Source organism: Phaseolus vulgaris, chromosome 11 (genome assembly GCF_051622355.1).
Source record: "Phaseolus vulgaris cultivar YP4 chromosome 11, ASM5162235v1, whole genome shotgun sequence".
Lineage (NCBI taxonomy): Eukaryota > Viridiplantae > Streptophyta > Magnoliopsida > Fabales > Fabaceae > Phaseolus > Phaseolus vulgaris.
The window spans coordinates 4,061,182-4,201,704 of NC_143508.1; the positions used below are offsets into that span (position 1 = coordinate 4,061,182).

Genomic DNA, 140,523 nt, shown 5'->3' on the forward strand with positions numbered 1-140,523 from the left:
TCTCTGCTTTGCAATTGCTCTATCTCTTTAAGATTCTCTGAAATTATGAAGAGATTTGAGGGACCAGTGTGAGTGGTAGATTACCAAGTTCCTCTTGTGCCATTAAATACCCCCATGGTCTTGGACCTTGGTTTTGGTTAGCAAAGTCATCATTCACTTAACTTAACCTATACCTCTTATATTGACAACTTGTTCGAGTATACAATTTGTGATTCATGATATAAAGAAAGGATATTTTCGTCACTTTATATAAAAAATTTAAATTTTAGAAAAAAAATAAAGTTGTAAACTGGTACAAGTTGTCCATATATCACTTCTTTAACTTATATATTTTAAAAGAAAATGTTATTTTTACAATTACAGAGTAATCAACTTTTCAAAATTTATTTATTTATTCACATGTTTTCACATTTTACGAGAAAAATTATAAATAAAATATATTGATAACTCACATTTTTTATACGTTACAATCTCAATATTATTATTTTAATATTTTTTATATTATTTAATTATAAATTTACTCTTTATTATATATATTTATATCTAAATTTATCATATGAAGAGTTGATTTAAAATATCATTTGTCATAAATTAATTCTAGTACTAATTTTACTAGATATAATATATAATAATTTATTATTGAATTGTCAATAATTCGCAGAACAATTTATTGTTGAGTTATCAACCTATCATGACTTTTCTACTAATTTTGCAGAGGACCACTCAATTAGTATATACTTCCATTAAAGGGAATAACTAATGGTTCATGGTTCATGCATATAACTTTTCCGAGGTTTATGTCACAAAAAGTGCTTTCTGGGTGGCTATGACTAGAGGATTTAGAGAACACCAAAACAAAGAAAAGGTTAGTGAATTAGCCTTTTTGACTCCTTCATAAGAAAAGATTATGGCTGCTATCTTTGGATAAAAGCTGGAACTTTTTTGTTGTCAATGTTAATTTATAAATTCTAATGCACCAAAGGAAAAAAAAAACTATCTTAACAGTTAAAAAGTGCTTATGAGTTCCTTTAAGTGAAATCTGAACATGCCCTGAATTAACAAACTCTGTAAACTTGTGTTTAGATGAGTTTTAAAAAGGAAGAAGCTGTAACAAGCATGCATGTTGAGAACAAAATAGACCAAGCCAAAAATACTTGAAGGCAAAAACACAGAGCTGATGAGTGAGCTCCATGTGTTATGAAAGCTACTATACATGACTTAGTCCATTGAATTTGAATGCATCATAATCTATTGCCATGCATGCTTGCTTAATAACTTTAACTTTTAATTGTATATAATATATTAAAATTAAAATACGTCCCACCTCTGTACAATATTCTTCTGAGCATTTTTTGTTTGAGAACATTCATTGTGTTTTTGTTATCTCTTGCTTTTGCTACTGTTTTTCCTTGCCATTTTAAAATACATAACTTTCTCTGACTTCATATTTCAAAGAAGCAATCTTTTATTGATTTAAAAAATGGGAATTCAATTGATTTTTATCATCCAAGTAAAATTAAAAAATGAAATTACTTTCTTATTAGAAAAAAAATCACAACTATTCTGCACAGTCTAGTTTAATACTAGATGTTGTGTTATATCATGAAACCGGAAGTTCGAATGTTCGGTCACCCAACTCTTATATAAAACAAGATTAGATATACATTGAATTTGTCTTAATCATTCTCATATGATAAGACTCAATAGAACAATATACATAAGGTCCACCTCACATCCTAAGTTAAGAGCATTATTCTCAATTAGGAATTATACTCACATCCTAAGTTAAGAGCATTATTCTCAATTAGGAATTATAAAGCAAGATTAAACGGACATTGAGATTGTCTTAATCATTGTGACAGTATAAGGTCCACTAGAACAATATAAATAAGAGAGAATCTTACAGGGAAAAGATAATGTTATTTTGAATTCTGAACTAGACTATCAAAATTGACATCTTCTAACTTGAACGTCTGAATATTTTTACAGGTAACCATCCACTCGGACATCCAAGGAAAGTAGACAGAATTGAAGAGAAGACAGGAACCATTCGATAGGAATACTCAATCTTGGATAAATTATAAGAACACTGTGTAGATGAATTTGTGTCCTGAAGCAACCCAGAAAGTTAAACAGGTAGCAGAGACATGCATGAATATAACCTTTCATATTACTACATTGAGTACATGATTAATGTGGAGGTTATGCGTTTTGCAGAATGTGGTTTAGTTTATGAAGAAAAAATGAAGAAAAAGAAAGTGGAAGAGGGTAGAGATAGGTAGGAGCTTATCCTTGTGTATGGAGTGATGAAAACGGTACTTCACTGTTCCACCAATCAGACGAAACACGATCCTTCAAATGCCCAACCAGAGAAAAGATATATGAAAACAGTAGGACCTGTTTGAAATGCTACAAAAACATGCAGAAAAAAACAATGTGGTATGGTGATATCGTCGTACGGGTTCCAGGTAGCCAACTACAACCTTTTGGAATGTTGCTCTGAGCAAAGGTTGGGAAAACCCAACTCTGAATACCTCACAAACTGAATACAATAAAATATTTTTTGGTGAGACACAGAAAATTTAACTCTTTCTCCCTCTTGCCAGATTCTTCTCAGTCTTACAGATTACGTCAGTGATAAGTGATGACCACTACTTTTTTAGATACCTGTGAACACTTATCTCTAACGCCAAAAATTTGAGTCTAACTTGGATGGAATACCAAAAACCCCATCAAGAAAAGAGCCTCATCATCCAATAGACTTTCTTCATGCACACTACTGACATGAATTACCAAGTTCAAATTAAACTATTGCTGCAACCTTGTCTTACTTCATGTCATGCATTTGGGAGGGTGAGCAACTCATAGTTGAGTGTTAAGCTAAGATAAACTATGTCATTTCCAACATTTTAAGGTTGTGTTTGATGTCACTGTATGTGTGCCTTCAAAACATAAATCACTTCCCCTAAAATCAATTTCACTGATGTTTAGGGTTTAAATTTATGATTGAGATCAAGGTGGTGATTTTGCAAATACCAAAACATTTGTTATTGTTGGTCATCTTCATGTAGACTAAACCCAATAGAAAAGTCAAAATTTTCCATTAAGTTTAACCACCCAACATTTTATGTTTCAAATGTTGTTTTTCTGTCAAGGCAATTATTATATTTTGCAGGATGAACCCCAAAAGAAGTTACTTTTGTAGACCTATTAAAAATACTAAAATTTACTCAATACTTAATAGGGAATATGTTGGTAAACAAAAAAACTAAATTATACATTTTCCTCATACCCATAAATAGTTTCTTTTGATTCAAAAACAATAAATGATTACAAGAATCTTATCAATAATAAACTTCTCAAATTCTACCAAATTTCCAAAATATTCAACCCACTTAACCTAATTTGGGAACTTGGAACTTTTATAAACAGAGTAATGTGTTGTTTTAATTAATTGTCCATCTAATGCACATTAAAGTGAAACTAAGATTAAACTTGACAGTTCAACTAGTAGATTGACCAATTAGAATATACTTTAAACTGAGTTATTTCTTATGCCAAATACTTGCAATACACATACTAATACACTTACACTAATACAATCTGAAAGTCATTGGTGTTATGCTCATTAAAACAGAAAGTGAACTAATCATTTTTGTGAATCTTGATAAATTTTAAAAGAGTTTGCTATTAGCATTTTTCATCATTTATTTAATGTTATGTCATTTATCAATGTCAAGCTTTAAACTTATCAAGATTAGTTGTTACCCATAACTTTAGTCAGTCTTTGTATACCTAACACCTACCTGACTTCAGTCATTTTGATTCTAAGTTCATTAATGGTTGTATACAACATACAAAATACAAAAAGCTGATTGAAACTATGTTGAAAAAATTCCTATGCATTAATAAGCTTCACAAAATGATGCTCCTATCAAGCAAATCAATTCTTCTTTTTGGAACCAGATTCTTTTTAAACCGATCCCCTTCACTGAATGTGGGTTATGGCCAATAAAATCTCCTTGTATGCTTCATTTCATGGTTCCAAAGCCAACGAGTCACGAGACCTTCTAACTTTTGCTAATTCAGATTCCCTGATCAGCTATAACCCACTAGCTTGAGCAATATATAAGCATAGCACCAGCTGCATATTCTCACACAAACTTTCCCTTCAACTAAAAAAACTTCTTTGTTCTTTTCTCTTTACCATTAATCTTTCTCTTCCTTTCTAGCTAGCAAAGTAAAACATTACCATCCCTCTTAGGCTCTAGTGAGACAACAACCTAGATTATCATCACTCATGGCCTCAAGCTCTATCAGCAAACAAAAGCCTTCTGACTCCTCTTGGACACCAAAACAGAACAAACTGTTTGAAAAAGCTCTTGCAAAATATGATAAGGATACCCCAGACCGGTGGCAGAATGTGGCCACAGCAGTAGGTGACAAATCTCCAGATGAGGTTAAGAGACACTATGAAATCCTCTTGGAGGACCTCAGACACATAGAGTCTGGCCATGTTCCTCTCCCCAAATACAGGTCCACTGGAAGCAGCACCAATGTTGATGATGAAGAGAGGTAATGCATCTTCCTAACCAAATCTCTCTTTCTTTCCAATTTTTGTAATATACTATATGATATGCATGCCATTAACCAACTACCTTTTCACATTAACCTTCTCAATTTGTAATCTTTCTCATGCATGCATTGTTCCACTGTTTGTCCCTCTTTAATATATGTGATGTGAGACAAAGGGGTTGACTAGAACAACCATCACACACAAATGGTTGCAAAACCATATTTTATAAGGTTAGTATAAAAAGTAGCAGCAGCTGATGACTTCTGCAGCATTGCTCTGCAACTGGGTCACTGTTTAGCAAGAAAAAAAGCACAAATCACAAACTAAAACCATTGACATTTCTTTTCTGTTTTCATAAGCCATTGAATAGAAAAATTACTTGTTATACACCTTAAGTTTCAAAATTCTACACTCAACTATTTAGCCACCTAACTCATGCAATTAGGTGTAGCTGCTTTCACTCACACCATTTTTATGTCAATATATTTTTTAAAACTTGTGGCAGAACCCAGGTAACAAAATTCTTGTGGACCCAATTTACTATGCACAAATTTTAACTGTCAAAATTTAAGTATTTATGAAAAGTTAAAGCTAAAGAGTCCGTAGCAATAATCTTACTTTTCCTTGACTGGACAATATTATGCCACATTGCAATAGTTTCCAAATACTTGAACACTTGAACAGAACAAAAGCAGTGATGAGTCCCACTCACTTGAATAAACAACGTGGTCATTTTGTGACAACAAATTGAGTGTGTAATATCATAAGTTTTCTTGCATTCTGCATTAATTTTTGTCACAATTTTGTTGTTCCTGTCATTTAGATATTTTCTAATCTGCACATGTTTCATTTCATTTGAACTATTTGATTGTTCCAGACTTCTGAAGTATCTTAAGCTGAATTGATGGGAAGAAAAAATGTTTGTGCTATCCTCAGCTATTGGCAGCATTTATGTGGTGTTCCTTGATTCTGCAGAAATATCTTCCTTGCTATCTCTCTCTACCTTGTTTCTCTATGTTCTCTTTCCTACCATTGTAATTTAGATTGTTTCAAATTTTCAATGAATTATCCTGTTGCAGAAAACAATGTCAGATATTCTCCTACACCCTTTAAAAAGATTAAAAAATGTTTTGCTGGATTATAATCACATTGAGATTATATAATTTGTGCATGATCAGAAGAATAAAATAATTAAACAAATTGCTTTAGAGGTTGTACAGTTTATCAGAAAGAAGATAAAAAGAGAAAAGTGAAAAGTAACTTGATTTTGCATCGTAGTACAAAAGTACCAAACTCATTAATATTCCCTCGTATAAATCAAACTGAGTGCAGCTTTACCTCATCCTCATGTGAAACTTTTGGTTGTGTTCAAGATTGTAGAGGACTTTAACATGGATTTGAGCTTTTTCTTCCTGCTTTTCAAATCAATTATTCCAAATTGCACGAGTTAAAATTGCATATTTTAGAAGATGAATAATAATATTTACAAAACAATTTATACACATTAAAATCTTTAATTGTTTATTTAGTTAGTTTAGATTGTTTTAAAATTCAGATTAAACAAAAAAGTAAAGTTCAAATAATATTTTGTCTTTATTTTCACTTATTTCTAATTAATTTTGACTAATTCTTGTTCTTATTGGTGAGATGTTTCAATTGTTTGGAGTTCAAAATATTACCTAATCAATTCTAAAGTGTACAGTCCAATTCAATTTTTAAAACAATACTCAGAACTTGCAAATTTTTTGACAAGATTTCAAATTTTTCTAGAAATTGAAATTTGGGCTTTTGGTAGAAATTTTGCTTTTAGGATTGAAAAAAAAAATAGTATTTATAAATATAGGTAATCCCTTTTTTTCCAAAAAAAAAAAATTGCATATCAAACTTTTCAAGACAGGACAAGATTGACTATTCTTTAAAGTTAGTGTCACAGGTTGATTAGACATTTAATACAAATAAAGAGAAACTATTAATTATAATGCGGGTATACTTTTTTCAATTTTAATTAATTTATTTATATTTAATAATATTATTTTAAAAATATCTATAAATAATTTTGATGATATCGATTTAAAATATTTTATTTTTTATTTATAACTACTTAGTTTAGTTATCGAAGTAAAATATGTATTAGTTGATGAATTATATAAAAGTATCTATAATGTTGCACTTAAGCTTTCTCAACAAAAGAAAGTAATGCATTTGATTTAACTATAAACATAAAATATTTAACCAACAAAAATTATGTATTTACTTTCACGGAAGAAAAAGTTGAGTACTGAAAAATTCAATTCAAGTGATAAAAAAATATGGAAAATATATTTTAGACCTAAATGCCACATTTTGATAAATGATTTTGGATGTAGAACAAAACTTTAAACATGATTTAAATGTTGTAAACAAAAATACTTTGTATGAAATTTAAGAGAAAAATCCTATTGGTTTATTTTTAAATTCTTGTAATTTTTTTATGGTTTAATAGTTTACTTTAAAAGTTAATTTTGATACTATTTTAGTATTTTTTAAAATTTCAATTAAAACTTACTATTTTTTAGACGTAATAATCTAATTATTTCTATCAAATTGACCAAATACCTCTTTTAGAACAGGTGAAGATATGAGAAACATGATGTGTTCAAATCTATGCTGATTCCATTGTTTGTTTAAGAATTCTTCAACAGAAAAAAAGCGTGTCCATCATGTTCAACATGTTTCAGCTTGATATACTGTGCCAATATACTGTGACATGCTAAACATACATGGCAATATTCAAGTTCAATCTTCTAGATATGAAAGAACTGTGAAAAGTTTGTCTTGAGTTGTGAAAAGTCTGAGCCATTTTCTGATTTATGTGTGACATGATCAAGTTAGCAAAATTCAGCATCAAGATACATTTAACTTCAACCCTTTTCAGAAAATGCATTTACAAAGTGAAGAAGTTGAAGATACCTTGCCTTTAAAAGCTATGTTGCAGACATCATAATCATAATTCATATACACTGCAATTACTTACACGCAAAACAGTTTCTCTCAAGTGACCAAAACTAAGACTAATATAAACTTCAATTACCTGAAAGTAGCTTATCATTGCTTCAAAAACCTGTTTACATTGTCCTTGATTCCATTCATTCACTACATCATCATGGTTCAAATCCAAGATGAAACAAGAAGACAATGCCTAAGTGTTTGGGTTGTGGGGGTGTTATAGCAATTGACCTTGTAAAGAACTTGTTTCAGCTTCAAGGAACAGTTAAGCAGTAGTGGTCAGCATAGAGATCATCTCTCTGAACTGCTACTTGGTGAACAAGAGGGTCATGCTGATACCAAAATTGCTTGTTAAGGGTTGGTGGGGACAGCAATTCTGCTTTCAAAAGGGTTTTGGAAAGTTTTGAGTGGGTATGAACTTGTTCATCATGTGAGGACTCAATGGTACACATGACAACTCATTGAAAGATTTTCAATAAGTGTAAGATTCAGATGGAAAACTCTGGTGTGTTTGTCAAGGGACCTCATGGCTGTTTTTGGTGAAGTCAACTGCATCACAACTTGGTGAAGCTTCTCTTCCTTTTTAATTTATTGGCCAAGAAGCTATTTGAATTTAAGAACAAAATTTCAAGCATGTATTTTACCATTTCTGCATTCATGTTGGTAGCAAGGCAATGATTGATGAGAATAAGTATAGTTGGCAGCATGTGGAAACCCGAGGGAAGAAATAGAAAAGAAAGTATTTTTTTATCAAATACCAATGAAAGTTCTAACAGAGACTACTGCGAGATCAAACACATTTATAAGTAAGACTTGTATTAACCAAGCATGCTAAACCACTGACAGACTATTCTTGAACTTAAGCATGCAGAGAACCATTTATCCTTAATGTACTAGATGTGTCCAGAACAATATTTTGTGTTCCTTATTAGACCATAATACTCTTCGGCAATAGTTTTGCACAGAAAAACTGTTATGTGACAGATTGGGTTTGGGAGAGGACCTAAAGTGTAACATTAAGGTTTGGGATGTGAAACCCTCACCAAACAATTCAAGATTGCATTGACAACTACCCCACTTGGAAAAATTTTAATGTTTTTGTAATGTTTAATGTGGACTACACATAAATATCATCGATTGTACATTAAAAATCATCTTTAAAATAAGTTTTAATTATTTTAAAATATTATTTAATAATTAAACAGCATATCCAATCATTCTTATCTATGAAACTCAGACACTTCTTTTAAATGATGTATCCATGTCGGATACACGTATCAGTGTCTACGAGACACTTATCGGTAAAGTGTTCAATTCAAAAAATATTTGTCGGTTCTAAACACAATTTTAAAAGATATAAATACAATAATTTTCTAAAAACTCAAATTTATTGTATAAATTTTTATTATGATTATAAAAATAAGGAACAAATTGTTTTAATAGTCATGAAAAATATCTTAATGCTCTCAAAAGAATCTGGAACATACTTTTACACATAAATATTTATTACACAAATAGACACATTTTTATTAAAAGTTTGTATAAGATTGTAGTCATAAAAGTATTTATATTATACATTAAATTGACACATTTTTATTAAAAGTTTGTATATAAGATTGTAGTCATAAAAATATTTATATGATATCTGTTCCACATTGATCAATATAAGAAAAACAATATTCAGTTTTAAAAAAAAGTTAAATACAAATATCTATAAAAAAGTGTTAAAACATGTTTCTATACTATCATGTTGAAAAAGATATAAATGTAAATCATTGCAAAATATTACAAAAAAAAAAATTATAATTTATAAATACGTATTTTAAAAAATAAAACAGAAGGAAACATTACCAAAAACCATAAAAAATATAGAAACAAATAAATACGTGAAGGTAGACAAAATATTTTTAAACTATAGTCAAATGTGTAGAAATAATGGAGAAGTGTTACTCATCCAAAATATAAATGAAAATTAAAGAAAAAAATTAAACTAACAATATAAAAATAAATCAACTCTCTAAAAATCCTATAAGAAAAAACATAAATTTCTATTCTTCCTTACTTCAAAATTTTAAAAAAAAATATTTTTTTATAGCTTAGTAAAAGAGAGACTAAATTTTGGATTTTAATTACTCATACCAAATCTACTCACATTATGTTCCAGATCTAATAATCACTTCCAAGTATATTTCTATTCTTCAATTGAATATATAAAAAATAATAGAAAATATATTTCAATTTTGACTTCCACTATCTTGTATTGACTGCGTTACGCTAGTATATAATAAATAAATAAAATAATGATGTAAAGAAAGTGTGATTTGAGTATTGTATTATGATAAATTAATTAAACCTGATTAAATATAATTTGCCATTGTGTTCTTGACATTGCAGACTTAAAAAAGTTGGAAGGTCAATGAGAAATTATTTGAATAATTGGTTTTTTTACCAATTAGTTCTGATGTTATGTTATGCATAATTTATGAAAACCGGACAAATATAAAAAATAAAAGTGAGTGTAAAGCTGGCTGTATTTAAAAAAGAACTGATACAGTTAAATCTGGAAGCGCTAACGTTAAGAATATCATAAAACAGTAGAAACACACACGAGTGGTAGAAATCAACACTGTAATTTCATATTATCTTTCATTCAAGAAACTGTAAACAACCGGATATATAGGTCAAAACCACGAACAGCAGGACCACAGAACCACGGACAAACATCACCCAAAATAGAACACCTAATTTTAATCAACTTAATCATAAACCCTATTCTACAACACCAAACCCTAGTTCCAGCTACCATCTCCTCCATCGCCTCCACGAGAGTGGCGGGACCCACCATCACCATAACCACGGTCCCTGCCTCCACCGTAACCACCACCACCACCACCATAACCACCACTGCGGTTATACCCTCCTCCTCCTCCTCCCTCACGACGACCACCGTAGCCGCCTCCACCACCACCACCGTAGCCGCCGCCGCCACGGCTGTATCCACCACCACCTCCATAACCGCCTCCTCCACGGCCACCGCCGCCTCCGCCTCCTCCGCGAGACTGAGCTTCGTTCACAGTGATGTTACGACCGTCAAGGTTCTGACCGTTCATTCCTTCGATCGCTTCTCTCATGGCCTGCTCTGAGGAAAAGGTCACGAATCCGAAACCCCTGGATCTTCCAGTCTCACGATCATTGATAATCTACAAATTAAAATACCATTGATACATCAGATCTAAGACGAAACGCAATAAAACATAACCGAATAGAACCCGATCGATCTTCGCCTTTGAACAAAGGATGAAGATGAACGTACCTATTGGCGTGAGTAAAAAAAGAATCATATAGTAACAAGTAGAAGTATCATAGATCTAGTAACGCAAAAAAATCAGAGATCACAGATCAGAATGGGAGCGAGAAATTCCGAATCCGAATCGTGTCAGATCAGATGCGGTCACTGCAACAAACAGACCTTGGATTCAAGGACTGGCCCGTATTTAGAGAAAGCCTTCTCCAGAGCTTCGCCGTCGGTGGCCCATGCGAGCCCACCGACGAAGCATCGAAACTCAACATCAGCTGCAGCCATTGAAAATAGTACGAACCCTAGAAATTTGGGATTGCTGTGAAAGAGATAAGATTTGCACGATGAAAGGGTGAACTCCAAGGGATTATTTTATAGCAGCTGGACTGTTAACCAGGGTTACAGTTTATGTGTTGCGCCTATACCAGGGTTAAAGCTAAATCAATCATGGTTCAAATTAGGTCATCACAAATTTTGGGCCCAACCTTTTATTCATTTCTTTAATGGGCATTGCTAGTCCAACCCCACCCTTTCCCATTCCCCTAGATTTTTTCGTACACCCAACTTTAAAATAAATAAATAATTTTTTGACTAAAATGGTGCTTCGAATGAGCCATTTCTTATTTATTTTAGCCAAAATCATGCTTCTTATATTCTTTTGAGAAAAACGGGGTTGAAATAAATGCATTGAAATCGCCAACCCAAAGACAAAATTATTTTATTCAAAATAATTACAAAAATTTAATAATATTTTATTTAATTTTTTTTAATTACAAGTGTGAAATAACTATAGTATTTTTAAAATAAAACAAACTTAAGTGTGAATATAAAATACAAGACTCTAAGTCATATAATTTAAAGTAACTTTTATTATTAAAACTAAGTGTAAATATAAATATTAATTTAAAAAATACCTGTAATCTGAAATTATACATATAGAGAGAGAAACTAATCTTAATTTCCTAAACTTTATTTAACAGTTATTTCTCAAAAGATATTTTAATCTTTAAGATTATTGCCTATAAAGATAATTTTTTAAAATATCTTAAGTAATTAATTTTTATTATTTGCCGGCCACAAATAGGTCCACCGATTACGGATTAATTAAAATATTACGAGAATAAATGGCTAAGTTGGTTCCAAATATGTAGTCTGTGCAACTAAATAAGAAACTGTAAAATGGAGTTTTTTCCATATCGATGTAATTTTGTTTGAAATTTGCTAATATGGGGGAATTTTCAAAAAACTGTTAGAAATGAATTTTTTGGTTTTTTGAAGTTATGTAAAAATGTGTTTTTTTTTTTCATAATATGTAATCAATATTTTTACTCTCATGATCAAACCTGTGTGAATATCCAAGCACAAAGTTAACTTCAAAAGATAAAAAATCAAAATTATTTGGTTTTTGTCATTTTTTTTACAAGTCAAACGAATTTTCAGTAAAAAAGGATATTATATTAATTAATGATTAATATAGATATTATAATATTATAATACAATTTTGTTTCATAATATATTATAGACAAAAAATATATTTAATCTCATTTAAAATAATTAGTAATTAAAAACTTAATAATTAATATTAAATATTAGTTTAATATTATTAATAATCTTTTAAGTTATAAAATAGTATTCTTTTAAAGTTATAAAATAGTATTTGATTTAATTAATATAGTAATTAATTATTTTTTTCCTATAATTAATTGTTTTTAATGATTATTTTGTAGATGTTATTTGTTTGATTTGTTATTCAATGTTAACTATTCATAAATTGTTTGGTTTAGTATATAAACGTACTGGAGTATTTAAATTAATGTTAAGATTTGATTAAAAAAAAGTTCTAACTTATCTTTAAGATGATATGTTCTTTCACTAATTATGTTAAATATCTTTGACTCAATAAACTTCAACCAAATAATTAAGAAATTATTTCATACATTTTTGTTTAACACGTTATATTTTGTTCACCAAATTGTCTGAATTTGCTAGACAAATAAGATTTCGTCAAACTAATCTAAAACTCAGAATAACTGGAAATTTAATATTTAATAAGTTGTAGTATTTATTAATTGGTGTTTATATTGATGTTTTGTAGGTGTAATTGATGCTTATATTATGTTTTGTATGGGTATTTGTTTAGTTATTTTTAAAAAATTAGAGTAAATAAAAAGACATGGAAGTGTAATATTAATTGAAGTAAATTAATATGAAAATTTAATTTCATTCACATAATTATTTTAATATAATAACGAACAAATTATCTATGACATAATGTGTTACTTGGTGATCTTCTTTGTTGTCTCGATGGTTGTATTTGTAAAGGAGGTGAGTTATTGTTGTTATTGTCTTCCCTTTGTTTGTTTTCAAGTGGAATATCATATTCTTTTGAAGGAATTGTTGGGCGATAGCAATACATGAAATGAACTTTACGAAATATGAATGATGATGTCATTGTTGAAGTATAAAACTAATGTGATGGATCCGAAGAAAAAAATATTTCCTTGTGATGGGAACTTGTTGTAAGTCGATGACACTTGTTTGTAGGAAGATTGGACAAACATATTTTGTTGGTACTTAATAAGTGTTAGACAATCTAAATCCTTATATTTAACTAGAGTTATAAATTTCTAACAAAAAACGATAATGCTTAACATATTTTAACATTGTGAATAAATTTGACATGTTAATTGTTATCACTGTGATAATGATTTTTTTTTATAAAAATATGAAGGATCCATATTTATGAGGTATTTTTAATAATTTTATATGCGAGAGATCGATATAATTGACTTTTATACCGGATATCAAGATCAATCAAAATATATAATAGTATCATATTAATCAAAATACAAAAAAGAAATAATGATGAACCTAATTCATACTTTCCCAATTGAATCAACAAACTCTTTGACTTTTTTTTAATAATTACAATCAATGTCACTTCCAACAAACTTTATTTTATTTTCTATGTAATAGCTTTTTTTTATTTGATTATTCAACTGTGAATTCGATATCCGTCATAAAAATTATTACTTTTAGACAATATGTGCATTTCCGTAAGTCACTCATTATAGAAATAATTTGTTTTCACCCATTTGAAAAAAATCCCCTTATTATTACACTAATTTAGAAAAGAAAAAGACATGTATGTGTGGTATGATAATTATTAAAGATATTAGTTATGTGTGATATAGATAATTATTAAAGATATTAGTCTATGGATAATGTTTGATTGGAATTAAGTTAAGAAATTCAATAAAATTTCAAACTCTAATATCAAATATGTATAATGACATAACTAAAATTGTTAACGTATAATTATAATCACATATTTATTTTCTTTTATTGAATTAATTTGAGTAGTTACCGCAATTTTTAATTTGTGGAAATAATAATTTTTTTTACATTATACTACAACAAAATTATTAAATAGAAAATATTTAACAAAAATCAAAAGAATCAATTTTTTTATCATTAATTAATTAGATACAATTTAGAAACTATTTAACAATAATATAAACTATTTTATAAATATTTTTTTTTATTTATAAAATATTTTTTTAATTTAGTTAATATAACAATTAATTATTATTTTTTATAAAATTAGTTTTTATTTAATGATTTTCTCATAGTGATGTACCTATTATTTACTATTTATCGAAATAAAATGATATTAAATATAATATGTACACTACTAAAATATACTAATATAACATAAAATTTATGCACGTAAATTATAAGAATAAAAAACATATTTTAATGTTTTAAAATAATGTATCTCTCTCAACAATAAAATAAAACATCAATTGAGATTAGAGTATAACATTGTTGTATTCAAGTAAAAAATTTAAAATTTATCGAAAAGACGTTACACAATAAAACTTATAAAAATGAATTAAAACGTCATAAAAGTAAATTAAAATGTCATAATAATGAAAATTACAAACTTGTAATATAATTTGTTTATATATGATTAGTTAATTTAAGTATTAGTTTTATTCCGGTTGAAGATCATGTCACATCCAATATTCTTCTAATAATTCAAAAAGTTTTGTTTCTATGTAAGTATCAGTTTCAATCAAAATAATATTAATTGTTAATTTATTATCATGAAAACAATATCAATTATTATTCTGTCTATTATCAGATTTTATTTATTATTTATGCATAAAGTTAAAAACAAATTCAACGAATCAATAAATTATTGAAAGAATATATATTTTTTAAATTCTGGAGTGTAATTGTAGGACCATCATCACATGATAATGATGCTGTTGCTGAGATAAATCAAAATATCATTCGTCCCTATCACAAAATATCTCGTGTTTGAAAAATTACTTTTTTATCCCTCTAATTCCTTTATGTCCTTTTTTATTTTATTTTAAAAAGGTAACTTTTATAAAATATTTATGAAATAAATCAATTATAGAATAAGGAAAACATAACTAAATCCAACTTTGAAATAAATGTAATTTCCAAAGTCAAATCAATTCAATTATATCATCAATTCATTTATGGAATGTGCTATTTGTGGTGATAAAGCCTATATTTTATTTTTTATTACTTTAAAACAAAGTTTTCTTAATTTAATTGTGTTCGACAAAATAATATCAATTTACATAAGTAATATAAATTTCCGAAAAACAATATTTTACTTTAGATATTCGTCCTTTTATATTTGAATTTTAGATGTAGTTCAATTTTGTTACGTTTGATTTTGTATTATTTTTTTAAGTGAGATTCACCTTAATAAATTTGTTATTATGCTTCGTTTTTTCAGAAGGAAAAACTGTATTATTAGTATACTTGTTGTTAGCCCTGGACTTAATTATAGGCCCATTTAAAAATAATACGAATCAAATGTTTTTTTTATAAATAAAGTGAAGTTATTGTTTTTTTAGATTAAAAGGCTACTTGTGGTTAAAATATATTACGGTTTTGGTTGATTTTCATTAATGGGTTACATATATTATTTTATATAGAATAAAATGTCTATTCAGTGTAACACTTTTGATAAAATATTTTTTGAGGGAACAAAAAATATAAATAGAAACTTTAATTATATATAATTAAACTCAAAATTAGTATATTAATATAGAACATATATATATATATATAAACTTTAAGATGAAATCATATTTATTAAAGATAAATAAATATTGACAATAAATAAGAACATTCCTATATATTTTTTTTTTAATTTTAGTTTCCTCATCTTCTCTACCGGAGATAGGAAACTTTCTTTCGATATGAAAGTTAAATAATAAATGATGATAAAAAACAATCCAATAAAAAGTATAGTCTGTTTTTTTAGATTTATCAAAACTATATTATTAATTTAGCGTGATAAAATATAACATTTTGAATGAAATTATTTATCTATTTTTAGATAATGTGCATTCAAATATTTACTTGTTGATTATTTTGTTCCACACATATAATATAATATATATGTATGAAGATTTATTAAACTTGTAACTCACAAAGAGATATAGGGTTTGTATCACATAGTAAAGGAGGTTGGTTATGCTCTAAAATGTGGTGTGTTTGGTCTCCTTATTAGTGATAAGATTTATCATCTATTTGGTTTAAGTTAGGAGTGAAAAAATGATTCCACTCGACGTGTTTCAATCTGATTCATTGTTGACACGTTAAAGTTTTACGGACTGAAAATAGTAACGCGCCTTGTTATATGACGGGTTGATGGATTGACTCGCAAATTTTTATTTTTTTATGTATATATTTTTTAGATTTATTTAATTGGTTATAATAATGAATATCACTTTCTGAACAATAAAAATATGATAAAGAACAATAAAATTAAATCAAATTTCAATATTATAATGAAATAAATTTTAATACCTAACAAAAACAAAGTAAATATCAACAATACTTTAATGAATCAAATGATGTATAAAGAAATTAATGTAAATGAAATTTTATATAACGCCATTACCAAATATTTATTCTAAAAGAATGAGTTACCTCTTTAAAAATTAAAAAAAAAAACGTTGGATTGACGAGTTAGACATGTTAATACAAATTGATAGGTTAAAAAAAAAAAAACTCACTCCAATTAAATAATGACAAGTTGACAAGCCAATTTGCCGACCGTTATCGCATCCATACTTCAAATAACAACTAGCTCATTCAACCAATGGTTAAGTATATATATTAATTTAACAATATTATTTTATATTTTAAGATTTAAAATGATAGTTAAAAGGTATATAAATATATATTTTTATATCACATATAATATAAATCTCAATAACACTTTTTTTTTAAAGGATCAACAGTTTGATGTCTATTTTTGTTATTAAAAAACATTTTCCTATTTCCTATGAAAAAAAGAGACTATTCATGCTTCATCTCATGGATGGCTATTATTTCATAATTTTAGTCAAATTTTATTTGCAGTACTCTATGTTAAAGGAATAGTTATTTGTAAAAATATATAATTGGTGTTTAGAAAGTAAATTAATAAAAAAAAAGTGTAAAAAAGTTAATATTAGTATTAGTATTTGGTATAGAAATGTAGTGGATAAGACCTTATATTAATTTAGGATTGATGTACTTATCAATAAGGTCCTATGGTCTAGTGGTTAGGACATTGGACTCTGAATCCAGTAACCCGAGTTCAAATCTCGGTAGGACCTTTTCAATTTTTTTTAAAAGTTTTTGTTACATATTATTTGTCTACCCCAAAAGCAATACCTCTTTGTATATCCAGAGAAAAGCTCAGTGCCTGTTCTTCCAACAGTGACAACTGTTAACTCTTATCCTTTGTGGATTGCAATTCCATCTTCACATTGAATAGATGTTTAGTTCCTCTGTTCCACTGCACAAACCAATAACAACATGCACCATTTTCAATTGCCAAAACCCAAACCAGCATCACTCCATTCTCCGCAAGCACAATTCCAAATCCACCGCGTATCTCCTTCAGCATCTCGCCCTCAAGGATGGAGTACCCGTTCCCACTTCCATTCCCAAACCCAGCGAGCTTCTAGACCCAATGCCCCACGATGAGAAAGTGAAGGTTTTGGAGCTTTCCCTCGTCAGGAAAAGGACCCCTCAGTTTCCGGGTTCCATCTACGCTCAGTCTCCCAGCGACTCCGATGTGGGTTCTTCTCTGCCCCCTATCCGTACCCTCTTCCAATCAGGTACTAACCCTGATGAGAAGGAAGAGGAGGAGAAGGAGATGATAATGCGCGCTCTCGAGATTCGCAGAAAGGTCACTGAAGAGGTTTTCAAAGAAGCCATGCGAAAGGGAAAGTTTGGAATTACCTACTCTACCAATTTGATTGGCAGGTTATCCGGCTTTCTGGATCACATCATGATTGAAGCTGCTAACTTGAAAAGATTGCCCGAATTTTCAAACTCCACCTTCAATTTACGCGCCAAAACTGTCATTGATGACTCTAAAGTTGTGCCACTTATTAGGTAAGAACTGAGGTTGACAAGTTGTTGGTAAGCTGTTTGTTCTGTTGTCTGAGTGAAACTGAATGGGGTGATGAAGGTTCTAAAGCGGTTTGCTGATAAATGCGGCCAATGTGGCTGCAGTAACAGTGGTGATATGATTGTAGTTACTCCAAAAAATCTTGATGCTAGATTGCTGACTAGGAATTTTTTTTTTTTAAAACCTTGGGGATGATCATCCTTATTAGTTATTTCTAAGAAGTGTTTTCAGTGTGAAATTTCAATTTCAAATGCTTGTGTTTGATTGTCCAGATGGTTGAAGCATAATGCACTGTCGTATCCTCGGATAGCGAAGATCATTTTGATGTCAAGAGGAAAACCTGAGGCCATAAGAAGTTTTGTCATGTGGTTGAAATCGGTACGTGTGAAAGGTGAGTTTCTCGGTGTTGTAATGTTGAAGGCTGGAGAGAATATTTTGCAGCGCAGACATGAGGAGCTGGATGAGATTGTTCAGTATTTGGAGGCAAATGGAGTAAGGAGGGATTGGATGGGTTATGTCATTAGTCGTTGTCCTCAGTTATTGTCTTACAGCTTAGAAGAAGTGAAGACTCGTGCACATTTCTTCATAGATATGGGTTTAAATGAGAAAGATTTTGGTACAATGGTTTTCGATTTTCCTAGAGTTCTTGGTTACTATTCTCTGGAAGAAATGAATGAAAAGGTACATTATATTTTGACACACTGTAAAGTAAGAAAGCTGTCTTGCAGTATATCCTTACTGTCTTCTCTAATGCTTTGTTAGTTTATTTGGTTTTAGTATTATCCAAATCAAACACAAAGGAAGTTCAAAGGCTTAAGTATAAAGTTTACTTTGATGTGAAAGTTGATGATTGTTTGATATATAGATATACATGTAGTGAGAAGCTGCAAATGTAATTTTCAGGTTAATTACTTAAAAGAATTTGGGCTTCAAATTGAGGATGTTGGCAAATTGCTTGCATTTAGGCCACAATTGATGGCGTGCAGCATTGAAGAACACTGGAAGCCTCTTGTAAAGTATCTGTATTATTATGGGATCACTCGAAATGGCATGAAGAGAATGCTTGTCATTAAACCAATGGTCTTTTGTGCTGACTTGGAGAAGACTATTGTGCCAAAGGTATACAAACACTTTTTTATTTGTTTATGTTATCAGTTGAGTGATGTTTGAGATTAAGGTGGCAGGTGGTACAATTCAGTAGTGGTACTTTGTACAGAGAATCTGTTTTATTATCATTATTTTCACTCCTTCAGCTTATGAGGTCTTGATGTTATCGTATTCTTACACACTAGAAGTGCAGTAGATTCAGAAATAAAGTTTCCAATGACTTATATTTGTACTTGAGAATAATGAGATAATTGTTATTTTATTGTGAAGGTACAATTTTTTGAAGATATAGGGGTTCGCAAGGATGGGATTGGCAGCATGCTTGTGAAGTTTCCACCTCTACTCACTTACAGCCTGGAGAAGAAAATTAAACCAGTGGTTTGTTCTTTTCTTCTACAGCTATGGTAGTTCCACCTTAAAGTAATTTTTTCAATGCCTTGCTACTGCCCTGATGATTTTTTTGTTAAGAACGGAAAAAGAAAAGAGTCTTCATACTATGTTCAGGAACACCTGATAAAATGGGTGGACCATTGACCAAATTGAATAATATCGTGCAGTGACGAAGTTGTATGGAAAATGCTAGTAACACAATCTGACACTCTTTGAATACACCTTCTATCATTGGTTGAAATAGAAAAAATGTGAATCTCAAGTCTTCATGATTTTGTTGTAGTTTCTAATAAATTTCAACTTGTAAGAGTGCGTATTAGAGAGTGTGTTGTGTAGCTAACATTCCTCAAATTATATTTATTTATTTGTAACCAAACTCCACCTACATAGATTTCAAACCACATCCAGAAAGGATGACCTATGAACGGAAATCTATGCATGAAGTGCTAAAAAGATTCCCTTCATGTAAAAGAAATTGCTGCATGGACATAATAAGTTAATCACAATAATTAATTGTCTGGCTCATCTAGAAGCATCAATTGAATCTGTTGCTGAAATTTGAACATTGTATAGGTCATATTCTTGATGACCAAAGCTGGAGTCACTGAGAAAGATATTGGCAAGGTTGTGGCTCTTGGACCTGAGCTCTTGGGATGCAATATAGTACATAAGCTTTATGTAAATGTAAAATATTTTTTATCTCTTGGCATACGTCTTCGGCAATTGGGTGAGATGATTACTGATTTCCCATTGCTGCTCAGATACAATCCAGATGTCCTTCGTCCAAAGTATATTTATTTGCGAAAGTCCATGGTCCGGCCTTTGAAAGATGTCATTGAGTTTCCAAGGTATCGCATAATTATATTTAACCTCAAGTAGATTATGTGAAAATATTCTGTTTGATTCTTGTTTTTACCCATTGGTTGCTTGTCATCAATTATCTATGCCCCTCGCCATTGTCAGGTTTTTCAGCTATTCTCTTGAGGGTCGAATTATCCCAAGGCACAAGGTTCTAGTGGAGAACCATATTAATATTAAGCTGAGATACATGTTGGCTAACAGTGACGAAGAATTCCACAAAATGGTCAAGGATTTAATTGGAAAGCGCAAAAGATTTGAATCTGCTGTCACAAATGAGGGCACTACCCATCTCCAATCTGTTGTTACTGAAGATATTTCAACACCCCTAGCATAAATTTTTTTGATGGCTCTACAGAAAGAAGAACGGTGGTTGAATGTTAGAAATTAAAGCTGTATAGTAGCTTTGGTCTCGTAACGTCAATGGTCAGAGAAGTGATTGTCATATAATAACGGTTGGTTTAGAGTGAGTGAGAAGGAGCTCCTACGTCTTAAACAAAAAGAAGCCTGCAACTTGGCAAGCGCTGTCTCGCATGTAAATATAGAATTTCTGCAGAGTGAGGCAATGACATTACCTCTGTGGAGTCCGTAACTGAGAAGATCTAACATGTGTACTCTTCGCAATTATTCTTTAGGATGGTCTTTTATGCTCACTGTAAATTTACATCTTCCACTTATCATGACCATTTTTGTTACATGTCTGCTTTGTTCTTCAATGGATCTTACTTTCGCCTGTGTTTTCACCTTAATCTGAAGGTCAACACTCTTTGATATATGAAATCCATTTAAAATTACTTCAGCCTATCTTTCCAGCAATTTGTAGCATGGCCTTCAAAGACAGAATTGTCATCACGGGTTTCATATGAAAAACCTATATCCGTAGTATTAAATTATTTGAAAATGATCAAGGTCCAAAAGCCGCATAAAATTTCATTGACCACATCAGATATATATGCTAACCTTGAGATAGCTTTATGCTATAATTCTTCTCTGAATTTACATTATTTTTAAGAATAATAAAAGTTATCTGCAAAAGATAACTAAAAAAATATTACATTATTTGAGGTTCTTACTTTTTTATAACGAGTTCAAAAGAAACTAAATATATTTATTAAAAATTTACCCGTAAAAAAGATTGAAAATCTAAAACCAGAGATGATTTATTTACTATTTTTCCTTAATATCATTTTTTTTTGGAACGATGTGTTCAATTAGTAAAAAACCGAAACAGATCACTTACAATGTGATAACTTAATAAAATCTCAATTACAAGAAATTGAAATTTGGTAACTTTTCCATCAATTATTTTTCACAACACAAGAAAAAATAAACACAAAAGGCCTAACTTTTTTCCCTTATCAAAATTCTTCATCTAAATTTGAACTAATAATCTACAAGTAGTGTTTAATTTTAGAGACAAAATAAATTGAAATTTGTAACAGATAAGAAATACAAGAGACAAACATGACTCATTTTAGTCAATACCAAGACGACATATAGGATTTTTCTTTATGAGCCCAAGATCCACCTGTGAAAACAAGAAAAATATCACTACTACGTTTAACAAATATTTAATTTAAAATACATACACAAAAGACCCATCAATATAATAGATTGTATTTATCCCTTAAAAATACCTTGTGTCCGAAGAGATCTCTGATGTTATCTATACCGTAAAGAATCATTGTTGGCCTGTTTCCAGATAAAACAAGTTAAATAAACATGTACATTTTATAAGCTCTGTTATTTGTAGTTTTGTACGACAATTTTAAATTTAAGAAATTAATTGATTTTGTTCTCAGTATGGCTTTTCCCACCTTTCAAGGGAAAGCCCCCACGCAATAACTTGAACATCTTCAGGAAGTCCCATCGGCTGCAACATTTCAGGCCTGAACATGCCCGAGTTTCCTACCTCTACCCATTTTTTAAAACCTTCATGATAACTGTTAAAAGTACTTGGTCAATAAGTTATCTCAGGATATCCGAAATCAAATTAGGACATGCCAAGTAAAGACTCACCTAAAGATCTCCATGCTAGGTTCAGTGTATGGATTGTAAGCTGGTTTGAACTTCAGCTTGGTCATGCCTAAACTCAATAACAGATTAATCATACTTACAACTAATGCCTTCACACACTAACATTGGCAGTGGATCATATTCCTTCAACTCTCCAACTTACATTCAACATTTAAATCTTGTTCAGTACAGGAGAACATTACCTAAGCGTGAGAAAAAATCATGCAGGACTCCTATCAAGTCAGACAGAGTGAGACCCCGATCACATACAAGGCCTGAAATTAAAAAGAAAATGTGAAAGGCACAAAAAGTTCGGTGGGTCAAACCACAACAGAAGCTGAATATGATTTGAAATAGGACCATCAAAGATGATCTTTATTCATTTGCGAGATGAACAATTTGCAAAGAGTTAACATCACAGGGCCAGTAACTGATTAGCTCCCACATACCTTCTATTTGGTGGAACTCCGCAAGATGTGTCCGATCAACTGCTTCATTTCTGAATACACGATCTATAGAGAAATATTTTTTCGGGGCAAATGGTTTCTGCATAGACATCAGAATGAAGAGCAAAATAAAGAAACATGTAAGATATAATTCAGAGCTAGAAACTTGGAGGATAATCACGTATAAGTGTCATAACTTAGTCCAGCTGAAACAAATATCTTGACATTAAGAAATTTCATCGAAATCATCAGGAATAATAAGAATATTAGGAGGCCTGAACGGCACTAAACACCATGTAATCATATGTACCCACAAGCACATGACACTGGCAAATTCAGACAGATACCTTTGCAAGTTGGTAAAGCATCCTGGAGGAAACAGCAGTTGTATGGGTTCGCAGGAGGTTTTTATTTGCTTCCTCTCTCTTCCAGTCATATGCATATCTACCAAGATAGAAATTGCAAGGTTTTACATAAAGCATATCCCTCTATCGATAGTAAATAGCCAATGCTAAAAGTGTTGAGTTCGGTCAAGGTCATACCCTCTAGACTCATAACCACCAGATTCATGAACTTGCTTCACTCTTGCAACATAATCTTCTGGCAATTCCTTTGTTGTTGAAGGAGCTGCAGAGATATGTGTTTCATGTTCTCAGAATAGAAACAGATGATACAAGATTAGCATGATGAAAACAACTAAGGTTTTTACTAACTTTCCAAAAAGAATGTATCATGTGAATCACGAGCTGGGTGTTGTTGGGGCTGGAACAGGGCATCAAAGTTCCAGAAGCTGCAGATTTTCATTCAGATGTAAAATTTATGGTGAGAGCAAATTTATAACATTATAACCTGTTGGATTTAATGCTTTTAAAGATAAACTCTATTATCTACATTACACATAGAATCAAGGGCGCCCATTAACAATCTGAAACTAGATTTAGAAATTTTTATTTTTTTAAATGCTACTTCTTTCATGATGTTGTAGTTGTTCACAATATAGAACACGAGTTTCTTGTCCAGCTCTCAAGCCACTACAAAAAGAACCTTTCAAATCATTTCTCTATAATAAGTTAATAACAAAAGAAAAATAGCTCCAGTAATTAATTTGATGTCATTCAAAGGTCCAATGAAACAGGTTACAGAAGATGATAATCATCTTTGAATACTCACAAAAAATAAATAATCAAAGATACAGTTTTCTCTCATTTCTGAAAGGGGAAAATTTTGGTTTCTGAAATTTCAGTTATACTGAAGACTTTGTAAAGGCACCCGCTTGCTTGAAAGCCTCAGTTAAGACCACAGAGCTTTTGTTTTAGTGAAAAAGAGGGTACATAGAGAACTTGATGAAAAAGATACAAGGAACTTGATATAATTTTTTTCAAACAACAATTACCTGCTCTCAACAAAATTATTTGTTGGCATCTCCTCAAACCTGCAGTACGAGAAATTAAGATTAAAAGATGTTAATCTTGTAATTTGAAACGAATATTTACCACACAAAAACTTTAAACTTCCAAATAACAAAGATAGAACTCACCCCATGCAGAGGAAAATCTGTTTCAGCTGAGATCGTACCTGAAAACAGAGAGATTTTAGAAGTATTGAACACATTAAGTATTGTCAAAAGTTTATTTTTTGGGCAATTATTAATAAAAAAAGTCATTGTGCTCTATAAATAGCTGAAATGACATAATTAAATTGTCTGTCTACATCATACGGATTTGACAACAGCCAAGCTCAACCATCCTCAATTTTGTGTGGCTAGGGACAGGCAAATAACACAACATAGGTAGAGATTGCTTCCATTATAACATAAAGTAGTAAAATCTTTCAATATCAATTTAAAAATTTAAATATATAAAAACACATTATATTCTTGTTTGTTTTCCAGAGTATAAATATTTTTTTATTGTGAGCAAAGTTTCTATAATATACAATTTTAATATTAGTTTAATCTAAATATCAAATAAAGTTGGAAAAAAATAAGAAACAAGGGAATGTCTCCTTGCCTTCAGCAATGGATGAAGATTGCCACCCTCAAGAGGCTGACCTTTAGCAGTATAATTGTACTCCTTGAACTCTAGATCCTTCCACTCACCACTGACATAAAAAATAAAGTAAGTTCATATGATATGCAAATCCACAAATAATGTCTTGCACAAAGTAGACATTTGAATTCGGAGATTATAACCCCATTCAATTTCAGTTTAAGCAAAAAATACCTCTGAAAATTTTCACGAGTGAGGTCAGTGACAACCTGCTTTCTTTTGGGCGCATAATTTGGACCTTTTTTCAAGGAGTAACCCTTCCACGTCCTAGATCACAAGACACCAAGAAGAACTTTAAAACGAAAGAATATTCAAGTCATTTACAGCACATTCAACATATCTAAAAAGCTCTTCAACACAATCAAGAGAAATTATTATTACTGTGGGACAATGAGTTTTCTTGCTTTGAGTGCTTTGATCTCATCTGAACCAATGTTCTGCATTTGCAACATATGGTAAAATTCTAATCAGACATGACAATTTCACAGGGAAAACTGCTGAAGAAAACTATAAGATACTCTAAAAAACACTGAAAGGAGGAGGCATTAAATTCAAAACAAATCCCCCCTTCCCACTTCCGGTAACTGTCTCATATGTTGAGTTGAGTATGATGCTCTGTAATACCTTGCCATTTACCCAAATGTATTATTCCAAGTCCAATGCATATAGCCAAAAAGAACTCCATTTAAAAAACGGTTGATACCAAGAAATGACATTACCTCGTCGTCTACCCCATTAATGATTTAACATGGCTCGTATATCTCCACATTTCACCTCCTCAATTTTCATGAAAGTTCCTACCATTCCTTAATGAATAGAACTTAGTGACAACCCCCTCCCCACCATGAAAAAAAATCTAAGTTCTTCAAATTTATTTCTATCAATGTAATTAAAAAGTTTACTGACAAAATTATTCATATTACTACACATACCCGCCCTTGTTGTATTTGAATAAGAAGATCTTTGACCTTGTCATCCACATGTTGAACCTGCGGCAAGAAACAGACTTTTCTAAAACACTCGGTAAATAATGAAGTCATCCCACAGAGTGCACAAAACGTGGTATATTTCTAATACACGCAAATGCACCTAAAACGAAGTACTGAAAATCTAAAACCAGAATCGCAGAAAAGAAATAATGAAAATAAGCACGGACACACACTTTGCAATCTAGAGCAAATGTAGTTACACACAACAAAAGTGGATTTGAGAGAGAAGAAAAGGGGTCGTAAACCGAATTTCGTAATGAGTTCACTAAATTACATCAGTCAACTGAACTCAGATAAAGCGAGACTCATTCCATCTATCCAATAACCTAGTCGAAGTGAAGTACGCAAATCCCAATTTTCCTTACAAAAACATTAACGTCATAAAGAAAGAAACCCAACGTTACCTTTCTAGAAATCAATTGTTTTCCCATATCCACCCATTTGTTCTTTGCAGCCTGGGCACAAGCTATCTTGAAGAGTGAAGGATCCAGCTTTTTCTACAACCACCAACAATTTTTTTTTATTACACAAAACGAATAAATTCACAGAAAGGAGAGTAAACAGACATATAATTAACCTGAAGGTCTTCTTTGGAGATACCCTCAGGCGGAATGGCCAGAAAGAGTTGAACTTCCGGTGATCCCACAGTGGAATAGGTTTTACCCTCATCAGTGAGCACCCATGTCTCTCTCTTAATGTCTTGCGCATCCACGTATCTGAAACCGTGCAGGCTCTTAATCACGTTCACGACGTCGTTATGGTCAATGCCGCGTTCAGCTGCGAACTCACCCGAGTCTGTAATCTCCTCGTTCTTCTCTAGGTATCCCAGAATTGCTTCTTCCGCCATTCTCACACTCCTGCTTCGCCGCACACCACACTGCGTTTAGAAACAACCTCCGAATAAGAGAGATAGGTTTCGTAGGCCGCTTGTATTGGGCCCCCAAACTTGGGTTGGGCCGGCCCAATAACAACTGAACAAAAAAAAACAACAAGAGTAAGTGATGGTAGGGTTTTAGTACAACTTCCATTTCCGCTACCGGGGTTCTAGCATGATGGCTTCCGCGGTGAGGGTCGCGTCAAGATCCTTCGCTAATCGTTCTAGAAGCTTCGTCCAGGGCTCAACGACGCCGTTTGTGTTCTCTTCGTCTTCCTTAACACGCGTCCCTCGTTCTTCAAGGTACAGCACGCTTCAATTCAACGATTCTTAACGACTTGCATTGCCTTTTGCGGTTGACATTGTGGATGGATTTTGCGTTTGGTAGGGTTTTGTCGTTTGTGAGGAGCGTTGAGTCCTTGATGCCTCTTCACAGTGCTATTGCGAATGCTAGGCTCACGTCCAATATAGCCTTCGATTCCACCTGCTGGAGCTCGCTTTCTCGAGGTACTACTTCTATGCTTCTTCTGATGTACACTACGCGTTCTTTTACTCTTAATTGAGTCGGTAATGGTTTAATAGGTATTGTATTATCTGTTTTGCACTATGCTTGTAACTAACAGCGATCTTAGGGTGATAATTATGTTCTTGTATAACACGCGTGCAATAGATTATGTTTTGTACAAGTTTGCAATATAATCGGAATTTATGAAGGAGAGTTTTGTTGAAAATGATAATTGTAAGTCTTAAAAACAAAGGAATATGTGTGGAAAAAAAATTAAATCTCATTGTATGGACTTTGGAATCACCTCTGTTTCGAGCTATGCCTTTGATTATAATTTAGAAGGATTGAACGAGGCACGGTCATGGGATTTCACATTCCATTGAATCATCATCACTCTGCATTTCAGACGTTCAATACGAGAAAGTTGGTGTGTGAAATTAAAAAAAAAATGGGGAAAGGGAATGAAATTTGAGATTGATATTGACTCTGCATTTCATGGCGTTTTTTGTTGTAATCCTTAATACGAATTACTTATTTGTTTATTGACTGTGTGATAGTGTTTTGAAAATGAGGAATTTTGGGCAGAATACACGAGTCATGACTAGTTTGAAACTTAGAAAATTGCTACTGTTGTGTCTATTTTTTTTAACATAACTATGTTACTCCGCAATATTCCTTCTTTTCATCTCTAATAAAAGCATATTAGAGAAAATCTAATGGATAATTAGAATCCTTTGTTCGGGGTAGTATTATTAATTTCCTAATAGTCTTTCTCCATAAAACTTGTCCCATTTACGTGTTCATAAATATGAAGTTGATTGTGGTACTGGTTCAATTTTGGTGAGTTGGGTGGAGGTGGGTATTTGGGTTCTTGGTAACTTGGCATTCAAAAACCATGACAATGTCTTTTGAAATTAAAGAGTACCATCCTTGGTATAAAATAGTTATGGTAACACCTATCAAGGAGGAGTTCTTGGCTATCAGAATATCATAAGTTTCCTTTATTCGTTGACATCATTAGTGTGGGGTACAATTTTCTAGATGATTTGACATGCTGGTGTAAGAATAAGGACATACCAAATACCTCTTTAGTGGTGGTATCACAATCAGATGGGTGCCTAGTGTGATAATTACCTGTCTTCTTTATGCACATCCTGACAACTTCTTTTACTTTGTGGCATTAGGACTTGAAAAAACATTGTGACAGGCCAGCCGGATCCATTCAAGATGAAAGAAAAAATCATAAGCTTTCTCTGTCTCACCTTAGGATGGGAAAAGAACTTCAAACATTTAAATTTTTGTCAATTGTTGTAATTCTCTTCTACTGCAGATTTGTATAATTGAATTTCCTCATTGCCTGAAAATAGATGGCCAACATTATCATAATTACACTTCCCGAAAATGTTTTTGAATGATTTTGGAAGGGTTAACAATATGATGCAAACTTCTGTAAGGATGTCACAATATTGCTTCAGTTGCAGATATATCTTTTAGGGATCAAAGGGTGTATTAAGTCATTTACCCTATTTTATGTTGGTTCCTAGTTAAAGTGCCATGTCCTGTCCCATTATTTTCTCGCTTTACACATGCCACTTTAATGCTAGAATTGCATTGTATTTTATCCACCAATTTAGCCCTCAATGAGAAGTGAAATTAATTTGAGAACAGAAAATTGTCGGAAATTAATCTGGGACTGCTTATATGTGAATAAATAAAATATCTCGTGATCTCATTATAATTGTCACATTAACACGGTTTGTGCTGTTAGGTTTTTGACCGAGGACATAATAGGTTATGGTCATTTTCTCTCGTTAGATATTTCCCTCCTTATTTTTTTTATGTTGAAACTTATTTCTTCTTCTTGTCTACTGGGAGACAAATGAAAATTCCTTCAAACTTAATTCCCTGGATTTTACTCCCTCCTGCTGACTGTAATCCATATTTTTGGTTGATTTGCCCTAGGCTTTGCAGTTCCTCGGTGACAGCCTAAAGGATTCCATCATATCAAACTCTAGTTGGGTTGCCATACACTTAATGTTGGTTCACATCTTACTCCTGGTCATACCTTCCCGTCATACCTTGGAGCATCACAATCCAGTTTGAAAAACAATATGTTCTTTTAATAGTTTTAACCTCCTCTCAATTTCCTCAAGGTTGTAAGATAATGATACCAAAATTTGCTGTTCACCTCCCATTCGAGTTATGCTTCATAAATGCCCAGGAACTCTTTATCAGTTCCGTTGGTCCCAAAAGCATGGTCTGTAACTTTCTTAAAATTTGATATTTGCTTTTGAAGACTTATGATTATTACACACACACATACATATATCTTTTTTCGTTGATATAGTATTTAGCATCCTGCTAGACTTTTATGTTAGTCACGCTTTCAACTTTTTATCCAGGGGAAGAGAATGGGCTTGCAGGATGGGGAGGTGTTATTTTAAAGATGGTAGGGTCGAACTTTCTTAGTTGCACATGCTTGCCTATCTCTTTCTGCTTGTGCTTCTGTTTTTGGAAAATCTTTGGTTGGCTGGATAATTTCTCTTGGTATTTCAGTTAGGTCAGAGACTATAAGGTATAGAGTAACTTTTTCCACAGATGAAATGAGATTTTTTTTCAAGAGATTACTAAAAGCAAATATGACAGCTACTAGAAACATTTATTCTCAAGGATAAATTTAAAGGAATTTTGGGGAAATGAAGGAGCAACTTTCTAATGAGGAATTATTGGAGAATGGAAATTCTAGAGAGGCATGTAGGGCCTCATTAGAATTATCATCCACAAGTACCTGATGTCAACAACTTCCATTCCTAAATTTGGAAAATGAAGTCCAACATGGATCTGTATTTATTGGCAATGGCCATTTTGCACTAGCTTATAATCTAAATTATTATTAATAACTGTGAAAAGTATGTTTTGATCCGGTATAGTATTTTTTTAATGGACGAATTTAGTCTTTTTAACATTTAAAAATATTTAGTTTTATTCTTTTTATATCTAAATTTAATATTTAGTGGCAGGTTTTTATTAAAAGATAATGATATAAATATTGCTATTTCTTTGTAACAAATGGTGTAATTTAATTTACTTTTGAGTATTAGTATGATTGAGTGTTAATTTACCATTTTGTTCACATTCCCCGTCAACTGATTTCGTGTAAATAAAAGTGAATATTTTTTGTTAAGAGAGTTAAACAAGGCACGGAGAAAGATTGAAGTATTCCGGACTTGCAGTCTTCTCCCTGAGTTTTATGTAATCGTCTAAAACTAAACCAAAACCATGACTATAAAAAAGGATACACACAACCCTAATCCATTTAAATTGATAAAACTAAGATTATATTAGTTGTTTCTTTTTTTAATTTTCAATTTATTCAGTTTGGAAATTAGTATTTTAAATACTGAATATTTAATAAATATGCTGTTTTGACCATGATAGGAATTTTACTCTTAAATTAATATATAATCATCTTAACATAATTAACAGACCTACTATGAAAACTAAATCGATATATTCATTAAATATTGAGTAAAGAAGGTCAAAATCAAAACTTATTTTACCCTTGAACAGCGGATTCAAGTTTATGCACAGTAGATTATGATAGATTTTGTCTCTTGCTGTGAAAAGGAAAAAAAAAATATAACTAGATATGAATAGCAATAATTTTTATTCGATTTAGAACAAATGACTCTTAAAAACAAAATATTTTTAATTTCAACTTTTTCATTTTCTTTATATCAACAAGCAAATAATTAGGTATTCATGATATCACATAGCGAACGAAAATCACTCAACTTTATTTTCGCAAAAAGGCTATCTTTATTATGCAACTTTATTTCCGTGTGGAAGTTTTTGTAATGGTTGTTTATGAACGACACCCGTGTAAATTATTTATGATTTATGATAAGGAAGGGCAGAAGAAGGTAAATTAGACAGGTGTTGTTTGGAGGAAGTTAATGAAAAATAAAAATAAACGGTGAGTTTTGTTTGTAATTCTAACTATGCAAGGTATCCATCCAAATCCATCACCCTAAAGTGAGATTACGACGAGAGAGAGAGGCTACGAAACACAGAAACAGATAACATTTGACGTCTTTTTCAATTCACAATTAAAACTCCATTACAATACATTTACTCATCTCTCTCTTTATGTATGTATGTATTTCCCGTGGATAAGATCTTTAGAATATCAGATTCAGAGCGACCCCACTTCCTCCATTAAAATATTTATTTTATATCCATCACTTCCCAATTCCAACAAATATGAAATCTCGATTCTTCCCATTTTCGCCTATAATCTCGATTCATCCTTTCATCTTCAACCAAAACAAGAGCAATCCTCCTTTGTTTTGAGGACCTACCTCGGATAGATCCTCCACTCCTCTGCGTGCCTGCCTGCCACCGATTCTGGGTGTGAGCCAAAAAGCTTTTTCTCCTTTGCTTCATTACCAATTCTTTTCTTTTTCTTTTGGCCAATGTAAAAAAACACAACATATTTATGGTGAGTGCGTTGTGTTGTGTTGTGGTGTGGTGGTTGGGTGATAAATAATGTGTTTCCGGTTTTGGTGATGTATTTTCACCAATGCGTGGTTCTTGCTAGTGATACTTTTTTGTCGTGCTTCTCTGTCGTCTTTTGCCGGCTATTCTGTCAATTTCTCTACAGAGGTGATTCATTTCCTTTGTGATTTTTGTGTCTCTGTCTGTGATCCGTTTCTTCCTCTTTGTTTCACTCTACGTGTGTGGTTAAACACTTCAAATTTCTTGTTTTACTTCGGCAAATTGGTGGACTCTCTTCTTTTTGGTATAATTCAATGTTCAATAAAAATGGGTATCAATAGGATTGCAGAAATAGACACCTTTTCCGGCTGATTTAGCCGCCGGATTTGTATATATTCAAGGAGTTTCTTGATTTATTTCCTTCACTCCCTCCTATCCTCTGTGATTCTTTGTTTCTTCGATTCATCTACTATGTTGGTTTCCTGAATCCATTTCTTTCTACGGTGATCTTATCTTATTGGGTGTGGGTTGCTGTCATCTTCTTTATCTTCCTCAACTGGGTTCTGCGTCTCGTGTTAAGTGGAACTGGGCTTGTTTCATTTTAGTATTAGTTTGCTTTTATACTTTATTGTCCATTTATTATTTCTTTTACTGTGTTTCATTCACAAATCTAGATGTGTCATAAGGTTAATGGGGGTGGGTACGTCCTTTATTTTAGATTTAATCCCCTTTCCCTTTGTCTTGCTGATGTATAAATGGTTGTCTTTTTTGTCCTCCTGTTGTCCAGATTTTCCTCTGTGAATGGAACTGAACTGAATTCACTTCGTTGCTGCTGGCGTCTGCTTCCTGTTTAACTCGTTTCCTGTGGATTAGTGTTGACACAAGTTATTGGTCCTATGGAAATGTAAGAATTTGAGTGAGGAGGAGAAATAGACTGTCTGGCTATGGAGAATTCTTCTAAGGCTAACGGAAATGGATCAACTGAGAATGGATACTCTATTGCGAGGCACTCTTATCAACCCTCCTTGAAGGGGTCATTACCTTGGCTGGACATAAAGGTATTTTATGTAAGAGTGTGCAAGTGTGAGCTTGATGATTCCACTCCTGGGTTCCTTACATTGAACCATGTTCCTTTGAATCCCGACACTCTTCTTGAAGTTAATGGTGTTCGAACTAGTATATATTCTGATGGGATGTCAACACTTCTGAAAAGAGACAGGGTAGATAGAAAATCAGAAGAAGTGACCTTTGTAAGCACCGATAGCATAAGGATGAGTGGTAGTGTGAAGTTTGATGTGTTTGATGGAGATGTTCTTCTGCTTTCTGGTGTCTTGGAATTATGTAACACCAATGCTATTGTCAGGGAATCAAGTTATAATGGACAAAGGTGGAGCATGAACTGTGAGTCATACATAATTCCAGGCACTAGCTTCTTCAAGGGGAAGCAATTGCTATTATCAGACTCAAGTCTCCCATCAATTGAGGTCTACATTGCAGGATCCTTCTTGGGTACTCCAATTATCTTAACAAAATCCTTGCAGCTTTCTCAGAAAAAGCATGCAAAGAAGGGGGTGTTGGATGTAATTCCAGAGCATGAGGGCAGTGAAAATGGGAAACATCCTTCTTCAGCACTTACTTTGGAGGTAATTAGTGTTTGTTCAGATTTTCTTGACGTCCTTCTAATATTTTCATCTTTTTCTATGCCATTTCATCATCTAAGTTAACTCTATGCATGTCTGACTTTGCTTTTACTGCCTTAATACACCTATGTTGAGTCATTTGAAAGTGGGAGGGTTTAATAGATATAAGCATTTCTGTCCGATGGATTTCAGGACCTGAGACTAGGAGATGGGACTTAGATAATACAATTCTGATACAACTGAAAATAACCTTTGATCTGTTTTCAACGTTTTACTTTCCTTCTTAAAATTACTTTTTTCACTTATGCATTGCTTTTTTTATGGATAGCTGTCAAGAAAAGGACTCCATTCATGTGTAGTTCTTCATTTATGTTTGGTCCCCGCCGGAACACATGCAATTAGCTAATCAGCATTACCTAATAAGTGTTGAATTTTCTCCCGAGAAGATGTGGAAAATTGATAGCCGAGCCAATTGCAATTTGAAGAAGATTCCTTTTTCTTTTTTCACAAATTAAAGACCATCCTTCTTAATATTTACATGCCAATCATGCAGGCCCCAGATTACCTTTGCGACAAATATGAAGATGAAGATTATAGCAGCCTCTACTCAAGAACAACATATGCTGATGGAGAAGATGGAGAACTTTCATGGTTCAACGCTGGTGTTAGGGTTGGTGTTGGTATTGGACTTAGTGTTTGTCTTGGCATTGGCATTGGAGTTGGCCTGCTTGTTAAAACCTACCAAGGCACCACTAGCCACTTTAGAAGAAGGTTGTTCTAGTTGTTGCTTTTATTTTTAAGCTTAAAATCCTCTGCCTTTTGTCCATCTCCCTCTTAATCCAAAGACAGCTAACCTTATTTTTGTCCATATCCCTCTTGATCCAGAGGCAAGAGGTTAAATATCTTGTCTAACGGAGTGGAGTTTTTTTTTTCTTTGGAGTTGCTATATGTAAAATAGTTCATTTTTAGTGCCATTCTGTGAGAGTTATATCATCATAAGTAAAGCAGGAAGAAGTTTTCAATTGTTGTCTCTATTTGTGAAGGTGGTGATAACATGATTTGATTTAAAAGTAGAACTAGTTTAGTTTTGATTTCCCTAATGACACTAATAATCCTCCTCCAACAAAGTAATGAGAAATTGATTCGATAATGATATAGCTGGTGGTGGTGCAGAGGACGGTTGTATTCCAGACCTAGATTCACGAGAGAGGTGACATGAGGATCTATACTACACACACACTCACATATATATATGTATGTATATGTAAAACATGTATTTTCTTTCTGTCATGACAATTGTGATTGATATTCTTTTATTTTGGTTATTCAAAGCAGTAAAGTTATAACACAATTGAAACTTAATTGAACATTAAAGATAACATGATAGATGGAATGAGATAAGAAGTTTAAAACAAAGTTGAAAGTTCGAAATTATAGGTTTGCTAGGTGGATGGTTGTGCAAAGTTTGTTCATGGAATTATTGTGGCCTTGCGTTCTTCCTGGTCCAAATTAGTTCGCAATTGAAAGGTAGTGAGGTTCTGTAGGTGCTTGAGTTTGACGCGTAGATGTGACCAATCTCTATGCATGTAGGTGCTTGAGGTTGACGCATAAATGTGACTAATCTCCATGCATGTTGATTGGCTATGCAGAACAAACATTCAACCTTATCTCCGAACTTATTTTCCCTGCTGTCGTCAACTAATTTTTTTTGGTGAAGACATTTCATTAAAAAAAGTACAAGTTGTATCAAAATTGACATATTACAAATGAAATAGAAACCACCAATGCAATGCAATAGTATAAAAATATGATCCCTCTCTAAATATACACATGTTAAATTACTGCATAGCAACCATAGAAACATAATTATGCTAAAGTAGACGGTGCAGCCATAGTCCAACATCTGTCCCCTGTTGTCTGTGTATGTAAACCTGCATATGGAATTTTCGGTACCTGCTTCAAATTAGATAAATGGACGATCAATCCCTCTTATACCTATTCTCAATTCTAGCACTGTTAAATTTCATTTTGGTGTTATGAATGATCCAGTCACACCAAATTCAAGCATCACACAACCAATAGGTCTTCACTATAAACCAGCATGAACAAAGGCCTATTCTGCACCCCTATATGCGCCGAATTGTGCCACAACACAACAGAACAAAAAAATGAGTTATATACCAGAACAAAGCTTGCATAAGTAAAAACCAACCATTATATGGTTGTGTGCAATAAAAAGTAAATGTAATTACAAGCCTAACCCCAGAGCACCTGCTGAAATTGTTATTACGGCAGAAGAAATTATGGTCAGTTTTATAAATCTTTAACTTTCACCGCTCTTTCAACCGCCTAACTTTTTGTCTCACTTCAATGTGGTAGTTCAATCTTCTTCACAACATCCCACCTAAAATCTTCAACCCCTGAACACCCAACACCAGCCTCCCTTCCCTTCAATAGGATACAAGTATTAGCAATTTGTCTGTCAAACTCCATAAAGTACAGAAATGCATAGCCTGACACCACCCCAAGTTAAGAACACAACAATCAATGTCATGTGTCCGAATCTACACTACCCCACCCTTCTGAATAAACTCTAACAACTTCCAAAACACAATATAAGGTTGTCCTCACACCTACTCCTATTTAACTTCCATAAAGGCCTAGGCAAGGATTAAGGCTCCAAACCAGAAAAAGGTAATGAAAGGTTTTTCTACTGGTAGGGCACCTCGGTATATATCGACCATCATGTGTAAAATGCATTAAGGTAACAAGATATTAAAATAGATTAAATTATACGAAAAATTAGGTAATACACTTTTAATCATGGTATACATGTTAATTTAATCTCAGTCTAATAATAAAATTATCTTCAAGGCCATATAAATAAGTACAACAACCAAAATAAAAAGTACATCATTTTTACAACATTAACTGCAATCAAATACCGAATACTCATTCAATCGTCAGAGAACTTTTTATAGGTGCAATCTCTCTCAAGAGTCGAAATTCAAACACTAAAAGAAGAAAAGGAAGGAAGAAGAGGAGAACCGAAGAGAAAAAAAATCAATTGTTCAATAAGCAGTTATTAATGTCATAATCCCACGTACAAAAACGATTATAGTCTTCATCCTTATTCAAGATCACGCCATATAGCTAATATGATGTATCAAATCGTCATCATTCCATATGCAACAAATAATTGCACATCAAATAACATACCATCTTTTCTTAAATAGATTTCGTGACAAGTCCTTGTTGTCAAAAAGTGATCAACCACATTACGGGTAAATCAAGATACTACATCCAACCAAGCATAACACGCTTCCAGATTTTATCTACCTATGCCAAGTGAATAAGATATGAATCATGAACTATTCAAATCACCTATTGATAAAAAATTCCTTTTCTTAAAATTATTCTTTGTTGGAAGTTCTTTTTTCACACACCTCCAAATAAGAATGATAGCCTTAGGAGTAAATTTAACTTCCATACATCAAGCCAAAAAACTTATTATGTACCTCTCAGAGAGCCACGCGATATATGATAACCTTGAGATAGCTTTATGCTATAATTCTTTTCTCTGATTTTACATTATTTTTAAGAATAATAATTCAATCAAACATTTTACCTTTTCATTTATTTTTAAGCTACAAAGGTCAAATATTATTAATATACTATTTAATCTCTTATTTGATGAGGTAAATAAAAATTAATACCAGTGTTTGACTCCTCTATTTTTCTCTTCCAAAGAAAAATACCCTTAATACTTTCCGGGTAACGTTCGGCTGAAATGCTTCAAACAACAATTTAAACGGTAACGTCCCCGTTGAGCTTAGGTCAGAAGTTTCATAACTAAAACGCACAGCTTCACTGAACTCCTGATTTGATTCTTTTACAACTGTTTCTATAACAACTTTAAATGTAACAAAAGATTCAAGTTATTGAGCTAAGAATTTCAAAATTAATTTAATATTAAAAAAACAACATTCCTCAATCCATACTAAAAAAACGACCGACATATTTTAATTGAGTTTTCAAAATGGGGGAAAATGTTTTATTTGCAACGAGTTATGAGAAAGCATATGATTTTGACGAAAAAATTCGTAAGCATCGTTTACATGCAACTTTAGACCTATAATCATGCTTTCCAAGAAAGCCATTAGCAACTAGCATCAGGACATGGTCTATGTATTTGGGATGTGGTTTGTCCTAGAAGACAAGACAGTTTATTTTGGATTTATATGTACAATGTTAATGTTAAAGTTGAAGTTTCTGAACATAGTATTTACATATATGCACAATATTTGACAGCATGCAAAGCAAGAACTCATTGATCAAAGAGAGAATCTGGTTTGAGAGGTCGAGCTGCACGGCGGAACCAGGTGTTGAATGCAGTGACCAAATGAGGACAATCTTCAACATTTCGGGTTGAAAAGCTGAGGCAACTCTGCAGCAATTCTTGAGCATCTGACAGGGGCAATGTGGAGATGATGCGCAAGAATGTTGCTTCCAGTTCCAGATACAACGATTTGTTGCCAGGTGATATTGGCGAAACATTATCTTTGCATGCAACTAAAACGGGTAGCCAATCTTCTACCAGCTTCCTTCTCACCTGAACACACCAAAAAAAATAAGCATCAATATGCAGCAATCGAATTAGATCATCTAATATTGAGAAATTTAAAAATAATATCTATGGAGAAGGATGCAACGTGATTAAAATCAATCTCAAATGGAAAGGAAACGTCAAACTTGTTGCAAGTGAAATCTTCTATTTAAAATAACAAAGGCATAGGGTGCTGCGGGATTTGGAAACTTAAATTACAGTTCCTTGAGTACTTTCGACACACAATAAAGGCTGACATTTATGGTCAATCCTAGTTATCATTGTAAAACACTAATTTTGATGAAAAACACCACCAAACATACGTACAGAAATATTAGTACAGGATATTGTTAAACGTGTCAGAGTGCATTAGAAAGAGAGGAATAAAAACAGTGAATATTTGACTATTTTGCATTAATTGGCTATGTAAGTTATATATGCTAAAGCAAAATGTTCAGAACAAAAAAAAATTAAAAATGGTCCATTGAAAACGCCAATCTAACAGGCCAAAAATTAACTAGTTATTATTATTATTACCATTCAATTTATTTTTACCCCTCTGGCATTGCAATTTAGCAAGTTAGATGACCAAATGCTTCAACCCTCAAGAGGTGCTGCTGAATCCCTTTAAGAACCACTCGGCAGCAGCACATTTTGGGGGATTTCAATACAATACTTTTGTTCCGATTATAAAATAAATTCTATAACCCGCATTTCCTACCCAGATATGCAGAACTCAGCATCAAATACGCTGTTGGAAGGGAGCACAGTAAATGAATTCCATATACCAGGTACAAACATAGCACAATGTTCCCAATCCCACATTCTCCTCAACTCACGAATGCAACATTTGAGTTTCTTTCAACAAAAATAAACAGAATAACATAACATTTTGAAATAACAATTGTTGAGGAAATAAAGTTGAACTGCGCTTATTTCTGCACCTAAGCAACATGTTTGGATCAGATTCCACACACAACAACATCAACAATTGCTCACCTGAGGCTAGAGTATGTTTGAATAAACAGCTTAATCAAAGACTCAATAGTGAACTCATTAACAAAGAAACGTGAACACTAAAAACATTACCTGTCTAGAAGCGAGAATGGTGCCAGCAGAGACAGCATTGGCGAGCCTACAGGTACATCTAAGAATAACAGCAGGAAGGCCAGGTACAATGTTCCTCCATGCATCATCACGAAACGCCCTCTGCAAATCAGCAGTGAAACACGCTTGCTCGCTCCATTCCCTCACAGCCACATCCGCAACCCTAAGCTCGATCATCCTCTCCACAAGCCACAAAAGATGCTTCCCATTCGTCGATGCCTTATGCAGATTCAGCCTCTGAATGGCCTCCGTCTCGTTGTGATCCCCTCTGAACACTGGACTCGAATAATCCTCCAACGACTCCTTCACCGTCTTCAAGCTTCTCGAGAACGCCTTCTCCAACACTCTCTTCGCCGTCTCCCTCGACGACAAATCCCTCAGTATCTTCCCTACGAACGCCTTAACGAACGCCGTGTTCCCATAACTGTTCATCGCCGACGAAACCAGACCCTCCAGCATCGCTTCGCACGAGTCCTCTCTCGATGGCGAAACCCTAGCCACGAGCTCCTTCGACTCTTCCTCGCTCAGGAACGGGATTAATCTCTCCACTCGCTTCTCTTCCTCCTCCGTCCACGGCACCGCCTCCAGGAAATCCACGCACCAGCGCACGCACTCCTCGAAGAGAAGTTCCAGCGCCACCGGCAACAGATCCAGCGCCGTTGAAGCGCTATCTACTACAGCGGCGAAGTCGTTCGTGTATAGAAGCTCCAGGACGGTGAGATGCGACTGGATCGAGCCGTTGGCGGGCGGAACGCCGAGGTTGAGGCGGAAGAGATCGCCGTCGGCTGAGGACGCGTGATCCGGCGCTTGGACGTGGCCGATCCACCTGTCGGATAGGAGAGCAGAGAAGTATTTGGAGCGGCGAAGGATGTCGGAGTGGAGGTAGACGTGGAAGTCGGAGTTGGAAACACAATCGGCGGTAGCAGTGGCGGTGGCGGTGGGGGAGGACTGAAGTGGAGAGGGAGAGTCCATGAAGAGGCGGAGGACGACGTCAGCAGTGACAGCGTCATTGAAATGGAGAGCTTCATCCGTCGAGGAAGAGGAACGGTCGTCAGCCATGGGCGAGGGACTGTCGTCCCCCATGGGAGAGGGACGGTGGGGGTTTTGGGAGATTTCGGTTAGGGTTACGTCGGAGACGGAGGATATGGTGCCTACAGTGGAGGAGGAACGGCGGGCGGCGGTGGTTCGTTGCCGCTTCTTAGGAACTCCGGCGCTGGGAATCATCGGAATGGATTAGAAGGAAATGGAGGAAAAGATTTTTTACATTTATTTTATTTTATTTTATTTTATTGAGTGCATTGAAGGAAAAGGAAGGGAATGGAGGTGAGAACGCTTCGTTTCTTCCATTTTTTCTTTTATCAGTTTCTTTCTCTTGTTACCGTTTTTATCATTTCATTTAAAAATGGAATATATTTTCCTTCTCTTTTCTTTATTAAGAATGGATATTGCTTTAATTTTCGTTTTGGGTGTTTTTAATAATAACTGGATGAATTTAGTGATTTTTTAACATAATTTTAGATTGTTTTATCTGTAACATAAATCATTGTCCAAAAATACTACATCCCATTTTCAAAACACAAAAAATAATAGGTAAATGATAAAATTATAAATATCATTATTTATTATTAATAAAAAAAAGAACTATCTAGGAGCACCTACTCAATTCTTTTCAGCAAAACGATCTTATCCAAAACCATCAGCACTTTGACGGTTTTCCTTTTCCAAGAAATAAAAAAATTGGAACAATGACGTGGTGCCACGTCTCGAATCAAGACATGGATGCAGCTGTATAAGTTAAGATGATGGGTGCGAATACCAAGATACCCCTTCTTCTAACATGGGCTCCGCTACCCTTGCCCAATGGGCTTAACAAATCAAACCAGATTTCTTCTTGCAACTACGTACCTTCTTTATGCACCACCATAGAAGAAGCGAAATGATGATTTTGCCTTCTCTTCATCTTTTCCATTAAGCACTCATCTTCTTCTCCTTCTCAGCTGCAGCAACCCTCATGCTAATTACACCAACCTGAATCACTCAACGTACACCCTACAATGAGGAGCTACACACTGTGACAGTTAAGCAAAACAAATATTTTATATCAATGATTTATTTATATGATCTTCTATGAATAAATGATTAATCTTAGTTACGAGATTGAAAAACAAAACTTTAATATTTATGATATTCGTTCTTTTTATTCAAGGTTACCAAAATTACTAGAAGGAAAATGAAAACTATGAAATATTTGCAATGAAAAATATTATTTTTGTTTTAGCATTCTGGATAAAATATCATTTCCAGATCATAAATCTTAGCATATACGTTATGTCTGTTATAATTATTCGGTATAGTATCTTTCATTTAATTATATATTTTTCTCATTTCTAATTTTTGTTTGACCCAATAAAAAAAATTCAATTATTTCTTCTAATATAGAAATGTAGGTTTGGTCGTTGTTATGCATCGTGTTTTGTTTTTAGTAGGTCTTGTTGTTTCATACGAGGAAGGAATTGTAGTTAAAATAATATAAACAAATTTAAAATTAAGTTTAAATATAATTGTAATATTTATAAAACTAGTGAACTTTGATTTTAGTTTATATAAAAAGAAAATTGATTCTACGTTTATATAAGGAACACATTTTTATCTTAACAAAATGTATTACATAAAAAAAAATCATACTGTTTCGGTGTTTAAGAGAAAAAAATAAGAGAGTGAAAAATAGTTTTCTTTTAATTTTTTTTTCCTTTTACATTCCCATATTTTCTTCATCCAACCTTATACTTAAAAAATTTAAATTATTCATTCTAAATTCTACAATTAAAATACAAATTTGTATTATGAATTGTATAATCTAAAATACTATACGACTCAAAAACACAAATTTTAACTTTCAAATTCTATAGCTCTATAACTCTTTGAATTCCACATTTCAAAAAATTTGTATGATTGGAACGTCCATTTTGTGTTGCATTTTACAAATCATCTCTAGTGTTGTGGAATGACTAATCAGTTATTGAGTTGTTTTCAAGATTTTGTGTCGCGACAAATCCAGAAGAAAATGATTGGATCTAGCATGATGATGAAGTTTCAATCTCCGTGAGGTTTCAACTGTTATTGTTTCTTATTATCTAAGAACCACAAACATCAATATTTTGTTTTCTTTCTCCTCAAACTAACTTAGTCATTAAGAAAAAAAAAACTGAAAAACATGCACAAGAAACTCATATTATTTAGGGTTTCATTTATAACTAATCAAAAGATGCATAATATTTTTTTTGTGAGATTTCATTCTTAACCCAAACTTCAACTTCACTTTCTAATTTCGTTATATATTATAGTAGAAGACTCATTATCCCCTATAAGACACTAGACATAATTGTTTAGAAATTTATAAATGGTCTCTTTCAAATTATCCTTTTGTGAGCACTCACTCAAAATCCATTTTATAAAATTAATCTTATTACTGATTTTCTTTTATCATAAATTATTCTAGATCCTAAACATTTTTTTTATAAAGAAATATTTTAAAGAATAAACAATCTTAAACTAAACAATTGTATTTTATAATTATATACTCAAATATATCACAATTCAATATCCAGTAGGTCTAATAGCTTTTAAACAATGTAAAATCTATGTAGCACAAACACGAATACGAACATGAAGATACGTATAATATCTAAAATGTATAATACAGGGACACATATCTATATATTATATAATTATGAATTATATAAATTGACAATAAAGATTTATGTGCACAAATATATTTCAAATTACTTTTTGGAGCAGAAAAATGTTTTTCATGACTGGTTCAAAAAGATTTGTTTCTTATTTTTATAATCATAATAAAAATTTATACAATAAGTTTGAGTTTTTAGAAAATTAATGTATTTTTCTTTTTTTAAATTGTGTTAGAACTGTACTAAAATTATCAAAAATTCAACAAATACTTTTTGAATTTGACACTTCACGGATACATGTCCTACAAATGTCATACGAATATACCGACACGCCATTTAAAAAAATTGTCTAATGTTCTTAGTGTAAAACTATATCAATAGAAGATAAGATATGAGACTATATTAACTATATAATAATATGAGACTATATTAACTATATAATAGAAAGTTATTCATGGTGCTAAGTAAATGTATTGTTTGAATAGTCAAAATAATAATGATTTTGAGCACAATATTGGCACATGCTACGCGACATGCGCCATAATCAGAAAACAATACCTACACCGTGAAACGTGCACGATGCACTCAAGCTGGGAATCATTACATTTCTCATGTGTCAAAAAACATTCAAATCTAATAACGTTAATAATCGTGTTAATAACATCTCTTATGCTGATTTTTTCTTTCTGTTAAATCAAATATTCAGTTCCCGTCCCCCTTTGTAGGAGTCAAATTTGAAAAATATTCTAAGTCAAAAGTTTAATCAATTATTCCAATTAAGTGTCTAAAAAGGAGTTCAAGTTACTGTCCGTTGCATCGATAATATAATTTTCCCGTTTTAATTTTTCATCAAATTAAAACTCAAAAGGGCAACATTTTGCACTATAATAGAGTGAGATATAAGTAATAATCACGGTTATGGTAAAAGCTATTAAGATTTGCATCTGAGAGAAGATAAATTAATTTCATCAACATAGTTATAACAAATACATAAATGTCAAGCAATGTTCTTAAACCATCGGTTAAAAAGTAAAAAAACTTTTGGTGGAGGAACAGGTGTATCCCTGTTAGTAAGCATAGTTTGAGAAGTTTTAAGTAAAAAATACACACTGAACCATAATCTCTTGAATGTTTTTATAATAAAAATTGTTTGAGAAGAAAATAAGGAAGAAAAATAAAATGAATTTGTATCGGAACTGAATAAAACCTTAAAATTTCAGTACGTTGACAGTTTAAAATGTATTAAAAAAATAAGATTAACGAGCCTACACAGTAATTAAGTAAACATTAGGAGATGTGTTTTTAATCATGATCTAAATGTTAATTCGACCAAATAATAGTGGACCTATAATAATTATATAACTAATTACAAATTTTTTAAAAAAATACATCATTATCATGAATTAATTACATAACTACTTACTTTATCGTTGGAACATCTTTTACAAGTATCATTTTGATCGAGAACTCAAAAAAATAGAGTTTAAATGAAGTGAAATAATAAGAATTGACAAAAGTAAAATGAAACGATTGATCTGAATAGAAAAAAAAATGACCCGACAAAGATAGTAGATAAAAGTCTCTTGATTTTTTTTTATAAGAAAAACAAAATTAATCCCACAAGCTATAATAAACTTACGAAAACTCCAATTTCTAGAGAAATTAAATGAAAAAAAATACTTATGCTAAATTCAAAAGTTTATTTTAACAATGGTGAAAGAAAATTATCTAAATATAACTTTTGTTTTATAACCAAAAAACCTTTTCTAAAAAAAATTGTAAACTAGAAGAAAACTTGAACAAATTAATATATAATAGCGACCCATTGTAATATCAATTCTTACACTGTTACTGATTTTATACGAAATATAGTTTTTATAATTTTTTCTATTGAATTATAATCCTATATTACTGTTTGCGATAAATATTGTGAAAATTAGTGTGATTGGACTGAAATAAAATATCTAGTAATGATTAGATTGATAAGAATAGACTAATGATCCGATAAGAATTGATACAAAAGGCTTAACAATGTTGGAATAAATTAAACTATTATGCAGTAATTTAAGATAGATCTAATTTTATCATAAAAAACGAGAGACATCTTTCATTTAATATATCAGCAATAGATTCCACCATAGATCCTCCAACAACTTTTACACTAAATACTTCCATCACAAGTTTTGAATGTCCCAAGCTCATTACTTAATATGTTGTCTGAAAAGATTAAAACATGTGATGTCTCACAAGTTTTAAATATTACTCACTTATATAGTTATTACCATTTAAAATATTAATTTTTTTATCCTAATATAATTACATATTATTTCGAGTAGAAGTTAAAAGCAGTTTATATACACATTTCTCTTTAATTTGGAGGGAGACAAAATCATGATGGTGTTTCAAACTTCAAAACAAATAATATCTCAAATGCGGTAGAGAAATCAAACACTCATTTCCTTAACGTTTGACTGTATTGGTCGGTACCGGCTAAGTCAATTATAGCCTCGGTCGATACCGGATAAGTCAATTATGGTCTCGATCGCGATCGAGTTAAAGATCATATCAGGACACACAATAAAAGATAGTAATGACAATTACAACAATACTTAAAGATCATATGCAAAAAATATTTTTGACAAATGAACTAACAAATGAATAAGTGAAAGATGCACATCTCTCTTAAGAAGGGACCACGACACATGTCAGTTGATAACTAATATCTGACCCATCATGATCAGGACCCACAGTCAATGTTATAAATAAAACCCTTTGCGGAGAAATAAGGTACTTTTTTACCATTTACCATAATATACTATTTACAATAATACTTACTTGAGCGTCGAAATACTTTTTGCAGGTAACCCAAAATGAGCGTCAACATTCAAATAAGAAGTTTTGAAAGAAGCAATTAGAGAATTACCAACACATTAACAACTATACGTCCAATCATGGATATTATCCAGGTCTCTAAACTATAAAAATACATTAACCGAAATTTTTTCTAATACATCCAATATAGTCTTATATTACTTATTACATTTCATATACATCTTATTCCCAAAATTTTCCATAAAAGCTTTGAATAAGAGCCAAATATATTAGTTCACATTCAAGCTGCCCATTAACATATTACATCTCATTCCGAGTCACACGCAATTGCTTGCCCAATCTACACGGCTAGCTTGTTTGGGCTTGCATACAATCATGTGATATATTTATTCATTACCCTTTCTTTTTATTCTGGTTTAATAGTTATTTTTATTTAACCACTTTAAATATCAATTGATAATTTATTACACCATAGTTAAGAAACGGGGAAAATCCAAAAGACGGGGGTAGAGTAAGTGGAGCTATATAAAATGTTGGTGAAATTAATGGTGAAGCAAGAGAATATTGCATTCATTTAGCAAATCGTTTGGTGGTGGTTAGGTTACGTTTGATAATCACATTCACGTGGAATCAGGATCCAGTCAATTTTACACATATAAATCCAATGCGAGCAATTTATATAATGGGATTGATCACGCAACAAAATAGTCCATTAAGCTACAATTCAAAGTCCCAAATAATAGATTAAAATACGAAGACTTAGTTCAACCTCTCTTTGTCTGTTTCTCGTAATTTTTTATAAATTTGATTTAATCTTACAAAACTAAGTGTACTGGTATGGACCGACCAGTCTCCCTGATCGTCGAGAAAATCACTCTGACTGAGTTGACCGAGACTTCCACGAACGGCTAGGTTGACTAACATATTTTACCATTAACGCTCAAACCAAGGTCAGTGAAGTTAACCATCATTATAAATTAGATAATGCAATCATAAGTGTGATCCATTCCACTAATCAGACCCAATAAGGTAAGTCCATTAAAATAATATAGATAATGCACATTCCAAGAAGAAAAGTACATCATTATTACTGCACACACACGGTCGAATACTATCTTTACTGACTTGAACGTCAGAGTGTCTTCTGTAGGTACTTCCCCCATTTGACAACTGATAGTCGAAGGAGTAACACGAAAATCAGAAAGACCACACAATAAAACCTCAGCAACTTGCAAAAACCTGAAAATAAGAAAGAAGACAAAGTTTTCAATAATTTTTTATTTCTCATCGCCTAACAAAAACACTAAGTAATAAAAAATTAATAAGATAGATAATTACCCAACAGTCTCCTAATTAGTGGATTTGAAATGGAGCATATAGAAAATGATGCAATAATGAAGACTCCTAAGTACCCAACAGACCCCACCGTCGCACAGTGTTCACTTGAGAGGGTATTTTCACCACTTTTTTGGAATGCATCCGTTTCTGGTGAGAGTCAGAGGAAAATCAGCAAGAAAATGGCATTCTCGTAATTATAACCACACTCCCATCCCAGAAAACAACAACTCAACATCTCTTTCGATTGTTACTTTCGTTTGTGTTTGTTTTTCCCATTTGTATCCGTTGAAACCCCACTTCCACTCTTCTCAACGCCACCACCACTCTCTGTTCCCTTCCCCTTTTCAATGCTTATAACTTTTCTTCCCATTTTCAACCATGTCATCGTAGAACATCACCTCCCAAACTCTCCTACCAAATAACAACCTCCAACGTTAAAAAACAAACTAACACCGATGACGGAGGCCAACACAACCACGAGTGTCAGTTTGAAGCTTCTCGTCTTGGTGGCTGTTTTGGTCGTCTTCGCGGTGGTGATTGTGGTTCTCGTCTTCTTCCTGTGCTTGCGCGGGAGCCGGAGCTGGAAGCGGCGGAAGCTGGCGGCGAAACACAGCTCCGGGAGCATCCCTCTGGTGTCGAAGGAGATCATGGTGGTGAGGACCTCGGATCTCACCCCTGCGACCACGAGCGAGATTGGTGACGTGGAGGGTGATCCGAAGAAGGAGGCGGGGATGAAGGTCGAGATTGGCGCGGTGACGGCAGTGATGAAGAGCGAAGTTTCCGGTGGTGGGGCCCACCGCAGCGAGGTGTCGGTGGAGGATCCGAACATAGGGTGGGGCCGGTGGTACAGCATGAAGGAAGTGGAACTCGCCACGCGCGGTTTCGCAGAAGGGAATGTTATTGGAGAAGGTGGGTACGGCGTTGTGTACAGAGGAATTATGCACGATGCTTCCGTCGTTGCTGTTAAGAATCTTCTCAACAACAAGTATGTCACATACTCACATGTCTGAACTCCAATTTTTTTTTTTTACTTCTCAAAATCTTTTTTTTAATGTCTAAACCCAAACTTAATTCTAGTGGAAACGTACGTTTGGATAAATATTACTGTGATTTGAAAATTCCAATACATATTCTCCAATTTCAACACATACAGTACAATGAATGAAGAAGAAAGAATATGTTAATTTGAAAGTGATTATACTTTTGACCTTCATCAACTCCCAAACATCCAAACACGGTCTTAACATGGGAAATGTGCATTGTGTTTGTTTTTAATTGTCTTTGGAAAAAAAGTGAATGCGAGTTTGGTGGCGGATTGTTTTGCTTTTGAGAAACAATAGTTTACTTTTTTTTGGCGTTGTTTCAGAGAGTTAAAATATTACTAGTACAATGATTACTCATAATTCAAGCGTTCTTAACCTATAATAATAGTCATTTGCTTCTCTTCTATGTTTTTTAGTGTTATTTTTGGTTGGGTAATTATGTTAGATGTTACTTTTCTCTTTACTTTTACTTTTTGCTTTATTTATCATGTTGTCTGTATATAATTTATGTTTTACCTTTTTTAAGATACTAGCTTAATCTCCCCAAACTTAGTTTATTTTTGTTATTTTGCAAGGAAAACTTTAGTTTATTAATATGTGAAGAATAATTACTATGTATGCGTTTTGGGGAAGCAAATTCAAAGATAACTATCAATTAATAACGGTAACTTATATTTATGGTAAAAAAACTCTTACAATCAATCACTGTCACCTAAAAATTAAAGTTTTTGAAATTTTCATAATAAATTAAGAAGTATTGGAACAACAATGTGAGAAAGGCTTGTCTCATCTGTTTCTATACTTGCATTGCATAATCTTATGTTATTCATATAAAAATTGTCTGTTTTTAATATTTATACAAATATTTTGTGATCTTTAGAAAGTTGGACTATATACATAGAAACCAAAGTGCGAAGGTTCTGGGTATGAAAATAAAAACGTAAAGATAATATTATGGTATAAAGACGAAATGAGAAATTACAATTTTGTAAATTGATGTCAAGTTTCCTGAAACAATTCAATGAGCATCTTTAGTTATGTTAATTTATTGAAAATTCCTTTGTTATTGTATCGTAATTAGGGGTCAAGCAGAGAAGGAGTTTAAGGTAGAGGTTGAAGCTATTGGAAAAGTAAGGCATAAGAATTTGGTTCGTTTGGTAGGATATTGCGCAGAAGGTGCTCGAAGGTATTGTTCTGTTTACATGGTTGTTTCTTCTTTTGATTCAGTGTGATTCAGACTATAAAAGTTCAGAATTCGTAGGAATTTTCTTCAGTGACAATTTTACTCATTCAGGATGCTTGTTTATGAGTATGTTGACAACGGAAACTTGGAACAGTGGCTGCATGGTGATGTAGGACCAGTTAGCCCCTTGACATGGGAGATTCGAATGAGAATTGCTACTGGGACAGCAAAAGGGTGTGTTTTATGTGCTGAACTGAAACTCTTTCTCACTAATGTTATCATGCTCTGTAGTTTTATCCTTGGTTTTTCATTTTATATGTTATCTTAAACATTTCATCACAGCAATTAATGTTTCTGCATTATGAAACAGGCTAGCCTATTTGCATGAAGGCTTAGAACCCAAAGTTGTGCACCGGGATGTAAAATCCAGTAACATTCTCTTGGATAAAAATTGGAATGCCAAAGTCTCAGATTTTGGACTTGCCAAACTCTTAGGATCTGAGAAAACCCATGTGACTACGCGTGTGATGGGAACATTCGGGTAATTTTTTCTTAGTTATTTTTCAATTTCCATAAATGAGAATCATCTTAAGATTTCTTACCACCAATTTTCTGCAGATATGTTGCACCTGAGTATGCAAGCTCAGGTATGCTTAATGAGCGCAGTGATGTGTATAGCTTTGGAGTTCTACTCATGGAGATAATCACAGGAAGAAGCCCCATTGATTATTCAAAACCACCTGGAGAGGTGCTTCCGGGTTTTGTTCATGTTTTTCATCAATACATTAAGAAAATTTTCCTTAAGAGACCCGAATTTCATAAACACTGTCAAGACTTAACCTGGTTTTGTAAATGTTCTTCAGATGAATTTAGTAGATTGGTTCAAGACAATGGTAGCAAGTCGTCGCAGTGAGGAGCTAGTTGATCCTTTGATTGAGATTCCACCCTCTCCAAGATCTTTGAAACGAGTTTTACTTATTTGTCTGCGGTGTATAGACTTGGATGTGGTTAAGCGACCAAAGATGGGTCAAATTGTTCATATGCTCGAAACAGATGATTTCCCCTTTCGTTCTGTAAGCACTACACTCACCCACTCTTTCTATACATTCCCCTTAAGTTGTGGAATTGTTTATCCTCTTAAAACTAAATCACTTTTCATCTTCCTTGTTATACCACTAACTTTAACTTGTTGAATAGGAGCTACGCACAGTGAGAGACAAAGATCCTTTGCCTTCTCATGCAGATGTTTCCATTAAAGTTCCTTATCCACCACCAAAGCATGCAGAAATCATAGAAAAATCAAGATGGAGATGATTGTTTGTATTGTTGGTGAAGCAACTTTGGTGATCGAATTATTTGTATTCAGATTTCATGACGTTATGAACGGGTTCTATGAGTCGCTGTGCATATCTTATACGGTTTAAACACCATGCATTTTGTTGTATTGCATTATCTTGTGAAGTGAGAAGAGCATGGCTTGTAAATACGAACTTCACAATCTATCAATTTTGTTTGTCTGCTTGTGGACACATTCAAAAACCTTGGACCAAGTTTTCATTTACGATGGCTTAAAATTCACCTTTTTCAACCATTATTTAATCTGATTTTAGGTATAAAACCACATGTTTGGTCATGTTAATAATGAATTGCTGATTACTTCAAAATTAGTTTTAGCCAAAATCAACTTTATGAATGGTAACTCGAATGCACGGTTCATTAACGTTACCTCCCATTTAACCAAAATGTACTTTATAAAGCTCTTATGTCTTGAATTCCTAAATTAGCAACAAGTTCATACATAAACCCCAGAATCTTCATGGTTTAAACCTTCAGCCTCAAGTCCAATTTTCTGACAGCGCCGTGAAACAAAATGTTAACTTGCAATTGTTTATGATACTCCCAAAACTGTGAACAATGATGGCTCTGCTGCCACGTTTGATGTGAAACCGAATCTACGAATGAGAGGTTTTCCTTAACTTCCACGACGGTCCTACGTACTGCAAGCACGATTCAACGCAAGTTGTCTTGCAAGGAAAAAAATTGCGTTTCTGATTCATACCAATTATTACCCCTGCACAATGCATGAGCTGTCGGGGCAGGTATTGATCTTCTTTCAGTACTGAACATCATATGCATAACGACACCAAGTGTTGGTACACTTTCGTTAGCTTGTGTTTTGTTTGCATTGTCTAGATAAGAGAATGATGCTACGTACAATTCTAGCTCAATTACGTCTTATTGTTTACTTGTGTGTTTGGTTTTCTGTCTCGTGTGCCACCTAACGTGTCTCTGCAGAAGCAATAACAGTGCATAATCTCAATGTGTAACCAAACATGGATTATAATGCAAAACCAAAACTAGTGATTTAATCCGTATTGTGATAGAAGAAGAAATGTGCTCTATGCTCAAGTGAATAACGCGTAGTGTAAGAACATTCTTTTGTTTTGTTTTGTAAGAACATAATATCCTTGCTGAAAATGAGTGAAACTCATCAACATTTTAATTTACAGAAATATACTTTCATTTGGGTTGCTTGATTTTTTTTTTCTATGGTAGAGCCCACTTATGATTTGTCATCATCGGATCAAGACCTAGATTTGTGCCTTCTGCTAAGGAAGGCAAATTCTCCATGCACCTCAATGGGTTTTTCCTCATCTCCATATAGTTTTTAAATACTAAATTTACCATATATGTTAAAGTTTTAAATTGAGTGGGTGAGTTGTTCTTCATTTTGAAGGTTCTGATTCATTATGGTGGATGTTTCTGATTCATTACAGTGGATGTTTCTGGGTGTGTCGTTTTTCACTTTGAAGATTTTAATTCACTGTGGTGGGTATTTGTGGATGGTTCTTGGTAGTTGGCTGTTGAAAGCTTGCGTTTTTTATTTTTCGTTTTCTTTTTGTACTAAGTGTGTGATAGTACGAATTTTCGCTCATTTACTTTTACTTATCTAATTATCTAAAAAGATTGGACTAGAGAAAATGACACGTGGGGGCAATAATTCCCTCCTCTCCTTTCGCATTATTTTTTTTTTTATTATTATTATATATTTTAGTTTTTCTTTTTAAAAAGGTTAACGGTTCAAGCACCATCTCAGAGGGTAGTGCCAGATCTGTGCCATTTCTTCGAACCACAGAGGCATGGACGAGAAGCTCGTACAGCGGTTAGAATCGGCGGTGTCGCGCTTAGAGTCGCTCTCCGCCGGATTCCACCCATCCGCCTCGCCGGCCAGCGCCGTCGACGCTTCCGATGCGGCGCTCGATCCGTCCGTCGTTGCGTTCGCCGATCTGATCGACCAGTACGTCACTAGGTTTTCCCGCGCTGCGGAGGCTATCGGAGGACAGGTCTTGGATGTATCGAAACTTGTGCGGGAAGCTTTCGATGTTCAGAAAGAGCTTTTGATTAAGCTCAAACTAACACAGGTTCGTCATTGCTCTATCATTTTTTTTTTCCGTGTCGCCATGAGTGTTTGTTTTGGTGCGGGATTAACGAGTTTGGATGTTTGCATTGTGTGCGATAAAATTGACGTGTCTAAAAAATAGTGAGAATATTGATGGAATAGAGTGTGATACCGATTTTTGAACGAAATGTGGTGGCTTTCTCTGTCGTATTTTTTATGGGAGTTTTGTGTATGTATTTAAATTAAATCTCTGGTTGTTATTGTGGATTCGATGCATGTTTTACCTGTCATGGCTGACAAAAGGTGGAGGTTCCGTGTTCCCTGGGGTATTTGAGTTTACAATAGCTTGTGAAGCGAAATTCCGAATCAATTGCTCTTATAAATGAAATAAAAGGTTTACCGCCAAGAAAAATCGAATTGAGTTTGTAGAAAAGGGAGCACATATAGTTGCTCGTGCTGTAAGGTTTTATTTTTTGGACTGTATGTCACTAGTGTTTGTAAATACTGACTGAGTTAGTATCTCTCGTCATCATTTATTGTGCAGAAGCCTGACCTCGCTGGGTTTGGTGAATTTCTGAAACCATTGAATGAAGTGATCACGAAAGCTAACAAATTGACAGAAGGAAGGAGATCTGATTTTTTTAATCACTTGAAGGCTGCTGCTGACAGTCTATCAGCTCTAGCATGGATTGCATATAGAGGGAAGGATTGCGGTAAGTGATAAATGATTCTTTTATTGGATGAATATTTATCCTTCAGTCTCTTATGTTTCTTTTGTTTTTTCAAGGTATGAGCATGCCAATTGCGCATGTGGAAGAAAGCTGGCAAATGGCTGAGTTTTACAGCAACAAGGTATTCTTGATGCCTGTCAGAATCTTATTAATTTGTCTTGGATATAAAGGAGTCCCCGCAAGTGATCTTCCCTGATAATTTTAGCAATTTGTACTATATCCTTGCATTTAAAAAGTTTCAGTTTTACTTTGAAATAAAATGTATAGGTGTAGTTACTTGCTGAGTTACATGAGCTTAAATGATGAGAAGGGAAATGAGTTACGATCAGCAACCTTAATGTTTATATATGCTTTAGGCTCAGAAATTTGATTTTAAATGTCTCATTTACCATTTACTTTTGGCAACATTTACTTGTGGAATCCGGTGTATTGATCAGGCACTAGCCTATTAGTCTTATTTGTTGCACTTCCTATCTCATATTGCCTGCTATTTCATGGGTCAAGGATAATGATCTTGCCTTAATCTATTTAGGTGCTTGTAGAGTACAGAAACAAAGACCCAAATCATGTTGAATGGGCAAAAGCTCTCAAAGAGTTGTATCTACCTGGATTGAGAGATTATGTCAAGAGCTTTCATCCTTTAGGCCCTGTTTGGAGTCCAACAGGAAAAGTATTTGCTCCAAAAAAAGCTTCTGCTCCTGCTGCACCTGCCGCCCCTCCCCCTCCAACTGCTTCTCTCTTTAGTTCTGAATCATCTCAGGCTTCATCTTCTAAGCCTAAAGCAGGGATGTCAGCTGTTTTTCAGGAAATCAGTGCAGGAAATGTCACTTCAGGTAGCTTGTTCTTACTCTTACATTCTTGATTGAACATTCAGCAATCAACATCTATGAATTATAAATTTTATCTAATAGGTTTGAAAAAGGTTACGGCTGATATGAAGACTAAGAATCGCACAGATAGAACTGGAGTTGTTGGCACTATTGAAAGAGAAAGTCATGCAACTTCACGTGTGCCTTCTAAAGCAGGACCTCCAAAATTTGAACTTCAAATGGGCCGCAAGTAGGTTTATATGTGTGTTTGAGTCTTTTGGTTACTATGTATATAGAAATGAATACCAATAATTTCACTATTCCATCTCCCTAACCCAACCCAACTAATCTCTGCGAATGCAGATGGGTTGTTGAGAATCAAATTGAGAATAAAGATTTGGTCATTGGAGAGTGTGATGCAAAACAGTCTGTATATATTTATGGATGCAAAAACTCCGTTTTGCAGATTCCAGGTAGTTCTTTCATTTTTTTACTTATTTGGTATCGAACTTATCACTTAGTGAAAAGGTTACAAGTGACTAAATCACTTCTAAATACTTTGCAGGCAAGGTCAACAATATAACTATTGACAAATGCTCAAAGATGGGAGTTGTATTTAAGGTCTGTGAAACATGAGAATTTGATATTTAACAATATTAGAAATGTAATCTATTTATTGAGAGATGAAAAATCATTTTTTTTGTCTTAATATGTAGGATGTTGTTGCAGCATTTGAGATTGTAAACAGTAATGGGGTTGAGGTTCAATGCCAGGTACCTAGACTCCATTTTCTATTTTTCCCCTCAATGCATAACGTCTTCCAATGCTGTTGGCATGTTTGGTTGAATATCATATTATTCTTCCCAGTAAATATTTTAATAGCTGTACCGATCTTACTAATGATATAACTTATAAGATGCACATGATAAGGGTTTAAAATTAATACTATATAAATACTTCATACGTCAAAACTGATTCAGTTATACTCCTGCTATAGGGTGCAGCTCCTACAATTTCAGTGGACAACACTTCTGGCTGCCAGCTATATCTGAGCAAGGACTCTTTACAAGCAACCATAACTACAGCAAAGTCAAGCGAGATCAATGTCTTGGTTCCTGGTGCTGAAACTGATGGTGATTGGGTATGTTTTAGTTTTCCTCTTCTATATTTGATGTTGGAAAGTTTGATTCCACATCATCTGAGCAAAAACTCGTTAAAGAGTTGTATTTCCTCTAATTTCTTGTAGATAATTTTGATGTTTTAATAATTGAAAATTAAATACTAGAGTCTGTTTTTGTGATTGTTATCGATGCTGTTTACTAGAACTTAGAAAATAGCAGTGTGTGGCGACCAGACCCAAAAATGCTCTAGTGGGATGATTACCAGCTTAAATATTATTATAGGAACTAAATAATTTTTAAATTAAAGAAAGTGGGATGTTACAACACACAATCACCGTCAAGCTCGAGCAATAATAACACAGGAATAAAGTTAAAAATTAAAGATGGTGAAAAATAAAATAGAATGCAGTAGATAAAAATCAGGACAGTGTGAATTGTGAGGTATGAAGGAAGAAGAAACAGCTTACCAAAAAACAACATTATAGCGTGTGATATTGACTACTTATAGAAGTTGGTTTGCTCCCACCTCAACTGTGCATGGCGATCTGAATTTGCTTACCTATCCTCACGTCTCATACAGCGGTGGATGAATCCATCCATATTTAGAATCTTATTTAAAATTTGTAAAAATGTTAAACTGGATGCATGATCTTGGTAAAGTGGACTAAGTCAAGTGATCTACAAATTTTAACCACGTCATCTGTTTCAGGTGGAGCATTCTTTGCCACAACAATACATTCATGTGTTCAAGGATGGGCATTTTGAAACAACTTCTGCTTCTCATTCTGGAGGTTAAATTGACTCGCAAGTTGAAGTTTCTATTTATTTTGGAATGCTGTGGGAGAGGCTTCAATTTGTTGTTTCGTTAATTCATTTACAAATACAATCATATGAATAGGTTTACCATATACTCGTTGCTTATGCTAGCGGTTTTTCCATGGGTTTATTGAACCATTGGAATCCTCCCAACGATTTTTGGTTTTGATAGTTTGCTTCTTCTTGAGCATGTTTCTGTCCTAAGTTGCATCATGCAATCGGGTTTTAGCTTTCAGAGGACCTTTACAATCTGAATATCTTGGTTTGTTCTGGTGTCTTGCGTATTTTGAGCGTAGAGCAATGATGATGTATTTGTTCATTCGGAAAGGTATTTGTTCTCCCAGTTTGTAATGAGAAATGAGTTATGGACGTTCTTGGTTTTTCTTCTTATATGTTGGTCAATACTTAAAACCGTGTCTCAAGTTTGTTGGAACTTTATAGTCTTATCTAAAAGGTTAAACAAGGATAATGCAACAAATTGTTTTTTCTTTTATTATCTTATTTGTAATTTTACCATAACATGTTAATCAACAGTTAATAATTTATGTTGTCTGTCATCTTCTTGGAACTGAGTATGAAAACGCATGCGGAGCTTGTGACGATTTTAACGTGACTTTATATGTTCGTTTCTAAAGACGAATAGAAAAGTAGTAAAGTTACATTTCAAGGCTCACAAACTTTTCCTTTTTAAGTATACATTATTTTAATGTAATTAGAAATTACAAAAAGATGTCAACTCTTTGACTTTTGACTCTTCTTCCAAATTCATTGATTAATTAATGTCTAGGTTTTTTCATATTTTTTTTTATCATGTCGGTTATTATATTCTTTCCTCCTATTTTTAACATCTTATTGTTTCCTTACATCCTTTCAAAGTCCACGTAAATTGATACATGAAACAAATTAAATCAGTTTTCATTTAGTTTTATCACATTTTATCACTTTCCCCCCTTTGCAATTTTACTGTATCGTGTTTAGTATGTGTACTGCTATAGGCTCAACTACTAAATTCATGTCTCAGCACATATGATTGGGCCGACTGATAATGTTCATATTCAGGTGAGTCAACCGACATTCTCGGTCCATTAACGCTCAAATCAAGGTCAACAAAGTTAAATCATCATTAGAAATCAAGCAATACACTTCTAAGCACGATCTTTCTCACTAATTAGGCCCAATAAGGTAAACACATTAAAATAATATAAATAACGCATATTTCAAGAAACAAGGTACGTCATTAATTATTGTACACCTCTGAGTGTTGAACGTCCTTTGCTAACTTGAACGTCGGAGTGCCTTCAGGTACCTCCATTCGGCGTTCTACTCAGAGACTGAGCGATCAGGCGATCGGAACCTGAAAGAGTAGCATGAAGACTGAAGGAGTAAGTTGAAGTGTGAGTTGATCTACCGACAGGAAAAAGGAAGACGAAATCAGTCAACATTTCTCTAAGTCTCTCATCTCCCTAGCAAGAACAATATGTAATGATTAATTTGTAACCGTGAATTGTGGGTTAATATCTCATATTTCGTATTCCTTTTATTTTAAATAACTGATAATCTATTTTTGTTGTGTGACCACCTTATTTTGTGAAAAAAGTGGAAGAATAATATAATGTTCACGTCAAATATAAATTCCTTTATATCTGTATTAAATTTTTATAAATAATACAATATATAAAAAAAAATTCTGTATTTATATTTTTAAGTAACTTCTAATCCTTTTTTTGCTTAGATAAAATAATTTATTCCATTATATGCAATTTTTTTTGAGTAATTTATTTTCATTTCAGATAATATTTAAATTCATCGATTTTTCTTAAAAAAAATATAAATTGTCCATCGTTTAAGTTTAGATTTAACATTTAAACATGTCAGTTTGAGGAATAGTATGTAAAATTCACTTAAGAATCGAAGTGCTCTCTAAGAAATGTCCTATTATTGAGAAAGAACACATGATGCCTTTTACTAAAACTAGTGAATATCACAGTAACTTATGCCACTTTCTTTCAAATAAAAGTTATTTATATTCCTTGTTCGTGTTATTGATTTTGTATGACGTAATTATTAATTCTTGTTCTAACTGTATAATTTGCTTAAAGTTTTTCTCTCACTTTATATGCAGGTTTCAGTATAATCTTGACACTTTTTTAAAGAGTCTTCTATAATCTCCTTATGAAAATTTTCTTTACGAGCATCACAGCTTATTCTTCTTTATTTCTTTACTCCTTTTGTTTTTTCTTTTTGGGTCGAAAAGTTGAAACTTCTGTGTAGTCTTGTAGGAGGAACCTTTTATCTGGTTCAAAGGAGCATGCGGATTCGAAGCTTTGTGCGAAACCAGCTCAAAACCACAAATCCCGAATATTTTTACCTCTTTTCGCCCTTCTCTCTCTATTTTTCCTTTTATGTTCTTGCCTATTTAATAAATACTACTGGTCTTTATAATAATAATAATAAAAAAGACATAATACACAATCTCAACATTTTACATTCTTCGTATAACCATACAAGTTTAGGGAAAAATTAAACTAATAAAATCAAACTAGCCTGTGAAACTGCACATCCTCATAATTTCCAACATTCAAATAGTGTAACTTCCACATAAATATTTCTACATTTACTACCGAAAATGGAACACCCGTAAACATGCAAACACTTGACATCTCATTCTACATCTCATATTAACTAGTAATGTTATTAAGCAGATAGATAATATTATGTAGTAATCACACTAAAATCATAACTAGGTGATAATTTAAACTCAATTGAGTTATAACATCTTAAAGACCGAAAACCACAGCTATACATAGAAAGTTTGGAAAAGATAATGAAACTTTGATCTTCGGACCTACAATACTCATATTCTTAAAACTAACTTGAGATCAAAGTGTTATAACAAATATTCCTAAAAAAATCGAAAAAATAAGATTGTTTAGATTGAAGATAAAAAAAATTGGGAGAACGAAACAAGTAAGAACGTTATGTCCTTATAGTAGTAACTAAGAACACTACATATACTAAAAGTAATGTGTTTGTCATCGAACGGGATTGGAACCAAGAGAACGATTCTCCTTCCTTCTCAGTCGGTTGGTCTGTTCTCCTTCCTCTTCGTACTCCTATTGCCTCTCTGCCTCTCGTCCTTGTGAACTCCAAACTTGGATGGTACCTGCAAAAGACACTCTAACGCTCAAGTGAGATTTTGGTATTCGTCACTATGTGTATTCGGTGTATAATGAAAACATACCTAATTCTTGGAATTTGTGCTTATTTATATGATTATCATGAACCCTTTGTTATTGGGTCAGATTAAGGATATGAACTGTAGTTAGGAACATATTACCTAGTGTTTAATTGTTGATTAACCTTGTTAATCTTCTTAAGATATGATAGTGTCGGTCAGCCTTCATTGGACATTTGGCTTCATCGTTCGATTCTGACGGGTAGAGTGTCAAAGTTGTATCCTGGAATTTCTAACAAAGTTTTATTTTAAATTAAAAACAAAATAACATTATATTAAGGTTAAAGATATCTATTAATACATGTTATTTTAAGTAGGTTTTTTAAAAACAATCTCTTTCTATAGTTAGAAATTCATCTTTACATCCTTATCAGCGTGGCTTTGATGTGATATATTTTTCTTTTTCCCTGCTTTTTTGTTTCTGAGTACGTTGGTTTTAGCTTTCATTTTCATGTTCCCTTCGTAATAACATATTCTCGAACTACAATCTCAAGAGAATAGTGGAAACTGAACTCTTCATCCAAAACCACCATGGCTTCACATTCATTCCTCCTCCAACTTTCCCTCATCATCACTGCACTCCACACTGCTGGTATGTTCTCTATTTCCATACCCCTTTTAAATTTTTCTTTCTTTTTCATTTTGTTTCAAACTTCTTGGGAAAATCTATGAACATTGTCAATGAACAAGGTGTTTTCAAGTGCAACCCAAGTTTCTTGCGTTTCTCAAGCACCACAACACAACCCTTCTCTCAAAGTTGGATTTTTAAACTGTTTTATGATTCGAGTGTTATTCTCGATTTGAAATATAAACATTTTATAGTGTATAACATGTTATAAACCTCACTTGTAACTAGTTTAAATTGAGTTAAGTTTAAACTCTATTTTTTCCTATAATATCGGATTGAAAAATGTTATAAAAATTAAACATAAAAGAAAATTAGTAAAAATATATATTTCATACTATATAAGTCTACGTAAATGGTGGAATTAGATTTTGTAAAATTGAATAACATCATTTCTTAACATATTTAGCTACGTGATCTCACTTAAAAGATTATAATGTATTAGTTAGTCAATAAATTTAGCTATGAACATGATTTTTGCTTCACACATTCTGCAGTCATTAGTTAATACGTTTTTAGAGAAATATATAAAATTTATTTTATCATTGTTTTTTACTTAATCTTCTTCTTCTTTGCAGTTTCGCAACCCTTCATCGGCGTGAACTACGGCCAGGTCGCCGACGACCTTCCGGCGCCGGAGGTCTCGGCAGAGCTTCTCAAGTCAACGAACGTCGGAAAAGTCCGCCTTTACGGTGCGGATCCGGCGATCATAAAGGCGCTAGCGAACTCCGGGATTGGAATCGTCATCGGGGTGGCCAACGGCGACATTCCGAGTTTGGCCTCTGATCCTGACTCGGCGACTCAGTGGGTCAACGCGAACGTGTTGCCACATTACCCCGAAAGCAACATCACTCTGATCGCCGTCGGCAACGAGATCATAAAGTCCGGCGACGATGGCCTCGCCTCGCAGCTTCTCCCGGCGATGCAAAATGTCCAGAATGCCCTCAACTCGGCCTCACTCGGTGGCAAAATAAAAGTTTCGACGGTGCACTCTATGGCCGTGTTGACTCAGTCGGAGCCTCCCTCGGCCGGGTCGTTCGACCCGGCTTTGATGGATATCCTCCAACCGTTGGTAGCTTTTCTGAAGAATAACGAGTCACCTTTCGCCATCAACCCATACCCGTTCTTCGCTTACCAGAGCGACCCGAGACCCGAAACACTCGCATTCTGTCTATTTCAACCAAATTCGGGTCGGGTCGATCAGGGTAACGGGAATGTTTATTCCAACATGTTCGACGCTCAGGTCAGCAATTTATTTTTCCTTTATTATTTTAATAAATTTGTCACCACAAACTGTACTCACAATCACCACATTTTATTAAATTTATATTTCCACTTTTTTACTACACAGATATTTGTTAAATTACATAATAATAATAATATATTCGGAATAACACATATTCATGATTTGAAATAGATTAAAATAATGTATTATTTTGTGTAATTTCCCCAAAAAATGCAGGAAATACGAATGTAAATTGTGGCACATATTCTCCACGTATCCACCTACATGCATGCTACATGCACCAAAATTTTAAAATTTAAAATCTTTTTATGAATTGGTATTTAAGTGTAAAGAGTCTGCTTTTACAAAATATTCCTCAATATTTTACCTTTATTCCATCGTGTACGACACTAGTATCAAATAATTTTTTTTTCCTTTTTTTAATATTTTAACAAAAAATTATATACACATTTCTATGGCATATCAGAATTCCAACTTAATATTCTTTTTTTAACTTTGGTCACTGATGCGAATAAAATTCACTTTTATATTCCACCTCATGCAGCTTCACTTTGATGTAACTAAAATCATCTTTTTAATTATCACTTTGAAATGTGCCAAATTTGAAATGTTTGATTTGATGGCAAGTGTGATTATTTAGCTCTCATCATAACTTATGATCCAACTTCCAAGTCTTCTACCTTTTCAATGGATTACTAACTCTGTTTTTGCTTTCGATAATAAACACAACATAAATATCAGTAATAAAAAAGTGCATGAAATTAAGAAGATTTTGATATTTTATTTTTACAACATTTTTTAGTACTTCTTTTTTCATAAACGGAGAATACAAAAGGAGTGAGGCCATTTAGGTTTGAAAAAATATACTTCAAGTATTCATTGAATATTAAATAAAAGAGTGTTCAAAAACCTATCTCCTTTTTTTTTCTTTTATCTATAATATATAATAAAAAATTCTTTAATTAAGTCTATATTTTTAAAATCATATTTTTTTTTAATTTAAAAGGGACAGGTTAACTTCTCATTTAAAAAGTAATCGTATAATTTTCTAATTTTAATATTTTTAAAAATTATGTTTTTATACTTTTAAAAAATTAGAATATTTAATATAATAGAATGTTACTTTATATTTATAAGTGTGATGTTCATGAGATGATATACATTTTACTAAAAAAATAATTTTCTTTTCAGTTATAATCTGATACAAGATTCTGATACATGATATACATTTTACTAAAAAAATAGTTTACATTTTGACTATGTAAACTGCCAATGATCTAGTTTTTGTTCCATTGCAATGTTCTTTTGATTTTTGGTGGCAGTATTATGCAAGTGGTGCCTAATACTACAGTATAGTTCATTGATGTTTTGGGAGTATTCATGATTGGTGTACTGATTTTTGTTCCATATGTTGAGCATAGGTGGATGCTGTGCAGAGTGGTTTGAGCAGTATGGGGATGGAGGACATGGAGATTGTGATTGCTGAGACAGGATGGCCCTCTCGTGGGGACACTAATGAAGTAGGAGCCACTCTTGAAAACGCCAGGGCCTATAATGGAAACCTCATTGCACACCTTAGATCAATGGTTGGGACTCCTTCCATGCCTGGCAAATCTGTTGACACATTCATTTTTGCACTCTATGATGAGGATTTGAAGCCTGGTCCAGCATCTGAGAGAGCATTTGGCCTGTTCAAAACTGATCTTACCATGTCATATGATGTTGGTCTAGACAACTCTGCCTCAAGCCACAAGGTCAAGGAAGAAATTAATCAACAAATTGCTATTATTGATAAACTAACACTGATATTATCAGTAACTAATATGATTTATAAGTTGGTGTAATGTGAAATATCTTCTTCTTCTTGTAATTCTAACAAATATGTCACATGCATACATACTTTTTGATACTTTAGGATGAATTTCAATCCATTTTTGGTAACATGCTAATTTGTCTTTCCACAGAATCCACCAACTGGTCCTGTTACTCCAGCTCCCAAAAGGGAAACAGAATGGTGCATCCCAAAAGTGGAAGTGAGTGAAGCCCAATTGCAGACAAATGTTGATTATATCTGTGGTAGCCAAGTTATAGATTGTGGACCAATTCAACCAGGAGGAGCTTGTTATGAACCTAACACGGTCTTATCTCATGCTGCCTTTGCTATGAATCTCTACTACCAGAAGGTTGGAAGAAATCCATGGAACTGTGATTTCTCTCAAACAGCAATGCTTACATCTCAAAATCCAAGTAAGTTTTATAACCCATTTTTCTGGAATCTATATGCCTAGTTCTATTCTATTCTATATATATATCCACTAAATGTCATGCACAAAATAAATTTTCAATCTAGAGTACATAATAGTTAAGCGTTTAAAAAACAGAAATTGAAGTAGGTTAGAGTTTTTTGCATTTTGCTGAGTTTGTTCTTGTTTCTAACCATTGGTATACATGTAGATTCCTGTGTGTTAGTTATCTAACTTGATTTTCCTCCAACTTGTAGGTTACAGTGCTTGTGTTTATCCTGGTGAAAGTACCTGAATTGTCTATTAAAAATTTTATTTACACTAGAATTGGATTAACGAATAAGGGTCAATAATTTGGCTTTCATGGCATTTTAATTTATATGGGTTCAACGAATCAGTTGTAAATTGATGCCAATCCGTTCTTTATGCCTGGTATCTCTCTGTTTTAGTAACCAGAACTTCAATTTCCAAAGCAAGATGCACATTACATTAATTTAGTTAATAAACGTCACAGTCCACAGTTTTGTTCCTTTCGGTTCTTTTACGTTTTTTATATATATATATATATATATATATATATATATATATATATATGATTTTAAATCTTACTTTAAAATAAATTTATATATATTTATAATTTTTTTTGCCGTTTAATATTCACACAATACGAAATTAAATAATTCAATTATTGAGTTAAAATGATTATAAAGTTTACTAAATTTATAAAATTTTATATAAATTAAGAACAACTTCAAGGATTCAATGGTAAGATTATTTAATCATGTATTCTTTCTAAAGTTATTATTAAGTGGTGTAAATGTAAACAAAAAAAAATTGAGATTCAATCATAAATTATATGGGTAACAGATAATATTTAACGTTATACTTTTGTATACACTTTTTTTTAATTATATTTAAGAATGTAGTTAAGTTAATTAACTAACAGGTAATTTTTACGGATAAAAAAATGACTTAATTTTATTTTACTTCGATGTCTCTTTAACTATATTCTACATCAATACTCATCCTAATTAACTTATCTCTAAAAGATATTTCGCTATATATCTATATTTTCAAGTGTAGAAGGTATAAATAATATATATGTGATTGAATTTAATCTAATTTTTTAATTTTCTCCAATTAAATTTAGTTCGATGAAGTTGTGTCAATTTTATATTTTTCTATATTGGAACCTAGTTATTATTAAGTTGAGTTGAGTTATAGAGTTAAATGGTTTTAAAAAATAATTATTCATTAAGAACAAATACCTCAAAATAATTTTTAAAAAATTATAAGATAACAATAATATTTATAAAACATACATAAATAACATTCATATGATAAATATAAAATTATTAAAAAAAATTCCTTCCTTTTTTAAGTGTCGAACTTGTGAAGAATTTTTGTTTCTATTTATTTATCATTTGCGAACTTTAAGATCATGTTAATTTATATTTAATCAATTATATGTACGTGTCTCCTAATCTTGAAATAATTTACATGAACATTATTATATGGGATGAAGAGAGAAAGAGGCAAAATAGAAAATTATACAAATACTTTAGTATAATTTAGAAAAAAATGTTTTTTTATTCCCAAAAAACCTTAAAAACAAATAAAGAAAATATTTGTTTACTATAGTGTATATGTATAATAATGGAGGAGACTATTCTTGTTGAATTGGCAAACCAAATATGAAAGATAAAATACTAAGTTTTGAGCACTTTTCACACAATCTCATATCCTAATTGGGTAGGTTTCACATTTGACTTTTGGAATGAGACAAGGCAATTTGTAAAAGTATGCAAAACAAAAAGGCTGCAAAATTGGATATGTTTGAAACCAAATTGAACATTCTCTAATGTTTTATGACACCAAATTTTGTAAGTCAAATATTGGAACCAAATTTTTTAGATTTTCATGAGTTGAATTTTAAGCATACAGCTCTACAGAATGTAAACTGAGGAATCTAAAATTTAAGGGAAAGCTTTTCTTTAGAGCATATTAAGTCTATTTATATTACTTTTGATTTGATAATTTTGATGTTTGAGATTTGAGAATTTTTTTTATCAACAATAAAAAATAAATAAATGAAAACCACTTCAAGTGGTACAATCCTTATACAGAAATCAACATCTGACAAATAATACCAAACTAATTAACAAAAACCCTACCTGTTAAAATAAATCCTGAAAAAAAAAACTTCAAGAAATCATCCTCATATATACCAAAAGTTTCAAACACCAATTAGAGTAGGAAATTTTAGATGGCGTAAAAAATGTTTTTTTTTCTTGTAAATTATTAGAATGATTACAGCTAAAAAAAATTGTTTACCATGATTCAATATTTCTGTTAAGATTCAGCTCAGCATATATGTGTCTTTCAAGACTTAGTTATTTAATTTCAAAATTGTTTAGTTAGAAACTAAAATGAGTTAAACTCAGCTTAATAAAAAAAAATTTATAGTGTTTTTTTTTTTAAAGTTGTATGAAAGTTGAGGTGACCTTTGTTTTTAAATGAAATCCAAGCATACTCATAATTTAATTTGTGAAAATAAAAACAGACTCTTTAAAGTAGAGATACAAAATGAATTCTTATTAAGATATATGTATCCATTGTTTTTCATTTAGTATAATTTTTCTCTTTGTGCGTTGAACTTAATGTTTTACCTTTTTTTTTATCGTATAAAAAGATATAAAATGACTATTCCAATCATTATATTGATAAATAATATCTTAGTTGTGAAATAGTAAAAATATCAATTAGTTAACAAACGTAAATCACCAGCTTAATCTTTCTTCTAAAAATATTTATTATGGTGTTTAAAATAATGTTAACGTTATACCGTTACACTCCTTCCTATAATATAAAAATAAAAAGTGGGTGTTATTAATTAAGAAATTAATGTTCGATAACGTTGATATAACCTGAGATGTTAGATTGGGTAGGTAAGTAAGTAAAATATACTATTCTCGTATCAAATAAAAGAAAATAGTACGTTTTTTTTAATAGATGTGGGGGGTGACATTTTAATGAAAATGAGTGGGGCATTTTTAGAATTTGAAAATATATTCTTACCATTTTTTTTTCTTCCGCAAATATTTTTATTCTCTTGTGCAATATTGGTGATTTTACTTTTTTTTTTAATCTTTTTATATGTGTGATGATTTTTCGGTGTGGTGCGTGATCACTGCACGAGATTTTTGTGTGCATTTTTGTCCTCTCCTTCAATTCTCTTGGTGGTAGGAGACGGTTTTCCGGTTCGAATTGAGTTCAGAGTCAAACACTCCTCCTTCTGGTTCCAATTGAGTCATAAGTCAAGCACGTCTCTCGAGTCAAGATCCAAACACTCTTTCACCTATGTTTGTAAGAAATTCCTTACACTTAAACTTGACGTCTTTTATATTCCCCCAATACCTTTTTTGCTTGCAGGTGTTAAAGTAGCATTTTTCAAAAGAAGAAGTTATTGTTAATGGTGTAGTATATAAGCAAATTTTAACTAGTTTTACATTGTTTTTCAAATAACATTCAATTAGTTGAAAGTTTTTGCTTTTGTGACTTTTGTTTTGTGTTTTGAGAAACCTAATTTTGTGTTCAATTAGTTGAAATGTTTAGTTCTTCACGTTATTCACTCATATTTTTCTAGATTTCTCGATGGTGTGTGATAGGTATCTACAAATACTCGAGATTAGTATTTAGTGGTTGGAGGAAATAAAAGTTATTAAATGTCTATTTCGACTTAATTCGATAAACCTAATTATAGAGATGAGTTACACCCTCACGTCGTGGATCTAAATTAACACGAATTTCATAATTAGTCTCCATATTAGTCTAACATGAAATATAAATTCTAAGTTAACCTTATACTAAAATGACTTTAACTTTTAACCTTAAATTGTCGTTCTATACCCAACCCGATAATAAAATAGTATGTGATCAAGTTGTCTAGGATATTCACAACCTTACCTAATACATCTTATCACTTTGTACTACAATTTTTTTTATTCTTAATTTCATGTTTCAAAGAATGATAATTTAGGAAAAGATTACTTTTGAAACGATTTGATACAATTAAATAGTGTAGTATGAATTAATCATTAAAGCATGTACCATCCACACTTGAAGTGACACTCAAAACTAAAATTCATAGCTTTAGAACAAAAAAAAAAATCAAAAGAAACAGTGTTCTTGGAATAAGAAGAACTCAAAATTCAACATTACACATGTTTATGTTAAGTTAGAATGAATCAAAATGAGTTGCAAACAAGTAGGATTATCTTTGAAAAAATTGCAAAGATTAAAATGTTGTAGGTGAGAGAATAGTGGTGAAGGATTAGTAGGAACAGAGGTGGAGAAAAAGTGAGTCGTAGAAGAATTGTCGGCTCAAGAAAGATTCACACATGCAGTGTCAGAAGTTAGGAAGAGAAAGAAACCACAACTCACTTATTTGCTTTGTTACTGCTTTGTTTAACTGAAGCAAAAACAGAGAAAGAAAAAGTACATAGATGAAAAACTTAAACAAAAGTTTTTTTTTTTTATAAATGCACTGAAAAAATATAAAATTGATTCGATTTTATGTTCACGAAAATTTTACTGTGCGGATCTCATGAGTTTCTTTAAAAAATGGGTTTGTTACAATATTGATATTCTCTCATTTCCATTGTCTTGCTCTGTCTATTTTGAAGCCCACCAAACAGTCCCTTAACTCCAACATCCTTAACTCAACTTCATCTCTTACAAATAATTAACCTTTCCCATAATATGTTGTAAAAATGAAATAAAAAAGCATTCTGAGAAACATGGTCTTCCCAAACTCTTCCCTTCTTCCTTAATTGCTCTGTCAGCTTAGGGAGCCCAAATGTCTGTTGCGGAGCTCAAGGACCGTCACTCCGCGGCCATCGACACCGTCAACAATCTCAGGCACCGATTAAAGCAGAAGCGTCTTTCTTTGCTCGACACGGATAGTATAACCCTTTTTTTTTCTTTTTCATTTTTTTGTTGGGATTATTTTTATTAATGATTTTTTTGAGGTTCAACTTGTAGAACATGGTGCTAATAATTGGTCTTAGATCTTGCTGATTGAACACTTTGTTTGATGGGAATTTTTCAGTCTGCGAGTATGCGAGGTCTCAGGGTAGAACACCTGTGACCTTTGGACCTACGGATCTGGTTTGCTGTAGAACTTTGCAGGGTCACACGGGGAAGGTGCCCTTTTTAATTTTTTTTATGCTTTTCTTTTTTACATGTTGTGCATGACTTCGTTTGTTCCTCAATTTTGGTTGCTAAACTTGGTTGACTTTTCAGTTTCAAGAACATCACGGTTGCTGCTTATCACTAGGCATTTCTTAGTTGTTGAATGATTATGGAATTAATTACCTCTCAATAACTTGGATAAACTTCTCCTTAAGCATTGTAGAAGAGGATATTGGTTATAGGAAATGTTAAAATGAGAGAGTTTTAACAAATTAGCTCATCCACAAGTTAATTTGAACTTCTGAGAGAAGTTTATTTCATTTTTTTCTTATTTTATTTTTCCATGTGGAGAAGTTTATCCAAGGGAATATAGCTTGTGAGATTACTCCTTTGCACTTTCTTTTTGCTTCCTCCTCCTCAGCTGTGACTGGAGAGATAGCCTTATTCTGTCTACATCGCAGCAATCTTCATGCTTTTGATATACTACTTAGTGATTATTGTACATTTCTTCTTAACTTCAAACTTGCAGATTTTTGGTTGACTTGGGATTCATTTCAAATTTGCAGGTGTATTCGTTGGATTGGACTTCTGAAAAAAGTCAGATTGTTAGTGCATCTCAAGATGGGCGATTAATAGTGTGGAATGCTCTAACTAGGCAGAAAATCCATGCCATAAAGCTGCCTTGTGCGTGGGTCATGACATGTGCTTTTTCACCAACTGGTCAGTCTGTTGCATGTGGTGGTCTTGACAGTGTTTGTTCTATTTTCCATCTTAATTCACCCACTGACAAAGATGGGAATCTACCTGTTTCCCGGATGCTTAGTGGACATAAGGGTTATGTTTCCTCTTGTCAGTATGTTCCAGATGAAGATACTCATCTAATTACTGGTTCTGGTGATCAGACATGTGTTTTATGGGATATTACTACTGGCCTTAAAACATCTGTCTTTGGAGGAGAGTTCCAGTCTGGACATACTGCAGATGTATACAGGTATGTTACTTGCTTACTGAATTAGTTTGAACCAATTTTTGTTGTTTTAGTAATTAATTATCTCTTCCTTTGTATTGTTATTATGCCTACTTCCCATCTATTATGAAATCCTACAAAAGAATTATTGTCTCTGTCTGTACAAAACAAAACTCTACAACTCACTCCACAATATTGGTAAGACTAGCGGACTTGCCAGATCATGAATGTTTGTTTTATGGTCAAATATTTTTCCTACACAGATCAACCTTTCACTTGTGGAGAAAAGGTCGGAGTACATTCATTTGGCAGTGCAGCAGATTTGAATGTTCTCAGTGTTCAATCATGCATCTTTGCCCTTTTTCTTGTTATTTAAGTCCTGAGTAAGGGTAGGATTTGACCACTAGACATTCATGATAATATGTTAGTTAAAGAATCTGTTAGACATAATAGTATATTGGATATAGTTTCAGTGTTTCTGTAAACTCAATGGAGGTATTTGCCTGCTTTCATAATGAAGGGGCGTCTGTGTTAGGAATCTAAAGAATAAATTTGTTGATTGAATGAAATTGAATAGTAATAAGGAGAAAGAATTCTCCTCCAAGGACCAATGTTTTCCCCTTTCTTACGAACTTGCTAATTGCCAGCATGCCTTCTTTCCTATATTTGTGTAATGGATCCTCTCTTGTGAACCAACTTCTTTATTTGTTGCCAACATACTTCTCCTTCACTTTAGCTCCAACCCCTAACAATCTGTGCTATTGATGCAAAATAAAGGAGAGGCGGGTAGTAGCTTACCCTTGTTGCTTTTGATTTATTGAATAAATTAATTTACAAAAGGATGACCACTGCTGCTTCAAAATGCAAGGCATCCACATAAAATTATAACTTTCTTTCTACACACATAAATTATGAAATCTTGTTTAAATAGGGTGTTTCTTTTCAAGTATTATTTGTTGATATTTAAATCTTTTCTGAAAACATATTATTTCTTTATCCTCTCTCAGTATCTCCATTAATGCAACCAACTCAAGAATGTTTGTATCCGGTTCTTGTGATGCAACTGCTCGATTGTGGGATACTCGCGTGGCAAGTCGAGCAGTGCGGACATTTCATGGGCATGAGGGAGATGTTAATGCAGTTAAATTCTTTCCAGATGGAAATAGATTTGGAACCGGCTCAGAGGATGGTACCTGCAGATTGTTTGACATTAGGACTGGACACCAACTTCAAGTATATTATCAGCAGCACAGTGACAATGACATCCCGCCTGTGACTTCCATTGCATTCTCTGCTTCAGGAAGACTTCTTTTTGCTGGATACACAAATGGAGATTGCTATGTTTGGGACACTTTACTGGCAAAGGTACTTGGTCCTATAGCCAAACATATAACAACTTCAGGTTCCATTCTTCTAGTTGCACTATGAATGAAATTGGCTCAGTATTTTAACAGAATATCTGTTTGATTCTTTGCAGGTGGTCTTGAATTTAGGATCTCTCCAAGACTCTCATGATGACAGGATCAGCTGTTTAGGTTTGTCAGCTGATGGAAGTGCTTTGTGTACAGGAAGTTGGGACACAAACTTAAAGGTGGGCATGCATTTTGTACTTATTCAATAATTCTTAGCTTCTGCTTGTGGTTGATATTTGTTTATTATTCACTAGATTATAGGATGAAAAATATTGAAGCAATCGAATTTATAAGCCTTATTAAAGGGCCTGACTTTATGGAGATTTTAAGAAGTCTGTAACTTCCAAAAGTTAATAGAATAATTGGTTAATACAAGAATCCTAAGACATTGTATATCCCAGAATGAGAATGTGGATGCCACTGATTTTACAGGCTATGGAATTTCCTTCATATCATCCATCACTCAGAAAAGCTTACTGGTTAATTTCATATAAAGTGTAAAAGTGGGTGTTGATTATATAGATGGCTCTTGTTCACTGAATATATTTGCTAACTACTTGTCCCTGGCAGATATGGGCATTTGGAGGGCATAGGAAGACGACTTGAGCATTGAGGGGATGATGAAATTGAAGACGAATTGCATGCTCTCTCTCACACAGAACCCTTCATTTTAGGCTTGCAACTAGTGCACCGGTTTGTTTATGCTCGTGTCTGTTTGTCCACGTGTGATCTAAATAGTACTTTTTCCATTGTACTACCCGCTTCGGAAACCATACCTTAAACAAAAATGAAGGACGGTTTGTTTTCTAGTCTCTTCAGCGTAGCATGGCTATACATACCAATTCCTTTTAATTATGATACTTCTAAGTATACTACTTAAAAAAAACCTGTGGAGTGACACTACTAATTAACCAATTCTTCCCGAAAGTGTCCCAAACTATATTCAATCAAATACTAGGGAGCTTCCTGAAAGTCTCCCAAACTATATTCAATAAATATTTTGTTTGTTTTAATGACTATAAATGGTATTTGTCCAGCAAAACCATAATGTAGGGAGCTACGAGGCACCCCGCTTCAATCATTAGACTTAAGTAGTCTGGCGACTAAAACCTACTCACTCGCTTCTGCCGTAGCCATAGCAAATTGTAGATCAAAATACGATCTCCCGCTGCTAATATGAGATGAGACTTTTGTAACCAGTAATCTACATGCAAGTTTTGGTTTTAATCTGGGTGTAACGATTAAAGTTGTAGCCTAAATTGAATAACCTGATCGTGTACGAAATTCTGAATCCTTTTTAGCTGAAGGAATCGTAAAATAAAAAAGAACAAATTAGGATCATTATAGCGATTAAATCTCTTATCTAAAACACATCTATACCATTGAACAATAGTACATCCCAAAATCACAAATATCCAATAAAATAGTAACATTTCTTATGCACTAATAGTTTCTGTTTCAACAGATCCAAATCACGAAAAACAAATATTTATGAAAATCACCAAAATTCGTATTACAGTCGCTACAAATAAATGAAGTATGATCATATCAAGCATGATAGCTAGTCTACCAAGCATGCAGTGGGTGGCCAATAAATTGCATATACTAAGTGTACAACTTCGGGATTCTTTACACACAGCTATCTGTAAGGATGCTAAAATCTCAGTAACAAAAAGAAAGGCCGAGTTGAGTGAAGTGCACTAGCCGCTAGCCACAATCTCATGGATGGTGTCGCTGACAGTTTCATCCTCGGATCTGACAGACAGTTTCATCGCAACATCCTTTGGACCATCAAGTCCAAATGACAACCGCACAAGCACCTTCACATTCCCTATGAATACACCTGACAACAAGCATGTGTGTGACCTTGAATTGGGCGGGACTGTCTCGGTTCCCTGCAAATAGTGAACAACATATAAACATTTTAATGTGATGCAGTAAAAGTTGTACAAATGACTCGTGACAATTTTAATGTAATGGGACCAGTCTTCTAAAAACAAACGTTTATGAAAGCAGCTATTGACATCATTGGCTTACCTCACAAGGCTGCATACCAAGAAGATTGATGACAGTATTTACAGCTTCAGCCAAACTCTCCCTGGGACCAAGACCATATTCGTCCACTCGCTCATAGTCAGGGCCCATGCTTTCCCATGCACCCCTGAAATTAGAGACCCCCACTTTCAATATGTAGTCTGCTGTGACAACCTCCATATCCTCTAGCTGGTATTCATCCTCAACACCATCATCTTCTGCCTCACCAGTGCTTGGGTCAACCTGATCAATATCCAATATATGTAGCATCATTAGATTTCCACACACAAGTATTATTGGCTTTATTTTCCACAAAATACCTATGGGAGAAAAATCAAATATGCTTCATGCTCAAAAAGATACACGCCATGATATACTCCAGGGTCTAAGTCTAGGACAAAAAAACCACAATGCTTCCAAAAGACAAAGGGTGAAGTACCTCTTTAACAATAAATTTCAGAACGTTAGAAAATTTTCCAGCAACTGGCAATCCCTCAGGCTTCTCAAAAGCCACAAATGTCTGGCCCGGTGAATCATAAGGAAGAGATCTAAGAGGCTTTGAGAACACATCAGAGAATTCTTCTGCTTCAGATGCATCCACAATTACAATAACCTGGAAAAGTGGAATAAATTATTCAGAAGACCTGGAGTTGCATCATAGTATGAAATTATACAGTATCTATATTAGTCATTACATTTTCCAATAATTGTTCTGGTATCGTGTTTGTGCAGTTGTATTGAAACACGACATGCCTATCAAAAATGTGTTTGACAACATTAACTGCATATTCTGTCTCCGCCTCAGTAAGTTCCACAGGTTCTGAAGACTGGTAACAATAATATCATAAGATACATAATACATATGGAAAAATAAAACATAAAATAAAGATTGCGGCAATAATTGAGTAAAACAACCTTAAAAAGCTTCCCAAAGTTTGCAAACTCGGGAATGGATAGAAGCATCCTTTCATAGGAATCTATAGTAGATGAGGGAGCACGAGGAGGAGCACCCAAACCAGTAGGCTTTTTACCAGAGGCTTTCTTCTCCGCAAGAGGTTGAGATTTAACCTCCCTGGGCACTGAATCAATGTCAAAAGCCTCTTCTGAAGGCTCCTACATTCACATTAAAAACATGCAAATGTCCATGAGACCTTAACCAATGAAAAGGAAGAAAATAGGGAGAACTTACAAAGTTTTTCAAGCTAGTCTCCAGATTGACAAGTGGGATATCAAATGACCCGAAGAGGAAATCTTTCACATCTTCATCTGTCTCAACAACTGCGCCGTCACCTCCAAGTGTGTTCAAATAAAGTGTTGCTCGGTCACGGACCTGCAAAAAAATAAAAAATCATTCGGTTATAAATCAAAGCAAGTAATAGATTTAAAGTTTAAACACCTACAGAGTCACAAATTGTTATGACAGAAAATCACCTCATCATCGCTGTCAAAAAGACACCGCCTTAGCAGCACAAATATGCGGGGCTGCAAAGAGCAATAATTATGGGATTTAAATTAATCACAAATATCAACCAAAAAAACCAAAAAAAGTATAGGAGAAATGTAGAGAAAATTATTGATAAACAAAGGAGAGTAATACCTTTAATGCATCAACAGCAGCCCCAAACTTTGCCATTGTGCTAACAGCACTGGCCCTAACAGTCGCATTCTCAAGATGTACTCTGTTATAAATATAACGAATATATTTGCTGGGGTCGGATGTTTTTGGCCCTTCAACTCCCAGGAAGTGCAGAATCTAAAGGATAGAGAGAAAGTAACATAAGATAAAAATCCAAAAAATGCACACAGTAAATGACAAAGGGCAAAACCAAAGTTACTACCTGTGTGGACAAATAAGTGAATTCACAGTCTTCAATAAACTCACAAAGATGAAGCAACCCACTTTCCTTGGCATCAGGGATATCTCTGATAAGAATCACAATTGAATCTACAATCGCTTTCTTGTAATCAAAACCACCTTCTTCCCTAAGAATATTACTTAGGAAATTCATCCTAAAAATAATAAGAGAAAAGAAATCAGTAGATTAGATTATTTGTCTAGGAAAACATTCAAATAAAAAATGTAACTTCTGGGGGGAAAGAAACATATAGAATGACATATACTCACAGAGATCTATATTTTAAAGGGAATTTTAAGCACAGTGATCGTATTGCTTCAACAACAACAATTTTGAACTCATCAGCAATATCAGACATGAAATTTGTAATCTGCTTCATAAGACGGTCCACGCTAGATTCATTTCCTGTCTTCAATAAAGTAGTGATGGCAAGTGTAGCAATGCTTCTGTTCTGGTCAGAGATTAAACTTTCCATGTCAATATTGCAGTTAGTCACTGCCATTGGATGTGTCATTGCCACCTGCAAAGTTCAAAACCACACTCAAAACCATGTAAATAAAACAATGAATCCAGTTTAACACGTCTTATGACATTATCTGCATCGTTATGCTAAGGGAAATGAGCAGATTTTATGATTTTCTATCAACTTCACCAAAATCATAGCATGCAAGAATGCAAAATGCTCACTTCAGAATGGAGGCTGTAATATATCCTTTGTAAAATTTTATAGCAGAATGAAAAGGTCACTGAAATTAAAGTCATTAAAAAAGATTAACCTTGTTCAAGGTGCGGACAGCAGCAAATCTCAAGACTGGCTTGGACGAACTTAAGAAGAGCTGAAGAACTGTAATTGCTGGAGTTAATTCTCGGCTAGTTACTCCATTGAGTTCTGTAATTGACCTGGCTGCTTCAAAAATCACCATCTCTGACTTGTGACGAAGGCAACTCTCAAGATAATCATAGAAAGGGCGGTCTGCAGATTGTGTGTTATTTCCTGACTCCCGAATTACCTGCAATTCTTATGCTATATAAAGATTATGGAAAAAATATCATTTCAGTTGGAACTATTAATTTTAGGGAAAACACACCTGACTTGTATAACGGATCAAAAGGCATTGGGCCAAAGGAGAGCGAACATTTCCCCTAGTCAAGCTGGTAACCAGCTTGCTAATAGCTAGTCGATCATTCTGCCGTATCTGCAATGTTGTTCGCCACCATGTGTCAATGTCAGTACTCTATCTATATAGTTATTTTTTTACAATAATAGAAGTAGGATACTCAGAAAGGTAAAATCAAAATTATGAGATGTAGAATTTCCATCAGAATCATGCTCAAACACTACACAAGACAAATATATACAATCAATGTGCAAAGGTTTACACTAATTTACCACTAGAGGTTAAAAGCATATAAACGTTTGTAAAACTAAAGTGATACCAAAACTTTTCACAATAGGGGCCACTTATAAACTACAGCTGTAGTTGAAGCTAAGTGAACGAATAGGAGTACGCCAAGGTCTCAGTCACAGGAGGTAGTATAAACCCATACAATGGACAAGAAACCAAAAAATCAATACAAACTCTGTAGTTCTATTTTAAGAAATATTGTCTTTCCTTTATTTTTTGTAAAATTACTTATTGAGGTTATACAGAAGTCAAATCCTTAAGATAAAAATGGATAGTTAACAGTACATGCTATGCTATAAGCACCTAGCAGCTGTCCCAAAAAACACCAAAGCAAGGTGACAGATATTTAGATGGCCAGTATTCTGAATTTTTTTTTCACAGTTTATATACAATAAATAAATTTTAAAAATTGATTAAAATTACTCAAATTATGACATTCATAACAAATAATAAAAAGTAATAGGTGTCTCTCAAGTAAATATCCAAAGACTATCGTTATTATGTAGTTTAGTATATCCCATTATTATGCTTTAAATAAAAAAGTCAGACTGGACTCCATGAGGTCCAATGAACCAAAATAAAAGAGGAATAAACTCAATAAAAAACATTTGCAGGGGCCATTGGCCCAATCCCCTCAACCCTGACACTGTGTTTACTATTACCCTAAGACCCCAGCAGATAAGCATGGTCTCCCCCTTCTTAGAAGATTAAATTGCAAATGGTGGAAAAATGCAGACAGATTTGTGGATTGTATAGTTTGCAGACGAAGGAAGAGGAGGAAGGGGCTGCAGCCACAAAACAACACTTGTTTCATGAATCAAGATCCCAATAAAAGTCCTGAAACAACACTGGTTTCAGAAGCAAAGCGAGTTTCAATGCATCTTCTGTGTAACAACTGCTTGGGCCGCAATTTTAGCTGTAAAAGGCACTTCTCTGACCAAGGACAATGCAATACAACAGTCATTGGAGGAATTGTCGGGTGTCATGCCACATGGTGCAATATTGACATTATTGTGCTACTGACTATGTGAAAATGAATTTGATTGGTAAATCATCCAAAGGTTGTCATGAAATGAAACAATTATCCCAAACGCTTAAGCAGTTAGTGAAGGCACATGAATCTCATACACTTTTTATGCAAGAGCTCTTTGGGCTTAAAAGATTTGTGTTTCAATTGAAAATTTACTAAGAAAATTGGGTGCAATAAGGATCAAACTCTGGACTACTTGGTCATAGAAGCTTTGATACATATGAAAAACCTTTATATCCAACAGGTTTAACACAGTTTAATGAAATAAATGTTCATCCTGAATATTCAATGAATTTTAAATGCAACAAAAATAAAAGTGACCATAAAAAGTACTCTTGCAACATATCCCAGTGGCTGATGAATTCTACTACAACACTGATTTACAAAATGGTCTGACAGGGCAACAAAGATTTTGGTTTTCAAGTGGAATTTATAGTAATACACCAAGAAACATAATTATAGGAATCTTACAATTCATGATTTGAATCACACAATTGGATTAGTCATCATTCATATCAAGTGAAGAATCACACATAACCATGAATCTTAAATACATAATTGAATTGGAATGATTTTGTATCACCAATATAAATGATGCAGTTCAACAATTAATTGTTTTTATGTTTATTTTTACTTCACTTTTACCACTTCATATCAAAGCAATTGAGTTGATAAGCTTAAACTTAAATGAAAAGAAACCTGATTTTGTATCACCAATATAAATGATGCAGTTCAACAATTAATTTCTTTTTTTTTTTGTTTATTTTTACTTCACTTTTACCACTTCTTATCAATGCAATTGAATGTTTGATAAGCTTAAACAGTTGAATGAAAAGGAACACCTTTGATCGCCCCTATTTGATTATTTAGATCTCTATTGTTATTCTTCTGAAATTGGGTTTCACATTGTCACTCATTTGTTTTATGCACTATATTGGGTTGTTCCATTACTCTATTTTTAATCTTCTAAAATAAAGGCTTCACATACTCAGGTATGACTTGAGATTTTGTTTTGTGACACTTGTGGTGATTTTTAAGTTTAAAACTATTACGTTGAGCATTACACATCATTTGTCACATCATTTGAATTGTAAGATTCAGAAACACAATCAGGCAACATACCTGATGGAGCAAAGCCAGTGCATGAAATTGCACAAGAGCTGCCCTTGATTGAACAGCTTCTTGAACCTCATTGCTCCACCTTTTTACAATCTCTGGAGATGTCTAATAAGGAGTTGTAAAATAAGCAGACCGCATATATGAAATATACAGAATTGAGGAATAGATTTTAATAATACCTGGAGCAGATGAATGCCGCTAACTAAGGCTGCACTTGCAACAACTGGATTCTTATCTACAATTCCTTGTTTCAGATATCGTTCTATTTGGGTGAGGAGTGTTCCATCTGTGATGCGACAAAGGACACGAATAGAATTAGCCCTGTACATATCAGTCTTACTAATCATGTCCTTCATGAGGGAGCTTGTAACGATAATAACCTATTAAAAAAAAGGGAGATAGAACAGTCACAATCTCTGTATGCCATATGCAGACCATATATGTGAATCTGACTTTTAATAAAAATTATGAGAATTTTGAACCTCATCCGCAGAGGGGGAAAGTTCCTTTATTATCAGGTACACCATTCTCCTTAACCCAAGATCTCGAGACTGAAAAAGCTTAGTCACAGCAAAGAAAACTTCTGTGGCTTCGACCTATGAAATTACAACAAGAACAGACTACTGAAAAGGGGTTCATAACAACTCTAACATAGTACAACAAAGTCATTCTATCAACAAACAGAAATCTCTGAAATAAATCTTGACCTTTGTAAATGTCTCTCCTTGGTTTAGTAGGTATAAAAGTTTCGTGATAACCTGGAAAAAACAAAAGATAACAAACATATGCAATGTCGAACTCAGCCATTGAATAAAAGAATTAAAACAAAAGATCAACTGAATAAAAAGTACGAAGAAAAACCTGTGAACATCTCCTAGCATCTAGTTGTGGGTCATTAAAAACCCTGGCCTCCTGAAGAACAGCTCCCTTTTCAATTCCCAAAAAGGGAGAATAGTCAGCTGTTAAACAATCAAAACTAATTAATAAAAATGAGCGTTGAGTCATTTATAATATATGCAGGACTCGTCACAATACACCAGCCAGACATGTGAACCAAAAAGAGAAGGAAAAAAAAGTTATAAAATGTAGACTGTATATCAAGTATCAATTCGTCAATCATCACATAAACCTGCTCAAACAAGCAATTGCAATTTGCACATGATTAATGATCTGCATTGCAACCTATACGTCCGGATCAATTGAAGTTTCTAAAACGACAACATATGAGAGGTGATTCGGAGTTCAAATCCAATCCAACCATCGTGATCTGAGCAAACCCTACCGCATTCGCAACGGGAAAGGGAAATTAAACATTGGATCTGGAAGCGAGAGAGTGATCCGGCAGTGGCAACAAATAGAGAGGTACACGCAAACAAAGCACAACAAAGAGAAGATCGAATTGCTAGAGAGAGAAAAGCAGAAGAATGAAATAATGACCTTCGTCATCGCGGTCATCGTCCTTCTTCACGAGCGGTTGAGCCATCGGCGAAATGTACGAGATCTGGAAAGTGCGGAATCTGAAGTTTGTAGGTTCCCCTGCACTGCGAGTGCACCACTCAAGTTTACGAAGAAGGAAGAAGAATTATGGATCTTCAAGAGAACACAGAACAGAGAACAGAGAACAGAGAAGAAGGCTTTGTAGTTGTAGTATGAGATTCAGTGGATACTACCCACTGCTTCCTACCGTGTTACCCTCTCCCTCTTCGTAAATATGCCAAAATTATAATTTCTTATCTTATAATAAAACTTAACTAATTAAAATGTAAATTATTCAAAATAATTTATACCTTTAGGATTCTCCATTTTAACTTGTTTTCCTTTTATACTTTCTTAATATTTTCTATTAATTTATTTTGATTATTTAGATATTTTATAAATAAAATATTAATTTATTTTGGTTATTTAGATATTTTATAATTTTAGAAGTTAATAAAGTAGTTTTTTAATTTTAAAATTTTATTTTATTTGTTTTCACTAACTACCAAGAGTGTGGAGAGATTGATACATTAATTTGATTTTGTTGATACTTAGAAGAAGAGTAGAGAGATTTGTTACTTTTTATGTTTTAAATTGATATTCTTTTTTATTAAATAAATAGTTTTTAATTTTAAAATTTTATTTTATTTATTCTCACTTAGAAGAGATTGGTACATTAATTTTATTTTAAATATACATGAATTTATATTTAAATAAATATATATATATATAAAGAATTGTTCCGCTAGTATATTTAAGAATTGCTTTTAGGGCTTTTCTTGTTCTTTGTATTTCCTTTTCGAAATCAGCCTTATTAGTTTCAAACTTTCATTTTTAGTTTGTGAAAATGTTATATTGTTAGTGTGGTCTTGCATCGTCTACGACATCATACTAATATCAACATGCATAAAATTTAGTTGACACGTAAAAAATACCCACTTCAAAAATCTTTACAATAATATAATAATATTTATAATTAAAAATAAATTAAATATAATTAAAATATTAATTTATTAAAATGTTAAGTAATTGTTTTTATTGTAGACAATGTCAATGCATCATCACATATCGACACAGAACCTCACACCATCGTAAAAGAGATGAAAAAGGAAAAAGGTGAAAAAAATAAGACAAAAAATAAACAAAATTGGAGGAAAAAATTAGAAATGCAAGCATAATAAAACAAACATATATAATTTAAAGCGGAAATTTTCTTTTTTTTAATAAAACTCATGTAAGGACGCATGTAACATTTGCTCTCTATCCAAAAAAAATTGCATACACAAATGTAGTGAACCAAAAGACAACACTCGTTCAAGTTTATGATAAAAGCTGCAAAAAAACATGAAACACGGTTTCCTAAAGAGAAAAGTTACTTTTTAGGAGGGAGGGTGTGACCTATGTTAAATGGCGTATCCGTGTCTATTCGTGTCGGACACAGACACTTGTAAAACATTTATCAGTGAAGTGTTCAATTCAAAAATATTTGTTGGATTTTTAAAAATTCTAACACGGTTTTAACACAATTTTAAAAGGTATAAATACAATAGTTTTATAAAAATTCAAATTTATTGTATAAATTTTTATTATGATTATAAAAATAAGGAACAAATCATTTTGAACCCATCATGAAAAATATCTTCATGCTCCCAAAAGAATCTCAAACATACTTTTGCACGTAAATATTTATTTTTAATTTATATAATTCAAAATTATATAATATATAGATTTGTGTCCCCGTATCCTACATTTTAGATATTATACGTATCTTCGTGTCCGTATCTGTGCTATATAAATGTGGACACATAATAATTATTTGTTACTCATTTTATTGTCAGCTAAATACTTCCATAAAAAATACCTCTAATTTTTTTTATACTTGTAGGTATCATTAAATAAATAATTTTTTAAAAATATAATTAAATAACTAAAAATATAATTCAAATAATAAATATTGTACAAACAAATTTAGCTTTTCTAAAAATGATCAAATAAGTTATACTACAAATTACCACTACAAGAAAATTGGGATACCACATATTACGGACAAAAGTAAATATGTCACGAAAAATGCAATATTATCAACTGATCAAACCAATGAACCCAAATGTTTAAAAATAAAAAAGAATAATAAACACGTTTTCTCTCTCTGTTAAGTGACGTGAAATTTATTTGTCGTATATAAAGACAAAAGACGAATGAATAAAATTGTACGATAAAAAATTAGTCTAAATATGAAAGCATACCTTGATGACATAACATAACATGAGAGTAAATTCAATCATAATACATTGGCATACAACAAATCTTCAAGAATTATTCAAAACAATTAAATAATACTATTTGAATTTGAAGTTACTATTTTCAAAGTTTATATTTTTAAGGAATTATATTAGAGTTACATTTTTCAGTCAATTAAATGTATTCAATAAATAAAATAATCATAAATTTAAGAAAACAAGAGACAAATTAAAGACAACATACCATTAATTTAATTGTAGATACTTAATAGTTATTCTCTAAAAAAAATTAATAATAAATACAATAGCTAATAAGAAATTTATAATACTCTAATTAATTTTTTCTATAATTACCTTTTTGGTCCAAACATTAAGGATCAGTAACCAATTTTATCTGGTGGTTTAAAAAAAATCAATTTAGTTATAATGCTTTTTAAAAAATATGTAAATTGGTTCTTTCTGTTAAATTTTCATCAACGACATTAACTTGTGATAATGTGGCAGACAGAGTGACATTATTATGCATATATGTCTCCACTTGTAATCCAATGTGTATTCCAACACATTCATCTTCCCTCCCTCCATTCTCCTCCATTAAAGCCCTATCTTCACCCTCAACCCAACATTTGAAAATCCTCTCCCCTCTCTCTCCAAACCCCAACCCTCTCATCATCCTCATTAGCGATCCAACGACGTTGGCAACAAGCGCGACATCGCGATGTCGGAAAAAGAGTTTTACGTGGGCGAAGAGTTGGTCACTATTTCGAACTCCTACAATGGAGTCCGAGATGGAGTTATGTCATCGAAGAAGAAGGGGTTCAAACCACAAACAACCCTTTCGAGGAGAAGGCGAAAGAGAACTCAAAGACCTCAAAGAAAAGTCTTAGGTTAACAATAATTAGTAGTCATTAATTATTAATTTTGTTGAGAAGTAATTTTTGTTTCCATTGTTAATTGTTTATAAAATTTCTCATCCTAATTATTTATTGTAATTCATAGTGACATATGTAATGATTACTTGAATAAAAAATATTTTTCTTCTAATTTTTTACAAAAAGTAATTAGCAAATTGAAAAGAATGATAGTCACAATAAATAGTATTAAATATTCCTTGTGTATATCTCACTTGCAAGTAGAGTGGCACATGAAAAAATCCAATGATAATAATGGTAAATTTGTTATAACTTATTTTAAACTTCAAAATAACTTTTATTTAAAATTAATTATTTTTTTAAAAAAAATTAAATTTGTAAACAAAATGGTGACAAAATATTACATAAATAGTTTAGTTGATATAATATTTTTAAATAAAATAAGATTGATATTTTTTAAAAATGTAAAAGAAAAAAAAGTGGGTAAAGACTCCAATAATGAATTGGAGGCTCTTGAGGACACCAAATCTGATGGAATGTTTCCAATAAGACCTAGATTTGATCTAAACTCTAGTGATTCTAAGCTACTAACCAATTTCTCTCAGGTTCCAGCATGAATGGTGGTTGTAAACCTATTTTGTGATTGAAAGCAATTGAAGAATGATAGAGATTTTAGATGCTAAAACTCAAATACTTGTGCCTATATTCCAAATCTCGAGCACAACACATGAAATGAAGGAGTTTTATTGTACATGAAAATAAGAACTCTGGTCATCATAGAGAGAAATGAGTCACACAATGGTTAACACCAACACGACAAATGAAAGGATCATTAAAGAACAAAAGAATTTAAGCAGTGACCCAACTTTGACGCGATATCGTGTGGTGGTATGACAACATGTTTCCCTTTGGAATCCCTTATTCTTCGGCGATGCAACCCCACCTCGAACCCCATTGTCAAAGTCTGAAGCAATGACCCAACTTCTTGTCCATACCACTATGCTTGTTGTCAACATCGTTGGGGTCTTTGAGGAGGATGATGAGAGGGTAGAGAGTTTTTAGAGGTTGGATTGAAGGTGGAAATGAGACTTTGATGGGAAGAATGGTGGGAGGGAAGAGGGGTGTGCTGGAATACACGTGGAGACATGAGTGTATAACTATGCCACTCTGTTTGCCACATAATCACAAGTTAATGCCGTTGATGAAAATTTAAGAGAAAACACCAAGTCACATACTTTTTAAAAAACTTTAGAACTAAATTGATTTTCTTAAAACCATGAGATGAAATTGACTATTTACCCTTAAATTAAAAAAAAAAATTATACCTTGTTTTTCTAAATGCTTTACTAAAAAGACACATAATGTTAAAAAAATATTTTTTTTTTAAAAGGTACGAAAGGGTTGTAAAAATATTGCTTCCATGAAGTTGAATTTTACTTAGAAGAAGTCTATTAACTTGGTTTTTTTTGTATTAACATTTTTTAATTCTTCTAAGATAGTAACATGTTATGATAAGTTTTAAATGAACATATACTAACATATCTACCTGTCTTCTTGCTAAATCTGTTTTTATCAAGAATGATCAGATTCATTGTTATGACCTGCATATGATTATTTGAATTTATTATAGAAAAATCTCCCATTTCAAGTACTATTTATTTAAAAAGTAATAAAACATTTTTTTATTATAAATACGATAATTTGCTTCATTAAATTAGTTTTGGGATATTTCACGATCAAACACATATCATGTGCTCGGTAAATGAATTATTCAATGATGAGGTTAGTTTATGAAATACTATTTAAATATTTCAATTATTATTTCAGTTCTGAGACGGTGAGTGTTGCATTTTGTGTGGAGTGTGTTTCTATGGGAATGACACGAGTTTCACGGAGTTGGAGCAAATCTTCAAGAGATATATATACTTTTAAAATTTCACCAACTATTATGTTAACTATATTTTTTTACAATGATAATTTATAAATTATATTTCTAATAGTGTTAATAAAACTAAAATCACTAATTAATCAGTAATTATTTATAAATATTTAGAAATAAAATAAAATATGAATCTATATTATTGTGCACGATAATTATTAGTAAATAAATAATTTTGAGAGAAATAATTGTCCAGCTGTCAGCGAGAGAGAATATTCGCGAAGAGAGAAGAAGACGTTCGCAATTGCAACATTGCAGAGAGACGAGAGAGAAGTTTGAGTTTGGAGGTGCAGAGAGAGAAAGAGAGAGAGAGCAACGACTCAGTCAAACACTGTGTAACACTTTTTTTCATTCTTACTTTCTCCGATCGCATCCCTTGCCACCACCATGCCTTCCCGAAGAAGAACTCTCCTGAAGGTCATCATTCTCGGCGACAGTGGGTTCGTCTCTTCCCCCTTTTCCATTTCGAGGGTTTATAGTCAGACAGATCTCTTTTTTTCTTCGCGCTTTTCAACCGCTTTCTTCACTCCTTCCATTATTTGGTTACGTTAATTCCTTTTACATCCGATTGGTTTATATTCTGGAATTTTTCGTGTTTCTGTTTGGATCACAATGACCTTTGCTTCCGTTACTTAAATCTCTTTCGCATTTGCAATTGCGCTTAGTCGATTTGTTACTTGCAGAGTTTTACCGTTTTTTTTTTTATTATTTCTTTTGAAATCACTGTGTGATGCTGCTGTTGATGTTTCGCAGGGTGGGGAAGACGTCTTTGATGAACCAGTATCCTTCGGTTTCTGTATAGAAACTCCTGTTTGTGCTTATTATTGTTATTATTTTAATTTACGATGCAATTTGTCTTCTAGGGTTCAGCTTTATGTGGAAACTATGTATTTCCACTAACCTGTGTAATTCAGATATGTTAATAAGAAGTTTAGTAATCAGTACAAGGCAACCATTGGAGCGGATTTTTTGACCAAAGAAGTGCAATTCGAAGATAGGCTTTTCACCTTACAGGTTTGTCGATAGTGCTTAGCTTGTTTTTGCAATGCATGGATAGTGAATTCATGTATGTATGGACCTGAAATTTGGGTGAGATGGTGGTTTTTGGGATGTGGGAAGGGGGCAGAAGATACTGCTTATCTTATTAACAAGATTTCCTTATCTTATTATGTGTCAAGTTATGTACTGATTTGCCGGAAGAATTCGTGGATTGTAACCTCCTTAATGATAGGTTTTGCACACGTTGATCTTGCAAGCTATTAAGCCTGTGGAACAAATTGTCTAATTGCCGAAGCATCATATATACGTTCACATCGAACTTAGTCCTTGATTTCTAGTTTGTTGGATTAAGTTTATCTGGTCATTACTCTTAACAATGTTAGAATGTGTAAGTGTCTACTGAATTCCATTAATTTCAGTTTAACACCAACCAAACAGGTATCATACACACCCTAAATAATTTTGAAATATATAGTTTCTTGGACTTTATGGAAATGAACTTGTGCATGGAATGTAGATAGTGTAGAGTGCCATTTCCTTGCATTTCTGAGAAACCAATCACCCATTGTTTTTCATGTCATTATAGTATGTCTTGTACATCTTGTGACCTTAATATGGACTTTGTAGTATAGTATACAATAAAATGGTTTTTATTAGTAATATTGATCATCTTTAGGATGTTGCATAGATTGAATCTGATGGGAACGAGAATGAAACTATTTTAAAGTTAACTATATTTCTAATGATGAAAGGATAAATTGTTTTGTTGCTCTCTTAAGAGCCTTTATGGAGGCTTTCCTGTTTAAGATTGCTATTTGTGAGTGACAGGTGTAGTTGTACTACAGTCACACACTTGCAGTGTGAGACACCTATGTAACTTTGTTCCTTGTGGAAATTATATTTGGGCTTTATTCTATTTCTCATATATATATATATATATATATTTGTCTGTTTTTAATGTTTCAAGTTATAATGGTCAAATTTTATGTTATTAACTTTTATGTTCTTAATTTTACAGATTTGGGATACAGCTGGCCAAGAAAGATTCCAAAGCCTTGGAGTTGCTTTCTATCGGGGTGCTGATTGTTGTGTTCTTGTATATGATGTTAATTCAATGAAATCATTTGACAACCTTAACAACTGGAGGGAGGAATTTCTGATTCAAGTATGCTTATATTCCTCCAAATGTGTAAATTTCTTGATTTAATATACTATTGCAAGCAATATTTTGCAGAATTTTCAACTTCTAATATTTGCAATCACTTTGGCAGGCAAGTCCTTCCGATCCAGAGAATTTTCCTTTTGTTGTCATAGGAAACAAAATAGATATTGATGGTGGGAACAGCAGAGTGGTATTTCCCCCTTAAGTTTGCTGTCTTCAATTTTTCTTTTCTAATTTTCAAAAGATATCCCACATCAGACCCACTAAGACTCATGAAATACCTAAAACAATGCTAAGGATGTGAACACAACAAGTTCCTGTGTGCAGGTGTCAGAAAAGAAGGCTCGGGCTTGGTGTGCATCAAAAGGAAATATTCCATATTTTGAGACATCTGCCAAGGAAGGCATTAATGTTGAAGAAGCATTCCAATGCATAGCAAAGAATGCCCTGAAAAGTGGAGAAGAAGAAGAATTGTAAGTTCCTAAACCTGAGCATCTCTTCTTTCATATTTGTCAACTGAGAAACTGAACTTACCACCAAGTCTCAACATATACAATAAACTAGATGCCTCAGATTATGAATTGTGTTATTTGTTTGAGGGAGCATAGTTTGGTCCCATGAGTGTTCTATTTCACTACTTTATTAAAATTGGAAGATCTATCTATGGTTAATTTTTCCTTATTGAGATTTGAGAGAAACTATTTTTTATTCTGTATCTAAAAATAATTGGTCATGGGTATACGTTATTAATTGCAATTGCAAGCTGATATTGTTTGTAAAGTGCATGTTTCTGTTTTTTGTTTGTTTGTAAAATGGGTCATTTTTTGTAATAATATTGAAAGAGCATTACTTACTATAATCACGATTCACGACTGCTTCGGGATTTAATTTTGGAGATGCTAGTTTGTCTAATATAATTAAGTCCTGCAATTGGTTATTGGTGTGTATTTTGTTTGCAGTATTTTTAATTCTTGGTGTTTACCCAAAGATTGTGGTTCTTATTATTTGAAACTGGATTTATCCATTCCTATGTTACTGATATTTCTTTTTGGGTTTTGTTGTCCGTGCTTATTGAAGATATCTGCCAGACACAATTGATGTTGGAAACAGCAGTCAGCCACGGGCAACAGGGTGTGAGTGCTGAATATATAGGTTTTCTTTTAAATACAAATAAAGTACATTACTTCAAAATGATTTCACTGTGTTTAGCCATTGCTGTCTATGAGGCCTCATTGTACATTAGTGTTTGCTCAAGAAACAAATTGTTCCAATGCTATACTTTGGTGCTTGTTTGGTTTGTGTGATAATTGATCATATTAGTTGTTCTACATGTATGTTATTCCGTTATTGTGAAAGGAAACAGCGTAAGATCTTTTTAAGTTATGTATTGCATTGCTCATTGTTCGTACTCAACATCAATTGTATTTTGTACGACTATTTTCGCTATTCTACAAATTTGTGAACCATGATTGATTGTTGTGGTCATGATTCGAGCTTTGTTGATCGACCCTCTCAACACACTACTTTCCGATGATTCAGATGTTGCTCGGTAAATCTCTCGATGTATTGAAACCTAGGATATGGTGATTTTCTATAAAATGAAATAGAAGCTACCCTTGTAATTTAAACCATTTTCTTGTCTTATAAATTATTTTTCTCGTGGATTTTTCTTGGGTTTGAAAAAAAAAGGCAGAGTACACCCTTTGGTAAAAGTCTAGTTTGGAAAATTTTTGGAGTAAGTTTTCTGGAATTTTCCGAGCCTGATTTCTGGAGCAGGATTCTGGAACAAGATTTTCAGAATAAGGTTTCTCCAACAAAACTTTTAGGAGTTATGAAATTTGCAACAAGCTTTTTGGAAATTTAAATTTTCGGAAGAGATTTTTATAATGAACTTTTCAGAATAAACTTTTAGGATTTTTGGAAGAGTTTTCAGATTACACTTTTAGGATTTTTGGAAGACTTTATCAGAATAAACTTTTAGGAGCACATGAAAGGCTTTTCGAAACGAGTTTTTTTCTGCTGCAACGTGTTCTCCCCCTTTTCCTCTGCTGTTATCGTAATTTGTTAGAATGAGTAAGTAATGATGGGTGCAGGAAGAAAAAAACCAGCTTTCTGAATAGCATACTGAAAGTAATTAGTTTAGTTTATGACTTTTGGTGAAGGGTATAAACGTCGACGTCTAAGCCGGCAACCGATGACAACTACCTGCTTTTTCTAAATTCGTATATAGTTTGACTTTATTTAAAATTATTCACTCCTTTTAATGTCGGTTGTAAATGAAATAGAACTTAAGTTAACACAATCAATATACTTAAATCCTTGAAATTGTCCAATAAGTATTTATACTTATTATTAGTACAAATGTGGAACGAATTATAGTCTAGATTTTAAAACTATAAATTAATTTTTAAAAGTAGTCATCCAAAGATGGCATTTATTTTATAGATCAATAATGATATACGGATTTTACTCCGAAAGAAAGACACCAACAAACTAGTCCTCTTTAAATCCGCCGAAAACGGAGATTCCACAACAATAAAGGGAAGAGTGAGTGAAAAAAAATAAATGAGGTAAAAACAGGCGTAGCCATATTGATAATTGCGAGACTGCTATATATTCTTTATGAAGCCATCCAAATTTCAATATGTTCTCAACCAATAATGCAGTGAATAGCATTGAAGTTATAGAATTGAACGCGCAAATTTTGCACAACTATCCACTTGTTTAAGTTAAATACTTCAAAAATAAATTTGAAAAAAATGGCTCTACAACTTCAAAATATCAGTGAACTTCCGTCCTCTCATCTCCGGGGGGTAAGGATGAACTTCCAATGCAATACTCTGCTCACTGAATTTCCAATTGTCCGTCAATTTGGAGTTAGTCCTAACCAGCACTTGACCTTTGAAACAACTGACTGGATCAAGTGGCATGGATTATTAATTACAATGCATGCAACAAGCGTCTATAACAGAACTAGTAATAATAGAACCAAACAAGCAACTATACTGGAACTAAACATTTTTTTATCTCTACATGTGACACTCATTTTCAACTTGGTGCTTGTACCAAAAGAGATCTAGACTCTACATGTACAACCCTTTTCAGTTCCACCCACGTCGTATTCTTATTAAAGGGAGGAACTAATTTAAAACCAATCAATCAATTTGGAACAGCAAAATATTTCACAATACCGACCAAGTATTTGGCATTGTACAAGAGCAACCAAACAACTTCTGTCAATATAAAAGTATTACATTACTCTATTGATTCTCATAGATGAACAACTTTTATCTTAAATTCTCATACTTAAAAATAATCAATTTTAGTCCCTATATTTAAAATCATCTTCTAATTCTTACTAGTTTTTGAGTTCAAAACAGTGAAGACTAAAATTTATATATATGAACTAAAAGAGATTAATTAGTCTGAACTAATACGATTTGTTTTTAAATATGGAGACTAAAGGTAAATGAATAATTAAACTCATTAAGATGGGCGACGCATCTATTAAATAAGATTAGCTTCTCACTAAAAGCAACTAAAAAAGGTATTGTTTTGAACAAAGGAGTCGAGTCCACTCTCAAGCTTGTGTAGTTATATAAAACGTCCCTAATGCAATGAAAAATGTTGAAATCGAAAATGTTGAAAAACCTAATCTTCCAAAGTCAGTTTTGTAAAGTTAAATTAGACTTAAGTTAATTTTATAAGAGGAAAAATAATAATGAAACAGGTACAATTTCCATAAATAAGAAAAAGTAGTATTCAAATCATACTAGATCAACTCTATTGAATGGATATAACAGGGAGTTGAAGCCCAAAAGAGAAAAACGGACACATGACAATTCCCAATATAGGAAAAAGCAAAATCCAATAAAAAAATAAGGTCAAAATACAGATTCATGTCTTCAATTTGGAAACGGACTGTCATGCTTTCTCCTCAAATATTTCAGGTTTTCTTTCGCATGAGCGCGCTAAATATTCCCAAGTTGAACTCCATATGTTTCTTTCAGTTCATTTCCTAATTGTTATCTTTTTTGCATAATTTTTTCTATTTACTTTGTTTACTAAAATTATCATTTATGAACTACTCTGTAACACTCAACTGAGTTGATACAAGGATGATACTATGTTGACCTCAACTAAAAGAAAATCCACAACAAATTGAGAATGCATACTCACATTGTCAAAATGATGGCGAGAGATCAGTACGTATGAAGACAATAACTTTTTTAGCAGATGTACTGAACCTTTATTTTGTCCCAACAGAAGAAAGTTTTTCCTGGTTAGATGGCCGAACTGAATTTCCTGCTGCAGTCGAAGATGCTAATGGGTTTTGCAGAGTAGTAGCTACAGTGCCTGCAGGTCTAGAAATAAGTGGCCTCTGTGGACTCATCATCATTTGTGGTCTTGGGAGTGAGTTTGCAATATTTGTAGGAATTCTATTAGTTGATACAGTTGCTGGTACACCTCTAGATGAGGAAGCTGGTATACCAAGCCGCGATGCAATAATCAGAGCACGCTCATGATAAAGCTTATGCCTTGATCGCTCTACATGCTCCCTTGCCCTCAACACCACGTTCTCCACATCATTGAAAAAAGCCAACTTAGTTTCCAACTTGAGCAACTGTAAGTAGACAGAATTGGTCAAGAAAGTCAGAAACAAAACATTAATACAAGGCAACGAGATCTTTATCAGGCCATGAGATTACCTGTTTTTCTATCAACAAGGAAGTAAGCTGTCGGATTTGGTCTTCTTCCTGATTTGCTAGAACTTTTGCTTTTACTGCTGCTGCAGCAAGTGTAGAAACTGCAGCTCGTTTCATTTTTTCAAAATTGCTGTCTTGTTTAATCCTTGTATCATTATCTTCCACTTTTGCTCCATTATCTGCATGATCTTTACCTGTTCCTGTATGTTGATTTTATTCATTTTTTGTGGATTAAAATCAAAATATTAAAAAACACTGCTAAATTATTTAGACCTCTAATTATATTTTTTAAATAAATATGGCTCTTATTTTTTCTCTGCATGTGTGCGGTTGAGAGGAAGGAAAAGAGAGAGACCTGTATTTGCACCATTTTCAGCACCAGAATTTGGTCTAACTGGATTTGATGGTGACATCATATCTACATCTATTTCTGTACCATTACACTGGGATGATTTTGTTGTAACTAGTGCTTGAGAGTCAACCTTGTCCGATGACAAGGAATTAGAAACTCCATCAACATCCATGGCTGAATCTTTTGTTTCTACAGATTCACAAACTGGATTTGCAGATTGTGGATTTTGAGACTTGTTCTTAGTTGGGGGAGTAGAGTCAGAGACTATCTCACATTTTGATGTCTCTATCAGCTTTGGCTGCTCTTCTGATAAATTGTCTTTAAGTGACTGAAGTTCTTTCTTCTCTGATGGAAGAGAATCAGACACGCAAATGCCCTTTGCAGAAGTAGGTTCTTCAATTAAGGTTCCCTTCTGAACCTGGTCAGAATTAGATTTAGTTTCATCCTTGGATGTTGAACCACCTGAATTATGCAGAGTGTCTGGTGCTTGATCGTCGGATAGCTTTGCATTGATTACATTGCAATTGTCAAGCCCACTCTCATGATTAACCATTGGTTGCTCCTTTGAAGAAATTGCCTTTTCTGAGGATGCATCTTCTGTGGAAGCCGGCTGTCCCTTGTCTTGTAAAGTGTTACTTCCAATTTTCATATTATTGTGATCATTTGGTAAATCGTTATCATCCAACATTGGTTTATCCTTCTTTACATTTACTTCGTTCTGATCTCCCTCACTTTTAGAATCCCTGTGATCAAAATTCAGTAACAACATTGTAAGTTCCAATCAACAAGAACTGGACTTCATATCAAACTACCAAAATGAAAATTACCACATACCTCTCAGAACTAGTTGGTTCATTCTTATTATCCGGTGGATCTTCGAGAAGAAAGCAACACCTTGCAGCAAGGTCAGTGCCAGGAGAATTTCTTGACATGGATTTTATGGAGCTATGAGCTGAAGCAACAGCCACATCAGTACCCACCAAGTGTGCAAGGAAAGTTGCCTGTAGAAGAAAGCAACATAATCCTACTTAGCAAGACTACATGGGAAATAACAGGAAATGACACAAGGAAAGAGAAAGGTTGTATTTAATGTAATAATAAGTATTATTTAATAGTGTAACAAACACTAGCAGTTTTGAAAGGCTTTTGTGGTCTGCACGCAAACAAGACATGACACAGTGCACAAACAGCAGTTACAAACTTACAGCAAAATATAAGTAATTCAAAATTATTGTCCTAAAGATAGGAGATTTGAATTAAATAATTCAAACCAGATACTTATAGTCACACCCAAAAATACACAGAATTAATGTTACTGTTCATGCATCGAAGTATTCAACTTACCAGTGCCATGACTGGATTACCCACTTCAGCAAATGAAGAAGGTCCTTCAGGTCCAGGAGAATAACCAACAGCAGCAAATGCTTCCTTAAGAGCATTTATAGCACATTCATTGCCTGCTTCCTGATCAGACTTCCCCTTAACAGCATCTTCAGATTTAGAAGTTCCCTCACTAGCTTTCTCATCACTACCTTCTTGTAACTTTAGATTGTCCTCCTGACTCGCCTTCACTTCAACATCCTCAGCCTTGGAAGTTTTATCCTGATCGCTAGTATCATTCTCAATACACTCTGAAGCATCCTTGCCCACAGATGAGTCATTGTTTGTTGCAACTGGATCTGTTGGTTCTTTGCAACCAGCATCAACATTATCCTCAAATTCAGCAAAGGTATCCTCAATTGGCATTTGAACAAAGTACGATATGCACTGAGCTTTTGTTTTTGTTCCAACATGTTCTGCAATTTCATTCCAATTTTCTTTATAAAGTTCTAAGGCTTCAAGGAGCAGAAGGGTCTCTTGATCAGTCCACTTTCCACCATTAACCCCTGCAACTTCAGCTGGTTCCATGAGTATAAAATCCAATGAAGACATGCCAGAGCCAAATCTTCTATTACTAAAGCAGTCGGAACACAGATCAAAATCTGCCTGTCAGACACATCACAGAATAGATAAAATATACAAGATGAAATGGAGGAGCAAAGTAAAAAAATCATGAATAACCACATTCCAACAATGTATTAGTGATAATTCAACAGAGAGTGAAATAGCTAACCAGACTGCTGCTAACTAAGTTACAGAAACCACTACACCCACAAAATCAATCAATACAAACAATGACCTTTTGAGTCAACACTTGGCCTCTCTTGATGGTTGATTTTTTTGTAAGTTCACTGGCAATTGAAAAGGTTTCAAAACTGACTGTAGCTGTTACACTATTCCAGAAATTTTCCTTTTACGGTGGCATTTAACAAAGTTAAAAAATCTATAACACAACTCAGATTAGAATGTAAACTGATTCCATACCATCACGCTACAAAGTTAGTAACGGAAAACATTTATTGTATATATCATAAAAATGTGCTAATATATTAACTCATTAAAAGTGTGATATAGTACAAACATACCAACCAATGGAACTAATGCTACCACTTTTATAAGAACACCAAGTTTGGGACAAGATTGCATTTGAGTGATATACAAGGAATGATAAATAAATATATTTAAAGTTAAATCATATCTTCGGTGTATCACTATAAGAAGCAATTCAATTTCAATAATAGATACCAACCTGCTTCTGGCAATGGTAACGTTTGCGAGAACAATCAGCAGAACATGAGTTGCAATGGTACTCAAGCATCTCAACAGCTGGCCCCTCTTGTTTCACCAACTCTTCAGCAATAGTAGACTCTGGAAACAAGCCAGAGGCTGTAGCTGGAGTCATTTGGCTAGACCTTTGAACAGGTCGACATAATTGGAGAGTTTCAAAGTGATACAATTTTTCAAGCAAAGAACTCTTTTCTGCATCTCCGTCATCCTCCATGGCAGTTACCACAGCAGAATCCATTGAAGGGAATGGGTGGAAGTTAATTAAACCCCAGTAGTCCAAAAACTCCATTACTTCTTGCCTAGCTTCCATGTCTCCAACATTAAGCTGTGACATATCTTTCAATTCAATTTGCACATTGGGATTTGAATGAAACTTCTTCATTATCCAATTTCGTATCTCCATGTATACATCAGGCGTCCGATTTTCAATTTTGCCATTAAAGAAAGAAGGCAACATTTGCTTCTCAATTTCATGAATATACAACCATGAAAACCAACCTGAAATTAAATTCCAATGGTAAATGACTAATTTAAGAATAACGTCTTTTAGCTTTGGATCAAAACCTAAAATCGCTTATTGCAATTAAATATTGAAATAGTAAATCAACGATTTGAACACTCGGGGCACCAAAGATTTGCATAAAAGTACCACCAGTATCTTGTTGGACAACTACATGATAGGAAATAATACTCATACTACACCGTTCTTTAATTATGCAACATACTCTTGGACCCAGCAGCAAGGATGATGTGTTGCAGTGCAGTTTTCTTCTTGTTTAGGGTTAAGAAAGTTCCAACAAACAAAACAGAAACACTCAATCAGCTTCCATACAGTTCTTCCTGACCTTTCCTTGCTACCTACTACAAAAGTCTACAGTCAACGGCTATTTTGTTAAAAGTCACTGTCATCGTCAGCAGTGGCGGACCTAGAACGTTTGAGGGTGGACACCCCCTTAATTTTGTAAAATTACAGTAAAATATATGAAAATTTTAATTTTTGCTCCCGAAAAATTTATATATTGATTCCATTATCAAGTAACAGACTCATGTTAAAATAGGAGTGTTATATTGTTTGCCCCCACTAGTCCAGAGCCTCGGACGCGCCTCCGGTCATCACTTATTTTACTAGGCCATAAGGTTAGGTTGGTCTGGTCAAATTTCAGAATATAGAACTATTACACACAATTTTCCACATCAAACCTCCTCTGATGTAATTTAGAAAAGCACCTCAGTTCTCGAACAACTACACCTACTTAGGGAAACGTAATTTAAATTGCGAATTAGGGAGATAAGCAGACTGCAAATGGTAAGAACATAACTTAAAGAGAATCTATCATGCACCAGTTCATCCGAATCACTCGTTCGTCGCGAACATCAAGTGAACAACAATGGCATAAAATCGAACACATGGCCTGTTCCATACTATTTGCTACAATTGAAGCCCTAAAGGTAAGCATAACCAAATTAGGGTTCGAGAAAGGGCGCAAAGTCTCACCGCAATGAGTGGGAACCACATGCGCATTGGCACCGCGAGATCTGATGGCTTCGAATTCCGCTTCAATCGCGGCCTCCAGAGTCTCCCACTCGCTCTCCTTCCTGAGCTGCTCGGCGAGCGCGGCGGAGTCGGCGGCGGAGAGGTGTGTACGTTCGGAGTGTTTGACGGCGGCGGGAGTGGAAGCGCCAGCGGAAGAGGAGGCGGCGACGGAGTTGGGGGTTTGGCGGGCCCGGGTGAGGGGGCCATTGTGGAGGGGAGGAGGATGGAGCGGCGAGGCCTTGTCCCGAGCGGCGCGTTTGGAGGGGGCGGAGGATGAACCGGAGGCGTTGAGAGCGGCGGACTTGCGCTTGTTACCTCCGGCGCGGCGGCGAGACGATGCGGGCTCCGATGCCGGGGAATCTGCGGCGGAGGGAGCAGCGTCGCGGCGTTTCTCCTCCATGGAGAAGAGAAGGAGAAGGAAAGGGGTTAGAGGAGAAATAAAATTGGGTGAGTGAATGTGAAACAGTGGTGGTGCTGCCCTTCCCTTCCCTTCCAACACATATAATACGTCGTCGTTATCTCATTTCATTTCCCTCTTTTCTTATTTCCACCTACGCCTTTTACTTTCCCCACCCCCACACACTCCACTCCCTGCGTACGTGTCCCTTTCTAATTTTACACTCAATAATTATTATTTCCTAACATAATTCTTTTAACAACTCAATCTTTTTGTATTAATCAAAATTTAATTTTACTACATAACCTTTTTCTTTATATAAAATATGTGTTGTTGAAAATAATTGACTGTTTGAAAAAATAAACCATAAATTCATGCCTAAAGACAAGTGGCACGGGTAGATTTCAAGAACCACTTTTAATATAAAAAAATATCCACTTTTCTCTTTCCTCTCAATCATAAATAATAAAAAAAACAAATATCTTTTATCTTACTCCCATATTTTTTTAACTACTTTTGATTTAATATTTTCCATTTCTTGTCTTTGGACCTTTTTTAAATTTAATTATGATATTTTTATGTTTCAAACAATAACTATGCAATTTTTTTTTTATAAATTAGAAAAGTGTGATTTTGATATACACAGATCTTAAACAGAGAAAATAACCTAAATAAATATATATATCAGAAAAAAGAGGTACCCCAAGCTTCTTTTTCTCTTCTTTATCTCCGTTGTTCTTCAAATAAATAATTTAAGTATAATTTATATATTTATACATAATTTATATATTTATACATAATTTATATTTCCATCATGACAACTTTTTAAGTATAAAACTAACTTAGGTCTAAAAATTTTGAAGAGTAAATTATGTTTTCTTTTGTTTTGGAAATGTAAATATTATATTTTTTATTTCATGATTATTTTATTTTCTGACGTATACAAGTATATAAAACTTTTTATACAAAATTATTATATATAAATCATTAACTTCTGCAATAAAAAAATCACCAAAATGTTTTTATACTACTCTTAAGAAATAGAAGTGTTACACATTTACAAGTTAGTATACATACTCAGAATATGCACCTTACAAAAATGAAACAATACCAAATAAACTAATCCATCAAACTAGTTTATAAAATTATAGGAATTCTCAGTCATTTCAATTTGTGAGCTATAAAAAAAAATCTTAAAAGCATACCTTTCCTGTTCTTATCGCAAGACATATTTTATAAGAAATTATGGGTCATTTTTATAAAGTTTTTTAAAAATTTATGTAACGTTGTATTTGTTTCTATTTATGAATATTCGTATTTTGTACGAATGGATAGTAATTTTTTTAGATTATTAATAACGAAAATTAATTTGATAATATTTAAGACAAAAACAATTAAGTTAATTACTTTTAATGATGTGATTATATTATAAGTATCATGTATCACTACAAAAGAAAATATTAAATTATATTAAACTGATATTAATGGTAGATAAAAAAATAATTAATCATTATATTAATTAAATTATCTACTATTTTATAAATTAAAAAAAATATTAATATTTATGTCACTGGTTTTTCAATCAAGTGCGATGACTAATTATGTGAATCAACGGTTCTTCTTGTACTAGATTGAATGACTATTACAACACTTTGTCATCAGTGAGTAAAACTAACTTGTCTTACGACAAGTCTAATTCCAGCTCACAGTGAGAGGTGAAGAATGAAAGTCATGATTTTGAAGAAGTGATTGCACAAAAACCTCACAAATATTTTCAAAACAAGATAGGAAAATATTATATTATTAATTTTTAAATTGATATTTTAATTAGCTACTAAAATTTTAATTACCAATTAATTAAATTAACAAATATCATTAAGTTAAACAAAATAGTTAAATACATTAAAATTTTCTAACATCTTCTAAAACACCCTTATCGCGAATAAAAGAAGTACACAATAAGATTGATTAACAAAATGTAAAATATTAATTAAAGTGATAATATTTTAGGAAAAACAACATTCAATGAAGTGAAAACAGTTGAAATAAAGTTATATTTTTCAAAAAGTGTAATTTTTTAGATTAAAGTATTGACAATCATTAAAATAAATCAGTGACAAACTTTATTTTTTATAGCATAAAAAACTAAACCAATGCATTTAGAATTTGAGAAACTTATTTGATTGTTGAAGAAAAAACTTATTTGATAGAATGAATTCAGAGAGAGATATAAAAAGGATACAATGAAATGACATAATGAACAAAAGTAATGAGATGAAATAATGGATAAATCATGTGTTGTGTAGCAAAATAGTGTTTGACAATATTACACATTCCTTTGCTGTGTAATAATAATGGTGATGAGGATTTCACGTGTGTGTGTGTGATGTAGTTGAAATTAAACAGATAGAGTCTGAATTAAAGTTCCCAAAAACCAAGTTGAGTCAAAGATTCTTTATTTAATATCAGTGACAGTTGCCATGTTTTGCAACTGAAACCAAACAGTGGACTACATGTTAGTTTGTTGTCAAATCCTAAGTCTCCTTCAAAATGAATTGTTCCCTCAACCAACAATGATAATGGGTCAAATTATTACCACCACTTCTGTTTTTTTCCAACTTCTTCCTTCGTTTCCAACGTTTTTTCTTCTTCCTAAAAACACTCACATCACAAAATTATTGAAAGTTTACTTATAGATTTAGTTCTTCAGCATCTATATAGTTTTAGCTATTCAAAGTTTAATCATGTTTATTGAGTTATGATAAACATGAGATTTTACTTTGTTATACTTTCACTGTGCTTATTAGATTTCCAAGTACTTTAATTTAAAGAGTTAAATGTCTTTTTATCTTGTAATATAATGCAAAATTCGTTTTTATTTTTAATTCGATCTTTAGACTTTATGGATTTTTTAAGAAAATTATGAGAATATGTTATTACCAATTTTTAACAAATTTTTAATATGAATTATATTATAATATTATAGCATGCACGTTACCTAATAATAATTAGAATGAAATATTTTAAAATTATAGTTTAAACTGAAAATCCGTTTATCATATATAAAAGAAAACTAACACTGACTCATTCTAATAATTTATTAGATATTTGTTCTAATAATTTCTTTATAATAAATATATAGAAGATCTAAAGTTTGGATTAGGAACTAAACAAATTTTGCGAGAAAAATAAATATTTAATAATAATTATAAATATATTATTAGTCCACTTTTCTATTAACATATTCTTATGATTTTTTTTATCAACAATAAAAAAAATAAAATAAATGTGAATCACTTCAGAGGTGTTTCAACCCTTATACAGAAAGAAAAACCTTAACCTCCCAATAAAAGACATGTACCCCTAAAAAAGCTCCAACAAACAACAGAACGAACCCCTACTGAACCTCATAGCCTCCCACCAAAAACCAACAAGACTACAATATCAGACCATCCTCATGCAAGCTAAAAGGTCAAAACACTAGTCAGAATAAGAGAAGATAGCAGATTTCAACTTGGACGTTAGCCAAGACCATACCTTTAATTGAATCATAGCAAACATTTCCACAATATCAACCACATCCCTTTGAAAATAACTTTGTTCATATGCTTCCAAATCTCGCTAATTACTGCAATCCATATTGTTCCCCAAACTTCATTCACCATTGCTGAAGCGTTACACACCCTAAATGATGAAAGTTTAGAATTGGATCGTTATGAGACACAAACGACATTCCAAGCCAAGCAAAACACTGACTCCAAAAATTCCAAACTACTTTGCACTAAAAAAAAGTAACGATAAGACTCCTCCTCCAACCCACAAAAACAACACAATAGACTATCAACCATGATCCCCCGCTTTTCTAAATTGACCTTAGTGACAATCTTATTTTCCAACGCCCTCCAAACAGAGACAAACACCCTTTACACCTCCAAAAATTTATACAATGATATATTCTCTTTTTCAGCACGCCTCCTTAAACAATTACAATCTGAATTAACCATATACTCTGGGAGTTCCCCATCCTTCCAAATCCACCTATCTTCCTCTCCCAAAGCAGGACAACGCTCTTGACAAACCTGGTCAAGACCGTTCTTCAAAGTTTTTTCACAAACAAAAACCTCCTTCTCCCAACTACCTTTCATTCCCACATTCTTATGATGAAACAACTAAAATGATATAGTGATACCAAATAATTCAATGTTTATATTTTCTTAAAATTATTTACTTGAATGACAGAATGGCGAGTGCACATGACTAAATATATTGGGATAATTTTATTTTTCTTAAAAAAAAATATCATTAAGAACCGTGTTTTTTTTAATGAATATATAACTTATATACATAAAGAAACTACAATTGTTACAATATTTTGAATGTATATAGATATAACATATTTATCGTTTATATTGCTCAATACAATTTCAAATGATTTTTTTATATTTTTTAATTATTCAATAATTGTTCTTTAAAAACTTTCTCAAGTTGAATAAAAAAATTTGATTGATCCAAACTTATATACTAAATATTGAAATTGTGTATTTGATAATATTTCTACAGGTGATCTCTCAAAGCATAAATACACTCAAATAAAATGAAGATAATTAATTTAATTTATCTCCACAAAGTTTGATGCGCGCAACTTAAGTAAATAATAATAACAAAAATAATGTTAGTTTTTGGTTATTACCATTTAGGAACATGAAGAAAAAGTTCATTAGAAAATTAAGAATGTGTGATAAGATTGGTATATTTAAACACCAAAACGACTATTAATATTATGACTTCTTAGTGGTATTGTGTTTGTTATTAAGTAAGTTGTTTAACCTTTGCAATTGACCAAACATCTTTCAACCATTCAATATTTATTTTCTGATTTGAAAAAAAAATGTTTTTCCTTAAAACTTTACCACTCATTTTATTTGGACTTTATATGAATTTTAATGTATTTAAACTTTTATTATTTTCTTTGAATCTTTGAATTGTTTGATGGGCTGAAACAGTCCAGAATAAAATTTCATTATTCGCAATAAAAATACAAATGGTGGACAAAATTGACTGTTCATATACATCCACTCATCAAAAAATTGAAAATTAAAGGAAAGTAATTTTAAAAAAATGAAATATCTAAAAAAAATCAATGAAGCATGATGACTAATGATAAATCAACACAATCTTTATATTAATGTTGTGTCTATTCCGAATTTAAAAGCAAAGAACTGCCTTCCCTTTCTCCTCCCTGTACTATATTACATGTGAAAAGTCATTTTCAATTTTTTTATATTTTTAAATAACTTTAAATGAAGTGCATTCTTATATTCTAAATCCACAACACTTCTACTTTTCTTCAATCCTCCATTATTTGAGTGTATGTGGGAATCAGTGAAAAGATTTGTAGTTTTCCAAATTTCTTAGTGTGAATATTTTTTTTTAGTTTTATACTTATTTTTGCACCTCGTTAACTTTTTTTTAAATTTTGTGACTTTTAAAAAATAAAAAAAAATAAACGAATGAAAACATAATTACTATAATAAAAACAACATAAAACTTATCTTAATCACCAATATTTACTATCCATCACTATAAGTAACCATCACCACTTGAATATAAAGAAAAAATTGATATACTCAAAAATATATTATTAAAGTTAAAAAAAAAATAAAGATGTGTCCTTATTAATATTAATAATAATAATAATAATAATAATAATAATAAATATAATAAAAATCATAATAATACAAAAGAATTTATATGTGTAATAGTTAAAGATTTTTTTTTCACTGAAGAAACTTAATCCTCATGTAATAATTTGTATATAATTTGTGATTTTTTTTAGTGACATTTTAGGACGTTTTCCTGTTACTAATTAGTATATAACACTTTTTGATAGTGTAATTAACGATCAAAATCACGTGCTAATACTTTTTTTGATTGATTTTAAAAATCTGGATCTATTAAATTTATGTTGTTTCATTGCTGTTTTACTCAGAAAAGAGAAGCAAGCGTGAAGCCAAAGCCACGTCTGCAATCTGCATGCAAAGGATCAATCAACCGACTTTGTTCGGTTGAGACAGTGCCACGAGAACATTCCGTCTGCTACCTTTTTCCAAATTATAATTAATAAAATACACGAGCAACACGTATGTATATATATATATATATATATATATATATATATATATATATGAGGTAGAAGGTAAAATAATATAAATAAATAATAGAATAAAATATTTTTTTTATTAAAGTTTAATAAATAAGTCTAAAATACTAACAATATATTTAGTAACTGTAAGTATAAAAAGTAAAATCTCAATTAAGTTAAAATCCAACAATAATATATAAAAAGTAAAATCTCAATTAAGTTAAAATCCAACAACAATCATTATAAATATGTTATTTGTTTTAACGGTTTTGTCTGATAATCAAACAAACTGATTCTGACTTTATCAAGTATACACACCTGAGAGTGATTCTGAATCTAGAAGTCGAGAGCTGACCCAGATTCAGTAGCTGAGTGATAGTCTACATCTATTAGTCGAGAACAAGCCCAAATTCACGTAACAGAATCTAAGTTAGCTGATTCAGTAACCGAAATCCTAAATTATCAATGAGAAGCCGGGAAACCAAGAGGAGGAGAAAAAGAAGTTAACTATTTATAATACTCTATAAGAAGAGAAGGATTAAGATGACTCTTAAAACATTTTCAAGATAATATTTTACATATCACTTTATAGACTTCAATTTTATAAAAAAATTATTGAAATATGGTAATGTAATGTAAAAAAAATCTTAAATTTATGACAAGGGTATTATATATATGACAATAAATTTTAAGATTAAAAATATATTTAATTACAATATTTTTTTTTTAAATGGTAAAACTGAAGTGCAAAGAAATTATTATAAAAGTGCGAGTCTAATAAGATTTTACCATTGAAACAAAATTTATAAGAAAATTTTAAAAAGGGTACGAGACATACAATCTTAAACTAGAACAAAATATTGGAAAAGAGTTTTATACGACTTTTTTATTGTAATTATTTTTATAGGTAAGTATATATTTTTTTAATTTAATAATTTTATTGAGTTTAAATTAAAGAATTATGAAGTAATTTTGATTGAACTTATGTTTCTAGATTTTTTTTTTTAATTAAATTAAGTAGATTCTAGTTTTTTTTATAGGTTTGTTTTAAAAACACTTGCTTAAAATTAACTAACTTTATTAAGTAGTGAAGTGGTTGAATTTGTTGGTGACTATGTTATGGTGGGAAGTAATTCCACTACGGTGGCTATTTTAGTCATGAGAAATTATTGATTTAGGAGTGTTAAACTGTGATGATTATTGTATAAAAATGGAAGGACAAAAAAGGAAAGTCAGAAATTTGAATAAAAATAAAAATATAAGGAATGATATACGTGAGAGTTGTGAATGTTTTCTTTTACCTCTGAAAAAAAAAATAGTATGCGATCAAATACTCAAGATAGCGTTTAATGGGGGTCCAAATAACCAGAACTGAAATTTTTTATCCCTTTTCTCGTTAAATATGTTCATAACAAAAAAGATAACAAAGGGATAAAATCAATGATAGTTCAACTTGGAGAATGTTCTCAATTTGAACGTTTGGTCTTATAATAATAATTTGAATGATCCCAATAGACATTATTGATCTGGTTATCATTTGATCTAAGAAAGTTTTCTTTGATTATCTGATTTTATAATAATTATTTCAATGAATATTTGATTTTGGATAATTATTGTTGATCTATTGATGGTTTGATATTGGAGAGTGTTCTTTGACTGTTTGTTCTTGAAATAATAATTTTGATGATTGTTTGATCTCAACTATGGATGCACTCTTTGAAATACACACCAAAAGAAAATTTATTTCAAGAATGTGACTTATTAAAACTTTGCTCGAAAAAACCTACCTTTGGGATAAATCTTGTGCTAAGGGAAAAAAAAGTACGTCATCATTATCAATACTTAAGTCGTAATATCTTTTCAAGTGGGACACATTCCAAGTCTTTAACCAGAGTTTGTCATTTAGTCTCATTGAACTTATGCATATCATATCTTGATGTTATGGATTTAAAATTGATGTATGCATCTCTCGCTATGAATAATGTCGTCTACTGAAATAACTATTGTAGATCAACAACTAGTACACCAGGTAAGTTCCTTGGAAAGACAGGTGAGCTATCAGTGACACGCTTAAATACCAAGTCTTTACTTGTGATAATTTTTTAGAGAGTCACTTTTACAGTACCACACTTTATATCTAGTAACAAGAATAATTTTTTTTCTTATGTGATAGATCAAACTAGTTGCAATCACAAAGCATACTCATGTTTTCCTACAACATTATTCTAGTAACAATAAGCGGAATATAACCAGGAACTAAACTCTAATATCACTCTTGGGTACTAGAGTAACAACACAAGAACTCAACTAAAATAAAATAAAATAAGAATCGACAATTGAGAGGCCATATGAAGCCACAATTATGCTTCTAGTGAGTACCATAAGACTTGTGGTCCGGAAACATTTTACCTGAACCCCCACAATAGGCGGAAATATTCTTACCAAAAAAGAGTGTTGGTATCTCGAGATGGAAGGAAGTGGTTTGCCTTGCAAGTCAAGTTATGACAATGAGTTTGCTAAAGACGATGAGAGGAAATCTATCTATAGAAGATCCTTTGACGCTCTCAAATAAGTAAAAACATAGAAAATTATAAGTATATAAATAAGTATGAAAATTGAGTAACTACTTTTTGTGTGATTGATATGTATTTGTCTATTTAGACTTTGACTAAAATATTCAAAAAGAAATTTAAAATAATTAATAAGATATAATTAATTATTAAATATTTATCATTCAATCCATTATTACTAAATAAATATCTAAATTATATTATTATATTTTATTTAATTAGATTATATTTGATTTGATTAGATTTCATCAATTTAATTGCATTTTATATAATTGTACGTATCTCAATATATATAGAATACAGGTAGACACAATAATTATTTTTTTCATTAGAAATTTAAAATATCTTTGAACTTTAAGAAGCAACTCGGAAACCATTTTTTTACAACCTTATTCTTATTTGATCTCATATTTACTTTTACTATTTATTCCCTCTTCTAATCAATTTTTTTATCTATTTAAATTATGACAAATTATTAATTAAAAAATATAATATCCATGAATTCAAATTTTATTATTTAACGAAGATGTTTTTATCAAAAAAGGGTGTGATTCTTTTAAGGTGGAAAACATGATATTTTTAAGAAGCTTTCGAAGATTAGTCATTGAGTTGTTAATGCAGATTGAAGGAAAATTCACCTACAATTTTTTTTCGACACTCTAGTAAATAAGAAAGAGAGATTTATGAAATACAAATATAATACTAAATGAAAAAATTGAGTGACTATTTATGTGAAATCAATGAGTTTTAAACCCTTAAATAAAGACAAGATAAAAAAAAAAAGTATAAATTACAGTTAATTATTAAGTACCTATATAAAATATCATCATTGAGTTATGGTGAGCATGTCTTATCATATACATATAAGTTATTTTAAAGTCAGATAGCTACACTTACTTTATAATAGATTAGTGTATTATCAATATAAAGATTTTTATACTATCAATCAAATAAAAAGTATGCTGAATATAATTTTTAAAATGGCTATACAAATAAACTTACCTTGTAATTCACGATTAGATAACATTAATAAATTACCAATTTATTTAAATTAAATACCGAAAATAATTAATAAAATGGATATTCTTCCAAAATTCTCATGGTTAAAAATAAAACATGTATAGTCATATTTATTATTTGCTATTTATTTATTTATTATAAGTGTTTGAATTATCATTAAGAAGTTTAAAAACTCTTTCACTCTCACTAAAAACTCTTTCACTCTCACGACAACAAATTCTTTGGAAACTTGTAAAACATACATTAAAATTCATATTATAAAGTTCTGAAGTTATTTAGAAATTATAATATCTTACACAACAATTATTCAGTTGATACAAAGATAAGATCATGATTTTCTTCAGACACTTTGTTCTTTTTGGAGCTAATTATCATACTTTGTAGCACTTGGCCTGGGTTCAAAATCATCGTACTTCGTAATACTTGGTCTGGGTTTAAAATCATCATACTTCGTAATACTTGGCCTGGGTTCAAAATCATCGTACTTCGTAATACTTGGTCTGGGTTCAAAATCATCGTACTTCGTAATACTTGGTCTGGGTTCAATATCATCCTTCTTATTAGCATTTAACCTGAGTTCAAAATCACCATACTTAGTAGCACTTGGTCTAGGTTCAAAATCATCATTCTTGATAGCACTTAACCTGAATCCAGAATCACCATACTTTGTAGCACTTGGCCTGGGTTCAAAATCACCGTTCTTGTTGGCACTTAACCTGAGTTCAAAATCACCATACTTAGTTGCACTCGGTCTAGGTTCAAAATCATCATTCTTGATAGCACTTAGCCTGAATTCAGAATCACCATACTTTGTAGCACTTGGCCTGGGTTCAAAATCACCGTTCTTGTTGGCACTTAACCCGAGTTCAAAATCACCATACTTAGTTGCACTCGGTCTAGGTTCAAAATCATCATTCTTGATAGCATTTAGCCCGAATTCAGAATCACCATACTTTGTAGCACTTGGCCTAGGTTCAAAATCATCATACTTCGTAACACTTGGTATGGGTTCAATATCATCCATCTTGTTAATACTTAACTTGAGTTCAAAATCACCATACTTAGTAGCACTCGGTCTAGGTTCAAAATCATCATTCTTGATAGCATTTGACCTAAATTTAGAGTCACCATAATTTGTAACACTTGGTCTTGGATCTAAATCAACATTTAATCTAACTTTAGAATCATCATATTTAGTAGCACTTGGTCTAGGTTCAAACTTATCATTCTTGAAATCATTTTTAAAATGTGGTTTACCCATCTTAGTATCCAAATCTTCAGTGAACACTTTTTTCTCTTCAGTCTCTTCACATTCATGCTTGGAATCTTTAACAAGATGCTCTTGAGTCTTGGCATTATTTTCAGATTGAGATGGAAGAAGGCCTTGGAGTCCTTCTGGCATTTGCTGGTCTTTCATTATCTCTTTCCAGTACTCCCCAGGATCTTTCCTTGCTTCTGTAATGGCAGTTAACTTCTCCACACAAAGAATCCATTAGAAAAAAATAAATAAAAGTCCGTCAAGTTTGTCTAAATCCCTAACTCAAGATTATTTTTTAACACTTTCTACAAATAATCATGATTTACACCGTTTTCTTATACTTTTCTCTTTTTTCATTTATAAACAATAAAAAAAATACACGTTTTTTCTTTCTATCAAATGCAAACAACCTTTAAAATGCATTTTATTTAATAACAATTTTCATGAAATACTTAATTTTAATTGATGTTTAACTTATAATTACACTATTATCTTCTGTAGTTTTTTTTTGTAAGGAAACGTTTTACAAATAATATTAAGAGAGTAATAAATTTTAATATAATTAACTGATGACTTTAGTAAGTATGAATTAAATTTCTATAAATAAGAACACAATTAAACCTATACTTACTTTATAAACATGGGAAAAAGACTTCTAAAAACATCAACGCAAAAATAATAGACAGTTAACATTCGAACATAAACAAAAATAAAATGTAATAGATATTTATTATTCTACAAATATACAATATAAATCTAAGTTTTCTCATTATTTAAAGGTAGGGAAGAAAATATTAAAAAGAACCTTGGACTACGTGAAGTTGAATAGTTTAACATAGTAAAATAAATCATTTTGGCATGTCGTGATGATAATATTTCCTCGTATTTTATAACGCTCGTTTTAATTCATTCACTCCAAATTATTTGAATATTTACTATAGTTAACAAAATTTTACTATATGGTTTTGAATAGTTATTTATTATATGATTCTGATAAATCTCTAAGTAATATATATTTTAAAAAATAATTAATCATATTTAATTAAGCCAAAAATGGTCAGAATTATACAAAAAAAAATTGACGAACTAATGATTTCTTGTTGATTACACACTAAATCATTTAGTCCCAATAGGCAAAAATAAAATATTGCTAAGACAATAAATATAAAAGTGTAAAAGAATGAAAGATGAACATACCAAGAGAGCAAATAGAAGAGAAAGCAAAGCAAGAGAAGGCCTCATTGTGAACAAAGTAATAATATAGAAACCTTAGTTTGTTTTTTATGATTGTAGGAAGATATGCACTTCCTATTTATAGCCAATGTATGGAATATTCACATGTTAATTTAATGCTAAATGGCAGAAAATTATTGAAAGAGTTGGTACATAATTGATCCACATGGTACATAATTGATCCACATGAATCAGGATAATAATAATAAATAAACGAAGAACTTTTCTCCAAAGATTTTTTGTCTTGAAATGCAAATCAGTGTGTTGAATTTGGCTATTGATCCTAATTAATGTTTAGCCATATTAAAAAGTGTGTCAAATGAAATGCCTCTAATTATAAACTTCTTGTTTTTAATTAACTCTAATACAATAAAGTGTGAGAAAAAACAAATAGGTAAATAAAGCATTTTTTTTTTATAATTTAAAACCAACTTGTGCATTTTCACATTGAGTTTTTTTTTTCATTTAATTTATTGATAATTAAATTAATTTATATTCGAAAGAAATTTGATTCATTTGATCTCATTTTTTCTTATCTTTACAAGTATTGTCGAGAAGTTCATTCAACCCAACCTTGAATTTTAAGGTTAATAACAACAATATTTTCATAAACTGCTTTTATCTCTTGTTAACCCTTTCCACATAATTTAAGGGTGTATTAAATATAATTTTTTTTCGTGTCTATTGTTCATGATTTTTTTTAATATTATATAATTATGATTCCGGAATAGTTAAACAAATTTAGTTGATATATTCTTAAGAATAATTTTATGTATGCTTCTTGGAAATAAAAGATAGAAGTTTCTAATAAAAAAAATATTTACTAAGTAAATGTTAACATAAAAGTTTGAAGATAAAAGATTTGATGGTTACAAACTTCCTAAATTTGAGGTTTCCAACTATTTTGTGATGATTGATGATGCAAATGGGAAAGATGTTAATCTTGAATTTCTCTTAAAATTTGTGGTTTTATTCTTGTTATAATTGTTTTCTTAGCCTTGATTTCATAATTTCTTAAGTTGGAAAGACCTTTGAAAGTATTATAGAACATTTCGTGGCTTATAATTATATTTTAATAAATTAAAATTCAGATTTGTTTTTATAATTATACTTTAATAAATTAAAATTCAGATTTGCTGGCGAAACAAAGAATACTAGTTTAATTGGTTAAAATGATAAAATTAAATCGATTAAAATCACCTAAAATCCAAAGTTGTTAAGTTAACTTTGTTTTAATGGACAAACGAGTTTGTAATTGATTAAAATTACTTAAAATTCATATCTTTATTGGTTTTGATTTAATTAATTAAAATGACTTTTTAGTCAATTAAAATGACTCAGGAGTGATTTTAACAAATTAAAAATATTATTTTAACATATTAAAATATTGAAAACTTACTAAGCTTTCTTTTAATCCATTAAAATTGTTAGGCACTAAATTCTGTACATTATCTCATTTTAAAACTAAATAACACAAAATCTAAATCATTTTGTCTAAAAACACTTTGTTTCACAAGAGAGACTCTTACCTAACATAAAAGCAATTTTGATAGACTTATTTCTCTAATCTTTGGTTCATATATGTGATTACCTTACCTTTGTATCTTTTCTTCTCATTTGTGCTTAAACTTTCTAGGTGATGTTGTATTTTTTTAATATATATGGTGTGTTCGATTCTCACAAGAAATTGTTTATAATTTTAGGGTTTTACAAAAATGATAATAAAAGATATCGTAGGTTTAAGATCTTATTGTGTCTATTGTACTTTTTTGTTTATTGAAGAATTATTAGAAAACATGAGAATATAGTAAATTGGTCTAATCATGGTGATTGACAATTGGAATCTTGATGTGTTTCTCTCTCTCTTAGTTCTTAGTTTTTAAAGTACACATCATATACTTGTCATATACTTTATATAGTGAAGTATCTTTAAATTTAAATTAAACCTTTTGTTTTTTTTTCTAAAAGTAATTTATTGCTTTATTATCAATCAATTCAGTACTAATTTATTTTATTGTTTCAAAATTTGATAATATTTGAATTCATAATTTTTTAAATAAACCTTAAAAATGATAACATTAAATAATTTGAGGAGATTACAACTTTCTAGAGTAAATTTATTCCTAATAAACTCATGAAAGTCAAATTTTCAATGTGAATGTTTTAATAGAAAAACAAACTCATAAATACAAATTAACTAAACAAGAAAAATAAACTTAACTAACTTTAGATTCCTAAAGAAGCTAAAAATTAATCATTTCGTAATAATAATAAATAATAAATGATGAAATTACAGTTTCAATTCTATTTATTTTTAAATACAAGAAATAATAATATATTTTCAAATTTATTTTTTGTTTTTTTTTCCTACGTAAATTTTAAGGTATAACTCAACCTTATAAAATAAGAACTTATAAGGTGAAGTTTGCACTCACTTGTATACTATTAAATGTTTTTATCTTTAGTCAATGTGTGATTTCCAATACACTCCCACGTCGAGACTCGTCAACTCGTGCGTGATACTATGTATTATGGATGATACTATAGCGGGTAACATGATAAACCCAACAAACTTCCGTTTTGATAAATTATAAATGACTTTATAAGCTAACTCAATTTTATAAAATTAACTTATAAAATGAGATTTGTACCCACTTATATATCATGAAATATTTTTATTTTTAGTTGTAAGATCTTCAATATTTTTTTAAAGTAAAAAAGAAAATGAAAAAAAGAGAGGTGTCACATCATAGACATGTACCATGAATGTTCTTCACTATTAAGCACACCATAAATGTTTTTTACTCATAAAAGCCTGATATAATTGAAGATGGTTTCTTTTTGTGAATGGGTTAAATCCAAAATTATATAAATTAATTCATTAATTGCCAGGTTGCTTCAAAATGTTTATTTATTTATTTTTAATTATATCCTAGGATTTTCTTTTGATGCTGCTGACCGAGGCAAATCCTATATTATATAATTACCTCGTAAAATTATACAGTTATATTCTAGGTTGCATGAATAGGATTTACATATAAAACAAATAATCGATTTAAATATTATTATATTTGGGACAAAAAAGTAGATCAATATATTTGTATAAATAATAAGACAAGAATTCTTTGATCGTGTCGGATTAAAGTAGATCCAAAAAGGAAAGAAAAAAGATCATCACGACAATAATAATAATAACATATACATTTAACAATTCAGGATCGGTTCATGTGATCAATGATGTATTTCTTTTCCCAATAGTTTAATATATTTTTGACAAAGACCAAATAATTAAATTATTAATTTAAATTAATAATGCTTATATCCAAACATCATTAAAAAATATATATTTCGTAAAACTTTGTCTTACAAATATTTCTAAGAATTTTATATTTACAAGAAAATATTCTGAAAACTCATTTCTTACAACCTTTTAAAAAAAATTGCAAAAAAAATCACTAAATATATATAAATAAGTTTGCTACTATAATTATAATAAAAAAGTTAACATAACTGTATTAGATATTTATATTTAGTATATATCGATTTGTAATTTACTAAGTGAACTTGTTCGAGATCACGCATCGACTAGAAATAAGAATATTTTTTTATATATAAGTGGATGCAAACCTCATTCCATTAGTCAATTTTATGGGGTTAGTCAATTTTATGGGGTTGAGTTAGACTTAAAGAACACTTGTTAATATGGTATTAAAGTTATATATTAAACTAAGAATTTGTGTGAAAACCCTTAATTATAAAATAAATAGAATAAATAAACTTTATTGTGAAATTTTACTTAAAATTTTAAAATTTGATAAATTTATTAATTTATTATAAAATTTATAAGTGAATTATGATTTGTTTATGTATATTTATGTTTTAGGCTTGAAAATCTACATAAAATCATTATAATTTTTTTTATTTGTACAACTTGTATCTTAAATAACTCTTAATTTTTACAAACCGTACCAACTCTCTATTCCGTAAAACTCACTAGTTATATAGATCAATACTCACTTCTAAAAAACATGTTTGAAAAATTGACATATACAACTTACATATTTAAATTTAAGTGTCTATAGATTAAGTTTAAATTCAATCGAATTGAAATAAACAATCATATATAACTAAATATAAAATATATTTTTTTATTGAATAATTTGAATTATGTTAAAAATCCAACATTAATTAAAAAAAATATATTTTGTAGTATATATATAAATAACTGCAAACTTATTGATTTTGTAAAGTTAAGTTACTTCTTAAACTCTATTTATAACCAGACCATTGGACTTATCATGACAAAAATCATATTTTAAAAATAATTTTTTAATTAATAAATACTAATTACATTATTTATTGCTCAATAATTGTATCTACCTTTTTTTTAAATAGGAAATGGTAGTAGGTGCAACTTCTCAATAAAAATATTATTAATTAATAACGATGTGACTTATTGAGTATAAATCATATGCTTTTTTAATTTAGTAATTGATCATTTATTCGTTAAGATCATCTTAGATTATTTAAGTTAAATTTAACCAAATTTTTATATGGTGACACTGCGTATTTTGTTTGTTTAAACAAATTAATTGATTATTAATTAATATACGAATGAATCAGAACCTACCAAAAAGTGAAGTATTCACATTAGTCATATTAATATTGAAATAAATAGTACTTAAACATTCCATTATAAGGTTTCAAATAAAAAAGTACTTAAATTTACATTACATAACTAATTCTGTAAGAGTAATTTTTCAAAATAAAAATCCCCTTATATTTTATAAAAAGAAATAATTTTTTTATGAACATTTCATTTTAATATATATATATGCACACACACATCAAATGTACATATATTACTTATTATTTATTATTAATGTTATGGAAGGTATGGAGAAAATGACGTAAATCAAAGCATGTGTCTGATGTGATATGATTAGTCAGTGAGCAATTATTTACCAGGATCTATTTTGAGAGGCAAAGGTGACGAAGTGTTCAATGCATGCAAGCAGAAACATGGGCCAAAAGTATAAGCTATGGATCATCTTTCTCCATCTACTCATAATCACGGTACATTCAATGCAAATCTTTTCTTTCATCTCAATTTTCACTGCTAAGTTCTTTAGCTAACTAGTATTCTCTGTTGAACTTTTGCAGTGTTCCAGTGGCAGCAGAGGCAGGGAATTGGTTGGAAGTGGAACAGAAAACAAAATCTTGGAAGCAATCTCTGATGAGAATCATCCAACACTGCACACAGAGCATGAGCATGAACACGTTCATTCCCACATGGACCCTTCTGTAATGGTGTTCTTCACCTTCAAAGATTTGAAGGTTGGGAAAACAATGGAAGTTTATTTTCCCAAGAGGGACCCTGCAACCTCTCCTAAGTTGTGGCCAAGAGAAGAAGCTGACTCTCTCCCTTTCTCCTTGAACCAACTCCCAAACCTCCTCAAAGTCTTCTCTTATTCTCCAAGCTCTCCCCAAGCCAAAGCCATGGAAGACACCCTGAGGGAATGTGAGAGTAAACCCATCAAAGGAGAGGAAAAGTTCTGTGCCACCTCTTTAGAATCCATGCTTGACTTCACTCAAACCATTCTTGGCTTCACACATGATCTCCAAGTTTTCACCACCTCTCACCAGACCAAATCCAGTGTCACTTTCCAAAACTACACTTTGGAAAACATAGTAGAGATCCCAGCTTCCAAGATGGTGGCTTGCCATACCATGCCTTACCCTTACACTGTTTTTTACTGCCACAGCCAAGAAAGTGAGAATAAGATATATAGGGTGGGACTTGGTGGTGAAAACGGTGATAGGGTGGAGGCCATGGTTGTTTGCCACATGGATACCTCCCAATGGGGTCATAGTCATGTTTCATTTCAAGTTCTGAAGGTTGAACCAGGAACCACTTCTGTGTGCCACTTTTTTCCAGCAGATAATCTCATCTTGGTTCAGAAACTGCAACAACACAGTCTTGCAACCATGTGATGTGATGGTTTAATTGCTACAATAAGTACTGTGTCTGGAGCCAAAGTTTGTTATGGTTATGGGTATGGGTAAATTTCCTGCTTCTTATGAACAAGAGGCTTCAGGGGCTTGTACAATTACAACTTCTAAAGACCTATGAGGTCATAAGTAATGAAAGAAAAAACTATCACTACTTTTAATCTACTGAGTTATAGTATTTTTTTTTTGACAAAATAATATAATTATTTTATCTATAAATTCATTTGTAAAAATTCTTTTATATAATTCTTAAACTTTTTTATTTTGAATTTGTCTATAAGTTTATTTTAATCTATGAAAAAATAATTTTATCTTTCTACTTTGATTATATCGGTTAATATTTGTTTTTAGCTTATTGACGAGTTAATAATAAATAACTAAAAAAGAAGAGAATTCTTGCTTCAATATGTAATCTTGGTGGATGATTAATGTATATGTAGGCTTTGAAACCATGCAAATTTTTCAGTAATTTCTCACAACTTAACACTGTAGATGATTGAGTGGGTAATTTCAAGAACACAATGCTCTTGATTTGTGTGGATGTGGATGCCAAATATTTTTAACAAAATTTGAACAATGAGATCTAAGTTATTATGATATTTATGAATTGAATTTTGGATAATAACAATGAGAATTGTTTTTACACGAAAGAAGTACAAATAATGGAAGTTGACCTACTACTCTCAAGTCACTAAAAGTATATGAAGATAATTAAGTGAATCTAAAATATTGAACATGTATAAGTTGAAGTTAAATAATATTCTGAAGTCTTTAGTTTTAGGATTAAAATATGAATAATTATAAAATAATTACTTTTAATGATATATTTATGATTGATATTATATTGGAGAGATATAACAAAAGATTATATAGTTAAAACTTTTAAGTATTTCCAATTGATATATCAATCATAATGAATTTATATTACAGTTATATTTTAAATATATCTGATGGATACAACTACGTACAGTATGTTTCTTATTTTTTATATGAACAAGTACCTCACAGTGTAGTTTTATTTAATAATCTAATTTTCCAAATTAGAAGTTAGCATGGATTAGTCATTGTATTTGTATATCAACAAGAAGATATCTCAACAAATCATTAAATTAATAAAAACTAATTTAATAGATAAAAAATAATAAATCATTATATTAATTAAATTAAATATTATTTTATAGATTACAATCATTATTGATATATAAAGTACTTTATATTATTAATACAAATTTATGAATTAATTTTTAAATTGATATCTAATTAAGTATTAAAATTTTAACTACCAACGGTCTAACCATAAGTGTCTAAATAAGATTTTATAATGAACCGCGAGAAGCTCTACCTAAATCATCGATGTTCAGACTTTTTTTTACATAAGTTTGACTTCCAAGTTATAAATAAGAGTCTTCTGACATGTTCAACTAATTAACTTTTTTACTCAATCTATATAAATAAGACTTTATAATGAATTTAGAGTTGAGAGTTTAGAGTTTAAGGTTTACTACTGAGAAATATTATGTGTTGTAGTTTTAGTCTCTTTCTTAGTTAATTTATGACGATGAATGTCACTACAAGAAATTTATTAAATAGAAATCTTAAAGGCAAAAATAATAATTTATTTATATTAACTAAATTAGATATTATTTTAGAGACTAAAAAAATTATTGATATATAAAGTAGTTTATATTATTAATAAAATTTATAAACTAGTTTCTAAATTAGTAACTAATTAGCTACCAAAATTTTAGCTACGAACTTTAGAATCTAAATTAATTGATAGTTAAAATCTTAATAGTTAATTAAATATCAATTTAAAAACTAGTTTATAAATTTTATTAGTAATATAAACTACTTTAAATACAAAAGATTTTTTATATCTAAAATAGTACCTAATTTAGTCAATATAATAATTAATTATTTTTTTCTTTCTAAAAATTAGTTTTTATTTATATTTAATGATTTTCAAAGAATGTGTAGATTGAGTTTCAGTTGAACGACGTAAACTTTTCCATGATTCTTCATTTATTCTTCCTATTGACCTTCTCTACCGTTTCTTTTGTTATTGTCTAGTGCTTTTGATTGGTAGATAATTCGATAAATTTGTGTCTATTTTCTTATAGAATACAAAATAAAATAATTCATATAGAAGGTAACATCTAAGTGTTTTTTTAAACTAACATTGATTTCAAATTAAATTTTTTAAAATCATATCTAAATGTTACCGAATGTGAGTTTTAGTAAAATTAAACATGTGTTGAGACATTAATTTTAGCTTTAGAATGTATTATGGGTTAAAGTAAATTTAAATAACTTTAAGCATTGGATAAAAAAAATTCCATCAAATTTTACTATTATCTTACTTTTAAAGTAAAAACATTTAAATATAAATCATACTACTTTAAAATTAATTTGAATAATGAAAAATTTCATTCAAAATCAACTTGTTAAAAACATCTAAAAAACTGGGTACAAACAACAAATTGAAAGCAACTTGATTTTGTCCAATAATAATTTGGTGATTAAAGGTTTTGTGTTTAAGCATAGGTTGAAGATCAAGTGGCATTGGCCTTGATTGTTGGCTTGAACATGTGTCTTCAGCTGCCATTCTATGAATATCCACACCACAACCACAACCACAAGTCCTTTCTCTATACATCAAAATCTTTATCTGACTTTCAATGTTCAACCAAACTCAACCACTTAACTCATGCATCTTTCTGATTAGACCCTCTCATTTTCAAATAAATACCAAGCCAATGTTCTTCCTTCTTGCACCATAACTAAGAAACACAGAACAAGATATGCCAAGTCCCCTTAGTTAATGTTTCTTGCTCAAATGAGTATTCCATCTACACTTACAAATTACTCAAATCTGTGTGGATGAGACGCTCATTTGAGCGAGCAATGTTAAAGAGTGGAAGAAGATAATCAACATATCAGCACAACTGAGTTCATTTCCATCTTCACTGTGTTCATTTCAGCTTCATTGATGGTTTACAAGCTTTCCTTCAAACTTTAATTTGTAATATTATTTTGTTTGGAAAGAGAAGATCCTTTTGCAGGTAAGAAGAAGAGAGTGAGAGGGTGCATTATGGAGATGAAAGTGAAAGAACAACAAGGAACCATTCAGTGAAAGCCAGCAAGTAAAGACAACATTACAGCTACAACAGAGTACATATTCAATAATTACATATATTAATGTCATTTTCTATTTTAGATCCAATAATTATGGTAGGATGAGACAGACAAAAATGTTGTCAGAGAAAATATATCAAATGGGATACATGATATAGATTTTGTATAAAATTAAAAATAAATGGAAACAGGATAAAAAATATGCTTATAAAATATTTGTCATAATTATTAAATAGTTGGTGATATTTTGACATCATTGACTAAAAAACACTTGAAAACTCAATAATATTATTTTAGTTATATTTATTTAATTTAAAATTTCAATACATATTACTGTATTATTAAAATGAGTTATAAAGAGTATATTTATTTTAAGGAGTTCATAGTTACTTTCCTTATATGAAGCAAAATATCAGTCACTATGATTAAGTGAAGTCATTTTTTCATATCAGTTCCAACTGGTTAACAGCAAGAACAATTAATAATATGTTGAAAAATATGCATCGGTGACTTTGCCTTAATTACAGTGTGATGAAAATAAATAAGCACTTGATTCGGGATCAAATTAATTGAAAAAAAAAAATTTTGTTAGTTGATCTGCTCAACTCAATATTGTTCAAGTTCAGTTTCTAAAACAAAAGAAAAACCATGTTACTGATAAAGGCTGTGAAATTTATTGATTGTAATTAGAATTGATATAGGGATGAAAAAAGTAACAAGAAAAAAACTAATTTTTTCATAAATTAAAATTAGTTTATGTTCATGTATATAAGTAAAAACTAAAAACTTATTATCCACTACAAGAAAATCATAAAATAAAAATTAATTTTTAGATATCAAAATAATTAATTACAATAATAATAAAATTAGAGACTATTTTAAAAACTAAAAAAAAAATTTCTAATTTAACTTTTATTATTGTTAATTATTTTTAAATTAGTATCTAAAAATTAGGATTTAGAATTTAGGGTTAAGGAACATAAACAACAAATATGAATTTTCTGATTGAAGAATCCTCTCAATCAAGATGGGCCATCCACACTGAAGCCCAACGGGCTCGGATCCAAACAAAGTTAAGCAAATTTTTCTTGTATTATATCAATTTCAACTTACACCCAATCTAAAAAAATAACGAAAATGTCCGTACAAAATAACAAAAATAACATTTAATGAAAGAAAGGAGTGGATAAAAAATCTTTTGAAAGTCCTTTTTCATATTTGGATTTTCAAATTCAAAAATTCTTTTATAAGATGCATTTTCAGATTTTATGTTCTGGTATAGAATAGATTTTCAAATTTGAATTTTTGGAACACATTTTTTTATTTCAGAAAATTTGTTCTGAAAATACATTTTCATATTTTATGTTTCAAATTTTCTTTTTCAAAATATATTTTTTTGCATTTCAGATTATTTTTAAACGAAATTTGACTTTTAAATTATATTTGATAATTTAAAAAAGTTCTTGTTGAAATTGGAATAACTTGCCAAAAAATTAACTGTTTAATCCAAGAAAAAAAACTGATTCAACCCCTGGGTTCTGACAAAATAAACCTTAAAATACAGAAAGAAACTAATTGTGCATCTTGTGTCTTTATGTTTCTGCAAGTACACAAACCGTACCGATTCAAATGGGCCCCAAAAGATAAAATAACAACACGTTTTGCTTAAGATTATTACACAAATTTCTCTGTTTTGGAATACCATCAATAGTTAAATAGTATTTAGAAATCAACATTTTCTTAGGCCTGTGCAATCATATTCTAAACCAGCTTGAGAAGTACAACAAGTTGTCAATGTCATGGCAAATAAATTAGACTCTTAATTTTTTTATTTATTTATTTGGCTAAATAGTTAACTTGTTTGAGGAGAGAAAGGACCCAAGAGAGAGGATTCATATCAGAGGGAAATTAGCAGCACAGCACATATCATATGCCTTCATCTTCATGGAAGATTAAATTGTATCCTCTCATAAAATCTTGATCTAAAATTATATGCTTTCTTTGCTTTGAAACTCTGAGATGGATTAATGATCAAAGAAAAACCCTCCATGGATCACCTAGTATATCTTTCTGAGGATTAATACATTTTTTTTTTATAAATTTCTGACGAGTAATCATGACAATCCAAAAGAAGCATCATGATTCATGTCTACTGACTATAAAAATTCTGCAGGACACAAAGATATACATGCAGCTAAAAAAGGAAAACCATAAAGATAATCTATTAATAAAGGGTTCAACAGAAAGAGAGGTTTAGAAACATGAATAGCTCTGCAAGGGACCAAAGACCATGATGTTTATGGATCATATACTATGTAGAAATATGTGTGTCTTCCTTCTCTAAACCATGAGCAAATGATTTGAGCTTCAACCCTTTATGCTAGTTTGTTCAGCCATGAAACTCTTCTATTTTCTTGGCCATGGCATGCTGCTTCCGCTTGTTGGGTGGAATATGTGTGTGATATAATATGACATTAGGCCTTATGTCAAAGTCCCGAATGAAATGATCCTTCACTGTGTCTGATACTTGTGGATCTTGAACAAGCAGGTCTTTGATTGCTTCAGGCATAGGTTGTCCATTCATCATGTTCTTCCAATAGTCTCCCATGTCTTTTCTTGCATAGCTGAGGTTAACAACCTATATCAGTTGAAAGAAAATAGAAAGCTCATCATTAAACAACACATGATAAGAGAGGCTTCAGATAAGATCGAACAAACTTTCATACAAGCTTACCAGGAGAAGAGAGAATATTAGGAAAAAAGCAAAGTAGGACTTCATTTTTTTGCTAGCATGTGAAGTTCTCATCAGGTTTGTGAAGGCTATCTTCAGGCTCTGAGCATCCTTTTTATAGGCCAAAAATGACCCTCACACGAAATGTAAAAAGTTCAAAACAGGATGAGTAAATAGAAGGCTAAGCTTTCCCAAAAAGAAAAAGAAAAGTAAAAGAAAAAACGAGTGGTTCAGAATCACCCTTTAGAACTTCTACATTCATCTTTTAGGTGCATGCATTTGAGTTCCAATAGTTTATGCTCAGTTTTGGTTCTAGAGAAGTGGATTCACCTTTAGTAAATTTAAGTTTTACTTATTGTACTACCGGATGGTCGAAAAGCCGACCAGATGACAAAGCCAACTAGACGACAAGATGCAAAACTAAACACGTAATTAGGTATAAACAAGCCAACTTAGGTGATAAGCACGGTTAAGGCACAATTGAACCTTCGTTTGGACCCTAAAGCAGGCCCATAGCAACCATAGCCCATCTAGAGCAGTATAAATAGCAGAAGAGGCACAACACCCAAGGTAACTATTCACTCCCTACTCCTTTGGTACTTAGCTCTCAGGCTGACTTGATCGTCAGAGTCTTTGCAGGTACCCCCATCGTGTCCAGATTAGAGATCCAGCCAAAAGAAGCCTAACCATGAGACCAGGAAGACGAGAAGATTACAACAAGAAGAAGTGTTATGGAAGATTCTAATCTTGTAGGAACATTTATTTCTTATTGCAAAGTAATCAACTAATGATAGGTCAGGAAACAAAAATGTTAACAACAAGAAATTGTTTTTTTTTTTATCAGCAATTAAGTAAAAAATTAGAATAAATGAAAATATTAGGATACTCTAATCTATTGAATTTTTTTAAGGATTTTAGTCCCATAATCCTCCAACAACCCTAAATCATAAGAATGAAGCTTTCTACTTCTACTACAGTTACTATTTGGTTTTCACGAACCTTTTACAACATGATATTCTTATTATGAGGGTTCAAGTCACCTCCCTATTACCTGAAAAAAAAACTCTGAATCTAAGCTTGTTGACATAATAAGATTAACTTATCATTTGGATGCATGTGATAGAGTTTAAACAAAACACCCATCAGAATGAGAAAATAAACTTATTTGATTTGGTGTGTTTTTGAGATGTGTGTTTAAAAAAAATAAAAATAAAGTGAAAGATAAAGATAATATATTGAGTATCACATTATGTTGAGATAATGGAGGTGGATGTGATTATTAGCCAACTTTAAAGGGTCGGTGGCAGTGCATCTCTACTCCATATAGCATACATTTGCAGAAGTCACGGCACTTCTTCGCTATTGCTATATTATATTTATAGTAATCATTTCAACTTCATTTAAGTAAAACGTGTGAGAGATCTATGTTGCCTTCATTCAGATGCTGATAAAAAAAAAATCAGTAGATTATACACGAGAAATATTTCATATCAATACCATAATTACTTCAAATAAAACCTTTTCTGAAACAATTCTCTTCTTTCTCTCAGCTGCATAATTGCAAAGGCTTTGTGATATCATTACAATACACAGAAACAGTCATTTTACTGCCATGCAAAATCAGCAACCTCAAAACCATTTATACCTAAAATTCTGTCTTACATACGCTAATGTTGTGTTCCAAATATTGGATTGACTTTGGAATAGTCATTGACTATGACCTAATATAAAATTATTCATTTGAAAAATTAACACGTTTATGTAATTCAGATGTTGATATTTGATGAGTAAATTTTACAGTAAAAGGTTATTTTTTCATGCATCCTATGTTTTTGGTATATTGGTCCAATCAGAAGTTTCGTTTTGATGATTCAAGTAATAAGGGTTTGCATTAAGTTAACATAAATTATAAAGATAAAATTAGAACAATTCCTTTTACATCGATGAACCAAGCCTCACATCAAAATTGGCTACATATTTTGAGGAGTAAGGGGCATAACGGGTTATTCGTCATGCTGACATACCAAAAACGTAACTCTGAATATTGGTTTATAGTTATTAATCGACAGTGTTGTCACAAATAGCTTATATATTCTTATTTTTTTTACAACAAATATTTTTTATCAATAAAAAAAATTAATAAATATGAAATATTTTAAAATGCTCCAACCCCTTACATAAAAATATGATTTCTGCATAACAAAAAAATATACATTCAGCGACAACGGCAACAAAAGGGTATATAGGAAATTTGAGAAGAAACTTGTCGCACAAAAGTTCAAAATCGGCCTTATAATTATTATATTCCAAGCGGGTATATGTTACTCACGAAAGATGGTCATATTTAAGACTCTCCAAGATTTGTAAAATGATGATTTCAAGAATGACAAAACTCTATTTGGAAATTTGGTTTTATTCTAACTTAATTATATAATATCGGACATATGATACGAAAATTTCGATGCATATTTCCAACATATCAAGTGTAAAGTTTGTAACTAATAACGTCATTTTACCCAGTCGGTACATAACGATCCACGTGACTTTGGTGACCAACTAACCGGTTAGAAGTATATTTAAAACACAGTTGTAATAAATGACAATTAAGACAGTCGTGAAAACTTCCTACAAATTAGGGTCACATCATCAAATATGGGAAATGTCTTGAGAAATCAGGGTACTATTTCTAGAAATCAACTAATACTCATGTATGCTAGATTCGGTCCATTAGACATATGATCCATAACTCAATGTTACAAATACGCTCTTTTCAGTGGAGTAGGTACGTTTTTTACCAGTTTCAATATACACTTTTAACACAAAGTACTTACTTGATCGTCAAAGTACCTTTTGCATGTTAACTATCGGCCGAGAGTGTTGAGGAATTAAGAAGAAGGAGTCGTGAAGTTTGAAGGAGTGGAGTACTGAGGAACAAAGGAGCGACCGACATCTCAACAATTGTTACAACCAATCTCAGATACTATCTAGACCCACTTTGTCTACACAAGTACAATAATTAAAATATTTGGATTTAAGTTAATTTAATTTTACAAAAAGTAACTTATATGAGATAAAAATTGTTCTCTAATCATATAACTTTTTTATATTTCACTTTTTGATATACAAACTTTATATCTTTTTATACAATTTTCTCATATTTAATTAGTGTTATTTAACTTGGTGAATAGTATAATCGATAATATTACTCTTTTAATAAATAGGTAAAATGAATAAAAAGAACATAATAGTAAAATGTGTGAAGCAAGATTGGATTAGTAAAATTTGTAAAATATTAAACTTGAGTGATAAAATATGTATTTAGTTTTCACATCTATAAGATAAAAATATTTCATAGGATATAAGTGACTGTAAACATTATTTTAGAAGTCGATTTCGTAAGGTTGAGTTAAATTTAAAGTCTATTTCTTAATATAGTGTCCAATAGAGTTTATCTTAGTGAGAATTTGTTGACCTGATCAAGTCACACAACGAATTGACAGATCTCAATGTGAAAAAGGCCGTTATCAAACTACCTATAAATATATTCTAAGAATATATCTATTAATTTAAGTTTGAATATCATTCAATCTCATAAAATGAAACCACTTGTATGCAATATTTTTGTTGTATATATCAGTGTTTGAAGTAAGGTTTCAATCAAATTGATTGAGAGTAGCCGTAATGAGATAAAGTTGAGAAGAAGACAAAAGGCCAGATAAGATATGGTTTAATAAAAATTGAGTTGCACTTTATTTTGTTTCCTATAGGTTCATGCGTGGCATGTAATTAAGCACTATTTTTTAGAAGATTAGCTTCTGTTTTTCTGTGTCCTGTGATGGATGCGTTGTGATCTATCTGGATCCCAAAGTCAACTTAGTTTCTGCATCACATTGCCTACTTGTCTCTATAACATATAATTTTCCCTATGGACTTTCAATTGCTTCAAATTCTTAATTCATTAATATGCTATTATGTGCTTCAACACACACTGCATTCTATTTATTTGTCTCTTTTCATAGTGTTTGCTTTCAAAAATGTGATGCTATTTCATCACCACAAATTAAATCGCCATTGACTATCTGTTTAATTTGGAAATAAATCTCGTATGGCACCAAAAGTTGCGTACGTCACTCTAATTAAACAAGGTTCATTTTTCAACTCATTACAAAGTATATAATTAAGGGGATAATTAACTTTAGAAGCAACACATTGGAAAAGCAATTTTCGACTAACTAGAAATAGAGATAAAGACATTTTATATTTTATATATAACACTACAAGAAAATCATCAAATAAAAATCAATTTTTAGATACCAAAATAATTAGTTGCAATATAATTAAACTAGAGACCATTTTAGAAACTTTTTTTTTCTAAATTAGTTTCTATTTTTGTTAAATAGTTTCTAAATTGGTATTTAATTAGCTACCAAGGTTTTAACTACCAATTATTTATATTCTAATTTTGGTATAAAAAACTTTGGTTGCTAAATACTAATTTAGAAACCATTTAACAATAATAGAAACTAATTTAGAAACCAAATTTTTTTTACTCTTTAAAATAGTTTCTAATTTAGTCATTATATCAACTAATTATTCTTGGTCTCTAAAATTACTTTCTATTTCATGATTTTCTTGTAGCGTAAGTAGGTGCAAATCAACCTCACATTATAAACCGTTTTTATAAGATTGTGTTAGGTTTAAAGTATTCTCTATAATATAATATCATCATTATTTAAAATATCATAACAATAGTTTGTTGACCTTATCAGACCATCTGTAAAAGAAATGAATTAAAAAAATCATATCGACATATATATGTAGATACAAACTTCTCATCGATGTAAAATCCACTTTTTAATATTATTTTTAGTTGAAAAAAGTTTAACAAAATATATATATATATATATATATATATATATATATATATATATATATATATATATATATATATATATATATATATATATCCTCTCATCCCAAACACACAAATATATTGGGAAATTAGTGCCTTATTTGGGTAGAATATAGAATAGTTGGTTAGGGTCCAAACCCTAAATTGTGACCATGTCATGTGATTTTGATATAACAATGTTAAATTTTGAGAGCAAAGGAATATCTATGCACGGATGCGTATCTATATATATATATATATATGGTACATAAGAATAATGAGAGTTGGAGAAGAAAACTAGAGTCCTCATTGGCTCATATTAGTTTATGAAAAGCATAATCATGTTGTCTTACGCTTCATTAATTTGGATAAAGCTAAAATTTTCAGTTGAGATTAATATTTTTGTTACTTAACTTCCAGAGAAACCGTACTAAACTTATAAAAAAAAGTCAAACATTTTTTTTTTAAATGGGTACATAAATTTATTTAAATTCATAAAAACGAATATTTTACATCATTGATTTATTTATTTAATTTCCTCAATTCATTATTTAAAAAGATTGTGATATCATGCTGTACTTGTGCCAGTATATATGTCAAATAGTGTAGAAACACTTCAAAGGCTTTGTGATATTTTATAACTTATTTTTTGGAATTTTGTAATTAGATAAACTTCAATTTGTTTTTATTTTTATAAAGACTTAATTTTGAAATATGAAATTCTCTTACGGTTTTCAATTTTATGTTATATTATAGTCATGGTATCTCTTCCTGCTATGAATATTATTTGTCATATAGTGTATATAGCATTTGTGTTTTATTCAAACTTGTTCCTTTTTTTTTCAGTTCTCATTGACATAGTACGCACGTGCGAAGAAGTTGGTGTATTGGTTTATGGTCAGAAATTTCGTACGTTCATGTTTTTTTATCTGAAATTACCTGTAATATTCACTCAATACTTAGCAGAATTTTATTAACTAATTTATAAAGTTAAAAACTAAATTACATGTTAAATAAAAATGATTAAAGTCACGGATAGAGGAACACATGTCATTGAAATCTTAAAAAGTTTTGAAAATATTAAAAAATAGATTTTAAGTGAAACTTATTACAAAATTAGAGTTTAAAACCATCTATATATTGTAACAGTTTAATTATTATTTGAGTAAGATTTATTCTGATATATCACTATTTAGCTATATTTAAAGTATAGTACTATTTAGTTATATAAGAAGTTAATGTAAGATCTTTAACTTATTCTTATTATATATAAGGATATTTGAGTGTGAGAATAAATTTAACTTTTTTCCTTGTTCTTACTAGGAAGATGGGACATAAAGAACTATTGATTGACTTTTTTCTCTTCCTTTCTATCATGCAGTTTGCTCCTTGCCTTAATGTTACTCCTTTAGGTCTCGATCGCTCTATCTCAGATAAATGTCAAATGTAGGTATCTGCAGAAGGCACTCCGACGCTCAAGTCAGCAAAAAGAGTATTCGACATTCGGAGGAAGTGTACAGTGATTAATGACGTACCTTGTGTTTTGGAATATGTGTTATTTATATTGTTTTAATGTGTTTACCTTATTGGGTCGGATTAGTGGAGTGAATCAAACTTAGGAACGTATTATTTAGTTCTTAATGATGGTTTGGCTTTATTGACATTGATTTAAGCGTTAATGGATTGGATGTGTCGGTCGGCCAGCATGGACATGCTGGCTTCGATGAGTTCGATCAAGGAGTATTACAAAATAGAACAGAGATGAACAAAAGGGAACAGAACACAAATGATACGAGAATGAATATCTCTTCTTTCTTGTTATTAAAATCAAAACAAATATAATTAAATACTATAATCATAACACATAAAGACAAAATAAAGGTTATTCACATTTATAAAGAGAAACAACTGATAATTAGAAAAAACACCAGTTAATATTAAGATCATTCTATAACTTTAGTATCCGTATCCTTTAATAAGGAGACAAGCTATGACATTGACCGCTCGGTCCATAATAGTACAAACTCTAATTTAATTAAAAAAAACCAATAATTTATATATTAAAATTTTAAGCCTTGAGTATGATGACAATTGCTGCAGATTCAACAGTTTCGGCAACAATTTGAGTTTGCCACTACATGGGACTCACAAAGAGTCAAATGATCTGGTCGACAAACACCATATACATGATATTAGTCAAACATTGAGGGAAGTATATGAATCAAGAAAAGTGATTATGATCTGTTGCCACTTTCCACTGGTCAAAACAATGTGCCTCCTTTTTTCTCCTTCTTCTCTTTCTTTTTTCATCACCCTGTTCATCTGAGAATGATAGCTACCATATGCTTTTGTAACCAAATTTGTCTAAGATCATTTTTCAACTCTTTTCTTTTGCCTTTTTCTGGAGGATTAGTACAATTCACAAGCCACTGCTGCTGTATAATGATAGCTACAAAGAATATAAAAAAAAGGTATCAACATTTACAATTCAGTCATAAATATCACACATATCCATAACCCACATGAAATGAAGAACAAAGAAAGCATAGAGAAAAACAATGACAGCAAAATATAAGAAAAAAATTAAAATATCATAACAGAGACGTATAGCATGATGGTAAAGATAATGAGGAAAGCGACAAAAACTTTTGAATTATCGTATTCAAGGCTTACGATAAAATTCAAATTCCATTTCTGAAAAGTGAAATTAAAACGTTTTCAATCGCTCATTATTTCGTAATTTTTTGTTTGGTTCCTATTTCTTTTCAAATAATCCCTTCATAAAAAGCATTTTCTTTTATCAAATGGTCTATTCGTTAAAATTTCGTTTATTTTTCCATTAAGTTTTATTTTATCTTACTAAATATATCCCTTTAGATATCCTGATTTTCTTTCATTTATTTGATATTTTAAAACATCACAAGCTTCTCATTATCTCTTAAACTTTTGATCTTTAGAGGAATTATTAATGTGTAAAAAAAGGTCATTTATTGAAAAATTCATAAAGGAGCAATTCAAATACGAAAGGCATTTTATTGTGAAGGAAATTAAAAAAATGATAAACTCAATTATTATTTTTCTAAAAGAATTGTTAAAAATAAAAAATAAAGCAATTATTTTTTAATTCTTTGCGATTACGTTTAGCAACAAAACGGTCCAAAAACAACAGAGGTCTAATGGGCTTGGAGGAACATATTACAAAAGGCAGTTTCTTCCTGTACCTCTACATTTTTCTTCCTGCAAACCCACAATTTTGTAAATTTCAAAACTGACCTTCGCCTATTATTTGAATTCGGGATCTGGGAGTGTGCTATGGATTCAACAATCCAAAAGTGAATCATGTTTTTTTTCGGATGAATGGGTGTTCTGGAAGCAAAATTTACATAAATTGTTGATTTCTGGATTGTTGAATCTGGAAACCTAATTTTAGGGGTGGCAAAGCGGGCTAGCCCGCCCCGCATACAAAATGCGGGCTGGTTTTCATGACCTGCGGGCTTGCGGGCTGACCCGCTTTTTTTTTCTTTTTTTTTTAACGTAGAGGAGGAGTGGAGGCAGTAGCGGTGTGCAGCAGCGGAGCGGTAGTAGCGCGCAACAATTGCAGGTGAAGCCACGCGAAGTCGCAAGTAAAGCGAGCGACGACACTGCAAAGGAGAGTGCATCGTGTGTTGTGTTGTGTGCATTTTATGGAACAACGTAACTACGTTGTGATTTGAGTGAAAACCTAATTTTCTTTCACTCAAAGTTGTCACTCCTCTATTGGACCATTGCTGTCAAGTCAATTAATTTTTAATTTTTAATTTTAATTTTTAATTTTACTTTTTTTTTAATTTTTTTTTTTAATTTTTTTTGGTGGGCTAGCGGGCCAGCCCGCCCCGCTGTTGGCCCGCGCGGGCCACGGGTTATTCGGGGCGGGCTAATGCGGGTTGAAAATGTCAACCCGCCCCACATTTTTTAGCGCGGGCCGCGGGCTGGCCCACCCCACTTTTCCACCCCTACCTAATTTCTATTACGGATTGATGGATCTGGAATGATTTTTTTCAATTATGGATTTCTGAATCCGGAATGCATATTTTGAATTATGCATTAGTGGATCCAGAATGGTTTTTTCAATTATGGATGTTTTGCATTTTTTTTATTTTGAATTAACACTGTCATTCATGTACTACCGGAAGCACCAATCTGAGAGATTACTGGACGTGTCAATCCAAAATTTTACTAGAAGCGCCAATCCAAAAATTTACCAAATTTCATAATCCGAAATAAATAAATAAATATATGTACAACTTATATAGGAACAATTTTATCTTTGCGCAACCTTATGGGGTGCAGAAAGAAAAATGTGTAGGGGTGCAGGAAGAAACCTACCATTACAAAATATCAGTGGCAAGCATAATGTTATTCAATGAGGACTGTTTCTTCCTGCACCTCTATACCTTATTCTCTCACCTCCATGTATTTTCAAATTTTCAAAAATGTCCCTCTACTATTTCGGATTATGTAATCTGGAAGTCATTTTTTAAATTTGTAATTAGCTTCTGGATTACATAATCCGAAAGTCTTTTTTCATATGCATGATTAATTTCCGGATTACATAATCCAGAAGTCTTATTTAGTTTATGAATTATGTAATCCGGAAATTACTATATGGGGATGACATAAAAAGGATAAAAATGTATTTTCACGTTGTGTATGGAGGTGGCAGAAGAAGATATGGAGGTGTAGGAAGAAACAGTCTTCAATGAGTGATTAGAAAGAATGTAGCTGTGCCTTATATACAGGGGTGGGAAAAGAAAAGCTAATTGAACCTATGAATAAAAACTTATTACGGACTCAACAGACCCAACAGAAAAATAAAAACAGAAATATATTATCAGAAGAAAACCATTAAAGTGGGTGGGATCCAATAGAATACTGGTATCTCGGTTCATCTTGTTTCGGAGTTTCAGCAATGGTGCTTCAAGCTTTGTCAGTGCCCGCGAGTGCCAGCTTCAATATAGCTTCTTGCTCCAGAACTCCCTCCCACCTAGTATTTTCTCACAGGTTCATATTCCTATTACCCAATTCCGCTTTCACTTTTTTTTCCAATTATTTTTCATAACCTGAAATTTGAACTCCAATTTCACCAGAAACCCCTGTTCGATAGCTTCTTCTTTTCCTAGCCCATATGGCAATTCATCAGAAGATGGTAAATTTCTAATTTGACAACTTTTGTTTTTTGGCTGCAATTCGAAAATTGTTGCCTTTTCTAGGCTGTGATAGTTTATCCTTGCTTTGGGGTTTTTACTTTTTCTTTGGGTGTGTTAACCCTATTTTTTTTGAAGGAATAGGGTTTTTTTTTTTTTTTTTTTATCTAGTTTTATGATAATGAAATGTCTTGCGTAATTTAAGATATTTAATAAGGGTTCAATTTGACCACAATTCCACAAATTAGCACATATCAGTTACATTGCACCCCTCGTTCTACTGGCTAAGATTTTCACTTGTTGCTCAGGCTTCTGTACAATTGTTACCTTATGGTTCATTAATAAGTTGAAGCTCTTAATGAACTAAATCCTTTAAACAAATAAGCAGTTTTTTCGTTTGCGTATTTACCTACGAGTTATGAACATAGCTACGCTAAAATATGGTATCATATGTATATTTTATTTTGTGCAGGGTTATCAAGTAAAAGCCGTGGCTTTCGTTTAAAACTTGATGAGAAAAATATCTATGGTGCTAGTACAAGGTAAAGTTTTGTTCACTTCCTTTTTCAGGTGCTTCGTGTATTATGTGGTTGTTTGGTAGGATGCCTGTGAATACCTATTTTGGACCATCATTCGTTGTTCAAGACCTGATTTGTCTGTGATTATTAACTGGAAAAGAGAATTGTATCTGTGTAGAGGTGAATTAGGTTATAAAGGAGTGCATCTTGAAGTATTACTGAATCTGTAATGCATTCTGTTAATAAACAGTGGCATGGCTATAGTCATCATGACCTATCTATACAGTTAGTGTCTGCAAGTTTCACAGAATCACAGTAGCTAAACTGCAGATTATTTTTATTAACATTTTTTATTCTCTCACAGACATGCATATAGCGCCCCCTGCCTACATTTTTTTTATTTTTTATTTAGTAGTGAATGGATAAAGAACTTATTGATGTTCCAGTTTACTTGTAGTTATGGTGCAATTGAAGCTAAGAAGGGGAACCCACCAATCTCACCAGCAGTGATAACTCCCGAAGGACCACTTGATCTGTCGTCTGTTTTGTTCAGGAATCGTATAATATTCATAGGGCAGCCAATCAATTCACAAGTGGCTCAGAGAGTTATATCCCAGCTTGTGACTCTTGCTACTATTGATGAAAAATCAGATATACTGGTTTGTTAAGCCTTGACGTTGTTACTTTGCTTCATTTAGTTATGAAAAGGGATTTATATCGAGCTTCTTGTGTTTGCAGGTATACCTAAATTGCCCTGGTGGAAGCTCGTATTCAGTGTTGGCAATTTATGATTGCATGTCTTGGGTAAGATCAAAGTTCTGTCATGCCTTCCAATACACACACAGACACTCGCTTTGAGTCCAGTTACATTTTCCCTCCTATTTTAGTTACTTTAAATCCCTATTTAGTTGTCAATGTTCTTACCTGAAAGAATTTGGTGATTCCATTTTTCAGATAAAGCCCAAGGTTGGTACTGTATGTTTTGGAGTAGCTGCAAGCCAAGGAGCACTCCTCCTTGCTGGAGGAGAGAAGGGAATGCGCTATGCAATGCCAAATGCTCGCATTATGATACATCAACCACAGAGTGGATGTGGGGTAAGAATGAAACTTCTGAAATTTTAATACAGTCGTGAAACAGAATAATCTACCATACTGAACAAAGTAATAAAAATACAATGATTAGTTATATCTTCATAATAATAATAATAATATTAAGATATGACAAAAATTGATCTTTGCACCGTCTAGTTTATGAGGAAAGTGGTAAAAAACCACGCCATGTTCCCCTTCCTTCCTACAAGTTACAAATTTTAATAAAACTAGAAGACCTGAGTTTCCAGACTTGAAATTGGAGCTGATGTTCCAATATGTCTCTTAAGTAGACCATTAATTTTATTTGACAAGTTGCAATGAATCATCAAAAAATCATATTGGAAGCCTGATATCTTCCAATGTTAATGTTATGTTTGAACTTTAAAGCCATCTTCCATGGTAATTGTAATCCATTCTGCAATTTGAAATTTGATGTATCAAAGCATTTACAAATGAAATTTTATTGATAGTGGGGAGGATCTATTTTTGAGAACTATGTGAACTTCTTTGGTCAGTACACAGTAGACATTGCCATTCTTAGGCTCTGTTTGGATTGGGGAGGGGATTTGTGAGGATGGGAGAGAGTGGATTTGTGAGGATTGGAGAGGATGTGTGAGGATATGTGAGGTTGTTTGGATTGAGGGATGATAGAGTGGATTTGTGAGGATGGTTTATTGTAAGTTTACAAAATTATCCTTTTTATTAAAAAATATTTAAATAATGAATTATGATTTTTTTTGTGTAGGTTTAAATATTTTTAATATATAATATTCATAATTGTTTATATTTTTAATAAAAAATTAAAAAATATAATATAAAATATTTTGGTGTTAAATTGAAATAAATTAAATACATTAAAATTTATGAAAATAATATTCATTTGTTATTTTATATAACTATATATATATTGTTGATATTATAATTTTATTTTATTATTTATAATTATATGTTGTTATTAATAGTATAATTAAATATTTTTAAAATTATAAATAATAAATAAATTTATGTAATATTTAATTTTATATATTAAAATAAAATACATGTACAAGGGTATTTTAGTAAAATGCAACAATCCTATTAAATCCTCACAAATCTCTTCATTTTGTGAAGAATGAAAAAATCCCTCCACCCTCTCTCTCATCCTCTCCTCCACTCTCAAAACCATGGAAACAAACACAAAAAACACCCCCTCCCTCCTCTCCCCTCCCTCCTCCCACTTGGAAGCAAACACACCCTTATTGTTCTTAATCTCTCTACAGGGTCATGTTGAGGATGTCAGACGCCAAGTGAATGAAGCTGTTCAATCTCGCCATGTTAGTCTTTCTTCCTCTGATTTGCACCATTCTAATAATTTGTGGACAACTTTAATGCTCCTATGATCTTAGAATTCCAATTTTCTATTGTGAAACTAAAAACTTCGATTAACATATTTTCTTTGTGACGTGCCCAATTTTCTGTGGCTTCTTTTTACTTGTCATAGTTTTATTTGACAGTTCTTGGAATGCCATGCTTAATCCCTCATTCTATTTGGATTTCAGAAAATTGACAAGATGTATAGTGCTTTTACGGGGCAGCCACTAGAGAAGGTGCAGCAGTACACAGAGAGGGACCGTTTTCTGTCTGTTTCTGAGGTAATGTGAACTTTTTCCATCTATAGCTGTGACATGACATGAGTTCATTGAATGGAGTACAAGTTCTCAAACAACCAAATTTGTTGTATTTCCAATAGTAAATGAAACTTAGAGGAAAAGAAAATTAAGTAAATGTTTCAGTTAAATTTGGATTATCTGTTTAGTTTATACCATGTGGTTGACTTAATTAATCTATAAAATTGATGCATCTCAAAACACCTTTGGTTCTTGTTATCTAAGTAGTTATTTGTCTATTTTCTATGAGGAGATAATTAAGGTGGTTAGTTTCAGTTAAGGCAGCAATTATTGCTTCGATCTTAGTTCTTTAATTTTTATATCTCACTGGATAGTTTTTGTTACTGCCTTTTCTTTGTGCAGGCTTTGGAGTTTGGTCTGATTGATGGTGTCCTGGAAACAGAGTATTGAATCAGATTATTTGCAGGATATATCTTAAAGAGGTTGAAAATGTTAATTCTTGTCAAATTGATATTGTAGAATTTCATTAACTTATGATAATTCGCAAATGTTGAGCTTGAGAATTTTATTTATTTTTTAGTTCCCCGTAGTTGATATTATTTAAAATTACTTTCATAGTTTGATCTAACTGTTTACAATTATGTAGTTCATTTTATTTCATTACTTAATCTCAAGTTTCTTATTACACATTTTGGGGGTGGTATTCACAGTAGAAACAGAGCTTCGGAATCATCAAATGAGTATTTTTTAGTTTTGTCATAAAACATAAATAAGTTTCTATATTAAAGGTATTTTCAAACAGAAAATATCTTCCTAAATTCTACAATTTGGAATACAATATTATAATATTATGAGTTGTATAATTTATAAGGGTACTTTTTGGATTCAAACATACAAAATTATATTTTGAATTGTAGAATTCAGAAACATCTTCGAACTCTTCAATTCAAAATACAATTTTATATTTCTGTAAAGTTTAGATGGTGTTTTCTGAATTCGAAAATATCTTTCAAATTTTGCAATTTATAATATAATTTTGTATTTCAAATTGTTGAGTTTGAATGATTTCTAATTTTCAGAGAAAGGTAAATTAGATTTTTCATAAAATGTATAGAGGTGAACGAAGAAGGTATGGAGGTGGAAGAAGAAAATATCGAAAAAAAGTGCTTACACAAGCACCTGAGGAAAAAAGGTGAACACGTGTAGAGAAGAAATGGGAAGGTATCAGAATCTGAAGAAACTTATTTATATTTATGACAAAACTAAAACAGATACACTAGTCATTTGATTATTCAGAAGCTCTATTTCTATTGTGAATATTCCTACAATTAGAGATATTTTCTGGATTTGAAAATATCAATTTGAAATATAATTTTGTATTCTTAACTAGTGTTTGGAAGGTATTTTGTGGATTTGAAATACAAAATTATATTTCAAATTGAAGAATTCAGAAAGTACTTGAAAATCTGATTTTTTTTTTAATTCTACAATTTTAAATAGTAAATTATTATCTGAATTATAGTCTCAACTCTTTAATTTGAAATATAGAATTATAGTCTGAACTATAGAGTTTAAGTTTGAAAGGTATACGCAATTTTGTTGAATGGTAATTATGGAATTGAAGAGCAGGAAGAAAACGCCCTTTTGTTTCCTTTGAGATGACGCATTGAAAGCGAAATTGTTAAGCATTTAGAATTTGTGGAAGTTTTATGAGTGGTATCATAACTGTTGTTATTTTACCTTGCTCTCTCGAGGTTATACATGTAATAAGTATGTCATAGGTACTTGAAAATTTACTTTGGATTTGTGAGCAAAGCACGTTTGGCGAAAACAAAAACTAATTTTTAAGAGTGGTGTTATCTAATCACTCGTCATATTTTAATTTATACTTAATTAAGATTTATATACTTTATAAATTTAAATATTTTAAATAAAACTTTTATTACTTTTATTGAAAATAAGTTAGACTTGTCATGTTCTTCAACAACTTTTGTGTTCTCACTTCTAGAAATTGATGACGAAATATTATTGATGAAAGTGATGATGAAAATTATTTATTATTTAACATTTTTAATAAAATAATAATTTTTTATTCCATATTGAGCAAGTTGTATTGGGCCATGTCAGAGAAAGTCATGTTGGGTCCATATTGAGTCTAGTAGAGTTGGTCACATGTTACTCGAAGTTGAGTTAGGTAATATGTTACTCCAAGTTGAGTTATGCTACATTGGACTCAATTGAGTCGGGTAATGTCACACTGAGTTGAGTTTGATCTATTTCAGATCAATTCTTTCTAGATCTTTATTGGACCAGTTTAGATCATGTCATGTTAATTAAAACTTAGACAAAATTAACCAAAGTCAGACAAGGTTGAGTTGGTTCATTCAAACAAATTGGATTAGTTAATTGTAATTTATATGATAAAATCAAATTTTGTGGGTTAATTAGTTGTAATTTAAATAATTATGAATAAAGTTTTATTCACATCACATGATATATAGGGACAAACTTAAATCAAGAAGTCACCAAAATTAAAATATTATTTATTTTATGAGTTTAATTTTATATGTGTAAGAAAATTATAGTATAAATTAATTAGAAATTCTTTTAAATATGGTGTAAAACATAATTTATATATTAATAATTTTAGTTAAACTCTCATTTTATTTATTCATTCAAATTTAAAATAATTTCGCACCTAACTCTATTTATTTGTGTCTCTCAGATTTTGCCATTTGTATAGACAAAATTATTAAGTAAAAATAATTATAAAAAATTATAAAAATCCATTTTAATATAAGAAAATTATTAAATAAAAAATAATTAAAATAATTAATTGTTATAATAACTAAATTATATTATTTTATAAACTAAAAATTAACTAATATTTAAAGTCATTTTTATTATGAATAAAAATTTATAAATTAGTTTATAAATTGATATTCAATATTAATTGCAAAATTTATATATATTAATTATTAATTATTTATTATATTTAGAAACTGACTTATATGTTTTTATTAAAAATAAAAACTACTTTTATATTAATATTTTTGTTATAACTTAATATTTAATTAATATTTAATTATTTTAATTTTTAAAATTAATTTTTATTTAATAATTTTACTATAATATTTTTGTGGGTTCACATGATGTCATCTAACTTATTTTTACGAGATAGTGTGGTGGAGGGAAATTATATCTTGTAATGCCTATGGTGTGTAGTATATATTGTTTCAACAATTATAGATCCATTATTTGTCTTTTAAGTCATGATTTGAAACTTTCAGAAAGGAAAATGTTACATCAATATTTATACAAAAAGATATAACTATTTATAAGTTTCTAAAAATTAAAAAAAAAACGTGGACCAAACATACCTTTATCTAAGATCAAAATGTATTTTTCTTGAAGGAAAATTATGAAAATATGAAAGTTGTGTGCTATGTATATAATAAATATATGATGGGGTCATTATTGTATAAGCATTAATTTCAGACAAGAAGTTAGGGTGATTTTTGCAAGAAATCTCATCCAGAAAATAGTGAAGAGAGATAACCCAATTGATGCATTATGTGGGACAAATAAGTTTAGAAAAGTGGTCCACTCCTACCCATGCCCTAGACAATCATACACTATCTTATGGAGCATAATAATATATAGGTTTTCTCATTGATGAGGTATATGTACTTTTCATCATTATATATAAGAATCACTCATTTCAAATAATGTTTAGTTTTCTACTTATGTTTTTATTGGAAAAGTGTCTAATTCTTTCGTGATGGAAATAATTTTGGAAAGTGTCTAGAAACTTATTTTTGGAGGTACTATAAATAGGGACACCACATACTATTTATTAATCCGATTGGAATCTTCACCGTAGATTTGCTATAGTTTTAAGGTTATCATTGCATTTAACAAATTGTCCTTTCAAAGTGTGAATTTCATTGTTTTCTAAATACCAAGAACATAAAGAAAGTTTATAAGTTATTGTAAATTTTAAATTTTATGAAAGAGTGTTACATAATTTGATTTTTTATATAAGAGTATAAATTTGAGTCTTTTAAATAGAAAAGATGTCATTAAAAAGTAGATTTCATTAGAAATAATAAAAGTAAACGTTTTCAAATGAAAAATGAACACGCCACGGGTGTATCTCACTGACTACATGAGTGGTTTTATGAAACAATAAATTATTGGGTTAAAAATCAAAGAAAAAGGTACATAAAACAAAAGGAAATGTGAGGTCATTCTAACCCACCTTTGCATAGGAAAAATATCGACCACGATTTCTTTCAAGGCAAGGATTTTCAAACACAATAAATAGAAAAGAAAAGAAAAATGTAATGTAACGAAATAATAGACTAATGGAATATGATAGTTTGAAAGAGTTCGTATAACATTTTTGATGTGATAGGGTTAAAAATATATATATATATATATATATATATATATATATATATATATAATAAAGGATAAATTTAAAATTAAATGATATAAAAATATTAAAATAATAGTATTAAAAATTGTAACTTAATTTTATAAAAAATGGTTATATAATAGTAGACTAAGGTCTTGGATCCTATTGGAGGAATAAAATGATAGTTATATATAATTTTTGATTTGATGAGTTTAAATATATATATATAATAAAAGATAAATTTATAATTAAATGATATAAAAATATTAAAATAATAATATTAGAAGTTGTAATGTGATTGTATAAAAAATTGGAGTTTTGAATGTATTATTAGCTATGTAGCAGAGACACTAATATAGATACTGATATGACACGGATATGGACACGAAGATACGTATATTTTCTAAAATGTAGGATACGGGGACACAAATCTATATATTATATAATTATGAATTATATAAATTGAAAATAAAGATTTATATGCACTAAATATGTTTAAGTTTTTTTTTAGCAAAATTTTTTTTTCATGATTGGTTAAAAAGAATTTGTTCCTTATTTTTATAATCATAATAGAAATTTATGCAATAAATTTGAGTTTTTAGAAAATTAATGTATTTTTTCTTTTTAAAATTGCGTTAAACCTGTGTCATAATTTTCATAAATCTAACAAATATGTTTAAACATTTAACCGATAAGTGTCTTACGAATGTCGTAGGAGTGTTATGTCTGACACGTGTATCCGACACGAACATCCCATTTAAGAAAAGTGTCTGAGATATATATATATTATTAGGGATTGGAGGGAGGTTACCTCACTTTCACTATCCAGTTGTGGACCCTCTACTAGGGTTTCCTTTTCAATAGGCTCCTTTGCGTACATCCATTTTCATGGAGTCAACGTGTCTAAAACCAATATCACATGCCTAAATTTTTGCTCCTATTGTTTATGACAAGTTGTAAGAAGGTAGGATAGATAAAAAAATAAGAAAATGAAAAAAAAAAATTAATTCTATTGTTGATAGATCGAATCATCTACTTTTTAGTATGCATGTGCCATTACCAAACACATGCTATTCTTTCAAATAATTATTAATATAATCACTGTACGATTTTTTTTAATATTAAGATTAACTCAATAAATTATGATAAACTAAAATTAATATTCGATATTAATATTAACATAATTTATATACATTTTGGGATAAAAATATATATTTAATAATTTTTATTATTTTCAATCACATACTATCAAACACTGACTTAGATATTAAAAAGTTTTTTTATAAATACCATTCATTTTCTTATTGAAGTCAAAGAACAAAACTTACTAAGCATCGTCACAGAAAAATATTCAAAATGATTGAGATGAGACTTTCCCACTCATAAAAGAATACATTAAAGTAGAAAAAAAGTTAAGGTTAGACTTGATAGACTTTTCCATTAATCATTTTAAAGGGAAAAAAGTGTTAAAAGTAGTTGAGATATATTGTTTATTTTTTATTAGAGGACAGATTTCGAATAAAAGTTCATCAAAATATATAATAAAAAAAAATATATCCAATACGTCATTTTACATGATACACTGTCTTTTTTACAATACGACAAAATATTAGTTTAAATACAAAAGTATCTTTA

The 140,523-nt window shown here is 31.5% G+C and overlaps 18 protein-coding genes and 1 non-coding gene across 34 annotated transcripts; 12 read left to right on the forward strand and 7 right to left on the reverse strand.

Moving 5' to 3' along the window:
* Nucleotides 1–3,951: 3,951 nt before the first annotated feature.
* Nucleotides 3,952–5,662, forward strand: LOC137833257 (protein RADIALIS-like 4). The gene is made up of 2 exons (XM_068641618.2): nt 3,952–4,575; nt 5,454–5,662. Exons 1-2 carry the CDS (start codon nt 4,301–4,303, stop codon nt 5,479–5,481), a joined length of 303 nt encoding a protein of 100 aa, XP_068497719.1. The 5' UTR covers nt 3,952–4,300; the 3' UTR covers nt 5,482–5,662.
* Nucleotides 5,663–10,172: 4,510 nt separating this feature from the next.
* On the reverse strand, nt 10,173–11,205 carry LOC137818403 (cold, circadian rhythm, and RNA binding 1). Its single transcript, XM_068621856.2, has 2 exons — nt 11,031–11,205; nt 10,173–10,761 (listed from the first exon to the last, which is right to left on the reverse strand). The coding sequence occupies exons 1-2, from the start codon at nt 11,142–11,144 to the stop codon at nt 10,351–10,353; spliced, it is 525 nt and encodes a 174-aa protein (XP_068477957.1). The 5' UTR covers nt 11,145–11,205; the 3' UTR covers nt 10,173–10,350.
* Nucleotides 11,206–17,446: 6,241 nt separating this feature from the next.
* Nucleotides 17,447–17,518, forward strand: TRNAQ-CUG (transfer RNA glutamine (anticodon CUG)). Its single transcript has one exon. It is a non-coding gene; the product is annotated as a tRNA-Gln (tRNA).
* Nucleotides 17,519–17,554: 36 nt separating this feature from the next.
* Nucleotides 17,555–21,444, forward strand: EMB2219 (Mitochondrial transcription termination factor family protein). Of its 3 annotated transcripts, XM_068640071.2 has the most exons (7): nt 17,572–18,305; nt 18,594–19,002; nt 19,225–19,440; nt 19,699–19,806; nt 20,392–20,502; nt 20,580–20,666; nt 20,782–21,444. In XM_068640071.2, the coding sequence occupies exons 1-6, from the start codon at nt 17,680–17,682 to the stop codon at nt 20,655–20,657; spliced, it is 1,548 nt and encodes a 515-aa protein (XP_068496172.1). In that variant the 5' UTR covers nt 17,572–17,679; the 3' UTR covers nt 20,658–20,666; nt 20,782–21,444. The 3 variants fall into 3 exon arrangements, with proteins under 3 accessions (XP_068496164.1, XP_068496172.1, XP_090153966.1); XM_068640063.2 differs by having other exon boundaries at nt 17,555–18,305; nt 20,392–20,666; XM_090297840.1 differs by lacking the exons at nt 20,580–20,666; nt 20,782–21,444 and having other exon boundaries at nt 17,578–18,305; nt 19,699–19,848; nt 20,392–20,519.
* Nucleotides 21,445–21,952: 508 nt separating this feature from the next.
* Nucleotides 21,953–27,334, reverse strand: LOC137832091 (phenylalanyl-tRNA synthetase, putative / phenylalanine-tRNA ligase). Of its 2 annotated transcripts, none has more exons than XM_068640092.2 (18): nt 27,198–27,334; nt 26,753–27,052; nt 26,580–26,672; nt 26,119–26,175; nt 25,568–25,623; nt 25,361–25,453; nt 25,148–25,238; nt 24,676–24,713; nt 24,532–24,570; nt 23,852–23,928; nt 23,681–23,765; nt 23,486–23,582; nt 23,142–23,238; nt 22,896–22,967; nt 22,696–22,762; nt 22,494–22,619; nt 22,314–22,368; nt 21,953–22,204 (listed from the first exon to the last, which is right to left on the reverse strand). In XM_068640092.2, exons 1-18 carry the CDS (start codon nt 27,201–27,203, stop codon nt 22,151–22,153), a joined length of 1,503 nt encoding a protein of 500 aa, XP_068496193.2. In that variant the 5' UTR covers nt 27,204–27,334; the 3' UTR covers nt 21,953–22,150. The 2 variants fall into 2 exon arrangements, with proteins under 2 accessions (XP_068496193.2, XP_068496185.2); XM_068640084.2 differs by having other exon boundaries at nt 27,195–27,323.
* Nucleotides 27,218–29,898, forward strand: LOC137832103 (envelope glycoprotein). 2 transcript variants are annotated; one of them, XM_068640114.2, is made up of 3 exons: nt 27,218–27,352; nt 27,438–27,556; nt 29,517–29,898. In XM_068640114.2, the coding sequence occupies exons 1-3, from the start codon at nt 27,225–27,227 to the stop codon at nt 29,534–29,536; spliced, it is 267 nt and encodes an 88-aa protein (XP_068496215.1). In that variant the 5' UTR covers nt 27,218–27,224; the 3' UTR covers nt 29,537–29,898. The 2 variants fall into 2 exon arrangements, with proteins under 2 accessions (XP_068496215.1, XP_068496206.1); XM_068640105.2 differs by lacking the exon at nt 29,517–29,898 and adding an exon at nt 28,739–29,056.
* A 1,712-nt stretch (nt 29,899–31,610) lies between these two features.
* Nucleotides 31,611–34,713, forward strand: LOC137818662 (uncharacterized protein At1g01500). 9 transcript variants are annotated; one of them, XM_068622215.2, is made up of 3 exons: nt 31,611–31,965; nt 32,839–33,694; nt 34,245–34,713. In XM_068622215.2, the coding sequence occupies exons 2-3, from the start codon at nt 32,996–32,998 to the stop codon at nt 34,470–34,472; spliced, it is 927 nt and encodes a 308-aa protein (XP_068478316.2). In that variant the 5' UTR covers nt 31,611–31,965; nt 32,839–32,995; the 3' UTR covers nt 34,473–34,713. The 9 variants fall into 9 exon arrangements, with proteins under 9 accessions (XP_068478316.2, XP_068478325.2, XP_068478362.2 ...); XM_068622224.2 differs by having other exon boundaries at nt 31,617–32,055; XM_068622261.2 differs by having other exon boundaries at nt 31,696–32,055; nt 34,020–34,713.
* Nucleotides 34,714–37,894: 3,181 nt separating this feature from the next.
* LOC137810514 (BTB/POZ domain-containing protein At3g50780) lies at nt 37,895–40,830 on the reverse strand. The gene is made up of 2 exons (XM_068611847.1): nt 39,387–40,830; nt 37,895–38,303 (listed from the first exon to the last, which is right to left on the reverse strand). Exons 1-2 carry the CDS (start codon nt 40,626–40,628, stop codon nt 38,019–38,021), a joined length of 1,527 nt encoding a protein of 508 aa, XP_068467948.1. The 5' UTR covers nt 40,629–40,830; the 3' UTR covers nt 37,895–38,018.
* A 6,480-nt stretch (nt 40,831–47,310) lies between these two features.
* On the forward strand, nt 47,311–51,028 carry LOC137810524 (Protein kinase superfamily protein). Its single transcript, XM_068611856.2, has 7 exons — nt 47,311–48,248; nt 49,388–49,492; nt 49,601–49,723; nt 49,860–50,030; nt 50,108–50,237; nt 50,353–50,562; nt 50,687–51,028. The coding sequence occupies exons 1-7, from the start codon at nt 47,719–47,721 to the stop codon at nt 50,801–50,803; spliced, it is 1,386 nt and encodes a 461-aa protein (XP_068467957.1). The 5' UTR covers nt 47,311–47,718; the 3' UTR covers nt 50,804–51,028.
* Nucleotides 51,029–51,644: 616 nt separating this feature from the next.
* Nucleotides 51,645–56,756, forward strand: CAP1 (cyclase associated protein 1). 2 transcript variants are annotated; one of them, XM_068621973.2, is made up of 11 exons: nt 51,645–52,318; nt 52,562–52,911; nt 53,434–53,602; nt 53,677–53,741; nt 54,153–54,453; nt 54,532–54,679; nt 54,793–54,902; nt 54,995–55,050; nt 55,146–55,202; nt 55,427–55,570; nt 56,260–56,756. In XM_068621973.2, exons 2-11 carry the CDS (start codon nt 52,630–52,632, stop codon nt 56,344–56,346), a joined length of 1,419 nt encoding a protein of 472 aa, XP_068478074.1. In that variant the 5' UTR covers nt 51,645–52,318; nt 52,562–52,629; the 3' UTR covers nt 56,347–56,756. The 2 variants fall into 2 exon arrangements, with proteins under 2 accessions (XP_068478074.1, XP_068478158.1); XM_068622057.2 differs by having other exon boundaries at nt 51,645–51,914.
* A 3,160-nt stretch (nt 56,757–59,916) lies between these two features.
* Nucleotides 59,917–64,244, forward strand: LOC137818603 (O-Glycosyl hydrolases family 17 protein). Its single transcript, XM_068622160.2, has 5 exons — nt 59,917–60,193; nt 60,805–61,469; nt 62,894–63,226; nt 63,437–63,719; nt 63,973–64,244. Exons 1-5 carry the CDS (start codon nt 60,133–60,135, stop codon nt 64,008–64,010), a joined length of 1,380 nt encoding a protein of 459 aa, XP_068478261.2. The 5' UTR covers nt 59,917–60,132; the 3' UTR covers nt 64,011–64,244.
* Nucleotides 64,245–68,240: 3,996 nt separating this feature from the next.
* On the forward strand, nt 68,241–72,099 carry AGB1 (GTP binding protein beta 1). Its single transcript, XM_068625277.2, has 6 exons — nt 68,241–68,679; nt 68,826–68,920; nt 69,475–69,899; nt 70,883–71,240; nt 71,353–71,466; nt 71,858–72,099. The coding sequence occupies exons 1-6, from the start codon at nt 68,574–68,576 to the stop codon at nt 71,891–71,893; spliced, it is 1,134 nt and encodes a 377-aa protein (XP_068481378.1). The 5' UTR covers nt 68,241–68,573; the 3' UTR covers nt 71,894–72,099.
* A 600-nt stretch (nt 72,100–72,699) lies between these two features.
* LOC137820920 (coatomer gamma-2 subunit, putative / gamma-2 coat protein, putative / gamma-2 COP) lies at nt 72,700–80,485 on the reverse strand. Its single transcript, XM_068625266.2, has 18 exons — nt 80,170–80,485; nt 79,594–79,691; nt 79,440–79,490; nt 79,215–79,328; nt 78,912–79,112; nt 78,736–78,837; nt 76,266–76,373; nt 75,954–76,187; nt 75,447–75,697; nt 75,160–75,331; nt 74,919–75,074; nt 74,753–74,803; nt 74,511–74,651; nt 74,237–74,434; nt 74,017–74,148; nt 73,761–73,934; nt 73,325–73,564; nt 72,700–73,182 (listed from the first exon to the last, which is right to left on the reverse strand). The coding sequence occupies exons 1-18, from the start codon at nt 80,213–80,215 to the stop codon at nt 72,988–72,990; spliced, it is 2,664 nt and encodes an 887-aa protein (XP_068481367.2). The 5' UTR covers nt 80,216–80,485; the 3' UTR covers nt 72,700–72,987.
* A 4,941-nt stretch (nt 80,486–85,426) lies between these two features.
* On the forward strand, nt 85,427–88,833 carry LOC137824976 (ras-related protein Rab7). The gene is made up of 7 exons (XM_068630652.1): nt 85,427–85,699; nt 86,013–86,039; nt 86,174–86,273; nt 87,277–87,423; nt 87,530–87,610; nt 87,748–87,893; nt 88,498–88,833. Exons 1-7 carry the CDS (start codon nt 85,647–85,649, stop codon nt 88,562–88,564), a joined length of 621 nt encoding a protein of 206 aa, XP_068486753.1. The 5' UTR covers nt 85,427–85,646; the 3' UTR covers nt 88,565–88,833.
* A 1,176-nt stretch (nt 88,834–90,009) lies between these two features.
* Nucleotides 90,010–97,190, reverse strand: CHB3 (DNA-binding family protein). 2 transcript variants are annotated; one of them, XM_068630646.1, is made up of 8 exons: nt 96,641–97,190; nt 95,108–95,643; nt 93,823–94,464; nt 93,313–93,479; nt 92,482–93,221; nt 92,130–92,326; nt 91,600–92,044; nt 90,010–90,330 (listed from the first exon to the last, which is right to left on the reverse strand). In XM_068630646.1, exons 1-7 carry the CDS (start codon nt 97,077–97,079, stop codon nt 91,670–91,672), a joined length of 3,096 nt encoding a protein of 1,031 aa, XP_068486747.1. In that variant the 5' UTR covers nt 97,080–97,190; the 3' UTR covers nt 90,010–90,330; nt 91,600–91,669. The 2 variants fall into 2 exon arrangements, with proteins under 2 accessions (XP_068486747.1, XP_068486739.1); XM_068630638.1 differs by having other exon boundaries at nt 90,010–90,334.
* A 9,873-nt stretch (nt 97,191–107,063) lies between these two features.
* On the reverse strand, nt 107,064–109,382 carry LOC137826963 (uncharacterized). Its single transcript, XM_068633133.2, has 2 exons — nt 109,264–109,382; nt 107,064–108,279 (listed from the first exon to the last, which is right to left on the reverse strand). Exons 1-2 carry the CDS (start codon nt 109,306–109,308, stop codon nt 107,173–107,175), a joined length of 1,152 nt encoding a protein of 383 aa, XP_068489234.1. The 5' UTR covers nt 109,309–109,382; the 3' UTR covers nt 107,064–107,172.
* Nucleotides 109,383–114,158: 4,776 nt separating this feature from the next.
* On the forward strand, nt 114,159–115,472 carry LOC137810812 (BURP domain-containing protein BNM2A). Its single transcript, XM_068612268.2, has 2 exons — nt 114,159–114,375; nt 114,463–115,472. Exons 1-2 carry the CDS (start codon nt 114,304–114,306, stop codon nt 115,291–115,293), a joined length of 903 nt encoding a protein of 300 aa, XP_068468369.1. The 5' UTR covers nt 114,159–114,303; the 3' UTR covers nt 115,294–115,472.
* Nucleotides 115,473–120,442: 4,970 nt separating this feature from the next.
* On the reverse strand, nt 120,443–121,305 carry LOC150023004 (uncharacterized). Its single transcript, XM_090297847.1, has 2 exons — nt 121,181–121,305; nt 120,443–121,084 (listed from the first exon to the last, which is right to left on the reverse strand). The coding sequence occupies exons 1-2, from the start codon at nt 121,250–121,252 to the stop codon at nt 120,836–120,838; spliced, it is 321 nt and encodes a 106-aa protein (XP_090153973.1). The 5' UTR covers nt 121,253–121,305; the 3' UTR covers nt 120,443–120,835.
* Nucleotides 121,306–130,877: 9,572 nt separating this feature from the next.
* On the forward strand, nt 130,878–135,155 carry CLPP6 (CLP protease proteolytic subunit 6). 2 transcript variants are annotated; one of them, XM_068622996.2, is made up of 9 exons: nt 130,878–131,108; nt 131,195–131,253; nt 131,724–131,793; nt 132,227–132,428; nt 132,508–132,573; nt 132,724–132,864; nt 134,121–134,174; nt 134,400–134,492; nt 134,871–135,155. In XM_068622996.2, exons 1-9 carry the CDS (start codon nt 131,017–131,019, stop codon nt 134,916–134,918), a joined length of 825 nt encoding a protein of 274 aa, XP_068479097.1. In that variant the 5' UTR covers nt 130,878–131,016; the 3' UTR covers nt 134,919–135,155. The 2 variants fall into 2 exon arrangements, with proteins under 2 accessions (XP_068479097.1, XP_090153349.1); XM_090297223.1 differs by lacking the exon at nt 134,121–134,174 and having other exon boundaries at nt 130,919–131,108.
* Nucleotides 135,156–140,523: the final 5,368 nt, after the last annotated feature.

Excerpts from the sequence above, each read along its gene's own strand:
- CLPP6 (XM_068622996.2), top strand. The coding sequence starts at position 131,017 with ATGGTGCTTCAAGCTTTGTCAGTGCCCGCGAGTGCCAGCTTCAATATA. Across the intron at positions 131,109-131,194 it reads CACCTAGTATTTTCTCACAG|AAACCCCTGTTCGATAGCTT; the intron begins GTTCATATTCCT and ends CAATTTCACCAG. Across the intron at positions 132,574-132,723 it reads TTTATGATTGCATGTCTTGG|ATAAAGCCCAAGGTTGGTAC; the intron begins GTAAGATCAAAG and ends TCCATTTTTCAG.
- LOC137832103 (XM_068640114.2), top strand. The coding sequence starts at position 27,225 with ATGATGGCTTCCGCGGTGAGGGTCGCGTCAAGATCCTTCGCTAATCGT. Across the intron at positions 27,353-27,437 it reads CGCGTCCCTCGTTCTTCAAG|GGTTTTGTCGTTTGTGAGGA; the intron begins GTACAGCACGCT and ends TGCGTTTGGTAG. Across the intron at positions 27,557-29,516 it reads CTGGAGCTCGCTTTCTCGAG|GCTTTGCAGTTCCTCGGTGA; the intron begins GTACTACTTCTA and ends GATTTGCCCTAG.
- CAP1 (XM_068621973.2), top strand. The coding sequence starts at position 52,630 with ATGGACGAGAAGCTCGTACAGCGGTTAGAATCGGCGGTGTCGCGCTTA. Across the intron at positions 53,603-53,676 it reads ATATAGAGGGAAGGATTGCG|GTATGAGCATGCCAATTGCG; the intron begins GTAAGTGATAAA and ends TGTTTTTTCAAG. Across the intron at positions 55,051-55,145 it reads AGATGGGAGTTGTATTTAAG|GATGTTGTTGCAGCATTTGA; the intron begins GTCTGTGAAACA and ends CTTAATATGTAG.
- LOC137833257 (XM_068641618.2), top strand. The coding sequence starts at position 4,301 with ATGGCCTCAAGCTCTATCAGCAAACAAAAGCCTTCTGACTCCTCTTGG. Across the intron at positions 4,576-5,453 it reads AATGTTGATGATGAAGAGAG|ACTTCTGAAGTATCTTAAGC; the intron begins GTAATGCATCTT and ends TGATTGTTCCAG.
- LOC137810514 (XM_068611847.1), bottom strand. The coding sequence starts at position 40,628 with ATGATTCCCAGCGCCGGAGTTCCTAAGAAGCGGCAACGAACCACCGCC. Across the intron at positions 38,304-39,386 it reads CCATTCTCGCTTCTAGACAG|GTGAGAAGGAAGCTGGTAGA; the intron begins GTAATGTTTTTA and ends TGGTGTGTTCAG.
- LOC137818662 (XM_068622215.2), top strand. The coding sequence starts at position 32,996 with ATGGAGAATTCTTCTAAGGCTAACGGAAATGGATCAACTGAGAATGGA. Across the intron at positions 33,695-34,244 it reads CTTCAGCACTTACTTTGGAG|GCCCCAGATTACCTTTGCGA; the intron begins GTAATTAGTGTT and ends CCAATCATGCAG.
- LOC137810524 (XM_068611856.2), top strand. The coding sequence starts at position 47,719 with ATGACGGAGGCCAACACAACCACGAGTGTCAGTTTGAAGCTTCTCGTC. Across the intron at positions 49,724-49,859 it reads GCTACTGGGACAGCAAAAGG|GCTAGCCTATTTGCATGAAG; the intron begins GTGTGTTTTATG and ends ATTATGAAACAG. Across the intron at positions 50,031-50,107 it reads CGTGTGATGGGAACATTCGG|ATATGTTGCACCTGAGTATG; the intron begins GTAATTTTTTCT and ends AATTTTCTGCAG.
- LOC150023004 (XM_090297847.1), bottom strand. The coding sequence starts at position 121,252 with ATGAGAACTTCACATGCTAGCAAAAAAATGAAGTCCTACTTTGCTTTT. Across the intron at positions 121,085-121,180 it reads TAATATTCTCTCTTCTCCTG|GTTGTTAACCTCAGCTATGC; the intron begins GTAAGCTTGTAT and ends CAACTGATATAG.
- LOC137826963 (XM_068633133.2), bottom strand. The coding sequence starts at position 109,308 with ATGAGGCCTTCTCTTGCTTTGCTTTCTCTTCTATTTGCTCTCTTG. Across the intron at positions 108,280-109,263 it reads CTCTTCTATTTGCTCTCTTG|TTAACTGCCATTACAGAAGC; the intron begins GTATGTTCATCT and ends TGTGTGGAGAAG.
- EMB2219 (XM_068640063.2), top strand. The coding sequence starts at position 17,680 with ATGTTTAGTTCCTCTGTTCCACTGCACAAACCAATAACAACATGCACC. Across the intron at positions 19,003-19,224 it reads TGGAAGAAATGAATGAAAAG|GTTAATTACTTAAAAGAATT; the intron begins GTACATTATATT and ends TGTAATTTTCAG. Across the intron at positions 19,807-20,391 it reads AGAAGAAAATTAAACCAGTG|GTCATATTCTTGATGACCAA; the intron begins GTTTGTTCTTTT and ends AACATTGTATAG.
- CHB3 (XM_068630646.1), bottom strand. The coding sequence starts at position 97,079 with ATGGAGGAGAAACGCCGCGACGCTGCTCCCTCCGCCGCAGATTCCCCG. Across the intron at positions 92,327-92,481 it reads TGAAAATGGTGCAAATACAG|GAACAGGTAAAGATCATGCA; the intron begins GTCTCTCTCTTT and ends ATCAACATACAG. Across the intron at positions 92,045-92,129 it reads CCTTGTTGATAGAAAAACAG|TTGCTCAAGTTGGAAACTAA; the intron begins GTAATCTCATGG and ends GTCTACTTACAG.
- LOC137810812 (XM_068612268.2), top strand. The coding sequence starts at position 114,304 with ATGCATGCAAGCAGAAACATGGGCCAAAAGTATAAGCTATGGATCATC. Across the intron at positions 114,376-114,462 it reads TCCATCTACTCATAATCACG|TGTTCCAGTGGCAGCAGAGG; the intron begins GTACATTCAATG and ends GAACTTTTGCAG.
- LOC137832091 (XM_068640084.2), bottom strand. Across the intron at positions 26,176-26,579 it reads AACAATTGATTTCTAGAAAG|GTTCAACATGTGGATGACAA; the intron begins GTAACGTTGGGT and ends TTCTTGCCGCAG. Across the intron at positions 23,583-23,680 it reads GGTGGTTATGAGTCTAGAGG|ATATGCATATGACTGGAAGA; the intron begins GTATGACCTTGA and ends CTATCTTGGTAG.
- LOC137824976 (XM_068630652.1), top strand. The coding sequence starts at position 85,647 with ATGCCTTCCCGAAGAAGAACTCTCCTGAAGGTCATCATTCTCGGCGAC. Across the intron at positions 85,700-86,012 it reads ATCATTCTCGGCGACAGTGG|GGTGGGGAAGACGTCTTTGA; the intron begins GTTCGTCTCTTC and ends GATGTTTCGCAG. Across the intron at positions 86,040-86,173 it reads AAGACGTCTTTGATGAACCA|ATATGTTAATAAGAAGTTTA; the intron begins GTATCCTTCGGT and ends TGTGTAATTCAG.
- LOC137818403 (XM_068621856.2), bottom strand. The coding sequence starts at position 11,144 with ATGGCTGCAGCTGATGTTGAGTTTCGATGCTTCGTCGGTGGGCTCGCA. Across the intron at positions 10,762-11,030 it reads GGCCAGTCCTTGAATCCAAG|ATTATCAATGATCGTGAGAC; the intron begins GTCTGTTTGTTG and ends TTTAATTTGTAG.
- LOC137818603 (XM_068622160.2), top strand. The coding sequence starts at position 60,133 with ATGGCTTCACATTCATTCCTCCTCCAACTTTCCCTCATCATCACTGCA. Across the intron at positions 61,470-62,893 it reads CCAACATGTTCGACGCTCAG|GTGGATGCTGTGCAGAGTGG; the intron begins GTCAGCAATTTA and ends TGTTGAGCATAG. Across the intron at positions 63,227-63,436 it reads ACTCTGCCTCAAGCCACAAG|AATCCACCAACTGGTCCTGT; the intron begins GTCAAGGAAGAA and ends GTCTTTCCACAG.
- LOC137820920 (XM_068625266.2), bottom strand. The coding sequence starts at position 80,215 with ATGGCTCAACCGCTCGTGAAGAAGGACGATGACCGCGATGACGAAG. Across the intron at positions 78,838-78,911 it reads GCGGCATTCATCTGCTCCAG|ACATCTCCAGAGATTGTAAA; the intron begins GTATTATTAAAA and ends ACTCCTTATTAG. Across the intron at positions 74,149-74,236 it reads ACTTTGGGAAGCTTTTTAAG|TCTTCAGAACCTGTGGAACT; the intron begins GTTGTTTTACTC and ends TATTGTTACCAG.
- AGB1 (XM_068625277.2), top strand. The coding sequence starts at position 68,574 with ATGTCTGTTGCGGAGCTCAAGGACCGTCACTCCGCGGCCATCGACACC. Across the intron at positions 68,921-69,474 it reads TGCAGGGTCACACGGGGAAG|GTGTATTCGTTGGATTGGAC; the intron begins GTGCCCTTTTTA and ends TCAAATTTGCAG. Across the intron at positions 71,241-71,352 it reads GGGACACTTTACTGGCAAAG|GTGGTCTTGAATTTAGGATC; the intron begins GTACTTGGTCCT and ends GATTCTTTGCAG.